Here is a 144,179-nt window from a genome sequence, read left to right on the forward strand (position 1 = left end):
GCATAATTTAGGACCAATGTGAACCCAGCTCAGAGTGACCGCTGTCCTTGCACGGCACATGTTGGTGTGGTCTGGTGATACTGGGCTGGGAGGTGGGTAGGGGAGTGATTCTATAAAAAATATGCATATGTATATACAGATATGGGATCTGTTATCCAGAATGCTCGGGACCTGGGGTCTTCTGGATAAGGGATCTTTCCGTAGTTTAGATCTCCATGCTTTAAGTTTACTTAAACATTAATGTTTAATTTAAACATTAAATAAACCCAATAGGATTGTTTTGCCTCCAATAAATATTAATTATATCTTAGTTGGGATCAAGTACAAGGTACTTTTTGAGTATTACAGAGAAAAAGGAAATAATTTCTAAAAATTATAATCATTTGTTAAATATGGAGTCAATGGGAGATGGCCTTTCCGTAATTCAGAACTTTCTGGATAACAGGTTTCCCGATAACGGATCCCACACCTGTGTATATATATATATATGTATAAATATTCTCTTTTTCACTAGGTTAGGACTGACGTAAGGACACTGCCTTGACGGGTGCATCAGCTTATGCATACTTTGAACAAACTTTGTAACTAAATGTGTCTCTTTTTATTAAATGCAGATATTTTTCCTTCAGTATGTGCAAGATTAGGTTTTAATTCTCTCTTGAAGCTATATAACGAAGTGCTGGGGTAATGTGTATAGTATATGTATATATATATATATATCATCTCTTCTTGGCTAAAGATACAGCAGCATATGTTAGTGACCTTGTCCCTGGAGCACCCCTGCTTGCTTGCCCTTAGCGCTTTAGGAACCTGGAACCTGGCACTGAGCAGGGAAAAATATTAGCAACAGGAACCCCAGGGGACTTTCATGCTATTGACATATATCTATAAATCAATGTAACTTTAGCTATGAATAATCATGAATACAAAGCTAATCTATAATACAAAATTACACAGAATATCTACTTTTACTTTCTTTATTACACATTGTCACTATCATTTTCATTCTTACTCAGCTCCTTCCATGACATACACGGTAAAGTCAGCTGACCCTTAAGTGCTAATAAGGATAAAATGCAAAGCTTTTGTGCTCTGCACCCTACAGCCAGAGTACAATGGTAACGTGAAAGAAGCTTCTGAGTTTTTCTAGGATATAAATACTGTAGGTGCACTGAAAGATAAAAGCATTTTTACATTAAAGGCAACAAATTGCCACACTTGCTGCTAAATAAACTGTGAAAGGTGGCTTTTTATCCATATTTTCCATATACTACTCACCCAGCACACAGACACCACACTCTCTAATATAATACATTACTCTAACCACAAACAAACCCTAACACAGTCAAAAATAGTTTTACATTGTGAAGAAGGAACATTTTTAATTGTATTAGCTAGCTGCTAGTACAATCCTGAAATCGGAAAATAAGGGGTCATTTACTTACCATCTTGAAGCTGCGGGCCTACCAATTTCCCCACACTCAGCTGTGCAAAAACCCTATTTTTTAAAGGTACTTGTGTTAACCTGTGCTTTTTGCATTTCTGTATAATTTTGCCTGTGCCCATGCCTCATGCTGTGTCGAGACAATCCTGAGGAAACCCTTACTGCCTAAGGTAGCCATGAAGGACAGAGCACTTTGCTGCACCTCCAAGCTCTGGAGTTTTGATCCAGAGCTTGGTGCAGAGAGCAGTATTCATGGAGAATGATATATGACCCCTAATTTGCAAATCTGTACAATCAGGCACCCCGAAGTTACCAGGGGCGGCAAAAATCTGCTCCTGGTAACTTCAAGGTCCAACATTTCGATTTTTAAATAGGAATTTCAGCTCTTCTTAGTGCAGAGGGCGCTATTGCACTTTCTGCATTAATGATGCAGCTCCTCCTCAGTCCTCTCTGACACAAAAACCTAAGCATGGAGGACCAAAGGGGGATGGCATCCCGTAGGCTGCCTCAGGGCAGCGCTAGGGTCTGAAACAACCCTGTCAGGCCTGAACTGGCAATCTGTGAGTTCCGCAGAGCTGCCAACCCAGACACTTTGGTTCCAGATCTGCGGTGTGAGCCAGTGCACCGGCAAAAATTTTTCATGCTAGCTGGAAGTGATGTCAATACATGTGTACGTGCTTCCATAATTAATGTCACATGCATGCGCAATTGACCACTGAAGCAATTAATAGAATGTTAAAGAATTAATGCTCACGCATATGCAAATGCACAAAATTTCGTCAGCGAATGCAGAGTGTGCATGCGAATTTAAAGTGAACTTCAAGAGATGGAGGAAAAATTGGAAGAATTATATCAACGGATAGGAGACTGGGGAAGTGAAGGTCAAATCGGGTAACTTTTGGAAAAATAGGGAGAATAGCTCTGGTTCTGGCAAATACCAGAGGGGCTGCTGTCCGATGCCATAGACAGTCCCTACTTATTGGGTTGTGGGGGGCTGTTTGGGCCTCCATATACAGTGGCTTGCAAAAGTATTCGGCCCCCTTGAACTTTTCCACATTTTGTCACATTACAGCCACAAACATGAATCAATTTTATTGGAATTCCACGTGAAAGACCAATACAAAGTGGTGTACACATGAGAAGTGGAATATCATACATGATTCCAAACATTTTTTACAAATAAATAACTGCAAAGTGGGGTGTGCATAATTATTCAGCCCCCTGAGTCAATACTTTGTAGAACCACCTTTTGCTGCAATTACGGCTGCCAGTCTTTTAGGGTATGTCTCTACCAGCTTTGCACATCTACAGACTGAAATCCTTGCCCATTCTTCTTTGCCATTCTAACACATGGATATGTTTTGTTTTAAACCATTCCATTGTTGCCCTGGCTTTATGTTTAGGGTCGTTGTCCTGCTGGAAGGTGAACCTCCGCCCCAGTCTCAAGTCTTTTGCAGACTCCAAGAGGTTTTCTTCCAAGATTGCCCTGTATTTGGCTCCATCCATCTTCCCATCAACTCTGACCAGCTTCCCTGTCCCTGCTGAAGAGAAGCACCCCCAGAGCATGATGCTGCCACCACCATATGTGACAGTGGGGATGGTGTGTTCAGAGTGATGTGCAGTGTTAGTTTTCCACCACACATAGCGTTTTGCATTTTGGCCAAAAAGTTCCATTTTGGTCTCATATGACCAGAGCACCTTCTTCCACATGTTTGCTGTCCCCCCCACATGGCTTGTGGCAAACTGCAAACGGGACTTCTTATGGTTTTCTGTTAACAATGGCTTTCTTCTTGCCACTCTTCCATAAAGGCCAACTTTGTGCAGTGCACGACTAATAGTTGTCCTATGGACAGATTCCCCCACCTGAGCTGTAGATCTCTGCAGCTCCCCCAGAGTCACCATGGGCCTCTTGGCTGCATTTCTGATCAGCGCTCTCCTTGTTCGGCCTGTGAGTTTAGGGGGACGGCCTTGTCTTGGTAGGTTTACAGTTGTGCCATACTCCTTCCATTTCTGAATGATCGCTTGAACAGTGCTCCGTGGGATGTTCAAGGCTTTGGAAATCTTTTTGTAGCCTAAGCCTGCTTTAAATTACTCAATAACTTTATCCCTGACCTGTCTGGTGTGTTCTTTGGACTTCATGGTGTTGTTGCTCCCAATATTCTCTTAGACAACCTCTGAGGCCGTCACAGAGCAGCTGTATTTGTACTGACATTACACACAGGTGTACTCTATTTAGTCATTAGCACTCATCAGGCAATGTCTATGGGCAACTGACTGCACTCAGACCAAAGGGGGCTGAATAATTACGCACACCCCACTTTGCAGTTATTTATTTGTAAAAAATATTTGAAATCATGTATGATTTCCGTTCCACTTCTCACGTGTACACCACTTTGTATTGGTCTTTCATGTGGAATTCCAATAAAATTGATTCATGTTTGTGGCTGTAATGTGACAAAATGTGGAAAAGTTCAAGGGGGCCGAATACTTTTGAAAGCCACTGTACTTGAATCCCAGTCCAGGCTTGGACGCAATGACACTTGAGCCTATGAGTAAGTGCCCCATAAGGCACGAAATGCGATAGGTTGTTCCTTTTGTCCAAATAAATGACTTTGAATTTTATTTTTATCACTACTAATTTCATTTTAAGGTCTTTGCAATGAAGTCATTTTGTTCATAATTAATTGTTACCATGAGACTGGGGGCATATTGCTAACCATCTGCTATATACTATTGTTGAGAGATTGTAATAACCCTTAACTACATTAATTCTGGAGCGGAGCCAACACACCGTCTATATAATTTTTGCAACGACACGACTCAAATGTGTAAAAGTCCGAGAAGGATGTTTGGATGCATGTACCTTTTATTTATAAGGTCAGTATAGGTGCAATAATTGTGTCCATTTTAGCATGACTGCACTTGCAGCTGTGAACATGATTAAGCCCCATAAAAGTCTGAGCCACACCCTATTCTTTCATTTTTGTGTTTATTTGTCCTTTAAGAGAAGTCTTGCAGTTGCAGATGCAGTCATAGGGAGAGTTAAGCTATATCTGAAGACAAGATGCAGATGCAGTCATAATAAGAGTGAAGCTTACCTGAAGATAAGAGCAAAGATGTACGTAAGAAAATGCAGAGGGCCACTGGGGAGCACGATTAATTAAAAATATTAGCAACAGGAACCCCAGGGGACTTAAATGCTATTGACATATATCTATAAATCAATGTAACTTTAGCTATGAATAATCATAAATACAAAGCTAATCTATAATACAAAATTACACAGAATATCTAGTTTTACTTTCTTTATTACACATTTTCACTATCATTTTCATTCTTACTCAGCTCCTTCCCCGACATACACAGTAAAGTCAGCAACTAATTGCAACACTTGCTGCTAAATAAACTGTGAAAGGTGGTTTTTTATCCATATTTTCCATATAATACTCACCCAGCACACAGACACCACACTCTCTAGTATAATATATTACTCTAACCACAAACAAACCATAACATCTGGTTTTAATGCACTGAAAACTTGCCCCAGGCCAGGAATTCAAAAATGAGCACCTGCTTTGAGGCCACTGGGAGCAACATCCAAGGGGTTAGTGAGCAACATGTTGCACCTGAGCCACTGGTTGGGGATCACTGGTCTATAGGTACAGTATATACAGAGTATATGCAATATTGCAGAGTAACTGCAATATACTGTAATCACCTTGTTATAGGTGCAGATTTAGCAAATTCATGTACGCACCCGCCCAAGGAGATAACTAATGAATCAGCTTTATTGGGACCATGTGTAATGTTCCTTGTGTGCTTGAAACCCTCTTTTTATTCTTTACATATCCTAAATACTGTTTAATGAAGGTGATATTAATGTTTCTGGGTTGCTGCTATTATAAGGACGAACACTAACATGTTCTGTGCACTTGCATGGAACTATAAGAACAATAACAGGAGGGTAAGCCCAGGAGAGAAAGCTTCAAAAACAAGACCTGCTCTGTCTTGGTTTCCAATGTAAAACATGCCATCACGTCAACCAAATTCCTCAACAGCTCAGGAGCTTTATAGAAAAAGACAAGAGGATTTTTGTATTTACTGTTAAATCCTTTTTAATTCAGTCTCCTGGGGGAACCAGGGAAACCTAGGCATCTGCTTGCGGAAGATCTGTAAAAAATTGTTTATCACTCGTTTCCTATCAATGCTGCAAATTGTTTTAGCACCAATATTTAATCCTTAATGGAGGCTAAACAATCCTATTGAGGTTAATTAAAGCTTCCATTATTTTTTTACCAGACTTAAGCTATAGAGATCCAAATTATGAAAACACATCTTTTATCCAGAAAACTCCAGGATCTGAGCATTCTGGATAACAGGTCCCATGCCTTTACTTTCAAACTGTATCAGTTAAGTAATGTTTTAAAACATTATCACATTAATTATCATTATGTAATTATGTCCAGTAAATTATTTATTATTCATGATTCTCTAAAAATCAATTTATATCATTATTTCCTAATCAGACTCAAAAGTTTGTGTGAGTGGTAATAGAAACTGGTGTAAATGTTGGCATGGTGCGGTGATAATTTCGACACTAGACAAGCAAAACTTGCGAAACAGCTGACGTAGTATGAATATGATAATATTTGAAAATGTATGTGTGCCAAAAAATACCCAGTTAGAGAAAGTATGGAAGTCTAGCAAACTTGCTCTAGTGAATTTCTGGCATTATTGAGTTTTTAATGAGTTTACTTTCTGCCTGTACCCCACACATACGTTGCATTTAAAAGCGTTACAACAATTAAAGGAGCAGTATACCTCCTTGTTTACCATGAGCGTAATAAATAGAGTTTGTGCTGAATCACAAAAATGCTATGTGTTTTTGGTGTTTCTTGAGCTAAAAAGGGAACTGAAAAAAGGAATAAAAGGTTTATTGATATCATTTAAAAAGGTATCATAAACAAGCTCATTGCACCTCCATGTACTTGTGCTTAGAGCCAATGTGCCTGCCCAGCCTGCACCTTACCTTAACCAGGCCTCTTGCTACACAACCCCAACCTGGCCTGCCATGCACCATGAATTATGAACCCATACACCCTGGGAGTTAAACAGTCGGCAAAGGAGGGCTGGGAAGGATAAGCCTTGCTGTTGGGAGCTGAGCCAAAGGGAGAACCAGGCTTGCTACCTGCCATAGACCCGATGGGGGTGCAATTTATCAGCCAAAACCCACCCATTCTGGATATAATTGCAGGGTTTGCACAGTTGATCGCTGCTACACCATCCATTTCATCACTCAATCACAGTCATCCATGTGACTGTGATTGAGTGACTGGGTCAGGTGGGTCAGATGTGCATCACAATCCTGCACATCTGACTTCTGGAGAAGTACAACATAACTAGGGGTTGATTAATTTTGTTGTGTAGTCTATTTGCATGGCAATGCTGGGTATAGGCCTGCCTACCTATCTTATAAATAACAGTGCAGCATTCCAAAGCATTGGAGAGCAGTAGTGCATTTTGGGAAACACAAAACAAGTTCCACAGCTTTAGTTTGTAAATAATATTGAGTCCAGCTTTAGTACAAACAGAATATCATTTAATCATAAAACCTAATCTCATGTTATTGAAGCAACAATTTTAACAGGTTTTACTACAAGTATCGGGTTGCCAATTTTGTGCATAGTAAAGTCCAGACAGGTGGGCGGGGTGAGTGATGTTGGGATGATTAGAGCAGCAGGGCCTCAGGGGTCCTAGCCGCATGAGGTGGCCAAGTTGATGCCACGACCCTCGCTCCCCCCGCATTTAGCTTTTTTGTGTCAGAGGGGGGCAAGGGGGGGCAGCATCGCTAGTGCAAAGAGTGCAATAGTGCTCTCTGTACTAGAAAAGATGAAATTCCGATTTAAAAATTGAAATTTCAGCTCTTTCAGTTAACAGGAGTGGCTTTTTGCTGCTCCATGTAACTTGCCGGGTGCTGCCACCTGAGGCAAGTTTCTCAACTTGCCTCAAGGCAGCAGCTCCCCTGGATTAGGGGCAGGTTGGTGCTGTCAGGTGGCAGGTCTATGATGCAGCAGCTCATGATTGGCTGACTGCAGTGTCAAACAGTGCAGAGTCCAGAATTCTGAAATGCAAACTGTCAGTTTTGATCCAGACTACCCATGCAAAAACTAGATTGTCTGGTTCAAAACCGGACAGGTGGCTATCCTAAACAGAAACCCCTGTGTTTACATATTACTTTAATTGTCTTTGCAGTTGTCCACCTACAAAGCTTAAGGCTAAGGGCACAGGAGGTGCAACTTCAGCTTCTCTCATTTTTTCCGCAGGTGTTGAGAAGCCCAGGCCCAGATTTGTGGCAAGGCCACAAAGGCCCGGGCCTAGGATGGCACAAATGTAGGGGCAGTGTGCCACCCAAGCCACACTGGAACTTTGCTCACATACGGAGCAATGGGGACCGGACGTGCAAAAACTTCAGCAGCGTGGTCTTATCAAATCCAGCCCTGGAGAAGTCAATGCACTCCCATCTGCTCCATTGTATCTTTGTGCTGACAGGCGTGGAGTCAACCTGCATGCAGACACACTGAGTATATATTGGTGCGAAAATGCATCATTTCTTGTCTCCACACCGATATCCACTCTGTGTGCCTGGCCAACGCCATGCCTATTTAAAGACACAGTTGAGTAGATGCGAGCACCTGCGGAACAACCACCTATGAACCCTTAGCCTAAGAGATATATTCAACACAAATATTTCAGGAAAAAAAAAGTTTACTTTAAGCAACTTTACAAAATACATTATTTAAAACTATTTTATGGTTTAATAATTGCTATTAAAAGCAGTATTTGAAAATGCTGTATGGGTCTTCCTCAAAAAGCACTTCAGTGTTCTCAGTGAGCTTACACTGAGAGTCACTTGGTGACTCTGGGAAAGATGCAATTAAACCTACTGCCTTACATCCTATAAACCGGCTGCTGGTCTATTGAACAACCTGGAGATTCCACTGGGACTTGCACTTCCACTGGTGGAACGTACACAGTTCAACAATATACAGCCTTACTCTGAATAATGCCCTGGTATTACTAGATAAATTGAAAGATATGCATAAGCTGCCTTCCTAAGAACTATTCTGCTTTATGCAAACACTATATTACACCTCTTTTTTAGATTATTAGCATTAAATACCCTAATTCTAGGCAATTAATCTCAGCACTTAATTATAGGTTGACTACTATCTCTCCTCCTAAAGATCGTAATTATATTAAAGCACAGGAGAAGGACATAAAGATATCCATTGATGAAGATCAATGACATACTCAATACCGCCAAGTGCTCAGTTAGCAATCCAAGTTACAACCCAAATACTAGGCACTCAAAAGTAATTGAATAAGGTCTGGTGCCCCTGGCAAATATACAGTCAATATGGGGAATACGAAAACCGACTATGAAAAAATGACCTTTTGCTGTTGATCCTTGTGCCACAAGAATTAATATGACTTTTAGGGCAGTGGCACATTGAACATTTTGTCCCCCTTGTGAGACTTCTGGTTCTGACTCTTATAGCAGAAGCTAGCTGATTAACATACCTTCCAAGGCATGGTTGGAACTAGTTTCTTGGCAATTATTTGTATCATATTGTCCTATATACAGTGCCCCAGTGGTATAATGGTGGGGTTAAAGAAATTAAATATCAAGTGCTGGGCTTACTGGCATGTATACCTCCAAGGTGCAACTCAAAAGGCTATTAATATAGTGGCCTACTGTACCTTATTATTACTGGCAATGAAAGGCTGCTCCCAAGCTCCATTTGCACTGGTTTCCAGAAATATATTTGATGATTTGCTGCTGGGCGATGATATTAACTATTTGGAATCTATATGACAGCTGCAAACAGAATTGGATTACCCATCTAGGCACCTGTCGGGTTCACCTGACCGCAAGTGGCCCAGCATTAGCATGCCATAAGAGTCCCTGGGATGGAGCCGGATTCTGGTTCTCCTCTCTATATACTCTGCAAAAATGTCTCTTTGTACAGGACTGTTTACCCACTGGACAGAAGGTCAGACTTAAAAGCTTCCATGTCCTGTCCAGTTGGAAAGCAGTTTATAAACATAGAGATCAAATAAGAAATCTACTATAACATATGTGTCTAGAGCCTGTGAAGTCTACTTCTAAAGCTGGCCATACACGCACCGATAATATCGTACGAAACCTCGTTTCGTACGATATTCGGTGCGTGTATGGCATGTCGACTCGCCAATCGGCCAGGTTAGAAAATTTTGATCGGGCGCCATAGAAGGCGCCTGACCAAAATCTGCCATCAGGGCTGAATCGGCAGAAGGAGGTAGAAATCCTATTGTTTCTACCTCCTTATCTGCTGTTTCAGCCCTGAACGGTGTGTGGCTGATCTGCCGATGTTTCGTGCGACAATGGTCGCACAAAACATCATCAGATCGCCACGTGTGTGGCCACCTTAAGTCTACTACTCATATAGAAAATGTAACACAAAAAATTATGCCCCTAAAATATCTAGCTGATGTGTGGTTGTTAATTAATTGGTGGTAATTTTTACTCCTTGTCACTCATTCCACAGTGCAAACCAGGGTAAACTATACCAAACAATACAGTCGGACAAAGAATCCAAAATACGTATCCGAATTGTAATAACCAGCTGGTCTCTAACCTTGCATTATTGGTGTTCAGCCTGCTACACCAAAGGACCACTGTATTAATACATTAAGGGGCACATTTACTAAGCAATTTTGAGAAAGATTTGTTTTTGCCAGTACTTGTTTTTTCCCCAAAATTTTTTCAAATATAACTCCCATAACTCCTGATTTATTAATGTTTAGTTAACTTTTTTTTTTTTTGGCAGGTTTGATCTGTCGAATACTGTTGAGTCCTATGGAGGCTTAGAATAGTTGAGGTCTTTGTGTCTTTGACACATTTTCAAGGGGAAGTTAATCCCATTGTTGGTTTCTATTTCATGCACTTTCAAGGGGAAGTTAATCTCATCATTTTTTTCTCTATTTCACCCAGTTTCAAGTGAAACTTAAACACATTATTGTTTCCCAAGAATGAGTGCCAATGCTCCTAAAATGACTGCTGGAGCAATTCCTGTTTGGGAAAAATAAAGAGGATTCATGGAAATGGTGGTCCTTTTAAACCCATATTTCAAGTTTTAATGATACGTTTGGTTTGAAAAATAGTGGATTTGGTGCATCCCTATTTTTTGCACTTAATAAATCTCAAAACTTTTAGTTTCAGAAACTCCAATATGCCTTTGCGATTTTTGGTCAAAAAAATCTTGAATTGCGGTAAAAACTCATACAGGCATACGGGCTCTTTCTTTGTCACCTACCTGAAATCGCCCCTGACATTGGCAATAAAACTTTCCAAAAAGCACTTTGTACTGAAACAAAGTGAAAAGGTTTTTATCCCAGCCAGTTGAATTGTCATGAATTTTTTCTCAAGTATACGTACCTGTTGCACTGCCCTAGGGTTTATTCTCATTTGCAGTTTTTTGTTGAACATTTTGCCACTGAGCAGGATCTTAGCAGGTACCACAGTCCCTAAAGCATGGGTGTAACTCCTAACTAGATGCTTTCATGTTATCCCCATTTTAAAGCATGTGCACATGAATTCCAACTTGTCTAGGGGCTATTTACCTAGTTTCTTCCATAAAAAGACACTCTCACCCACCCATTTTTACCTTTTTATTCATTTCAGGTCCAGATAACGTACAATATGCAAGACACCAGGAAATGACCCATATAATTTTATTAGATTGATACTCTCTGAATATGTGACTGGGTAATCTATTTATTAATATGTCTGGGGTCATTATACTGTGTGCTCGGCTGAGGTGAAATAAAATATCCTCCATGTTTAACCATGGAATAATACAATCCAGAGCTAAATTATAATAAAATTGGGTGGCACACATTTTGGGGAGTGTCCTTGTTTAGCTCATTATGAAAAAATAATAAAAAGTTGTTTTACAGTGCAGTAGGGCAAGTGTAATGACTTTGTAAGACTGAATACATGGAATATTTTCATAAAAAATGTATATATGAATAAGCACTTCCTGTTGTATATAATAATCTCCCCATTTTATGATAAATTATATAGTAGTCATGCAGGAGGCATTTAGCATGAAACTTCTGGAATTTGTGTCACAGTTAGGTGTTCTTCATTTACTACAATTATATACAATATAAGCATCGTTAAAGGAGAAGGAAAGACTAAATCACTAGGAGGTGCCAAATATTAGGCACCCCCAGTGATTGTAATCACTTACCTGAAACCCCCGGTTTGTGCTCCTGTTAGGAGAGAACTGCCCCGACCCGAGGTAACTGCAGATAAGCGATCCTCTTCCTTCTCCTTTCGCAGTGCTCCTGGGGCCCGTGCATGCACAGTTGAGTGAATAAGCCAACACTGGACTGCGCATGTGCAAAGACCAAAAGAGGAAAAAGATCGCTGACTCGTGTGTACCCAGGTTGGTGCAGTTTCCTCCTAACAGGAGCACTGAGCAGGGGTTTCAGGTAAGCAATTATAATCACTGGGGGTGCATAACATTTTGGAACGCCCCAGTGATTGTAATTTGATCTCCTTTAATTTAAGAAATAAAAAAACAAAATAAAAAAATATATAAATATATATGTGCATGCAGCTGATCCCTGTTTAAAGTACCACTTTTATAGTTTACATAGCAAATAATTAATTCTACCATTTAAAATTGTATTCTTAATCCAACAAATGTATTTTTTTAGTTGTATTATTGGTGTGTAGGCGCCATCTCAATACATTGTGCTTGAGTCTGAGCTTTCAGAAGGAGCCAGCGCTACACATTAGAACTGCTTTCAGCTAACCTATTGTTTCTCCTACTCCCATGTAACTGGAGGAGTCCCAAGCCAGACTTGGATTTCTTACTATTGAGTGCTATTCTGATATCTACCAGGAGCTGCTATCTTGCTACCTTCCCATGGTTCTGCTGATCAGCTGCTGGGGGGAAAAGGAGGGGCTTGATATCACACCAACTTGCAGCGCAGCAGCAAAGTGTGACTGAAGTTTATCAGAGCACAGATGACATGGTTGTTGCAACCTGGAAAATGAAGAATATGCATTTTCTCATTGAGGTACTGGCACAACAGTATAGCACCCAATGTTTAGGCACTGCACATGCTCTGGCTTCTATCTCTGAGCTAAGCTTAGAGCACAAGACAGCATTCCAGGCACATATAAGTAGCAAGCACCTGTAGTATAATAATCCATGCAGCAAGAAATGTAAAGAGGCGGTTCACCTTTTCGTAAGTTATATACTAAATTCTTAGCAACCTTTCAATTAGCCTTCATTTTTTCTAGTTTTTGAATTATTTGCCTTCTTCTTCAGAATATTTCCAGCTTTCAAATGGGGGTCTCTGGGCCCCATCTAAAAATCAAATAGTCTGTAAGGCTACAAATTTATTTACTGAATTTGCTACTTTTTATTACAAATCTTTCTATTCAGGCCCTCACCTATTTGCATTCCAGTATTTTATTCAAATCAATGCACTTATATTTGCCTATTTGTGTCTGTTAGCTACCCCTCCCATATAGATCGTAAGCTCTACGAGGCAGGGACCTCCTTCCTCTTGTGTCCTCGACTCTTAACTTATTGCTGCTGTATTTATCTGTATTTATTGTTATACTTTGTATTTATCTATTATCTTATTAACACCCTGTTTGTATTAATGTATTCTACTGTACAGCGCTGCGTACATAAGTAGCGCTTTATAAATAAAGATATACATACATATACATGGTTACTAAGGTAGTTTGGGCCATGGCAACAAAGTGGAAAGCTGCTAAATAAGAAACTAAATAACTCAAAAACCACAAATAATAAAAAAAACTAAGACCAATTGCAATTGTCTCAGAATATCACTCTCTACATCATACTAAGAGGTAATTTAAAGGTGAACAACTGAGGGTTTGTCAGTGTTCCGTTAGTCAGTGCTCCTTTTAGGAAAAAATGCATTGGCCAAGGGAAAAATCATGCAGTTCCAAACTGCCATCTTACTTACCTTTCACAGGCATCCATCTTCAGATTTTAACTTATACATGTGAAACAGAGTAATATTTTTGGATTTTATTATGTGCAAATGTGAGTCTGAGAAGCAGAAATATCAATTTTTGAATTCAAGGAAAAAAAAAACATGAAACATGAGCATTTTTTCTGTGACTACATTTTGTTATTTTTGAGCACTGGCACATTTATGAAAATGAAGCGTATGGGTATAAACGCCATATTTTATATACTCTTTGGGCACCAACCCAACGTTTTAGCATCTCCATAGTGAGACAATATAAACAGTAATGATTCAGGCTCTCATAGTTGTGCACAGCGATCTACCATCTTGCATTTTGTTAGGTATGTCATTGGCACTCTGACATGGTCTGAGCAGCTATTGCAAAACTAAGCAAATGAGGTTGGCCTGTCATTGAAGCCAAAACTACTGGGGTTCTAATTAAATTCTGATGCTAATTGCACTGGTTTTAGAGCTGCCATGTAATGAGAATCTGAATTATTAATCAGCCTTGTATTGTGACATTTATATTGTACATATTCAATATATTGTGAGTCAGCCACTAAGCTCAGTAACTGCCAGCAGCACGGAGCATGTGCAGTGAATCAGCAGAAAAGAAGATGGGGATCTAATGGGGGGCACAGATCTTGCCTGCTAAAGGGCCAGGGTTGCCATGGTTTGGAGAGAATCTCAAAACATAATGTGTAGGATTTTTACCCTACTTCTTTGTTAAGCTTTACTTCTCCTTTAATGGCATTTGTAAATGGAATGTCTGTTGAAAGGAAAATCTGTTGAAGCACTGTAGCGGAACCCAGCTAACTAACAGAACGAAGAAACACTATACAAGACTTTGTGAGAATTAAAGCTTTGGCTGGATGAGATCTGACTTGCAACATTGTTTAGTTATAACAAGGAGAGCAGAAAAAAAAATACTGCTTTTACTTTCAAATATATTTTCATGAAACAATAAACCAATAACTGTTTGTAACGACTGCATATTGGGAAGTTGCTTAGAATGACATTTCCTTGGCCAAAGTTTTTTTTCCTTGGGTTTTACATCCTTAATATTCTTTAATGATCCCACTGGCACGTTATCAATCATAGGGCATACAGACTGAGGAGATCCGTTTTTTTATTGGACAAATCATCCCTCAAACCTTGTGCCCTCCAAGGCCTGTATTGTCCCCCCTAATTTCTTCTAGGCCATATGCATGAATTGGGTCAGTTGCTATGTATGACTGCAACAATACTCCATGTATAGGACACTAGATGGCTAAGGACAAGTGTAGGGCTGTCAGCCAGACCGGACTGAGAATCAAAATAGGCCCTGGCATTTCAGATTCAGAGAGGCCCAAACATTCCTGCACAGGCCCACTATATAGTGACTGTCTATGGCATCTTACAGCAGCCTCTCTGGCATTTGCCAGAATCTACAGATTGCCAGTCCGGGCTTGGTGTCAGCCAGCAAGACTGTTGTTAATCCCTTCATACTTAGTAAACTTTTTGCTCTACACAAAGGCTGCAGACTAGTGAGGGCCAAGAGGTATAGGACTCTCAGACTGATTTAAAATGATGATAAATTGTTATGAAAAATATCTTATTTCTAAATTGAATGGGCTTCCCTAAAAGGGCTCCACCATGGAGCCAGAACCTTCTACTTCCTCCATTGATACCATACTGTCAGTTTATATTGGTAACACCTCTAGAAGCAGATTATAGCTGCACAAACAGAAAAACAGAGAATACCCCCCTGTAGATTTATTTTTCCCAGAGGTGTTCCCACCCTCCCCTCCTGCACCATAACCAGCATCTCACACCTGCTTCAGTCATTAACTCACAAATGAACTCAGGGTTAATATTGGGGACATTCTCTTCGCTCTCTCCGTTGTGTAAGTCACTGACACCAGCGCCACTACTTTCCCCCCGGCGTCTCCTCCCCTTTCCCCGTGACTGGCCCGGCTCATCCCGGGACCAGCCCGGCAGCTGCCACGTTTCAGTGGTGACGTCAACGCAACCTCCCAGATCCGCTAGAGGGAGCCGGACTACCCCCAGGAACAGGACAAGAGCTGGGAGAGGCGGGGCGGTGTCCTGTGGCAAAGGCGAGGGGCTGGCCTACGGAAATGCGCAAGCGCCGATCTAAATGGGAACCTGGGAGTTGTAGTTTATATCACGCTTACCAGTACTATTAGCCATCGGTTGTCGCGGGCGCCGGCGGACTTCATTTCCCAGAAGGCAACTGGCGGCCGGCCTCCTGTCGGCAGTACGAAGCCTTCCTGAGTTGGAGGATTCACTATTTCCTGGTTTCGGCCGGCAGCCATTTTGGGGGTTACAGAGAGCTGGGCTTGTGTTGGCTCTGCTGGATTTAGGGGGTTAATCCCGGGATTTCTGGGGGGAATTAGTACTTATTAATATTTTTTTACTTTATTTGTAGATATATTTTGTTTATTTTTTTTTAAGTTGTTTCCCCGGCTCTTTCTCCGGCCCGCTCTTGCTTGTGAAGAGGTCGGGTCTTGCTGTGTTATTTTTCCTTGTGTGAGTGTGTGTTTTCTGCAGAAGCGGCGGGGAGCTCAGTGACATGTCCAGCATGAATCCCGAGTAGTAAGTATCAAGCACATTGTATGGCTCTAGACCGGGGGCCGGGAGGGACTGTCAGATCGTGGGCAGGGAAGGTGACATATTGGGCTGAAAGGTGACATATTGGCCATTAATACACCCAGGGAAAGAATTATAGAAAATAGGGCCCATGGCAGTGTAGCAAGAACCCATTTGTGTGGTGCCCAACAGCTGTAGTTAAACTACACATTACAATGGTGGGAGTTTCAGTGTAACAACAGCTGGAGGAATACAATGTGAAAACCCCTGATATACCTACTAATTGATACAATATGTTGTTTCCCTCCCCCCCCCCCCATGCCCCTGTGATGCTGGGGCCCAGGGCAAGTGACCTGCCACTTTACTCTCCTTTCCTTCCTTAATAGAACTCTTATTGGAGCATAAGTATTATAGTAATATAACCTTACAGCTATGGTGACTGGCACAGCCATCTACATTTTTAAAACTAAGATATAGGCATGGCCAGTCTTCAGTTACCGCTCTGATGTTGAACCACATCATTCTACGTTCCTCAGCTCTGAGTGCTAGCTTTCTGCTGGAGAGTTGGAGGTTGGTTGTGCTTAACCCCAGGAGAATACCAGGTATAAGAGCATGGCACTGCTACAGTTTTATACACAGATTTAATTTGCTGTTTACATTGTCCAAAACTGACACCCATTAATTATGACTTAATGTCTAAAAATGTATGAAATATTTGTGAACTGGGTGAGAAGCTCCATTGCCAGGGCAGCAATCACTTTGATACAGGATGGAACACAAAGAAATTATTGTCAGTCCTTGAAAAACAATATTTTGTATAAAACACTATGTCTTGGGCACCTCCAAATCATTTTGCAAGAGTAAAAATGGATTCATGGTGGTGGTTCTGTCCACTGCCCATATAAAGTTTAACAAAGGGTCCTTTTACTCTGTAGGGACAAGTAGGAATGGTAGAGGCCTCTTGCTAATCATTTACGCTCACTATAACAAAATATTCTCATTTCACACATTTAGGGTGATGTGATCACCCTACCCCTTATTTTAAGGGATGTGTGAAATGTTTGGTCCTTCCCCTGTTGGCGAACTGCTATTGGGTATTGTATTTTAGCAATAGTTGGAGGGCCCCAGCTGACTTGTGTCATGTGACAGAAAAATGGGTGTAACATTTCCTTTATCCCACATTATTCCACTTAATTGGTATAGGGGTCTGCTGCTGTCAGTAGCCCTAAAGCGGACAGTATTGTGTATTGTGTAATGATGTCCTGGGTCTCGGTTAGGATGACACAGCTGTTAATATGCAACGTGGTGGAAGTTGCTAATAGCACTGTGGGTAAACCTGTTCCTTGCTAGAGTTGCATGTGGCACATATCTGTAACCCATTGGTTGCTGGCAACATTTAGCTGCAATAACAGACCTGAGGTTTGTTGATATGTGGGTTGGAAAAAGAGGTACAGCTCTAAAAACTGACCGGTGGCAGCTCAGGTGTTGAACTAGGACTGTTGAGAGATACAGGGAATTGACGTTTTAGTGACGGCTGCTGTTACAGTGGTTACTTGTCACTGTTATAGAAACGTAAGAGGTTCCTTGAGTGACAGGATTACCAAGTTCATATTACGTGTGGTTTGAAGGCAGTCAAATAAACATACTAGATCTTGGCAGTCAGTCTCTTTGTTGTATTTGCTTAATTAACTAGTTTGGATTAACTGGCAAGCTCATTTTATTCCAGCGACCCACTTTTTCTCCCCTCTGTATTTTTGCAGTGCAGCTCCCGATCTAACCCAAGGTGTGTTAGACTTGCGATTATCGTGGTATCAGGGGGTATAGTCACCTAGAGATAATTACTAATGAGCTGTCACAGTGGACTCTGCCCCATCCAACAGGAACATTTCTGCCGAAAGGAAGTGACAAATGAAGCTAGCTGGCTAGGAACCCAACCGGTATAGAAATGCAGGGCAGATAGAAAAGAAGCCCTAATGGTTGGTATCAGGCGTCGGCTAGTTATTGTTCTGCTGAAAATATTTTCTTTATTTCATCTTTATGTGAATACCCCAGGTCCTCACTGGTCTTTACTTATTAACTATAGAGCCACAGCTGTGACATGGAAAGCCGGTCTTTCATGAATAGTATAGTGGAATAACCTGTGTACTAGCTTGAGTTTCCGGATAAATCCTTAGCTAGCCTTCATTTTAGCAGCCAGTCATGTGCGAGTCACATGGTTCTTGCAAAACTGATATTACCGCAGATTTTGCAATCATCTGGCTGGCTTTGTTGTTAACTCTTTAACTGCTTGTCACGAGTGTCTGGTTCAGCCAAAACAGAGGGGCATTATTTCAATATCGGTGTATTTGTTACGTGAAAATCCTCCAGTTTAGGGTTATAACTTTAATTTCATTAGCCTTTGTAATGCAGCTTAAAGATATTTCCTTTAGTTTCTGCTTGAGTTTGTCTCCATTTTTTCAGTACACGTGGTTATAAGGCCTTCTGTTTGTTCATAATCTAAAAGTCACAGTAGGTAGGATTGTGCACACTACAGGCATTCATGAAACCTGCTGAAATTGTTCTGTTGTCCCTGCTTGTCACATGATAAAAAGTCCCCTTCGCAGTTTTTTTTTTTTTTTTTTTTAACATATTGAACCAGAGTCAAAAAATGTTATATTATTCCATTATAATATTCCACCTGCAGCACAGTTTATTTTAAATGTTGGGGCTTCCCATTTTATTTAAGTAACTAACTGTTGGTCTTCATTTTTATGTAATATTTTTCTCATGTTTCCTCTCCAGAGTAACAATTTAAAATGCTGTCTGGTTGCTATGATTAGTGATTCTAGAATTTGAAATGAATAGGAAGCAAGAATTGTATAACTTTTATTGGCCCCTTTACTCATCCTTCATTTTAGAATTCAAAGAAGTTTATTTACTAACTTTTTTTTATTTACAAAATTGTATTTTTCGTTCAAGCACTCAAGCATCCATTTTAGGTCTGGGCATTGCTTTTCTCATAGCAAGGTTACAGGTACATAGAAATATTGTATGTAAATATCGTATTGGTCATGTATGTGGCCCTCTAATGGCCTGCCTGATATCTGGCCAAAGATTTGCCAGATATCAGTTAGGTGTGAAAAATTCTATTGGACACAGCAAATTAGCACATTGATTTGGCCTTCATCCAGTGCCTCTTTGTAGGCCCCCCTAGGGCCAACAATCCAATCAGCAAACAAGTGGCAGACTCTGTTAATGCCTTTAAGAGGGGCCTGGATGAGTTTTTGAACAAGCAGAATATCCAAAGCTATTGTGATACTAATATCTACAGTTAGTATTACTGGTTGTATATATAGTTTATGTATGTGAGTGTATAGGTTGTATGCTGGGTTTACTCGGATGGGTTGAACTTGATGGACAATGGTCTTTTTTTCAACCCTATGTAACTATGTAAGTGGTTTTGGCTGTATATGGCCACCTTTAGTCCCACAGATATTTTGGGTAGCAAATAAATGCTCACTCTAAATATTATCATAGCATTCTAGCTTGGTTTTCAAAGGTATCTGTGAAAGCAAATACCCATTATCCTCAAATCAAATCCTAACTGATCTTCTGCACAGGCTGCGGTTGTTTAAAAAAGGGGAAAAAAGTGCCAGTTCCAGTATACAGGTATGGAACCCGTTATCCACAATGCTTAGGACCTAGGGTTTTCTGGATAAGGTGTCTTATCTTCGGATCTCTTACCTAAAGTCTGCTAATAAAATTATTTAAACTGTAATTAAACCAAATAGTATTGTTTTGCCTCCAATAAGGATTAATTATATCTTAGCTGGGATCAGGTACAAGGTACTGTTTTATTATTACAGAGAAAAAGGAAATAATTTTTAAAAATGTGAATTGATTAAAATGGAGTCTATGTGAGATGGCCTTTCTGGATAATGGATTTCCGGATAAGGGGTCCAATATCTGTACTAGGTTTTGGAATTGGCACTGCATAGATTTGTGTCAGTATCCCTTTAAATGTAATGTACTGTTAAGCTAGCCATTCACTGAACAATATTGCATGCTGACTTGGTAGCTCTTGACATTGCCAATATGATGGCCTCACTGAACAATACTGTATCTGAGTTTGGTGAGATACCTATGGAGCTGGTCAGCTTTGTCTGTCCCAAATAAGTAAATCTGCCAATACATTGCTTGCTTTAGAAGCTCTAATATAATTTATATATAATGTAAGTTCCTTTTGTGACAGTGACAAAAAAGGTCAAGTAGGGCTTTAGGGACCACTTAGCAAATAAAAAGCATAGAATGGTTTTAGCACTTAGGTTGTGGTCTCTGCACACCTAGGTTAAAAAGCATTAACAATAATGTTTTATTTACTCTTGCTAACACAACAAGAAGTCTTCCAGGTTTGGAGTAATTTCAGTGAGTGTTTCGAGTGGGGTATGTAACATGATGATTTTTAGCACCATTAAATGTATCATATGTGTCCTATGTGAGTGCCTTTTTTTGTTTGTCTTTTTTGGTATTTAAAAATTGTGTATGATTAGCTCTTTAAAGGGAACTCCTCCACCCCCGTTAATGTCTGTAGTATTCCTTGTACCTGCTATAATGGGTAGTGTCAGACTGGCCCACCAGGATACCAGGAAAACTCCCGGTGGGCCCAGGTGTCAGTGGGCCCTCCTGCTCCTGACCATTTGGCCTACTTCATGGTCATTCCCTTTTTCATTTCTGAATGGGAAGAAAGAGGAGAAATAGATGGAAGAATAGATGCTAGCATGTAAATAAAAGTCTAGGAGAATAAAGAGGTTGGATGAGGAAAGGAGGAAAAATAGTTTGGAGAGTGGGCCCCATATTTAAGGTTTTCTGGTGGGTCCCAGTCCGACACTGATAAGGGGTATGATCAGATTTGTGCCCGAAAGTATTTCTTTGGGGGGCAGGTTACAGTGATCCCTATGTGAGGGATTTGACCAATACATAATTTGAAGATGCTGCATTACTTATCACCAAACAGGCTATGGAAAATTGCTCTTTCTAAAACTTGTTTGAGCAGAGGGCTTGCTGATAATGTTCCTGCTAAGCTGTACGTGCACACAAATTTTGAGACCAGTGCACAAGGTATTTTACATTGTACAGGTATGGGATCCCTTATCCGGAAACCCGATATCCAGAAAGTTCCGAATTACGGAAAGCCTTTCTTCCATAGACCCCATTTTAATCAAATAATTCAGAGTTTTAAAATTGATTTCCTTTTTCTCTGTAATAATAAAACAGTGCTTTGTACTTGATCCCAACTAAGATATAATTAATCCTTATTGGATGTAAAATAATCCTGTTGGGTTTAATTAATGTTTTATTGATTTCTTAGTAGACTTAAGGTATGGAGATCCAAATTACAGAAAGACCCCTTATCTGGAATACCCTTGGTCCCGAGCATTCTGGATAACAGGTCCTATACCTGTATACATAATTGTGTACTCTGCACACCAGTTTTTCAAACGTGCATACAAGGTTTGAAAAAGTGTGCACAAAATAAATTTTTGGTGAACACAGCTAAAAAGAAACTTGAGGCAACATTGCTTGCCGGATAATTGCACTGAGTGTTTGACTTTCTCAAGAGCCCTTGCCTTCCTGTAGGATACGCTTGGCCTGTGAGTTCATGGCACAATGGTTGCTTTTCCTGAGTGATTTTTGTCAGTTAGTGGTTCACTTTTCTCTGGAAACTGTGAAATTGTAAAGTTGTGTAATGGAGTATAGCTTCATCTGTGCTCGCATATACTCTTTCTTGGCCTAACCAAACTGGCAAATAAGATTGACCTGTGAATGTTAGCAAAGCTTTGCCATTGAATTAAATAAGGCACAATTTTGGGTAGTGCTGGGCAATATACCGTTTAATACCGAATACCGGTGTTTTTTTTTTTTTTTTTTTAAACTATATTAATTTTTCAGATACCGCAATACCGGGGTGTCAGGGTACTCACCCATGCGGCCTGGTCTCGCGCGCCTCCTTGCGTGCGTGCGCGTCCCGTTGTCCGCGGGACGTTGCGCGCGTGCGTCCAGGTGTGCGTGCGTCAAAGCGCACATACATGTCAAAGCGTGCACGTCCGCGACGCGCTGACGGCGCCGGTTCTGCGCATGCGTGGGGGGTATTTAAAGCTATCAAACGCCTCCTCCTGTGCTATGTTGTCTGCGGCCTTGCCTGGGAAACTAAGCCTGCCTGATTTACCTTACGACTTTCTGTTGCCGATCCTTCGCTTGCCTGACAGATTTTCAATACTGCAGTAATTATTCTCTAATTTATTAGGAAATGGGGTTAACACCTAATCATGCATGGAAAAAAAAATACCGTCAAATACCGTGATACCGATATAATTTTGAAAAATACCGTGATATAAATTTTTGGTCATACCGCCCAGCTCTAATTTTGGGTGTTTTGTGACTCAACACATCTTTCAAGTGTGCCTACTTACATAGGAACCTCCAGATGTTCTTCAGGTAGTAAAGATACTGGCCGTAAGCCAAGTTTTAGCAGGTATTTTCTAATAAAGCATTCAAAATAATAAATGGTGTGCAGGATAGGGCAATTATTGGGGCAGGGTAGAATAGAGTTTTTACTTAAAATTTTTTCGTGTTAGTTTTCCTTTAAGCATCCTGCAGGGTTTTATAAACACATGTTTCGCATGCATTTAGGCAACAAATGTTTTTGTGTGTTCTGTAAGAATGGTGTCCATGCTCATCGGTCCGGTTTACAAAAAAGGAATTGATCCCTGTGTTTAGCTCACTTTTGGTACAGGTATGGGACCTCTTATCCAGAATGCTCAGGACTTGGGGTATTCTGGATAAGGGAATCTTCTTCTTACCTTAAGTCTACTAAAATATTTAAACATTGATTAAACCCAATAGGATTGTTTGGACTTCAGTAAGGATTAATTATATCTTTGTTGGGATCAAGTACAGTTTTTTTTTTTATAAATGCAGAGAAAAAGGGAATTATTTTTAAAAGAAGAGAATTATTTACTTAAAATGGAGTCTACGGGAGAGGGCCTTTCTGTAATTTGAAAATGTCTTGATAATGGTTATGTGGGTTATGGATCCAATAACTGTATTATTGTTAAAATCCATAACAGTAGAAAGACATGTTTGAAACCATAGTTTTGGTGTTGATGAATAATTAGGTTTGGGTAAAAATATTACACATTGTTGCCTTTTAATGTCCCTTCTGCTAATCAGTTCTATTCCAAGAGCAGATCCTGCAGCATGCTGGGAAATAGAGGGCAGGCGTTACTGGCGTTTTTAATTCATTAGAGAAAATACTGTGTGTGACATTACCCTGAAATAGAAGCAAAGCATACAATAGCGTGGGTCAGCTCTAGACTTTCCCATAGCAGCCATAACCCCTGTGGTTGCATATCAGCACAGATACACCAACAGTGTATAGTGCTGTCAAAAAACACGTTCTTTTAAAGGAGACATATCATATAAAAATGTACCAAGAGAAAAGAATGTACCAGTGATTTATACCCTAAATATAAAAGGATTGTGCTTAAAAAAGTTGTGTTTGGACTGATTTATTGAGAAATTTTTCCAAACCCCACTAGTCCTGCCCATCTGTTACATTTCCTGCTGGCTGAATTCTCTGAATGTGCAGAGGAACCGGCGGCTGTCAGTACTGGGCACTGTAGGGTAGGAACCAATCAGCAGCTAGGCTGACCTGATAGGGAACTGAAGCCTGTATTTGCTTGTGTGAGTGCAAGGCTGTGATTGGCTATCCCCCTCCTGCTGTGCTTCTGGCAGGGACTGTTAGGACACGTCTGCCCTTCATTTGAAACACAGATATGGACCTGAGTGGATCTATAGGGAGCTCCAATAAAGGGGCCATTTTTACAGATAGGATTAATTTTTAGCCCAAAGTGAAACCAGCACCATATATTATTCATAATTGCCTACAAAAAGTTTTTTTTTCCTTATCCAATATGTCTTCTTTAAGGGTGAAGACACACTGAGCTACTAGTAGCAGCTACTTTTTCATGGCTATTAAACTCCAAAAAAAAAATCTTGCCAAAGACAAAACTGAGAATTGCCCCTGCGAAAACACACTTAAAGACATGGTCAGCATTGTCTATTTTAGTAGCTGTGACAAGTAGCTGCTGCTAGTAGCTCTGTGTGTCTTTACCCTTCAACTGTTTGTTTGTTTCTACTTTATTTAAAGGAGAAGGAAAGTGGCCAACCATTTGGGGGTGCCAAACATTAGACACCCAGTGATTGTATTTACTTACCTGATATGTCCCGGCCTGGAGTTCCTCCAGCAAGCACCGCAGAGCGATCATTTTCCTCTCCTGCCTTCACACAGAGGTGCAAGCAAAGTAGCGTGAAAAGCTGAACTTTACCAGAAAACTCTGCTTTTTCACTCTACTGCGCATGCGTTGGCCCCGGGGCGTGGAAGAAAGAAGAGGAACAGGGTCAATCCGTGGTGCTCGCTATGAGGAGCCCTGGGCCGGAGTCATTTTCTGATAACAGGAGCTTGGGGAATCAGATAAGAAGTGATTACAATCACTTGGGTTACCCATCCTCTGGCACCTTCAAGTGATTGTGACTCTATAATATAAACATTTATACTTCAATTAATCTGAACAGATTAACCCTAATCCCAGAGTTTCACTAAGAGTTGGTATAACTGATACACTTGTTGCACACATTCCAAAGATGCGCCAGGGAAATGTATCAGCTAGTGTAGAAAATTTTAACAGTCCAAAGGTTGGAAAACCGAGAGATTCATATTTATGTTTAAACATCAATTATAGAAAAATAGTCAACAAATTTTTTTAAATAGTTGAACTGTAAAAAACTGTGGACAACCCTTAATGAACCCCTCCTCTCTTAGTTTCCGATTAGACTAATTCTGGTTAAAAAGTTGTATTTCTCTTGTTTTAATTGGGATGGTCTTGTATAGGGAGTAGCCTAGCAGTTTGTAAATACAACAGCTTGGTCTCTTACTGGCTTTCTCCTGCCATAGAAACCCTCAGGTCATGGTGTGACCTTACCTATAATTTATGAGATATATTCTATAATGTAGCCTTTGAAGAGGGGCAAGATAGGAATGCTTTCAGTGGCAAAATGATTCTGATTGCAGTTAGTGGTTGCTAGGTGTAGCACCTTTAGAGATCAGTGTCCCCACTCTTAAGGTGGCCATACACATTAAGATCCACTCACTTGGCGAGGTCGCCTAAGCAAGCTGATCTTCTCCTGATATCCCCACCTACGGGTGGGCGATATCGGGCAAATGTAGGCTAAGTCGAACGTTTGGCCGTCGGGCCAAACGATCGAATTATAACGGCGTCAATGGGCGCAGCCGGTTCAGGGACTGTGTCAATGAGCCATTGGGGTTCCCCGATCCGACTAAATCTTTTAACCATGCCCCTCGTTGCTGCCCCTACATGGGCCGATAAGCTGCCGAATTGGTCTAAGGGACCGATATCAGCAGCTACAATCGGCACCTGTATAGCCACCATTAATCATCCTTTATTAGATCTCAACCACCAATCCCTGTAAGGGCTCTGGCACACGGGGAGATTAGTCGCCCGCGACAAATCTCCCTTGTCACGGGAAATCGCGCCGCCGCGTGTGCCATCCCGCCGGCGACTTACATGTTCGCCGGTGGGATGGCGGGTCATGGCAACTCGGGGAGATTAGTCGCCCGCGAACATGGAGTTTCGTCGCGGGCGACTAATTTCCCCGTGTGCCAGAGCCCTAAAGTGAAATCTGTAAATTGGGTGATGGTATCAAATATAATCTATTACAAATAAAAGATAACATTATATTCAAAACTTACCATGCTAGACTTCCTGGCCTGAAAAGCATTATCTACATTTCTTGGACTTCTCATTAAAGAGTAGGTGAACAATGAAGCGTTAAAAAATGCCAATTTTGTTTAATCTTTCTTGTGCAATTAGGTTAATTTCCCAAGATCTGTTTAATAATAGGCAAGTACTAATTAACAGTTGAATGACTCCCTTTGTTTCCCTGTGTAATGGTGCCTGTGTGCTGCTACAGGGGCCTGTCTGTGACATGTCCCTGTGTATATGTGAGCCTGCAGTGGGCTCTCTCGTAGTCATTTTAGAATGTTCTGATATTTAAACTCTTAAACGCTAGTTCTTTATTCATTTTTTATTCACATTTACATGCTGTGAGCAGCAGAAGTTCTGATTGCTGCTGTGAGTACCATGATGTGTGCCATGGACTTTATTGTAAAAGATTATGTTCTACACCTTTAGTCACTTATACTGGGAAAACAGGTTGTATTCTTTAATAAAAATCAGTTTGATTGACAAGCTTTTCGAGTTATGCTTGTTTTTCAACAGCCTTTATCTCCAACACATAACAACGCCTCAAACATGATGCACTGAGAAAAGTGCTTGTGGCATCAAACTGTAGTAAGGAAGCAATGAGTTTGTCCAGAAATAACAGGCCTTTCAAGGTGGCCATACACAATAAGATCCGCTCATTTGGTTAAGTTGTCAAACGAGTGTAACTTTTCTTTGATATGCCCACCTAAGGTTTTTTTTTAAGGTATTATCGTTTGGCCCTAGGGCAAAACAATCACATTACAATGAAGTGCATATGAGCCATTGGAGAGTGGACCGCATCAACGAGCCGATGTGGTCCCTAATCCTATGGGAAAACCAAGCCTGCCTTATTGTCTGTCCAATTTTTATCCATATATTGGTCAGGTAGGCCCATTGGTGGCCCCCATACATGGGCAGATAAGCTGCTGAATCGGTCTGAAGGACTCAAATTAGCAGCCTAAATTTGACCATGTATAACCCACCTTTACTTTAAACGGCCGGTAAATCCACTTAGAGGATGCAGATTTCGGTTATTTTGATGTTATTTGTAAATGTAATTTCTTTTGAAAGCGCTATAGCAATGAGCAGATGCTACTTTCAGTTGTAATTATATTTAGAAATAATTTTATGGCCATTGGTAATGTGGAATTAGTGTATACTGGAGAGCTTTAGGCAAGAAGTTCATTTGGGTTTGCATCCCCTTTAATCCTTTGCTCTATATAACATCACTTATAATAACATTCTAAAAAGCAATATGCCAGCCTCTAAATGCTTTAGAAACTCAATATGATGATTTAGGAATGACCTGAGGGCCAGTTGCTAGTGTTATTGGCTACTACATAAGAGGGTGGCAAATTGTTCTGTCTTCTGGAAGTCTTGGAATTTTTGATGTCTCACTACAGTCTCTAAACCCTTACCAGTAGTAAGAAGCCTGGGAAGTGTTTCAAGTGGTGCCAGCTAAATTATTAATTGGCAAAAAGGCAGAGCAGGTAGAAAGAGAAGCCAGATGCTTATCACCTGGTGATGTAGGCTGCCCTTGTCCCTGCTATCTTGTCATCTTACATAGTTTGGCTGCTTTCCATCTGTTGTAACTTATCCACCCTCCTCATCATCATCATAGAAAAGTCTATTGTTTAGCAGACTCTTCTAGCATCTTGCTTATAAAGGCAGAGTCCTATGCTACCCTATATACACATACTCATAGAGCACAATATAAGCATTCTCATATATGCCTTTTGGGGTTTTTGAGAATTGCATAATGCACACCTGTCTACATATTGTCATTATCTTTTGTTCCACTTTCAGCTGCTAATTGCCATGTGTCTGTGTGGGGATAGTATCATTAGCCTTTGGAGTTAGAAACTGCTTTCAGTAGGTTATACAGAGCCACTGCATGCTCCATCTTTTGGCAGAAGTAAAATCTGTTATTAAATATGAACACTTATAAGCTATATACAGTAAATAAAATTAGACATATAAAAAAATCAGTGGGAAAGAAACAGTGCCAATATCCCTCTAAGAGGACTGTAATGCTAAAATAAACTACTTTTATATATAAAAGCATCTCTGTTGGCTTCCTTCATTATCCTTCTCTCCAGTACAGCCAGGTAAATCCTCTTAACAAACCTGCATTGATTGATAGCAATTCACTGTCTTTGGAATGCTGCATGCTTAGGATTCCAGCTGCAGCTTACACAAACAGATAGTAGAAAGAGCTAGTGCTATGTGTAAAATAATTCCCAGGATGCTCGGCCAGCTAGTGACTTGAATTACTGTTCATTTACTTTGCCATCTGTGCCCTAGTAACATTTGCTGAGCAGGAATCATTCATGCCCTGTTATAGAGATGAAACATTCCAAAAACCTCCCATTTAGTTCAGTGGAGCAGTAGTATAATGTTTAGATATGAATTATACAAATGCATATAGTATGGCCTTTTATATAGGGGTTATTTTGAGAAGCAACAGAGAATAGAAATCTGTGCCTGCGGTCAAAAATAGGAAGCGGTAATTTGTAGCTGGTTTAGGCAAAAGTATGCAAAATAAGCAGAGAATGCTGGTATGTATAAAATGTCAGCACCTCATACACTTGGCAAACTCTTGTGTGTTGGGGACTAAATTGCAACAAAATACAAATGTAAAATAATAGTTTTGCTTTTTGTTTTTTAACAGAAAATTTAATTTGTACGTATTTGTGTGAGCTGCCATAGTACAGAAGGATGTTATGGGCACTTTACAAGGGGAACGTAAGCAGCTACTTGAATGTAATATAATATGCACCATTTAGTGTCCAGGGAAATATTGTTGTATAAGCCGTACACTTTTACCCTATTAATGTGGTTCACCAGGGTGTGCTGCGCTCAGTGCTGACATAGGTGGCAATTAAAGGGGCAAAATGCACTTATGATAAACATGAACTAAATTACAACTGTACTGAAAATCTGTTGTAATTTCTTAAATTAAAAGAAAATGTTTTCCTTCATTTGCCCATTTGAAATAATAATCCTAGTAACCTCCCTGGTGAATGTAGACTCCCCCCTCATAATTTACTTAGCTGCAGGACTTTAAGTTCCTTGTAGTTCTTGCTGTTGAATTTCAGGTGAGGGGTACGGCTGGGACTAAAACAAGGGAGCAGATGGAATTTCCCCCCCTTTTTAAAACTTTTTTTGTGGCATTGCAAAAACACATTTGATATAAGAGGTCCCCCTAGTGGCCAAAGCTCCTTTACCCACTTTACAAGCCCCACCCCTTGCCTGGTGAGTCCCAGGGGCTGGAAGTACAGACAGTCAAAGATTGGTACCAGGTTATGTACTGCGCTCAGATCCACTTAACCAGCTAGAGGTTACTTACTGGCCTATGGTTTTTCCACACTTACCTCGCCTTTAGTTTTTTTTCTGTAAGGGTCTTAAAAATGCTAGCTATGATTAATGAAATACAAAGTGTATGGACTGATCTGTGATTGGGAGTCTACAGCCCTCTGTTTTTTTTTTTTTGTTTTTTTTTTTATACACCCTAGGCCTGTTTAGTCGTTTCAGTTATTCCATTTCTTTTTAATCATTTTCACCACAGTTGTGGAGTTGCTTCGGCCATTATCAGATCAGGCCATTATCAGATCATTCTGCATGTATATTGGAGATAATGGTGCAGTGTGCTTGTTTGCCTATATTTCTTTTTTGTTGTCCCTTATTGGACTGCTGGTTCTGACTGTTGAAACAATGTAACAGAAGCCAGCCTGTGAGCTTTTTTTTTTTACATTTTTTAATTAGGTGGCTTTTGCCACATTGTTTCAAAAGTCAGAATTGCCAAGGCAGAGAATATATAGGTGCAGACAGATACTGCTTTCAACAGCTGTTAAAAATGTAAAGTTGCTTATCAAAGCAACTTTCCAATATACATTTAGGTTAATTTACAAGCTAAAATTGTGCATTGTGCGTAAGGGTCCTAAGGCAGTGCAATGTGTGCAGCATTCTTTCTTCCATTAGGCGCTCTCTGGGGCACGTGCATTGGCTGTGTAGCTAGCTGCTCTTCCTTGTGTGCATTTGCTTATCATGATGTGCCAGGTTCAGCATTATACAGGTCAACTTTTCAAGAGCATTCCTGAATCCCATTAACTTTCCATTCCTTCCTGACTGGTGCCTGTATTGCTCTCATGCTTCTCAGTACAAATGGTATGATTTGCTTGTGCTGTGGGGCCTGGCATTTACTATGGGGACTATGGCAGGTGAGAGGTTTTCTATACCTTGGGGGAGGAAACGCAGATCTGCTTCCTTTTTGAGCCTGCAGTCAGTGTACATTGACAAGCTTGGCATCTGCCTGTACAGAGGGTGCAGATATTGGCAAGAAAATGCATGGTTTTGTGCATGAACAAGCAGATGCCATGTCTGTCAGTGCATATTAGCTGCAGGGCAGAAGGAAGCACCTCATCTGGCATAGCCCTAAAAGTCATGTCCAGCTCATCCCATTCTTATGATTAATTAAATAGGATTGTAGAATAAACACTAACAACGCTGCCTTGTACTTATATATCTAATAAGGCAGTGTAAATGTTCCTATAGTTTAATTACCACTCTCACAGCATGGCTGGAATGCTCTGTTTTGTAGTATCTCCTCAGTAATCTCACTAAAACAACACTTTAAATAGGCAGTCAGTGGTGCTAATATGTTAACCTCTTCAATGCCAACCAAGCTGGTGTTTATGTTGTAAAAGTAGCCCTAACCTGCAGCTGGCTGACATCATCTATAATTTAGCTCATCCACGGGCTCCTATTGGTCCTGGCACTAACGCCAGCCCAGGTGATGGCAGAGATGAGGATGCTAGGTGAAATTAAGGGAGTATTTACTTTTCCAGCAGCACATGCTCTAGACTGTTCTTTAGATACTGGTTGTGGGTGAGACTTGGGTGTGACAGGTAACTGTACTTCCTGTCTGTCATAGGGGCAAATTTATTATAGTGTGTAAGCCAACTTCACCTTTAATGTTGGTTTACACACAATAATAAATATGCTTCCTATTCTGCAAAAGATCATACATGACCTACTTAACATGGTTACTGGGCCAAACTGTTTGGCCAACGGGCCAATGACTGACCTATCTAGTTGGGGGCAGGACCCTGATTTGATATTTGCCTCCTGTGTGATTTTAAGGCCTGCCAGATGTTAGTCAAGTAGCCTGGTATTTTGGCCCTATACAAGGATCAGTAATCTGCCAGCCTTGTCTGGAGTGGCTGAGTGAGCAGCGAGCGGCAGCCCATGCATGGCCACTTCTTTTATATGAGGGAATTTTCATCCCATAGATGCACAGAGAGCCTTTTTGCAGTTAACAGAGTTGGACAGATTGATTTCATATACTGAAATGTTACCATGTGGGGAACCATATTACCATATTATGAAATAAATGTTATACCTAATATTTTATATATATAAGTAATTTAGGGGAAAATATCAATAGCTGTTTGACGTTTGGCTTGTACTTGCCAGTGTCTAGGGACTGAGGGGGCTATGACTGAAGAAGTGTTTGGCCATGCTATAGAGCCACGTTGTATTTCTAACTCCTGCTTCTTTATTAATGTCATTCTTTCTCTTACAGTGACTATTTATTCAAATTGCTCTTGATTGGAGACTCCGGTGTGGGAAAGTCTTGTCTTCTGCTTAGGTTTGCAGTAAGTACTTTTTCTGAATCTTTAACATTTTTAAAATGTTCCTTACCACAACATGCCATAATGATTGTAATTTTTCATTAATTCTCATTACTGATCCTAGCAGAATTTCCATAGATGCTACAACTTTTATGTTCTAAGGGGAACAACTGAGAAAGGGTTTAGTGTGCCCTTAGCAACTACTGTTCTGCCCCAGTGTAGCTCTTTATAAGGCTACTGCCATGCCAGGCTGATTCTCCCCCTGCAGATAAAGGCAGCTACCGTTGTGGCTTCACGCAGAGTTGATGCATTAGCCTGTGTCCAGGCACATGGAGCTGGTTTGGGTGGCAAAATATATGCATAAGCATGAATTAGCTGCTTCCACGCCAGATGCTTCTTTGCAGCATTCTTTGTATTAATATGTACACTGCAAACTACTGTAGTCAGGGTTCCAAAGAACCCCAATGAAAGCTGTACATGCTGAAAGAGTAACCCTTTCTCTGTAATACGCAGAGTACGAAACAAACCATTGCTTCAGACGTGGACTGTGTTTATCTGGGGAGAACCAAATCTTAATTTGCATATGCAAATAAGGCTTCAGAAGAGTCAGAGAGTAAAAATTTTCAACCGCCATGTTAGTGACAAAAAGTCAAGTGATTTTAAGGTTTCAGATTTAGTTGGGCTAGGCATGTGGATTCAGCTGAATCCTGCTGAAAAACCTGAATCTCGAATGAAATCCTGGATTCAGTGTATTCCTAGTATTCATAGTAAAGGTTAGATAGAGTAAAGATAAGGTTGCAAAAAGGCACGTCCCAGGAAGATCAAGCTTTTGGCAAAGAGAATCCTGCAAAATAAGTTGTTCCAGTGGAAGCAAAAATACTTCATCTGAAGCCGTTTGTAATTTGCCTTAAAGGAAGGGGTGACATAAAAAAAAAATAATAATAAAAATAACCCGATCAGATCAGGACATACTGTAGAACTGCATTACTGCATAGGATTACCAGTATGTAGTGTCATTCTGGTTAAGCCTCTTAGGAAACTCTGCAGGTAAACTGAGCCCGATCATGATGTGGCTTTACTGTGAGAAAAAAAGATTAGTCCGGTTAATCAGTAAACTGGTGCTGGTTATGGTGTAGAACTAAACATGACAAACTGCTGACTGGAAAATAGCTGGTTAAAGAAAAACTGCTTTCTCAGCCTGTTTAATTGACATATACCTTTAAAATGGGAGTTGTGTGTGTATATAAACTAAAGGTGGCCATACACGGGCAGATTTCAGCTGCTGATTCTGGTCCTTCAGACTGATTCGGCAACTCTGCCTGTGAATGGGCACCACTGACAGGCCAACCCAACCGATATCTGGCCTAAAATTGGCACTGTGTATGCCCTTTTTAACATTAGTAAACAGACATTGAAGCTCTGCCTACATTATTTGGTACTTAGTATAGCCTGTTTGTGCCATGATATTGCTCTTGCAGCAAAACTCTGCCAAAAATGACAAAGGAAAAATTCTGTGATAGATTGAGTTATAGCCAATTTTTAAGGCTAATGCCACATGAAGTGTAGGGCGGATATTTTCGGCAAGCGTAAAATCGCTTGCTGAAAATTCTGCCCTACACCTCCTACATGTGCCTGCACCCGAATGAATGAGATACGCTCGGGTGCAGGCACATTTAGCCAATATACGCATAAAAACGGGAGACTTTGCATTATCTCGTGTTTTCATGCGTAAATCGGCTACATGTGCCTGCACCCGAGCGTATCTCATTTATTCGGGTGCAGGCACATGTAGGAGGCTTTTGCGCTTGCCTGAAAATATCCGCCCTACACCTCATGTGGCATTAGCCTAAAGGCATTATTAGAATCTGCCAACACAATAGTAATTATAACCTTAAAGGTGATCTTAAAGATTCCTTTAAGGTGACATACAAATAAATTTAACTTTGGGAAACTGATTTCTTAAACATCTAAGTGCGTTTTTTAATAATATCAACGAACACCTGTAGCTTGAACATGAAACCGTAAAACTTTATTTCACTATGTTGAATCAAATGTGTGGAATGTTATTCACATATATTTGTGTTTTCTTTTTCTGCAGGATGACACATACACAGAAAGTTACATCAGTACAATTGGTGTTGATTTTAAAATCAGGACTATAGAGTTAGATGGGAAAACAATCAAACTTCAAATTGTAAGTAGCTGGCATCCTACGAACGATACAAGACAGCGAGTGTGCGAGGCTCGGGCTTTTGTATTCACAAATGACCCTTCATATTGTCCAAATAGTTGTCTGTCCAAGAAAATCAATTAACTGTTACCGGCTGGCTTGTGTTATTATGGCCACATAAATACGTAACTGCCATGAGTAGATTTATAACTGGAACTGAATGCTGTCATGTGGCACATGGGACCCATTGAAACTTGTGCAGTATCAAAAATATTGTACATCTTGATTTATAATTGTGGTTTTAAATGTGATCTTGGTGTTCCATTACCTGTATAAAAGTCTAGTGCCTTTATATGGCGTATATAATTCTTGGGCATATCTTTACATTATACAGTAGAGGATATGTAGTTATACCCCACGTGTCCTATTTGGATGATGTATGTAAGATTTTCGATACAGTAGAAGTAGGAAATGCTTTAAGTAGAGACATAAAGCAAAGTGGGTGTAAATGTCTTTACAAATTTAAAATGGCCGTACAGCAATCCACTCTGGTTAACTTGCATCTCTCCTCCCTCTCAGTGGGATACTGCCGGCCAGGAAAGATTTCGAACTATTACATCAAGTTACTACAGGGGAGCCCATGGCATCATTGTTGTGTATGACGTAACAGACCAGGTAATATTTTTTTCTGCTTTTTGAGTTTTATGTGCAAGGTCATGTCATGGTGAGTATATCATTTTCTCCCTCTGCTGGATCATAGCATTAAATATAATCAGGTTTCAGAAGACATAAACAACTTTCTACTAAACACATATTGTGCCTTTTTCAGAGGTCAGATGCCCACAAATCATGAACCAAGCCATTTCCATTAACCAAAAAATGCCCTTGTCACTGTGAGAGCATAGGTCAATGTGTTTACCTTTACTCTGACATCTGTACTACAAATAGAGCTCTTTTTTTCTTAAGACACGTTTTTGCTTTGGAACTGCACATCTCAGTCAATAATACTATGATTAGTGAGCGTTTTCCTCACTGTGGTATTATGCTACATAGGGCTTCTTGACCATTAGGAATTCCATGGGCCACTTTTAACAGAACAAAGCTCAGCAAGTGGTTATTCCCAAAAAAAAAAACAACTTATATGTGTTGTGGTAAGTGAGTCCAGGCATTTTGATTGCTTCATGCACTACAGCTCTAAGTTCTGCATGTCTAGATTGAGATAGTGTTCCTGCCAAGCTGTGTATGTGTAAGTTATGACAGCAGCACGCAGGTCAAATTGTGGACTTCACACAATTTAGAAGTGACTTGATGCCGTCCCACTACTGCGTGCACAATGTGTTGATAAAGAATCCAAGAAAGTCAAAGCTTTGGTTTGGGGAGTGATAGAGTGCTAGCCCCGGATACAGCTCACTGCAGCTCAAGATAATGTCACATGCTAGTCCCCTGCCCTTCTCTGTCTATATTTGTGCAAGATACAAAATAGGACACTTAGGGCAGTTGCACATGGGGAGATTTGTCACCTGCAGGAAATATGCCCCACCCACGGGTGACATATCTCCTATAAATGCCTTTCCTATTACATGCAATGATCCAGCTTTACTGCTACAAAATGCAGGAGGTGGCTGGATTGCTGGATGTAAACTGTTGTATGTGCAGCGGTTCAAATGCAAGTAAAGTTAAAGGAATTTTTTGTGTGATTTCTGTCCATGGTAGTTCAGATTTTACATATCAAATCTCCTCGTGTGCCATCACCCCTGGAGAAAAAAAAGCTAATATAGCCTGCCATTGTGCTTATTTTGTGCCATTAGCCTTACTATAACAAAAACAAACCGAACACTAAAAACTATTTTTGAGCATGGTCACAATGGAGTAATTTTGGACTAGTACATAGGTTACTAGCTGAAGGATAATGGGCAACTGGAATAGAGAGCTGCTCCAATATCTGCTCCCCAGTTAACAGTTGGAAATGATGGAAACACAATAACAAATATTGTTTTTAATTTGGAATATTTGTTTTTTTCCCCCTCAGGAATCCTTTAACAATGTAAAGCAGTGGCTTCAGGAAATAGATCGCTATGCCAGTGAAAATGTTAACAAGTTATTGGTAGGCAACAAATGTGATCTAACAACAAAGAAAGTCGTGGACTACACAACAGCAAAGGTAATGTGATTTCAGCACTTTTTTTCCTGGTTATAAAGTCTAAAGGTCTAGTGCAAGTGGGGGGAATTGAGAAGTGGTTAATTATCCACAAATGTCATTGATGAGTTGAGATTCTCTGACAAAAATTATTGTGGCTGGTATCAATTAATATACTCCTTTAAACATTCTGTGCATTTTCTGAAATCCTTACTTTACTTTTCAGTATTTCTCTCTCAGCATTGGCACATACCCTACCGACTGGTGTATGCACTGGCCTGGGCTCCCTTTATTTAGTCAGTGTATTAGACAAACTGTTTCAAAGTAAACTACATTGACACAAAGCTGCATAATTTAGTCAGTGTATTAGACAAACTGTTTCAAAGTAAACTACATTGACACAAAGCTGCAATAAAATTTTGTATTGATTTTATATAGAAAGTTGATTTTCAAGAGGTAAAACTTGTGTTAAGACTTTGTGTAGTAGTTCCCCTTTAAATTTTCAGCTGTAATATTAAATGCAGCAACATTGATGCTTTCATTGTGAAGCAAAAAAAAGTGGTTAGAGCATTCTGGGAATTGTTTTTGAACACATAGTTAAGTGTTAAGTAAAGTAAAGTTACGTTGCTTCCCCACCGAAGGTGCAGTCTAATAGAGCCTGCACTGCAGTGGGGGTACACAATACTTGTAAGGTGCAAAAATAGTATTGTAACAGACTTAACCAAAGAAAACTAGGTAGCTACATTTTAAAGAAAAATAAAGTCCTCTCAAAGTCTGTAACAAATTCCTTGTGGTGAAGTTGAAACAATAGGGAGTACAGGTATAGGATCTGTTGTCCAAAATGCTTAGGGGGTTTTTCAGATAAGGGATTTTTCAGTTCAGTTTATTTAAATATTAAACCCTATTGTTTTGCCACCAGTATGGATTCATGCATATGGTTACTGTCAAATACAAACTACTGTAATTATTGCAGAGAAAGTGTGGGGGGAGAGCACAATGTATGTTCATAACCTTGCCTGCCCATTATAGAATGCTTCTGATTTTTATTTGTCTTTCATATCCATAGGAGTTTGCAGACTCTCTGGGAATTCCATTTTTGGAAACAAGTGCAAAGAACGCGACAAATGTAGAGCAGGCCTTTATGACAATGGCAGCGGAGATCAAAAAGCGAATGGGTCCTGGCGCCACAGCAGGCGGTCAAGAGAAGAATGTCAAAATCCAGAGCACTCCAGTCAAGCAGTCTAGTGGAGGATGCTGCTAAAATGGCCTGCCCCCCAAGAGCCCCTTTTCCCTCCTCAGCAGTGAAATCTCAATCTGAACCTAAGTGACAAACGAAAATTGCCTGAATTGTACTGTATGTAGCCGCACTACAACAGAATCTTACCGTCTCCCCAAAGTCAGCAAACCTCAATACTGACTTTTTTGTTTTTCTTTTTTTTTTTTTTTTAATTTTATTTTATTTTATGCCCTTGACTCAAGACAGCTCAACTTCATTTTCAGAACTGTTTTAAACCTTCTCCCCCCCCCCCCCCCCCACTTGCCCCTCTACTACGTGTGCTGGTTTATCAATAATGTGTGTAACCCTTGCTTTACTAATACCATATTGTATCCCTGTGGTTTGTAGAACACCCCAACCTGCCCGCCCCTACACACCCACCCGTGTCCCAGTTTGATGTTGGCATGTTTAGGTGTCAGGTTTAGTCTTCTGAAGATGAAGTTTAGCCATTTTGTATCAAACAGCACAGCAAACGGTGTCTGTAAGTTTCCATTCATGAATAAAGTTAAGTGATATGTTATATGTAAGATCTGATTTTGCTAGTTCTTTCTCTGTCAATAGGAGGATGACATTGACTGGCTAATTTGCTGTCAGAGGCCACTTGCCTGCATTCTGTTGTACTGTGGGGGGCTGGCGTCTCTGGCACCAGAGGGGGCGAATAGTTTATTCATACTCTGCATATAATTTTTGGGCGCAGGACGTAGTTATTTGTTGCATAATGTAAAAAAAAAAAAACAATTGAAGAAATCATTTAATAAATATTGTACTTATTGGAACGTAATATCAAACTGTATGGTGGTAAGTATTGTCTTAATTTTGTCTAGTAATGGGTTAATGAAGTTCTATTCCGGCTGAGGCCATGCCCTGCATGTAACTGGAAGTTTACAACTGGTTTTCTTATGTACAAAACTAACAAGTGCTTAACTAACAAATGCAACCACTATAGTGCATCAGGTCTCCCATTGGTTAAAGAACCCAGTAGGGTAGGTCATTGTAAGGATCAATATATTACTTTGAATGTACAGTGTTTTCCTATTTTAATCACTAAAATGTCCCATTTCTGTAGTTCTTAGTTCTATTGAAAGACAATTTTGCAGAGTTCTGAGACAGTGGAAGTGCCGACGGTGATGTAGCTATTATGTTTCTATATATGCTGTTCCATTCCTTTCACAAATCACTTTAAGGCGTCTTTCACTAGACTGGGGGCGCCTTTTGTAATTTTTTTTTTTTTTGCTGTGTGTTTGTATGTAACAAACTTTGGGGTGGGTGGGGCTAGTACCAAGCTGTAGTCAGCCACGGCTGTTTTGTAGGGCTAGGCCAACCTGTAGCTAGTCAGGACATTTAAGTTAACTGCAATATGAACAGTGAGAAAACCCTCTAAATGCAACCATGCAATACTGCTGTATGACCAGCGCCCTACTGAACACACAGGGGTGTCACCGAACCTTGCCACCAAAAGTGCCCGGGTCCGTCTGTTGCCACTTTGTGTTTCAGCTAGGGCACATTCTTTTCTGCAGTATTAAGATGGAGAGGGGCATTTTGTATGCTGCTGTCTTCAGTAGTGGACGAAATGCCCCAAAATGAAATCTGATAGATTAAGCATAATACAAAGGTTCCAAATTTGGGGCTTGTGGCTAGATAAAGTACTGTACAAAGCTGAAAAAATAATGAACCCTGTACATGGAAGTTGCCAGACTGGTTATAAACATTGTGTCTAATGTATATATTCACTGCACCTTGTGTTAATGGCATCTGATTCTGCTAACTTATGCTACCTGTCCATGCTGAACATTGGAAATCCATGTGCATTCATCTGAAAGCAAATAAAACTTGTTAACACTGAGTATGATGTCCGAGCTGACGCTGGATAACTGATGGTCTCCATTGTGTCTCTAATGCAAGCTGCTGTACAGCCTCAGAGAACAGGGCCTTATAAATGCAGGTAAACTGTAGAGCACTGATTGTGTATACACATACGTGTGCACTAGGGATCTGTGAACCTGTGTTTGAACTGTAACATTGTGTACAACTGTAGTAGAGCAACACATGTTGGGACTTCCCTGCTACTGCTAATATATTTTTTAGATTCACTCTGTTCTGTGGGACACCAAGTGATGGCCTGAAATAAAAAAAAAAAAAAAAAAAAAATTATATATATATATATATATATATATATATATATATATATATTATAGTCAATTTATTCTCAATACAATGTCATTCCCACATCAGTGTTAAAAATATCTATATCAAGATGGGATATTGTGAATAGGCCTGCTCCTATTGAAATCTGAGCTTGTATGATGTTTTACTTTAAATGTGACATGGTCAGAATTCATGTAACAGAGGAAAGCTTGGAGCTGAGCTCTGCAATGTGTAGGGATATGGATATACTGAGCTTTGTAAGCCCACTTGAGTGGCCATGTGTTTTTGCCCAATTGAGCCCAATTCATGAAAGATGCAGGTATAGTTATAGTTAAAGCCAAAAAGGTTGATAATATTCAGCACAGTTCCAGTACCTGCATCCAACTAAACAGATAGGCCCTGTCTATAAAGGAGTGTAACATAAATGTGGGATATATAACCTGTGTTGTTCTCCAGCAGGCAGAATCCATTACACATGACACCACCAATGGGACAAGTTCAGGAAGTGATTTAAATAAAATCACTTTTAAATGGAATTAAACTAGTTTGTATAGCTTTATAAACAAGTGTGTGTATGGTGTAGCATGCAGTTAAAGTGGTGATGCGTATTCTATCATCACATCTGAATGAATAAGCCCCTTTGTGGCCTCAGACACAGCATGCAATGGCACTGGAGGTATCACCGAAACCCCTGCATATGTTGATTTGTAAAACACACGGCAACTTGGCCGGCTTGGCTACAGGCTTTTCTTTGCAGTCAAAGATAATGTGACATCCAGCATGAGCTCTTGGGGTCCACATAAAGGGGCTGTTTATATACACAGAACTGTAACTAAGTTACCTGAATAAACCTGCCACTAACTTCCCACTAACCAGCTTCAATGTGTTGTTACAAATAAAAACTCAAATGAAAAAAACGAAGCTTGGAAATCTAAGTTTTTAGATGATTTGATTGGTAGCCCATAGCAGCTAATCTTCCAACTGCCTAAGCCACATGTCCCGTGGCAATGCGTTTATGGACAGGCCGTTTCTGTTTCCATTTTTCCCCCCTGTCTGGCTCTGACACAGATAGATGAGGGTGTATGTAGTACATGCCATGACAAAGTTGTCTTGACCCTGGTCCCATACTGATACCATCTGAATGCCCATCGCATTAAAACTCTGTTCGTGTTTCAGAATAAGCCCCCTTTTTGAAGAGGGAGTGATCAACCTGCTCTTACAATAGAATGTTATAAACATTTAATAAATAATGAAACATTGCTGTATTCTCCATTTCTTGTGTGACTCTCATAGTCAGATGGAGAAAAACAGTCTAAAAAATGTCTGGCTCATACAGAACATTAAAATGAGGGTGCGGTCTTGTCCATGGGCCCCCTCCATTACTTTGTGTATAAAATATACTATGCTCGTTTTACTAATATATAATGTATTTCATGAGGAAGAAGAGATTGCTAGATCCCTTACGTTAAAGCTCTACAAGCTTTGGTGTGCCAGGTCTTCATAGCATTCAACCAATGAGTTGTGGCCCCTTCTCTTTAAAAAAAAAAAAAAAAAAAAAAAAAATGTACAGATGTCCATTCAGTATTTAATATTCTCAATCTTAGCCTTATGGTCAGTGAAAGGACCTCATTTAGGCCTAATTATGTCTGTAATTTACCTCATACTTTCTTTAATCTGCCCAAAAATTTTTACTCAAAAGCACCCACCCCCCAATCATATACACAGGCTTAGTCCATCAGCTGATTAAACCTACCCATATGTTATGATTGAAACTGAATAGATATATGAGGTATATCGGTATGTGTGACCAGCTTTAGAAACCCAGGTTCCTTTGCAAATGCCCATAGCTGTTCTTTTGATAACCAAGGGTGTATATGAAACACAATAAACTAGTTTGGTATGAATTCCATTTAAAAATCCCATATACAATCCATACACAAATGTGAATACAAATAAACATAAAAAAACAACCCCTGAAAGTATCAAATTATACAGCAATAACACATATGATTGAATGAGTGCTAAAAACACTGGGCTTGACCTGTGTAACAGCCAGGAATCTGTATAATACAATACAATACAACATAGAGAGTAAAATAACACTTAAATTGCTTTTGTATTTTGAGGGAAATACTGCTTGTTTTTTTTGGGAAGTCAACAGCTTGTGTTTTGTGATCTGTACATGTCGATCTGGCATAAGGCAACTGCTGGAGTGATTCCTACAGGATAAATAAGGGAGCCGTGGTAGTGTCGGTGCAAGTACTCTCTCCAGGCTATCCTGCATATAAAGAAGAATAAACACATTCATGAAAAGATACAAAACTACTTGTATACACCAATTGGTTCTCTTGTTACTAAGGCTCATATCTACTGTATGCAGTAACGTATTCATAGCTGCTTATGCTCATCACTATCTGAGAAGGTGCAGCTGCCCCTGTGTTTGAATCGAACTGGATAACCATCTGGACAGCACTCCTATCATATTCATATAATTAAAAAACCTTTATTAATGACATACTGACGTAGAGTGCAATTAGATCATGCTCTGTTGCAGTATGCCTTAATAAAGGCTTTTTAATTAAATGAATTTGATGGAGTGCTATCCAAATGGCTATTGCTGTACTGGACCAGTGAGAGAGAACTGTTGCCAGTGGCACATTGATTACTAGGTACCTATTAATGATAAGAGACTACTATCTATATGATATATAGCCACATTCATTTGCCTGTCTCTTAATTCTGCTACAACATCCATTCCTCCAGAAAAGGAAAGGACCCCAGCTGAAATCCATAGCAACAGTCATATAATGGCAATTCTGAGAATTTGCCATCTGTTTGTCCTTCTTGCCATCCTGTTTGCTTAGACTGTGAATGTGTGGTAGGGGATTTCAGGCAACTGTACTTGTGTTTTACCTCTTTCCACTACTGTTCCACTGTAAATGCAAGGTGTCTTAAAGGGGAAGGAAAGGTGGAATCACTGGGGGTGTCTAACACTGGGCTGAGGAGCAGAAAACCACACTGGCCAGGAGTACAAGCAGGCAAGTGGCTAACATTTGGCACCCCCAGTGATTTTTAACTTTCCTTCTCATTTTATAATAAACATACTTAGATGACAAACTATACATTCAGATGCCATTTTCGCACCCAATTCTGCTAAGTTTTTAAAATATACATATACCAAGCTCAAAGCTCTTGCTTGTTTTTTGGTCTGCATTCCTGCCAAGTAGTGTTCAGCATTTGCAGTCAGATTGCGCTGCGGGTGTATGGGTTGGCCCATGGCCATAATATTTATAGAAATGCAAAAGAAGGAAAATACTCCCAATTGTATCTTTAATGCTCTCTATATCAGTATGCCTCTAAGCTGCAGGCTTATGCACACGTAACAGTAGGTAGTGCACACAGAAAACCTGCTACTGACACGCAATTCAAACACTTGCTTAGCATTCTGTGTACATAATGTTCTGTTGCTTATCCACTGTGTTTGCTTAACTGCTGCAACGTCTTGAGATGTTTCATATAAACCTTCACCCATTTAGTTTCAGGCACCTGTCAGTGGAGCTTTGGAGAATATATTATTGTGTACAAATTAAGAGTGAGTGTAGTTTTACATTAAACAAGGCTTTCTAGAGTCTGAATAAGTGCAACTGGGCCAGCTGCCTGCATGCACACTGTACAAGTATTAATGCCAACATCCATGGATCTTCTCACTTGCTAAAACACAAGCCGACTCTTTCTTTAAAGGGGTAGTTTACATTAACTTTTAATATGTTATATTCATTGATATTCTTTGACAATTAGAAATTGATCTTCAATTTTTATGGTTGTTTAGTTATTTAGCTTTTTGTTCAGCAGATCTCAATTTGGTATTTTAGCAGCTATCTGGTTGCTAGGGTCTTGTTTACCCTAGTAACCAGGCAGTGGTTTAAACAAGAGATTGAACCAAGAATAGTAGAGGGCCTGCACAGAAAGATTAGTGATAAAAACAATAATAATAAAACTGTAGCCTCACAGAGCAATTGTTTTTGGCTGTGACCCCATTTGAAAGCTGGAAAGAGGCAGAAGAATAGGGCATTCTATAACATACTAAAAGCTAATGTAAAGGTGAACAACCCCTTTAATATTTTTTATGTATCTACCAGTACAAATGCTTCTCAAAGAGAATTCCACAAGCTTTATTCTTACCTTCCACAGATCCTCTAATAATGCACTAAGGCTAGTGCCACATGGGGATGCACTGGGATGCCGTTACTTGAGCTTATGGATGGACTCAATATAATATCCAGTTAAAATCCAATAGGATTTTCAGTAGTAATGTTCTTAGAATTACATTAAATAGCAGATAGAAGCCAATGCATTGGATTACACTGATAATCACTTTCAGATACAAGTCACTTTGCATGTCAAAGCCTTTTTTTTTTTTTTTTTTAGAAAAAAAGGACCTGAATCCTGACATACTGGTCTGTATTTATATTTTGGCTTTAGCATTTTTGACTTGAGAGAAGCTGAGAATTTGATAGGATTTGTTAGGGTACATTCGGTGTTGCACACATCTCTTATTTTGGGGAAATATGCGAATGTACAGTTGGATAGTCACCCCCTGCAGTTCCATGCTTATGTGCAACTCCACTGAAATGGGGGATTAGCAATATTGGATTAATCCTGCTGTGGCATTTTATTCCTTGTTTCACTAGTCCTGCCCCCTTCCCACACTGACACACGCATAAAGAGAAGTGATGTTGTTTCAGGTTACGTTCCTTTTCTGTTCTTACCTAATTTGATTCCATCTCCAAGGAAACGCACTGTTTTAGGTTACTAGTCCTCCCCAGGCTGTCATCAGAGATGGTCTCCATAGCTTCCAGCACCGAGGCATACAGGCGTTCCACTTGTCTATCCAGCTCTCCCCGTTGTTTAGAAATTAACGCCAGGGTGTCCTTCAGCACTAACGAGGAATTACAAAAATGTTTATGTAATAAGAAGACTATGCCTGGCCAGCCCTCCGCTCCACCTCGGAAGGTTTTAGGACAAAAAGAAATGAGCAGTACAGGCAAAGGTCAGGCTGCTGAGATTTAAATAATTCATAGGCCATGATGGAAAGAAGATTTCTATCGCAGTCCCATAGCCTATGGCATTGGCAGAATATTCTGTTTTGGCAGTCTGGTAATCCAATCCTCATTGCTCTTTATTTTAATATAAAGGGAAACCTAGGGCTCTTGAGGAGAGTGAGTGTACCAAGTGCAGAGCTGCCATATGCTTCTGAATGCACAGCAACTCTTGACAAAGAAATAGTCCAAAAGTGAATTCTAACCACCATTTTATTTTCCCTTTAATTATCATCTTTAAAATAAAGATTCAGGGGACTTTTATTACCTGTAGAGCAGAGTTCAAAGGGCAAAAAAGACCACTATGGTGTGTGTCAGTAATGAGCCCTAATGTGTTTCAGTTCACCTGCATGCACTATAACTGTAAAACGGTTTGCCTATAGTGGGAATAATGCCATGCAATTACCCCATGAGATGCGCTTACCGGAGGAATTAAGAGACAGGTGTTTAAGCAGGAGTTCTCCATCCTTCATGACTGTGTCTGCCAGCAACTGGTGCTCTGATATGGTCTTCTTCAGTTTCTAAATCAAAACCATTCCAAACAACAGTGAAAATAAGACTGATGTAACTGTAATTATATTCTGGTCAAGGCTAGAGCAGACAAAATCTTCAAAATAATATATATTTATCTTAAACCCCAGACAGGGCAAGACCCTGGGACACTTACCTATCACACCAAGGCTTTATGGACATCAGCTGGAATGTCATGGCACTTCTTACTTACACACCTCTTGCTCAGCCCCAGCTTATCAGATACTCACATCACTTGCTATTTACCACAAGCTGTATCAGATAAGTCACCTGAATCCCCTGCATCTTACCCTTGGGACCCCAGATGATGCTGAACTAAAGCTTCCAAAATACCGTTTATGAAATGTTGAAAAAGGCTGGAAATTGTAGTCAGGCAACATTGAGGGACCCAAGGTTGAGAAACAGGGCCTTGAAGTGTTCCTCTGGCCTTACACCTTACACTAGGATTCACCAGGATACAATCCTATTCATCAGTTCTAGCCAGTGCTTGAGGCTGGGAGAGTGCATTCTGTGGCTATATGATTGCAAGTATGTACAGAAGGTTTATCTATCTTGAGCTTTTATGTATGCAAGAGAAGTTCCATCCTACTGGCCTTGCTTGGTGGCAAGTTTTCCTGTAAGCTGTGTGTATGGAACTTTGCCACCAAGCAAAGACTTTTGTACTCGAGTTGTAGCGTGCCACTTTTTCTAAATGTAAGAGAAAAGGACGATATGAGAGACAGACTGTAAATATGAAGCTTGGTTCTTACCAGGTAAAGGCTCAGAGACAGCTGGATGCTTTCCACGTTAGGCTTAGGCTCGACCCAGTTGTCTGATAGTTCTGCAAAGCTGTACAGCCACTGAATGAGTTGGTCAAGGTGTTGGCAAAATCCCTATATGAAAGCAAAAGGCATTATTCCTCTTCAAGGGCACTAGCCTAAGTATTACTGCATAAAATGTACAAACACTCTGTTATTGTCTTTTTTAAATAGTCTCTTTATGAACCTTATATCTTCTTAAAAAGACAGACTGGCACAAACCGGACACACGTAGAATTATGTGGCTTAAAATTTGCTATTTATTAAGAACTATTTATTTAACACATCCTATTCAAAGTACAGTCTTAATTTAAACATGGGCTTAAATGTACTTTGAATGGGATGTATTAAGTTCTTATAAGAGGATATACATGGTTACTCCCCTTAGCTGAAGGTCTGGAGCTTGTGGATCTAGGCCCACTGTTACAAGTGGTGAGTTTTACTGTGTATGGGATATTAATTGTTTTCTTATGTGTACATCTTTATGAACCTCTGCCATATAGAAATGTGTAGGGGCCTTAATTGTCTGACTACAGGCTTTGCCACCATATCTGGGCACCAATGATTTGGCCTTCTTCACCAGTGAAAAGAGTCATTTGAAGAGGCTAGTACCCACCCCACAGGCAGAATATGAAGCATATAAGTGGATAGATGGGGCAGGACACAAAAATGGGAGGTGTCTCAGAGAGAAATGTTTTACTGCAGGAAAATTGGGAGCTGGGCCCCCTACAGACAATGGTTACCTTATTGTAATCTGCCATGGAAGCTGGAGGAGTCTATCCTAAGCTGATAGGAGTCTAATTAAATTATGATTTGGTGTGAACCCTGTATGTTGTCACTTACACTTCAAGAGCTACAGCTACCATATATATGTTTACATGCCTGTGTCACATGTGAAACCAAAGTATATGTCAATCCCTGTACCAACAGTAAGTCATATAATACTATTTGGTAGCCGTGCCATTTGTGGTCCCAAAGGTTTCAGAGTAAAAACCAAAAAACTGTTTGTTCTGAATATTATGACTAAAGTAGCAGTGCTAATTTTACCTCAGTAATTTACCTGAATAATATGAACTAGTGATCGGGTTCCATGGACTTTTGGCACAAATGAAGATCCACCGAATTCCAAGGAAGATGAAGACTCGCCCCCATCTAGCATATCTCTCAGTGAGAAGAACTTATTGAACGATGTCCCTGAGTCGCCATGTTTAAGGTTATTTAATTTACTACCTTCCAGGTCTGACTGTAAGTATGATGGCTGGCTGAGTGTTACATCTTCACTTCCTATTCTTTCCTTGATTCCCTTTACTTCTACCTCTGGTCCATATGAAAACCACGGTTGCCTTTCAGCTTTTCCTTGTGCACCTGTCTGTTTTATATTTAAAGACAAGTCTTTCAAATGAGTGGCAAGATTTTCTATTTCTTTGAGGTGTGGGGGTAAGGAAAGAAATTCCTCGTCACTTTCCAATTCCGGGTTAAGCTGAAGGATTTGCGTTGTCGGTATAAACTGGCTCGAACTGCGTCGTTTCTCTTTTAAAATATCTTCAGCATCTGATGGTTCCTTGTGAAGGTCCCCTTTGCTAGTACAGGGAGACAGCTCTTCAAAAGATGCTTCGTTGGAGGATTCAGAGTCCTTCCGCAAATTTCGGTACCTGGCTTTCTTAAACAAAGGGGTGGAGTAAGCACAGGGTGAACTCAAGTGATTGAACCTTGAGTATGTGTTACTTTTTACTTCAGGTTGCTTTTGATACTGTGAGCGGGGAGAATGCACCTTAGTGTAATAGGAAATGTTGTAACTATCCAGATCTATTCCAGAATCATGGAAAAATGGATCTGTGTCACTCTCCTCGCTATCTTTATAAATAAAGTACTTTGGGTTTAATGGGTATGTATAGTCCAGAAGGTCCTGATACTCTTTATTTGGGTCCCATTGAGGAGAAGTACGATCCGGGCATGGAGGAGGGGAGTCCGGAATTGCACATGTCCAGTACTGCTCCTGAAAGCTTTGCTTCTTCAAAGCCAGTTCCGTTGCTTGGCTTGTGCAAAATCTGGGATGCAAAGACCTTTGTGTAGCTCTGTACTCACGGCGAGGTGCTAAATCACCATACAGAGATGATGAATTGCCTGAAAAAGTCTTTAGTACTGTCCTGTCTTGCTCAAGGTCATCATGACTCGCGCTTGTCTGCGAGAGGCTTCTAGGTAGCGCCTCCGAGCTGTGGCCTGTGCCAAATAAAGATTGATTGCTGGAGGTATTCAGTGGAAATGCAGCTTCCTCTACAGTGAACTCCATCTTACTTGCTCAAAAACCTGTAGTACATCTTATGGGTGCCCTCCTAAAAAAGAGAAAGGAAATTATCTATGCATATCCACCTATTTATTATTTCCTGTTATTTATAGAAACATTCAGTTAACTGCTAAATAACATCAAAGGGGTGGTTCCATTTAAATGTTATACTTTAATACTTTTAATATGACATAGAGAGTGCTATTCTAAAACAATTTTGCCGTTGGTTTTCATTTTTTATTATTTGTAGTTTTTTAATTATTTAGCGTTTTGTTGAGCAGCTCTCCAGTTTGAAACTTCAGCAGCTATCTGGTTGCTAGGGTCCAAACCTGGCAGTGGGTTTAAAGAGACAGGAATATGAATAGAAAAGGGCCTAAATAGAAAGATAATTAATAAAAAGTACTAATATCAATAAAATTGTTATTTTGAATTTTGACTCTTGAAAAAGCCATGCTATAACATACTAAAAGTTAACCTGTAGACAAACCACTCCTTTAGTGCCACCCCACTGCCACTAAATGTTATATTTAAACATTCTACAGAGTGAATTAAACCAATAGTAAACCTACAGCCCCCAGAGAAACACACATTTCCCACTGCATGCAGATTTACTTTGTTTCTCTATTACAAGCAGCTGAACTACAGTTTATTTAGTTACTTCCTTGTCTAGCATTAGCTCCACCCCCTTTTGCTTTCTAAACACTCCTTCTCTCTCTGACTATGATGACCTCAAGAGGTGCCTACTGGGCATGCCTGATTTTAATTGGTGCAGAGGCAGTGAGCATGCCCAGCAGTGTCGGACTGGCCCACCAGGATACCAGGGAAACTCCCGGTGGGCCCAGGTGTCAGTGGGCCCTCTTGCTTCTAACCATTTAGCCTATTTCATGGTCATTCCCTATTTCTGCATGGGAACAAGGAAGCTTGATATATGGAAGAATAGAGTATAGTATGTAGAGAAAAGAGACTAGGATAATAAAGTGTTTTAGGGAGCAGAGGAGGAATTAAAGTTTTTAGAGTGGGCCAATGGTCCAGGGTTTTCTGGTGGGCCCCTGTCACCTCAGTCTGACACTGATGCCCAGTAGGCACCTCTTGAGGTCATCATCAGAGAGAGAAGAAGTGCCTAGACAAGGAAGTCAGCAAAAGAACTGCTGTTAAGTCCCTAGTAATAGAGAAACAAAATAAATCTGCATGCAGGAAGAAATGTATGTTATTCTGGGGGCTGTAAATAGTAATTTTAGGGGATTTTAAAATAAAAGGCTTACTAATCCTTTAAACATTTACACCCAACAGTGATATTTAAAACTATTCAAAAATAACTACCTGATATTAGATACTGCATTGCTGTGTATTTTCATACTTGCATTCAGTCCATTATTAAAACAATAAATTCAGCACTCAGTTTCCCTTTTTGTTGCTCTTTTAGCACTCCGTTTCCGTTTATGTTGCTCAAAAAGTGTAATCTTGGCAATTTGGTCACCCAGGTTCTTTCTAAACTCAGCTGGGACATTTAGGAAGTTACTTCCTACTTGCATGGGGAAATACGGGCATATAGCCCGACTTCCTGTGTGTCTAGTCAAGTTGGACAAGGAAAGTACTAGTAAAAATCCATTGTTCTATGAAAAAAAACTAATGTCACACCAGGAAATGATGGTCTAAGATGAAAAAGGCACGATTCTTAATACTGTATCAGTGTCCCCTTTTAAAGGGGAACTCCACACATTTGTGCATAATGAATATATAAAAAAAATATAATATAAAATATAAAAGAAAATATAATCAATTTAAATGCTTTTAAAGTTATTTGTAAATGTAATAGCTATGGAAAACAGTGTTTGTCTGTTCGTTGCTATTCTCTGCACTGTTGGTTCTAATATATCATAGGATAAGCCAGAGCTGGGACAATACAGTTCTTTTGCCTACCCCTAGGTACAGCCCTGGCAGAAGCTGAAAGATAGAATAGATCCAGGAGGAAGCATGTAAGTCATTGCGGCAACTGGAATCTTGACTGGAGGAGAGTTGGCTTCTGCTACATTGTTTAAAAGTTTAAGAGAAGCAGCAGTGCAGAAAGGGATGCAGTTAACAACAGCAATTACATTTAAACTAACTTTTAAGCCATTTGTAATGAATGTGTATTGGAAAGATCCTGGGAATAACATTTTCTTTCCCTTTTAAAAAAGACTGCAGTTACCCTTTAAAAATGCTTCCAGTTTGTCATGAAAGGCTAACATGTTTCCAAGTAGGGTTTATATGCACATTCATTGTTTCCTCTCCAAGTTCAGGAAAACAGTTTGGCGTATGTTATTACACATGTTGTTTCTGTGTGTTATTCTCTGAATCCCTGTGTTTATACATATCAATAGGAGAAGCCACGGTTGCTCTGTTACAGTAACCCTCCCAGCCATTGATGCTACATATCCTCCAGCAACCAATTTATGGTGAAACCAGTGGAATGCTTGGTCAGCTGTCCCAAACAATAAACTGGGGAGTGCCTCTGTATTACTCAGGAAAAATTCCATACAAACTATGTTTGCCTTTCTAACGTCATCATTGGTCAGCACAAGGTTCCTTTTATATGGTATCATGGAGGCAGGAACTTTGCACTGTCCCATGCAGCATAATCTGTAGGTGGCCCGTGGGATGGAAAACAGTGACCGTCAGTGGTGGTCAAATGCCCATCTGAGAGCATCATGGCTCGTAGTCATATTATCATACATGTTATCACAAAATTTACAATATTTAAAAGTTTGTGATAACGTGTATGATAATATGCCGATGACTACGTCGAACTGAATCGTGTCAGGATTAATGTGAAATGACGCTTTGTTTCTTAACCACTTCCATTGGTGTTCGGAGTGTGCACTCAACTGAGATATTGTGCTTGTGAGTGCTGGGTCTCCCCTTGCTAGGGGTTTGGGGCGCTGCGCCCGGACCATTGGATCAGTGTAGTGAGTGGCCATGGAAAAACTTTGAATCATGTGATTTTTTTAACAGCTAGTTGAGAGGGCAATGCTCCCCTGAGTGAAGGGTCCGGGGCAAGGTACCTGGACCAATTTTATGAAAGACTTGCTGCTGAATGTGGTTTAGTTGACTGAGCAGCTTAGAGTAGACTTTAAGTATATACAGTTGGTTAGACAAAAAGTAACAATAAAATGGTAGCCCCACAGAGCAATAGTTTTTTGGCTGCTGGGGGTCAGTGACCCCCATTTAAAAACTGCAAAGAGTTGCAAGAATAATTAAAAAACTATAATAAATAATTGAGGTTCTTCTTATACCTATTCTATGTATAAAAGTAAGAGGGAGACAGAGTAGGAAACATAGTTGTGTATGATTATTAGATCAGTATGTGAGGACGCTTGGTGCGCTCGGAGGGGCTGCCTGCTTCATCCTGCCTGGGCAAGCTGTGACATGTCAAGGCACGGGGTGGGGCATAGGTTAATGGTTGCCACAGACTCTCTCAGGCTAATGCTCTTATATACACTGCTGCACAAATTGCCAACTGTCTATTAAACACACAAGCCATACCTCTTTGAAGCCAGAGGGGTCCCCCACCATTCTATGCTACTGAACAATGCTTTGCTACTGGCAAATGACAATACAGTTAAACCACTATGCCAAGTTGATATTAAGTTTGGTAATTACTAAAGGCTACTGACATATGGAAACATAGTGCTGGGCGGTATACCGCCATATACCGAATACCGTTTTTTTTTTTTTTAAAAAACTGATATTAATTTTTTAAATACCCCCATACCTGTGTAGATCTGGGTTGCGCAGGGGGGGACAATCGTACCGGGCTCGCTGAGTTTTGGCTCTTAAGGGGGGCCCGGCTGTGCTGCACTTACTTTTATTAGCTGGGCCCCTTGCTGTCAGCACCTAAAGCTCGGATATTTTCCTTTACCAAGCTCGCTGCACTGCCTGGCCCAGCCCACCCACAACCCGATTGGTTTAGCCCACCCACAACCCGATTGGTTTAGCTCACCCACAACCCGATTGGTTTAGCCCACCCACAACCCGATTGGTTTAGCCCACCCAAAACCCGATTGGTTTAGCCCACCCACAACCCGATTGGTTTAGCCCACCCACAACCTGTGATTTCTGATGGCAGCCCTGCGCACGGGTGACATGAGGTCAGCAGTGAGGGGGAGAGAGCGGCTGCGACTGGCGGCAAAAATATTAGGGAGAGTGACTATATCGGGGGACTGGGGAGCCTCATTGTGGGAACTGAGCAGGTGCGCACGTAGCTCTTTGTGTTAATGGCAGTGTGTGGCACGGCTAATGGCCTGGCACCAGGCATGATATGACTGCATTGGGCTCTTCTACCTGCGCTTCTGCATCTCTCTGCTTCCGCCAGCAGCCAAAGGCTGAGGCACCATCGCTAGAGATGGATGTGTCTGTTCCTACACCATCCCCCTGGCTGCAGCATTGTAGGAGGGAAATCGCAGTTCTAGCTTTCTGAACAGCTGCATACCTAAAAAAAAATACAGTCAAATACCGTGACACCGACATAATTTTGAAAAATACCGTGATATAAATTTTTGGTCATACCGCCCAGCTCTATGGAAACATAGCATAAATGTCTTCAATTAGACAAAAGTAAGAGTCCAGCATGGGGCACATAAGTTAAACAAAGCGAGTTCCCCTCTGTAAGCAGGAAGCCTCATACACAATGCAATGCCTGCTACCAGTCTGACAGGTACCTCCAAAAGGTAGGGTGCAGATGGGGTACACACCCCTCACTGCTATACTCACTGTGCCACAGGTGGGCCAGAGTATTTACAATATAAACATCTATGAGGTTATTTGGACATGAGTAATTCAAAACTATTCGAAGTGTCACTTTATTATACGTCACAAATGAGGAACACACAATTGCCTATGCCTGCTAGAAATCTACAAATCCAAAAGAAGTGCATATTCCTGAGAATACAAAAACATAGATATACTGATGGTTACAATGAACTGCTGTTTTTGTTCTCTGAGTCAGTCCCAGTGTGGGCAGTTAGTGTGTAAGGTCCCACAGAGTGTGCCAATAACTCAGTGGTGCAGGCCTGCTGGTTATTCATGTCTCTCCCTAACTATACAAATCTGGAAAAGGAGCAGCTCAGTTTAATAGCTCTATCTTTACACTTGGCATTTATAGTCATATTTAAGTGCTGAAACAGAAACCCTTTGTCTATGAATGAACAGTTAATAACACTGCAGAGCTCAACCTTAACTCCTCCCAACCAAATACTCAAATTAGGGTCCCTTCATCTGGGTTCTGATCAGGGCAGAAGAGCAGAATTAGTAACAACAATACTAACAAGTTAGTATTGTTGTTAGCCTGCAATTGGCCATAAGCCTTGCGCTCAGCATCAGTGACTCTGCCTGGAGTTACAGAGACAATGAGGCACTCGCACACCATCCCTCCTTTCTACAGTATCAATAGAAAGAGAAGAGCAAAACAGTAAAAGTTGTATTTCAGTTTTTTACAGGCATGTCCATAGTGTGACCCTACAGATGTTGTCTAATGTCAATTCCAGGCTTCATTCCAAAGTAGAAGAGCAGCGTGGAGGGGACATCAGGGAGCCCAGCAGTCCGATGTAGCCTATTTCTTACAGGTCCTAAGTGCATGGTGATGAATTATACCTAGGGGTTCATTCAATTCAGCTGACAGACCACACTTTCCTTCATTTGGCCATGGTTCTACATCGCAGTACATACATTTTAATTATTACATTATTGTATTCAATTCATTTTATTCTTAACTTTTTATATTCTATATTATTCTAATTTGAGGTCAATAGTAGTCGTCTAAGCATTTCACTGCATATCATAATGTGTATTTGACAAATAAAATTTGAATTTCATGAGAAATTCTTTTAAAAGAAACATGTAAAAATAAAATCAGGAATAAGCAACCTGTGGCTTATTGATATTGTTGGACTACAACTGCCTTCATCACCTTACGGCTGGGTCTCGGGTTGCCTGGCATTGATATAAGTACTCCAAATTAAAGGGAGATTATACACTCTTCAATTTGCATAGCTTAATATAATTGATATACAGGTATAGGACCCATTATCCAGAATGCTCGGGACCAAGGGTATTCTGGATAAGGGGTCTTTCCGTAATTTGGATCTCCATACCTTAAGCCTACTAAAAAAATCAATTAACCATTAATCAAACCCAATAGGACTGTTTTGCCTCTGATAAGGATAAATACTATCTAAGTTGGGATCAAGTACAAGGTACTGTTTTATTATTACAGGAAAAAAGGAAATCAATCTTAAAATTCTGAATTATTTGATTAAAATGGAGTCTATGGGAGACAGGCTTTTCGTAAGTCAGAGCTTTCTCGATAATGGGTTTCCAGATAAGGGATCCAATACCTGTACAGACATAAATAAGGCTTTGAGCAATTTAAACTTTCTACAACAGAATGTTATCTATGCACGGCAGATGAATAAGTGCTAGCAGTGCGTGCAGAAAGGGAAGTGGCCACAATAGTGGACACTCACTTCATATTGGCCATAAAAGGATTAACCTTAATCAATCTGACTGAAATACTGCATAAAATGAAAGGAACCCCAAGTTCACAACTGGAATGTATTTTTCTAAACAAGTTTTTATTGAAACTTCATCATAGACTTTTTTTTATCTGCTTGCTAATATTAGATTGGTACATTTTTAGCTCTCTTAGAGAGATGGTTTATTTTGTTTCTGACAAGTATCTACCCCACAATCTGTCAAAATACTGCCCCCATTCCTTTACACAAATAGTTGTGCAATTTGTAACTGCAGTGCCATAACTAGGCACCTATGTGCCCCTGTGCAAATTCTGCAGTTGTACGCCCAACCAGAACATCTTGTATCACCATCAGATTCCTTATACCAGACTCTCATCATATCACTCCTCTGTGTATAACTGTGTATTGGCACCTACAGTACTTATTACAGCGTTACGTTGGTATATTTGCCACCCTTACGAATGGGTCCACCCTTCTATGCAGGACAAAAAGAAAAAACTATTAATCTGTATATAAAGAGAATGCATTACCCTTATATCCAGTATAATAGTGCCAGGAACTGTGCCAGTATAATAGTGCCAGTATAATAGTGCCAGTATAATAGTGCCAGGAACTGTGCCAGTATAATAGTGCCAGGAACTGTGCCAGTATAATAGTGCCAGTATAATAGTGCCAGGAACTGTGCCAGTATAATAGTGCCAGTATAACGGTGCCAGGAGCAGTGCCAGTATAATAGTGCCAGTATAATAGTGCCAGTATAATAGTGCCAGTATAATAGTGCCAGGAACTGTGCCAGTATAACTGTGCCAGTATAATAGTGCCAGGAACTGTGCCAGTATAATAGTGCCAGTATAACTGTGCCAGTATAACGGTGCCAGGAGCAGTGCCAGTATAGTAGTTCCAAGAGTAATCAAAGTATAATGGTGCCAAGAGCAGTGCCAGTATAACAAAGCAATGAAACCATTTAAAAATAACATCAGCCAGAAAACAGAAAGGAAACACAAATCACTCCAATAGCCATAACAAAGCAGCGCTAACATCACACGGCTGTCAGACTAATACAGAGCCTATTGCTGTTTCTTATACGGCGCCAACCATTGGCCGTGAGAGAGAGAGATGCGCCCACTATATAAAGCACATAACAGATACGATACCTTGCCTTGCAGTGAGGGATATCTAAGAAGGAATAAACTACAAACCTCCCGTTCATCCACAGATGACAAGGCTGGGCTGCTGTAACCCGACACCATTTCCGGTACCATGTTACTGACGTTCTACTGGATCAGTGTTTGCTCTTACCAACCACAAGATGGCTTCCTTCTCTTGTTATAGCGGCAAGGCGTGTCCTTTGTGGAACGCCATGTGGTTGTTATCCGGCAGACTGTGAGTAGAAAGGAATAGTATTAATGGTCACTAAAGGAAAAAAATTGTTTAAAATTATTTTTTCCCTCTTCTAAAGTGCAAGTATCAGTATGGTAAAAGCATACCTCCCAACAATCTCGCTTTCAGCGGGACAGTCCATATTTATGGCACTTCCCGCTGTCCCGGATTCACTGTTAGATGTCCCGCTTTTCAGCTTTGCCATTTAATTGATTGCTGTGCCTGCTCTGCTCTGGGGAATAAAGCCCCGCCCCCTTAACTCTTCAATCTCCCCTGCTACACTCAAGCTCACAGCCTTACCTTGATGTTTAATTGTCCTGAGAGGAGCATTTGTGACAGGCAAGGGTTAACTATTGGCATTGGCTGCATCCCTCTCCTGCTCAGTGGGTCAGGGGCTGAGGGGGCTCTGTCTTTTATCAGGCAGAAGAGGCTGCTGCTTTTATTTGTGTGCTGGGCAGTTTCAGCTTCCCACCCCTAACATATATCTCTCACTCCTGGGAATCTCTGGCAGAGCACAGCATGAAGGGGAAGAGGTATCACTCATTCATAAAATATAGCAGACACATACACCGCTTTTCGCGGGACAGTCCCACTTTTCATGGCGCATCCCGCTGTCCCGGATAGTTCCATGAATGTCCCGCATTATGGGACATTCATTGAACTATCCAGCACAGCGGGATGCGCTGGCTGGAGCCAGACGTTCAGACTTCCCCGGCGGCTTTACTTGTTATGCGGCTCCTTATATAGCATGACAGGCCCTTTTATAAGGTTGCGCCTGTGGGTACGTGGGACATCATTACGCATGGGCGCAACCATATAAAGGGCCTGTCGCCGCCGCATAAGGAGAGGAGCCGCAGACGAAGGAGGAGCTACTGTGGGGGGTAATGTGAATGGGGGGCTACTGTGTATAGGGGGCACTGTGTATGGGGGCTACTTTGTATAGGGGGGCTACTGTGTATAGGGGGCACTGTGTATGGGGGGGGCTACTGTGTATAGGGGCACTGTATGGGAGGGCTACTGTGTATGGGGGGCACTGTGTATAGGGGGGCTACTGTATGGGGGGCTACTGTGTATGGGGGGCACCTGTGTATGGGGGGCAAAACTGGTACATAGTTATAACTCACTTATAACTGACTGCCTTCTCTCTATATTTGTATTTTAATGTAAGAGTTGCTATATTGTTTTCCTTGGGTAGTACAGTATGAGGGTATAGCACATTTGCGTCTGATCCCGCCATTTCATCTATATAAAAGGAGTATTTTTACAAAAAATGGGGTGTGGTAATTGGGGCGTGGTAAAAAAAATTTGCCGCGCTACGCGCACCAAAACTTTTTGTCCCTCTTTTCATTTTGCAAATGTTGGGAGGTATGGTAAAAGTGGCACCGCCATGCCGGGATTACGGAGATAGCAATTCTTTTACACAAACCTGCAACAGCATCTTCCAATGTCATAAAGTTGGGGCACAAATTAGTCATTGTAACTCAGTCCTTACAAATAGGCAGCAGCGAAAATACCCAAATTGATTTCAAATTGTTGTAAAATGTGGCTGACAGATAAGTCTCCTGAATGCCAAGTGATCCCCCAAAGAGTAGATAACTGCCATCATCACTACATGAATTAAGGTTTTTTTTTAATCTGGTCTTTAATGGCCATTTAACATCAAATATAAGCTTACTCCTTTTTTTCTTTATCCCATTTGTAAATTCCTCTGTTTCTTGCACCTAATTCATTATAGCAGCTACAAAACAGATTTCATCGTTTTCTCTGGGGCATGCCACACAGGTTGCCACCTGGCCAATAATAATTATGCTTAATTCCAGTGTTAATAAGGAATTAAGGGAAAATATAAAAAGGCTAGGATTTTTTTTTTTTTTAAAGTGTGGCAGTCCCAGTTTTTCTCACTGTCCCCAAAGGAAATAATGGAATCTGTTTTAGCGTACAAAAAGTCCAGAATTCTCTTATTCTCCTTAGCATTGCTTTGGAAAGCAGCATCCCTTAACATAAATACATCCATATGCTACATGACTCAAAAGTAATTTGCATAGCTTAGACATATGGCAAGCAGTGTTTACTGCTCCATAGAGTACTTCTGAGGGAACACAGTAAAACCAAAATCTCTTAGTGCTATTAGGGATCGCATCAAATGGACCTTTGTAAAGTCTGCTTTGTGTAGTGTTCTTAATAAACAGGTCCAACGCATCCTCTGCATCTCATATCTTTAGGGCGGCTAATGCCACACAGATTAGTTACTGCTACTTGTCACTGTAATTGTTTTCTACAGGAGAAAAGAATATTAACAAATGAGTCGTGCTTCATCAGAAACTGTAAAATATGTTTTGCATTCAAAAATGTGTCCTTGTGTTATTTCAGCAATAGCCAGAAAAAAGTGATACCTTTTATTGGCTAATTTAGTAGAATGAGTAAATGTGAGCTTTTGGGTAACTTAGGCCCCAGATTATACCATGCCCAAATAAGGGACCTAAGTTACATATAAGTAGCCAATAAAAGTTATCACTTATAGTTTACAGTTTTGATCAGGGGTATATTTATATATAGACACCCGAGGGCCTGTGCCCAGGGCGGCAGCTTTAGGTGGGTGGCCCTCAGGTGCCTATATAATTGAAAAAAAAACAAACCTCCCTAGCCACCAGATAAAACCTATGGAAATAGGAAGTGACTTCATACATAGAAGAAATGACATGCGCGTGAGGTCAGTTCTGCAACCTAAGGGGCGCACTGGACCCAAATACAGAACTGGTTTTGATCGATGGCTAACACTGTATAATACTCTGCTGCTTCAGTCATTGCAACTAGAAAATACATTAGTGTTTTGGTAAATAAAAAAAGCTAGAGAAGGACAGAATTTGTAATTTCATAAATACTTATCCTGAAAAATGCACTGGGATTTGGCCAAATCCAAAATCCTGGATTTGATGCATCCTTAAAATTTAGCAGATACGTTAGCTACATAAAACCCAGTACAGTGTTGGGAATTCAAGCCCCACATGCATAGCAAGCTTGAGGCCTCCCTTAATGTACCATTAATTGTACCTGAAGTTGTATCTTTCACTGTTTGGCTTTTACTCTGTAACAGTAGACAGTGTTTCAATTCTGAAGCATTTAAATAACTTGAAATCTATAAATAAATATTGAAAACTTCCCTAGAGCTGCACCCCTTCTCTGGAATTCCCTCCCACATTCCATCCAAAATTCTCTAATCTGTCTGCCTTTAAACAAACTCTTATAGCACTTCTTTAGCATTTCTTTAGGGCAGCTTATTTTTAGCTCGCATGCCCTTCCTTCAGTATACACAATATGCCACTGCCACCTTCTATGTGCAATGCCACATCTTTCAAACTTACCCATCCATACACATTATTTCACATACAACCTTTTCATTTTAGATTTCTTTTGTATCAGTCAATATTTGTATTTAATCTGTATGTTCAATGTATATGCTCATCTATCTGCGGAATATGTTGGCATTTTATAAATATACGGTATTTGTAATATAATAATAATATGAAAAGCATACCATTCTGAACTCACATTGGACAACATATCAAAAGAAAAAAACAGTTTTTAACCATCCATAGTGGCCAGATATTTTTAAGTTAGTTTTTTTTTTAAGATATTTTTAATTAGTTTTTTTAGTTTTTAGTTTCTTTGCAAAGTTGGTGCTCTAGCCCTGCATGCCTACCATCACTGCTACAAAGGAGCTAAGGCTAACACTTTTATCAAACATGGGTATTGACTCTTGTATGGTGATAGATGCATGGCTCACAAGTGCACTGTGAAGCTGAAAACATGTGCAGCTTCTTCATTCCATAAAACAAATGGCCCATGGGCCTAACTAGCAGATACACAATGCATTGAATTGCTAAATGACTGGAGGACTCCTGACTCTAGTGACGTCCTATGTACTCCAATGGGAAGCATTGTAGTCTGGCTAGAACAGCTGCATTCAATGTCATTAAATATTGTCAGAAATATGGCTGTCATGTATAGGCCCTCAGGCACTGATATTTTGATTCAGCCAAATGCTGTTGCCTTGGTATTGCAAACACTGCACATCTGTACAGATGGTTGGGTAGAACAGCCAAAGATCGGTATTCTGTACTCCAGCCTTACTTATTTCAATATTTTTTTTTACCATTTACTAGCTGGGGGAAAGGGCAAAAAATGCCACAATTCCAGATAGTCGCCTTATTTGCATATGCTGAAAAATTTTGCTCTGGACAATCTGCCAGTACGTAGAATGTATATTTGTATATACATGCCTGCATGAAATCTTTGAAGTCCAGAAACTAAATGCACAACGGTGTAAAGCAGGGGTGCCCAAGAGGTAGATCGCGGTCTACCAGTAGATCACTTTAAAGTTTTTGGTAGACCACAAGGTGTGATGCCATCTTACCACTTCTTTTGTGCCCCAACATAACAAAGCTGCTGTGTTGACACTTGTATAATGTTATGTGAGCATTAAATATGAATTTGACACTACATTTATATATATTGCTATGTGTATTTATATATTAAACATCAACTATTTTTGTTTAAGTAGATCTCATGATGGAGGCCAGGTGGGAAGAGTAGATCACAGGGTGACAAACTCTGGGTACCCCTGGTATAAAGGAAGCCCTGAAAAGCCACTTCACACTCCTACTGGTACTTTAAATTAGGGATTTACTAAATCTATAAATCATATATAGTTACATAGTTACTTAGTACAAGTGCTAGGATTAGGTTGAATCCCTAAGAAGATGTTGGATTTACTGCATTAACACTGTGAGCATTAGATAGGCTTTATACAGAAGAAGCATCAGCTATTGGTATTTTAAGGAACAAAAAGTCCCTTTGGGCCATACACCACTTTTGCTTACTAGCCTTATATGTTAAGGTGGCCATACACGGGCCGACTATAGCTGCCGATATCGGTCCCTTGGACCGATTCGGCAGCTAATCGGCCCGTGTATGGGGAGAGCAGATCGGCCTGGCCGACCGATATCTGGCCTGAAATTGGCCAGATCTCGATCGGCCAGGTTAGAAAATCTGGTCGGATGCGGTCCCCGATCCGACTGCCCCATTGCCGCCCACATAATCCGATCGTCTGGCCCCAGGGCCAAACGATCGGATTATTATTTTTTTTACCTAAATGGTCCCCGATATCGCCCACCCGTAGGTGGGGATATCGGGGGAAGATCCGCTCGCTTGGCGACATCGCCAAGCGAGCGGATCTGCTGGTGTATGGCCACCTTTAGAGAGACCCAAGGACAAACAAAGATAAGGGTGTTATTAACAATAGGTACATTAATGGTGGCTGCTTCAGTGCAGCTGACACCAGGGAACTATTGCTTCACAGCAGGCTACATCAACTTATCTCCCATATCCCTCCATAAAAAAACTACTGTTACTACACTGAGAAAACACATGGCACAATAAGCAGCAGTTGACCATCTGCTATGTTTTGAATATATATTGAATTATGCAGCTGTTATTTGCTCGTTGACTAGGTACAAGATATGGGAGACAGAAATTGAGAAGCCCAAGCATTGCAGGGTAATTGCGGATGTCCAGCTTGCTACTCTTCTGATAAACGAATACCTAAAAATTCTCAAGTAACCTTTGTGGTAGAAATAATGGTATGTCTCCTGTATGTCTCATTAGTGGGACTTGCGAAGCAAAGCATCACTACTGTTATCTCACAGGCTTATTATTATTATTCTTCCGTACAAAAGTTCAGCGCGTAACTAGTCCCGCATAGTTTGTCGTAGACCCATGAATGAGGTGTCAAACCGTGCAGCTTATTCGGGAATGGGGTGCTATGACTTTTCTGAGGGGTGGGCGGTTAATTGCCCCAGCAGGGGCAATTGTCACAGAGAACTGAAGAAAACATTGTAATATTGGGGCACGAGTTTTGCCACGGCAAGCACCACTCACATTTTCTTCAGGAAATGTACCTCTCTAGTTATTATTATTCTTCCATACAAAAGTTCGGTACGTAACTAGTCCCGCACTGTTTGTTGTAGACCCATGAGTGAGGTGTCAAATCGTGCGGCCTATTTGGGAATGGGGTGCTATCATTTTTATAAGGGGTGGGATGTTAATTGCCCCCGCAGGGGACCGAAACATAACGTTGGCTGTTCATGCGTTTTTAATACACAATTGATTGTTTTTGGAATATAACTCGGTGTTGCTGGTCTTTTTTGGATATATATATATATATATATATATATATATATATATATATATAGCAAGAAAATGAGCTGCACTCACCAGGACTTGGCAAAAATATAATAAGTTTATTTAAGAAAAGAGATCTCTCTCTGGATCTCTTTTCTTAAATAAACTTATTATATTTTTGCCAAGTCCTGGTGAGTGCAGCTCATTTTCTTGCTTTATATTTTTTAGCTAGCACCCTGGGCATTTGAATTTCAATAGGGTGTGCTCCGTTTGTTCTTGTTATATATATATATATATATATATATATATATCACTAGGTCCGCACTCCCATTACTCACTTTACTCCATATCCAGTTCAAGGGTGCTGCACATGGTTGTAGCTCATATTCATTCCAATTGACAATGCGCACTCCTCATCCTTTATAATTCATTTATTGTTGCATTAAAAACATCAACGTTTCGGTCCAGGTCTAGGACCTTTATCAAGATGTTAAACCATGAAAAAACAAACACATAATGAAGCTTTATACAATACCAAAGTAACCCCTCCCCCCACAGCATAGCCACAACCCTACTCATTAACCCCTACCCTGCATGATCCATACAGAGATTCAGGGTTAAAGGGAAAACTATCAATGCACATAATAAACACCATTACTGACATATAATATCATTTTACCTCGTTGGTAAGAAACAATTGAAGGAACAATATTCATTTAGACCTCTTGGTGCCAAAGTATCCAATTTTTTAATCCAAAAGGTTTCCCGTTGGAGGAGCAGTCTAGACCTGTCGCCCCCTCGCTTTGGCATCGGAACATGGTCAATTGCAATATATCTAAATGTAGGTAATCTATGTCCAAACTCCAGGAAATGTTTAGCCACCGGTTTGATCGACCATGTTCCAATGCCAAAGCGAGGGGGCGACAGGTCTAGACTGCTCTATTGCAATTGATTTTTTTGAATAATTTGCCTTTCTCTTCTGCCTCTATACAGAGTTCAAATGGGGGCCAAAAAATATTGCTCTGTGAGGCTACAATTTTATTATTATTATAATTTTGTATTACTTATTTTTCCAAGTAGGCCCCTTAACTATTCATATTCCCATCTCTTGTTTAAACCACTACCTGGTTGCTAGGGTAAATAAGACCCTAGCAACCAGATAGCTGCTGAAATACCAAATGGAGAGCTGCTGAACAAAAAGCTAAATAACTGAAAAACCATTAAAAATAAAAGTGAATTTGAATGCGAACTACCCCTTTAAGCTAACTGATCACAAACACAAATGTTTGCAGATCCCCTAACAGAAGTGCGCGTATGAATACTTTTACATACTAAACATTTTAGGGTAAAAAAAAAAAGCAACAAACACTTGGAGCAGCACCTTCCCTGCTACAAACATTTACACACAACACGTTCAAGGATGAGAAAGGTCCTAATAAGGACCGAAACGTTGGTTTTAACAATATATCTAGGATATAGTATAGTACCTGTGGGAGTGGGAGCATATAGTATAGTACCTGTGGGAAGATACAGTATAGTACCTGTGGGAGTGGGAGGATACAGTATAGTACCTGTAGGAGTGGGAGGAAACAGTATAGTACCTGTGGGAGTGGGAGGATACAGTATAGTACCTGTGGGAGTGGGATAAAAAGTTCACAGTTGGTTCTTAGGTAAAGTTACAGCCTGCAGATCCTTCATATCTGCCTTCATTTCTGCACTGCCTTCAGTTTGTAATATCTCCCCAGCCCTGCCCACACCTGATCCTTGATTGGTTAGTTTTACTGTCTGTCAAGAGATCTGTGTTCTGACTGGAGAAGCAGCAAAAAAATGACCCAATCAGGGGGCGCGTCTGCATGGCGCGGGAGTGGGACGTACTTGTACTGAGCTCTGTGTTACAGATAAAAAGCAGATTGTGGCGATTCCTGGCAAGATGGGGAAGCACAACAAGCACATTTCATCTGCCAACTACTCCGGGCATAAGGACTTACCTCTTTTGGGCGGCATGAAACAGTTCTTTCCCCGCTCACAAGAGACACCCGAACCACCGGACGGAGACAACATGGCGGAGGCGCCTCGTGGTCCGTCGGGCCTTGCATTAGCCCAGAGCCACAAGCGGTCTTAGGCACAGCCTCGGGGGGAAGCGCAAACTTGGAAGACATGTTTAATATACTGTCACTAATGCCGCGCAAATCCCATTTGACTTTGGGCACTGACCTTAAACATACAATATACACAGAGACTGCAGCACTAAAACAAGAATTAGTGAGTGTGAGAGACACGTTAGTAGAACTAGGGGAGCGCAGCATATCATATAAACGGGGTGTTCCTTTTGCACTACTAGCACATAAAGGCGGTAAGGCTTTTGCCCCACGGTATCCCATGGCAACAGCACAATTCTGCCAACAACTGGACATACCTGTTCCAGGCATCACAGAATGGTGCAACTATATTCTAGGGGCACCGGAGGAAGGTCTCCCGACCCAACCGCCCGAGGTACCCCCCCCCGCGCGCGCTTCCCAGGAGAGATGCGACCCCATCCAGACAGTGGGGGAAGCCACACCCAATCCCCAGCTCTCTCGCCCAGTGTCCCCCGAGACAAGCGACACTCGGGAAATCTTTAATAACCCATACAACTTGTTTGCTTCCTACCTAAATATAGCTAAGTCTCATAACTGAATGGGACATTTCCCATCGCTCATGATAATAATCTGGAAATCCCAGGGTGTGTATCTGCCCCCTATATGGAAATGTTTATAGTTATCCTATTCCTCCTTATACTGAAGGTTCCCAAACCTTATAGGAAGCTCAGTCCTAACTTTCTCCCCCCTTCCTTCCCTCCCCCCTCTATATACCTTCTTAAACTGCCCCCCAACCTACTTTGCTTCCTGCGCTGAACCATAAACACAGGATACAGTATAATATGTGTATTTTTAACTGAATACACCTATTTTGAAAATGTTGTTTAATATAATGTTAATCATTTTTGGAATTTGATGTTCTGACTCTCTCTCTGATTGAGCTTTTCAGGCAGTGGACAAATAGACATGGTTTCCCCCTGCAGATGTTCCCCAACGGACAAACCCCAGATAACCTGACAGGACTGGTCCAAATCTAAACTCCATATACCACCATTAGGTCAGTAACACAGAGACAAGAAAAATATCAGATATCCCCAACCTTCCTCAACCCCCGCAAAAGGTGTTCCCCCCCTATACCACAAGTGTAGATTAAACTGCTCATACCAGTTTCTCTAGTGGTTTTTGTTTCCCCCCAGTTATTATCTTTCTTACTCCCTCTCCACCCAAAGTCCATATCCCATTTTTCTTCTCCCCCTTCTCTCCTGGCTTTCTTAAATCTCCCCCCAGGCGGAAGGAACAATCTATAATGCCTTATCCCAAACCCAAACTCTCACCCACATCTACACGATCAATGCAAACGGATGAAACTCACCTTGGGAAAGGAGAGCCTTGTTGCAAGAATTCAAAGCTAAAAAGATACAGGTTGCACTGATCCAGGAGACACATTACAAGACCAATCAGATACTGAAATGTTATGACAAATATGATTCCACAATCATACACAACCCCCCCACAATCTACAAAAGTCAGAGGCACAGCCATTGTCCTGGCTAATAACCTACAATTAGACATTAGAGCCGCCAAAACGGACCCTCAGGGAAACAACACATTTCTCAAAGGGAAACTGAACTCCCTTACGTACACATTTGCCTCAATCTACCTACCTGGCAAAGAACAGACTGATATCATGAACAAGATCCATGATTTGCTGCTTCTGTTTGCGGAAGGGATTTTAATAGTAGGGGGGGATATCCACACCCCACTAGAACCCAAACTAGACTGCTCCTCTGGAACATCATCCCTCCCATTTAAACAAATTAAAAGGCTTAAACAACAACTACATTCGCTTCAACTACTAGATAGCCGGAGAACTCTCCATCCCCAGGATAAAAATGACTCCTTCTATTCACATAGCCATGACACATATAACAGAATCGACTATATATATTTATCTCACAAAGCACTAGATCATATGTGTCAAACTGGCGGCCCGCGGGTCACATTCGGCCCGGCATGTAATTATATCCGGCCCGCTGTGACACATGCGCAGTAGGGGTTGGTGCTTGCATTCACCGTCATTCAAACGGACAGAGAGAGAGACAGAGAGCTGGCGGAAGAAACCAGGAGTTTTGGCGCTTGCTTGATTTTTTGGCTGCTGCTGCCTGCTGGCATAGGTACAAACTGGGGCCAAATTGGGTAATATATAGTGTTGGCTGCTGCTGCCACAGGAACAGATGGGGGGCAATAAGATGGCCGCTTGCACAGGTACATGGGGCAATAATATGGCTGCTGGCACAGGTACATGGGACAATAATATAGCTGCTGGCTCAGGTACATGGGGCAATATGATGGCTGCTGGCACAGGTACATGGGGGCAATATGATGGCTGCTGGCACAGGTACATGGGGCAATATGATGGCTGCTGGCACAGGTACATGGGGCAATATGATGGCTGCTGGCACAGGTACATGGGGCAAAATGATGGCTGCTGGCACAGGTACATGGGGCAATATGATGGCTGCTGGCACAGGTACATGGGGGCAATATGATGGCTGCTGGCACAGGTACATGGGGTCAATATGATGGCTGCTGCTGGCTCAGGTACATGGGGGCAATATGATGGCTGCTAGCACAGGTACATGGGGTCAATATGATGGCTGCTGCTGGCACAGGTACATGGGGGCAATATAATGGCTGCTGGCACAGGTACATGGGGCAATATGATGGCTGCTGCTGGCACAGGTACATGGGACAATATGATGGCTGCTGCTGGCACAGGTACATGGGGGTAATATGATGGCTGCTGGCACAGGTACATGGGGCAATAGGATGGCTGCCGGCACAGGTACATGGGGCAATAGGATGGCTGCCGGCACAGGTACATGGGGCAATAGGATGGCTGCTGGCACAGGTACATGGGGGCAATAGGATGGCTGCTGGCACAGGTACATGGGACAATAGGATGGCTGCTGGCACAGGTACATGGGGCAATAGGATGGCTGCTGGCACAGGTACATGGGGCAATATGATGGCTGCTGGCACAGGTACATGGGGCAATATGATGGCTGCTGGCACAGGTACATGGGGCAATATGATGGCTGCTGCAGTATTGACAGTATTTAGCTAGTATGGTGTGCGCAATACGAATACATAATTGATGTCAATGCAATATATTCCTCTGGAGTACTACATAGGCTAAAGTAGAATGAACAACCCTGAAAACCAAATGTTAAAGCACATTCCCATTTATTGTGTGTCTACTCTCTGCAAACACTGCATCCTAAATGTTTATCCTGTTCGGCCCGCGACCTAAAGTGTGTTTTGAATTTTGGCCCCCTGTGCAATTGAGTTTGACACCCCTGCACTAGATAGTACCCAAAAGGCAGCAATAGGCTCCATTACATGGCCAGATCATGCCCCAGTAGGCTAACATTAGAACCCCTTCTCTCAACTATCCGAAACAATCCAAACATTCAGGGCAGGAACTTGCCACTGCAAAATTTGTGCCTATGCTGACGATCCGCTCTTTACTCTTAATCAACCTACCAGCATTACCCAGCCATACCAGAAATAGACGGCTATAGCCTACTAAGCGATTTTAAAATAAATTACAACAAATGAAGTGCACCCAACATTAGCCTCCCTCACCCTACTGTGCTAGCCTTAAAAGACAAATTTCTTTCCCCCTGGACTGTAAATAAACTGACTTACCTAGGTATTCTACTGATGGGCAGTTATAAGGACTGGGCTTCTATCCATTACCATGCTATCATTCAGGAAATTAGAACCAATATTAATGTTTGGACTAAAATGCCCTTATCATGGTTTAGAGAGTCAATACTCTCAAAATGAATATTTTGCCAAGGCTCCTATACATCTTTCAAACTACCCCACTAAAACCACCGCCAGACTCCTTCCCCATGCTGAACAACTGGCAAGTTTGTATGGAACAATAAACAGTCACGCATCAAACCATTCTCCGCCGCTTCAAAACAGAAGGTGGTCTGGGGTTACCAACACACGGGACTCACTACAGTATAAATCCAAGCTAATGGCAGAACCCTCACTACTGACTCCCTTAACTAACAATCTTGCTTTCCTGCCTGGACTACAAAAAGGCTATTTTACTAACTAGCAACAGGGCACAATACTAAACGGTTTTCATATCACAAGCAACCTCCTCCTCTCCAAGTCTACCACATTTTATAAAGTGGGAAAAAGCTCTAAACGAGCACTTCACAGAACAAGAACAAGAAGGAATAACAGTCAAATCATTTACTGGGCAAAGGAGCTCCAGAATAGTGGAAACCAATTATAAAATCATTACAGGATGGTATAACACATCAGCTAAATGAAGTAAAATTTTCCCAGGAACATCGGCCAGTTGCTGGCGGTGCGGGCTGTAACCAGGCACCCTAATACATACACCATAGCTCCCAACATTTGAAAAATAAAAAGAGGGACAAAAAGATTTGGCGCGTGCAGCGCAGCAAAATTTTTGACCACGCCAACTTTTGTGGCCACGCCCCAATTACCACACCCCATTTGTTTTTCAAAAAATACTTCTTTAATATAGTTGAATTGGTGGGATCAGATGCAAAATGTGCTATACCCTCATACTGTACTACCTAAGGAAAACATTATAGCAACTCCTACATATAAAATACAAATATAGAGGGAAGGCAGTCGGTTATAACTATGTACCAGTTTGACCCCCCATACACAGTGCCCCCAATGGCCCAATAGACAGTACCCCCCATTCACAGTGCCCCCATAGACAGTATCCCCCATACACACTGCCCCCCATAGAAAGTGCCCCCAATTTCCTCCATAGACAGTACCCCCCATAGAAAGCACCCCCAATTGACCCCATAGACAGTGCCCCCATATACAGTATCCCCCCATAGAAAGCACCCCCAACTGACCCCATAGACAGTACCCCCCATATACCGTGCCCCCATAGACAGTACCTCCCATACACAGTGCCCCCATAGACGCTCCTTCTTCTTCTGCGGCTCCTGCTGCGGTGGCGACAGGCCCTTTTATAAGGTTGCGCCCCGTGGGTACGTGTGATGTCAATTCGCAAGCGAGCTGATCTTAATGTGTATGGCCACCTTTAGAGTGGGGAGTTATTAAGTGGACCTGTAGCTTTAGGATGTATAGAAGCTGATGATACTCAGGGTGGGGAAATAATAAGAGCTGACATGTACACTACACTTGGTAGGGTTCTTTATGCTTTTGACTAGTGATGAGCGAATCTGTCCCGCTTCGCTTCATCAGAAAATTTGCAAATCTTTCAAAAAATTCGCAAAACGTCAAAAATGTCACACATGTGACAGGGGGCAATTAACCGGCCCAAAAATCATATTGAGTTAACATTGAGGCCAACTTTGATGGATTGTAGCGCAGAGAGGGAATTTTTTAGAAACGTGAAATTGACCACATTTGAAGAGGTTTAAAACCTGTCAGAAGATACCCCGCAAAAGGGTATAAGTTTTACCCCCGGGGTAAGAGAGGTCCCCAAATTTGCCCCATTGACTTATAATGGGGATTTTGGCAAATAACTAGTTTGCCGTTGACCCACGAATGAGGTGTCAAACTGTGCAGCTTATTCGGGAATGGGGTGCTATGACTTTCTCCAAAAGTGCAGATGCCCTCTTTCTTCTGCCCTCAAACCAGTACAGACCAGCAGGGGTAGGCCAAGCCGACCGGGTGCCCTAGGCAACCTGGTCGGTCACCTCGCCCCTTAACCTTCCCCCCCTCACGTGTGCTTTTGCCCCCACCGCGTAATGACAAGCAGTGGGGGCAATGACAAAGGAGCATGGAAAAGGGGTAGGCAGGAGAGGCTCCTGCCTGGTGCCCCCCAATCGTTGCGCCCTAGACAGTTGCCTCTCTGCCTACCACTAGTTCCGGCTCTGCAGACCAGGCCTCACAGATTAAGTTACAATGGTCTAGTAGAATCTACAAGAGGTACTAACACCAGAAACATAACATTGTCTGCACGTGCTATTTATAATTTTACCTTTAAATTATTTGCACAATACTTTTATATTACCTGATCTGATTCCCCTGATCCTCTATGAGGAGGCAGCCATATTTGTGCAGCAGCAGTCTGTTAGCATTAGAAGCTATAACTGACAGGTTGAGAAGGTTGCAAAACAGTCAGGTTATGAAACTTCAAGTAACAATTACTTACAAAAGCAAAGCTATTGGTAAAAAACAATCAACATGACCTATAGTAATTATTGATATATCCTACAATATTTTCCAAACAGAATTTAATAGTGCCAATAAAAAAACAATCCAAAACAGGAAGGAGCCACAGAAAATTGGAAAGGCTAAGAAAATATCACTCAGCAGCTAAACCACGATGATGCAGGTGAAACCCACGTTGCTTGCAGGCTGGAAAAGTGCCCAAAGTTACAAGACCAGTTTCTTGTTTGATCTGCACAAGTCAAGGACATTGTAACCTTTAAGTACACATATCTTGAAAACAAACACACATTACATTACAAAAATGAAGAATAATGACAATAGCTGGAACACTTTCAGAAATGCACAGTTTAGATGAACTGAAATATGGTGAAATAAGCAATGGATAAATGTTATAAACCAGTCACTGGTTGCTGAACAAGAAATTATGGGGCCAAAGGAAAGGCCATTACAGACCGACTGCAGTTTAAAGTAGTTGTATGAAGAGCTGTTGCACACATCCACTTCCGCACCATCTCAGTGCAGTGAAAATACAGCCTATGTAAGGTTCCACTTACTTCGTAATTGCAGCTCTGCAGTGAATTGTCAGGTTAACTACCCTTTTGATCTTGTAAATATGCCCAAAAGATTCAATTTTCCTTTCTAGATGAGATAACATCATTTAACTCTAAAGCCCTGTTTATTAACTGTAGCTCCCCCATTGTCACTGGTCTACAACTCCTAGTACACTTTAAACCCCTGATTGTATGTTCAAGAATGCTGAGAATTGTAGTCCAGCAACTTCTAACCCAAAATTAGGAAAATAGGGCTTCAGAGATTAAAAGAGTTATTATGCTCGGAGCAAACAAACACCTCTTTGAGGTTTGCTCATCACTTGTGTGCACCTTTGGGTGTCATTTCCTCAGATGTTTATATGACAATTTGGCAAATCATTTACAGCAATAATCAAACTTGCCCTTACAGATTAGCATTTCCCTTACATTTTAATGATTGGCTATTGTAATGTAACAGTGTGATACAGTATGATGAGCCACCTTCCCCCCCCCCCCCCCATGCAGATAGAAGGGGGCCCTGTAAAAGCCAGTATGGCTAATGAATGTAATTCCTTTTAGATAAGATGAGTTCTATGTGTGGCGTTTAAGTGTATGTGTTAGAGACTTGATTATGGTCTGGGGGTGTTAGAGACATGATCATGGTCTGGAAGAGGTTGTGGCATTTTAAACATGCACCAAACATTGGGGGTGGGCTAATAGATGGTAGCCACATCCTATATCCTATTTTGCATTTTTATCACATAACCTCCATAGAGTGCAGACTAAGGAGCAAAAGGAATATAAAGGATATAATAATCCCATAAAACAATATAATAATCCCCAAATATATCTATGTCACTGTTCTGTGGCTATTTTTGCACTTAGTGCTTTACCTGCTTTCAGAAAATTATCCTTGGGTGTCATAATATACCAATTTTGTTATAACCCTCCTGCCACCTAGTGGTTTGTTATCCTATGGCACATGAAAGGAACTAAACCAAATTTCATTCATTTTTAAGATATTGATTTTGTAATTTGTTGAATTTGTAATTGTTCTTTATTTTTATTATGTGTGGTTTTTGAATTATTAATCTTTGTTCAGCAGCTCTCATTTTAGAAGCTAACTGGTTGTTAGGGTCCAAACAAACAGTTCGCTGTTCGCTGGCTCCTTCTGAAATGCTCATAATCAGGCACAATGCACTGAGATGGTGCCTATGCACCAATATTGCAGCTAAAAAAATTTGATCAAATTAGCAGCACTCCAAATAAATATGAAATTATATTCCTATGCAAGTTGTTTTGAAAGTTAACCAATCCATATTGTGGCTTCTAGCACCTCACCTATTGTTGGTTAATTAATTACCGTATTTAGGCTGCTTCTATGTCTCACACAAAGATAAGCATGTAGACAGACCCAGAGAGCTGTGTAACTCCATGTGACTTGTAGCAAGTGGTTAGGAATTTACCAAAGAGTTTTGCCTTGCTGGGGCTTAAATACGCTAAACTTGCAGTGCAGCAGTAAAGAGACGTCACATTTCAAAATTAAATATAATTAAATATGTTTGCTCTTTCGAAAAACGGATTTTAATGATTCTGCTGGAGGAGTGCTATTAACTAATGTGTTTTGTTTAAAATTATAACTTAATAAGAATATTTTATATGAATTGTTATTGCTATTAGGTATGGATTCCCCTTAAGGAGGTTCTAGGCGTCACTGGACAGACTGCCTCGGTACCCCAGTCCCCTTTCCCCTACGGGAACCTCCATAGATAACAATCCTCCCCCCCAAACCCTCCATAGCCCATACTTTTTGTAGGACTCCTAGGTCCTGGACTTCTCTTGGATCTTTTTCACTGTTACCAATGCACAACCTATGCCAATGTTGTACTTGATTATCTTGTTGTTCAATAAAGATATTTGTTGTTAAAAAAAAAAAAAAATAACAAAGGCAGCTCTCTTAGGGCTTTGCACCTTGTGCCCCTAATATGCCAGTCCCTATATATTTTATGAGTGAATCTCTGCTTCTGTTTGCCTATTGCATTGTCATTTTTAAGCCCATTCAAGTTCTAAAATGTTTTAACAATGATCAGTTTTTGGAACTGACTAATATAATGCGGCGTCATTATAGTGACTGGACTCTGTGCTAAACCCAGAAATAATGTGGATAGTTTAAATTTACTATATAGTTACCTACAAGTTATTCATCTACCAGGCACAGTACATTTCAGGCCCACACAATTGCTCCCTGGGCTCTCCTGGGCTTTTTTTCTTTCCCATTTCTGTAAGGCTTCTGCTGGTTGGTTGGAGTATATTTTAGTGATTGTCTCCCTTGTTGTTTCAGGCACAGTGGTGGGGTGAATGTAAACAGTAAAAAAAGTTTTTGCCATTAAACAATTCATTTGCTTCCTTGTGTCGCGCTAACAACATGGAGCTAACCTGAACACTACTGCTGTGTGTGTGTGTGTGTGTGTCTATGTTTACACCTGTACATTGTGTTTATGCTCTTTTTATTTGTGTTTATATATAATGTCATTGTGTTATATCAGTTTTTTTGTCTATGCTTGAGACTGTGTTTATTTCTGTGGCAGCAGTTATCTTGGTAGACCAGCACAGACCTGCAGCACTACACCGCTCTTTGCCTAATGCCCCATACCTCAAAATGGACCTGGGTGTAACACTGTTTATATCACTTATGTTTGCTGCAGTACAGCAGGTATCAAGGTGCTACCTATTGCCCATTCCATCATATTAGTAGTAACAGTCTGTGGCAAGCTGGTATTACTAGAGCAAACAGTGCCTGTTTGATTTTTTTTTTGTGAATAGGCTGCAAATCTCTAGTCTCCACTGAGGCTGAAAACTTTGTAATAAAAAAAAAAAAAGGAGGTTCTAGAGCATGTTCTCCTTGCTAGGGATTTCCCTGGGAAATCTATACAAGGGAGAGAGCATTGAGCCACTTTTTCTTTGGCTGATGTAAAAAAGATAAAATTGTATGACACCAGGGAGCCTGAGGTCTGGTACCTCATATAAGTACCAAGGTGAGTCAAGTAGTTAGATAAGCTAGTGGTAGGTCAGATTTGGGGTTCTCACTAGATGAGCGGCTAAGGCTTGAGTAAGGAGTAAGGAAGGGGTCAGCACCAGGGCTGTGGAGTTGTCGAGGAGTCGGAGGCAATTTTGGGTACCTGGAGTCGGAGTCGGCAAAAAATGAACAAGTATAAAACAAAATAAAGCAAGTTTAAATGTCCCAATTCACAAACAGTCATAATTAATTACTTCTCTGCTATCAGAATAAAGCCCAATGCATGCAGTGCATAAACAAACACGTTGAGCGACCATGAAGCATGCTTTTCATTGACTGTATGCTTCACTAAATGTGACGTAACCCACAGTTACGGTGCGGCAGCTCCACTGCGTCATGTTCCTCTGTTACAGGGAACCCAATGCCCACTGGAAACCTAGCCTAACTCTCACTGATAACCAATTAAGTAAAAAAAATTTGCAGGACTAGAAATACTTGTATACATGAAGGGAATGGATAGTCAATAGTTTAAAGGAACAGTAACACCAAAAAATGAAAGTGTATAAAAGTAACTAAAATATAATGTGTTGCTGCCCTGCACTGTGTGTTTACTTCAGAAAATCTACTATAATTTATATAAATAAGCTGCTGTGTAGTATAGGGGCAGCCATTCCTGTACCGGTACAGCTGGGGTGTTTGCTACAGAAACCCTACTATAGTTTATATAAATACCCCGCTGTGTAGCCCCGGGGGCAGCCATTCCTGCACTGGTACAGCTGGGGTGTTTGCTACAGAAACCCTACTATAGTTTATATAAATACCCTGCTGTGTAGCCCCGGGGGCAGCCATTCCTACACTGGTACAGCTGGGGTGTTTGCTACAGAAACCCTACTATAGTTTATATCAGTGTTCCCCAACCAGTGGCTCGTGAGCAACATGTTGCTCACCAACCCCTTGGATGTTGCTCCCCGTGGCCTCAAAGCAGGGGCTCATTTTTGAATTTCTGGTAAGGAGACAAGCTTGGGTTGCATAAAAACCAAGTATAATGCCAAAACGAACCTTCTGTATGCTGCCAGTCCACATACCAAAAAGCCAATTATAGCTCTTATTTGCACCCCCAGGAGCATTTGTCATGCTTGTGTTGCTCCCCAACACTTTTTCCATTTAAATGTGGCTCACTGATATAAAGGGTTGGGGATCCCTGGTTTATATAAATACCCCGCTGTGTAGCCCCGGGGGCAGCCATTCCTGCACTGGTACAGCTGGGGTGTTTACTACAGAAACCCTACTATAGTTTATATAAATACCCCGCTGTGTAGCCCCGGGGGCAGCACTGGTACAGCTGGGGTGTTTGCTACAGAAACCCTACTATAGTTTATATAAATACCCCGCTGTGTAGCCCCGGGGGCAGCCATTCCTGCACTGGTACAGCTGGGGTGTTTGCTACAGAAACCCTACTATAGTTTATATAAATACCCCGCTGTGTAGCCCCGGGGGCAGCACTGGTACAGCTGGGGTGTTTGCTACAGAAACCCTACTATAGTTTATATAAATAAGATGCTGTGTAGCCATGGGGAGAAAAGGCACAGGCACATAGCAGATAAACTCTGTAGAATACAATAGTGTTTTATCTGTTATCAGTTATCTGCTATGTAACCTGTGCCTTTTCTGCTTTTTTCCAGCCTGAATGGCTGCCCCCGTGGCTACACAGCAGCTTATTATATAAATTATAGTAGTTTACCTGTAGCAAACACACCAGTTTTACCTGTGCAGGGCAACAGTGCATTATATTTTTATTACTGTAAAGCTCTTTTATTTTTTTGGTGTTACTGTTCCTTTAAGACTGAAGCTTTAAAACATTTGAAAAACTGCTGTAATTCAGCTGTAATGTTAGCTTAAACTTTAAACATGACTATGGGATTCTAGGGAAATCATTAGGAGTAGGAGTATAGATAAAATTGTCTATCAGTTTATTATCAGTTCAGTTGTGTTTTAAGTGCCCCTTCCCCTTCCTGGATGTATAAAATACATTAGCATATTAAAAACAGAGGAGTCGGAGTCGAGGAGTCGGAAGTATTAGAAACTGAGGAGTCGGAGTCGGAGAATTTATCTACCGACTCCACAGCCCTGGTTAGCACTCCAGCACTCCTGCTAGTCAGGGACCCAGTTAATAGGGATCTAGGTATAGGTAGGTCCTGTTGTCGCATAGAGGGTACCCCTAATGCAAGCTATAGAGCTATATGATCTGAAGAAAGAGAAGAAGCAATGTAGGCAGCATGAGAGGGACAAAAAGCCTGTGGATCCTTGTATTGTATTTGATGATGTATTATTGAGAATTGTGTAAACAATGGAGACTGGAGAAGCTGTGCTAGTGACTATGATAAAGTTGTTACTGTGATCTTCTGCAAGATCTGTAGTCTGTTCCCTAAAGGGTTAATTTGGTCATTTACTACTAAAGTTATTATGACACCACATTACATCCTTAGCTCATAAAAGGTTAAAATATAGGAAAACAGCATATCAGCCAATGTTATAGTTCCAAAAATATGTAGAACAAGAAATCAGTATTTTCCCCAAACCTCACTCTAATTGACCTTCAAGCTGGGATTCCAGAATTATCTAGCAGAACAAATAAGCATTGCTATTGAAAGCAGTATCTCTGTCCTTTGCTTTGCTGGTTCTGTGCACAGAAAGAATGTTGCAGTAGTCCGTTTCCCTCCAGCAAAACTACAATTTCCATGATGCCTTGTATGTTCCATGTTGTTCTTACCACAGAAAATCAATAGACATGTAATGGGGTTGCAGAGTCGTTAGACTGTCTCTTATTGCTACCCATGCACATTTGTGATGGTGAAATGGTAACTGTGGGGGTGACTTATTTTTCTGGAAAAAAAAACATCCTTCCAATATGTTTTCTCTTTCATTTAAATTAGCATTAAAGATGTTTTTTACTGGGCATGTGAAAACCACACTGGCATGCAATGCATTGGCAAGATAGTGTCATGGGAAGGTTTTGCAACTGTTACTCTATATGGGAATGCTAGGGGATCTCATGCTGTACATGTGAAGCAAGGTGTATGAGTAGAATTGGGTTTGCTGACCTTAGTTTTAATGGAGAAGGAAAGTGACATTTACACTGTGCCTGTGGATAGCCTTAGAGAAAAAGTACTCTGAGCTGGTAAATTTTTTTATGGAAGATGAGCTCCTGCCCACAGTAAAACTGAAGCGATTGTATTTAGTTGGGGTGCCCAAAAAATTGTCACTGACTTGTGATTTCTGCTTTTCTTTAGCTTGCCTTTGACCCCCACATTTACCCGAAAGATAGGGGTCCCATGCCTTACTCACAAACATTTTTTGGTCTTCCATTGTAAATAACACAGTTTTAGATATACAGTATAAAAACCATTGCTGTATCAGCAGTAAGTCTGAGAATGATAGAACAACAAACAAAAGTTGCCCCAAAATGTCATGCTATGACCTAAGGTCTGGGTTTTAGTAATGTGTGGGTCAGAAAAAACTCAACCCGCACCTGACCCTAACCTTTTTCCATTGTCGGACCCACAGCCAAGTGGCTGTGCTACTCCTGCATGTACCTTAGGTTCCACGACAGGGTGCAGCCTGCACATCACGGCTGGGTTTGCAGGAGTATCTAGGAGTCCAAAGAAGCTTCTGTCAAACTTACTTACACAGTTTAGGAACCACTAGTGTATTATTGTGCATGTATTGTAAGGATTTGAAAAGCAGTACATAACAAGCAAGAAGTATACTTGTTAGGACCTTTACACACACAGGCCCCTCAAATTGCCATTCTACTCCATAAAGGTTAGTGTTATAGCCTGCTCTATGGGATAGCTATGTTGCTTAAAAATGTAGAATCATTTGTAACCTCTATTTCAGCTCAATAGCTGCCTTCCCGGACTAGTACCAGTAGAACATGGGTTACACTGTACTCTTTTACCCAGAATGGGCCTTCGCTAAGTGGAAGAGGAAGGTGAGGGTGTTGTGCAACTACACCTCTCTTGCTGCTATGCAGAAAAATGAAAACAGAGGGTGCCAGAGGTTCTTGCAAATAAAAGAATAAGTGTTTACTGAACATCCACAGGGTTTACTCACAATACAGCTTCAGAGGCCAGTGGTACAGGCAACACATACCGAGTGTATATTCAGACTAACACTCTCCTGCGGGCAGACTGGCAGGAACCTCCCTTCACCTCTGCGACACACCCTGTAGTGGATCCCTCAGGGAATTCTCTATCCTGATTCCCTATTCACTTGGATCCCTACACTACAGGCAATATGGCCTGGGAGAGATATCTCCAGAAAAACTGCAAATCCTGTGCAGGAGCTCAATGCTGCTCATTCTAGCTCAACCCTAACTGCCTTACACCCCTAGAGTGTACTATACAGGGAGCTACACCTGCCACTATCTAATGCCTCATTCACGGGGCCCTGTTCCCTGACTTCACTGGGCCTGGGGCCCATGCCCTGGGCTCTCAGCACACATCCACCTTGTCCCTAAGGTGGAAGCAAACAGGAAGGTGCCACTCCTCTCCCCACACTATACCAAAGTGAGGCAGGATGTGGTCACCATACCTGCGAACCAATAGCACACATGTTAATGAACTCACTTAGATACATTCCCTTCTGCCAAGCAACTAAGGGAACTGAACCTGTAGGGATTTAAAGCCATAGGGACCATTTAACCCTATGGGTCCCTACACATTCATTACACAGTTACTAGTTAGAGCATCCCTACAAAACTGCTGTTTTTAAAACAACTTGCAACCCGCGGTATCAGTGCAGTTGCCATCAGTAAGTGAGTTTTTGCTCTATCTTGGCATTCTGTGATTGGCTTAAAGCAGTGATCCCCAACCAGTGGCTCGTGAGCAACATGTTGCTCCCCAACCCCTTGGATGTTGCTCCCAGTGGCCTCAAAACAGGTGCTCATTTTTACATTTCTGGTAAGGGGGCAAGTTTTGGTTGCATAAAAACCAAGTATAATGCCATACAGAGCCTCCTGTAGGCTGCCAGTCCACATAGGGGCTATTAAGTAACCAATTATAGCTCTTATTTGCACCCCCAGGAACATTTTTCATGCTTGTGTTGCTCCCCAACACTTTTTCCATTTGAATGTGGCTCACGGGTATAAAAGGTTGGGGATCCCTGGCTTAAAGCATTACACTTAACAATGGTATAACAGTGACTAATCTCCCCAAAATGCCATCCCACCGGCTAGAATGTAAATTGCCAGTGGGATGGCACACGCGGTGCCCTCTCAAGGCAACTATGCAGACTTCGGCAAATCGCAGCGACGCATATGCCATCCCACCGACGATTTACATTCTACCCGGTGGGATGGCATTGCAGGTAGATTAGTCGCCCGCGACAAGGAAGATTTGTTGCGTTAACAGGAAGTAAGACTGTCAACTCTAGACTATGTGACAACCAATTAGTGGCCATAGTTCCATAGGTTAAGATCCTTTGTTCCAGATTGTAAGTTCTTAGGAGCAAGGACTTAGCTGTCCCCTTACTGTGGTGTATGGTGACACTTAAGGGCTAATTTATAAAGCAAATGCATAAGTACATAATTTGCATTCAGTGCACCATGTACTTTGCCCACAATGTAGTGTTTCTGTGTTTTTAAAATTGTCTGCAATTTGCATTTGTGTTTTGTTGGTGTCAATATGCATGCAAATTGTGTTATTTCAAACAAGGCAATAGTTGCAGGCAGAGTCAGACTGGCCCACCGGGACACTGGGATAAATAATGGGCCCCACCACTTCGGCTCTGTGCACAGAAGTTGACATGACAGAATTGCAGGAACGGCAGGGGGGGGGCAGGGGGGGTAAGCAATAGACAGCCAGTTGTTGGAGTGCCTTGAGGTCATGTCATCCAGTGCGCCCAAGGGTCCCCAGTCCTGTTGCGTGTACATTCTTGGGGAGCTTTGGAAGTAACATCTACTCCTGGCAGGTATTCCCTTTCATCCATGCACCCTGTGTTTTCACCTAATGCAATGGAGAAGCAACTGGTGTTCTAGTGCAAATAAAGAGGAACATGTATTGATAGAAAGAGCTTTATAAACAGTGTTTTAATGGGTGCAGTTTTATATTTTGGACTTGCGCAAGGAAATGTCCATAAAGGCTATATAATTTGTGAACAACACTCCCCATATATAAATCTTAGGCTTAATTGTTAAAGAAAAGTTTAATTTTGTCTTTCACAGCGTGACAACAAAAGGAACAGCTCTTCCGACAATGAACAATCAGACACATTGTACATGCAATCACATTTCCTCAGATAGGTGCATATCTTTGGGTGAAATGAGCAGAGTAAGCTCTCACCTGCAGACTGTCGTACACATCTACGTCTCTTTTTTGCTCACTTGTACCAGGACACTGAAAAGGCACGTAGCAGTAGTGCACATGTTGTCACAAAGAGAATTTAACATCACATTAGGCTACAGACACAATATACAAACTGGTACATGTTGTTTCTCAACAGTGCAACTTCATGACAAGTGCACTTTATGGCAGAGTTATACAAGTTGCAGTTTTAGATCAAAACCATACACACCCCTTTAGAAAACCTCTTTAACCTTGGTTTTAAAATCTGTGTTAACTTCTAAAAATCTAGTGCTAGTCAGGCTCTTTTTTTTAGTATTTTTTGGCATGATTTAATGTGCTGAGAAAATAAAAAAGAATCCAGTTTATGATGAAGGTTATTTAGAAGTCTTGTGCATCTTGATCTGTAATGCCACATGACTAATTCTCCTGTGCAGAGATACAGTACTAGTCCCCAACCAACCACTTCATATGCCACCTTAATATTGAATTCAACAATATAACAACATTACAAAGCCACTAAAGATTGGCATGCAGTCTAAAAGGCATCTAAACCCACTGAACCAACATAGGACCCCTGTCCAGGACCCACTCCCAAACAGCAACTTGGCTCCTTCCACCATTCTTCTGGGGCAAAGCTGCACAATTTGGTTATCAACACCATGTTTGCCCACTGCACTTCTTTTCTCTTCATTTCTGTTGCCAGTCACCATCTAGAAGCACTAGAAGCTAGGACCACACCAACTTGTATTGCGCATGCTCCTTTTCAGCAATCAGTAACAAGCAGCAGGGAAGTGGAAGTAAAGCAGCCCTAATATGGTGGCTGCTAACCCTGAGGTGTAAGTCTGCTTTACAAAGGCTGGCACAGGGAACAGGGCCATTTCTCAGAGCAAGGTTGCACTGGTTGGGAAGGTGGTCTGTGCAGCAGCCCTATGTTGGCTAAGTGGGTTTAGTTTACCTTTAAGTGTAGCTTATTGCATGGGACATGCATTGAGGTGTCTTAGGTTCATACCCACTGACACTTCACTTGCCACACAAAGAATCACTCTAGTGAAACAAAACCCAACCTTTACCTGCCTTTCACTGCCAGTGTTTTCTATATATTTTATCCATGCTTCAGTGGGAACCAGAAACTGGCAGTTAAGGCATTGTAATATCTATCCTCCCCAGGCCCTCAACAAGTCGCACCACAGTTGCCAGCAGCTTGCCAGCGGGTAGATACCAGATAGTAAACCCTAAAAACAAATGTGGGTAGAAATGCCATAGTTTATATGCTGAACTTACTACACCAGCCCAAAGTTTTAGAATCAATATAACAGTTATAGTTTGGAACTTCTAAGTTGTCCACAGTGGTTACCATTTTGGATTATTTATGAATGTCAGTGACACACACATGCTCAGTGTGGCCTGGGCCACTGTTGAGAAGCTAAGCCTAGGGGCCATCCCTTATCATCAAGCAGAAAATGAAGTTTGTCTGTCATGGAATTTGGTGCTACAGGGCTGATTATTGATCTTCCCTGCTAAAGGGCTTTTGTTGCTTTGGACTGGTACAGAAACCCAAAACATAACATACAGCTTTTCTACCCAACTTCTTTGTTAAGTTCTCCTTTAGTTTATTTCTCTCTCATTAATGACTCAGCAATGATATTGGTCCAATAACATGTAATGTTAAAAGTTGCTTTAGAAAGACTATTCCTATTTTAGGGACTATCATGGGTGCACTATAAGTAACATCTGGGATCTGTAACTTGTTTTCTACCAAGGACAGCTCTCTGAGCAATTACTGAATTTTATCTAGTGGCAATTTGCTGTAGAGTAAAAAAAAAGATTAAATTAAAACTGTCTGTTAGGACTGCTGAATAGTTCTGAAACTGATCAGAAATGTATTTAAATATATACACAGTTCATTCATTTTGGGATGTTGAATGGGAATAACAGTATTGGAAATATATGTCTTCTCAGATATTAATCTTCTATACAGAGAAAGAGAATATGTAACACATCACTGAAATGTAGTAATCTTATCCTAGGAATGAACTGCCATTGGTGCAAGGGTGCCCCATGAGCTTTAGAAATAGCAAGCTAAATGGGGATCTTCACCCCATAATTGAGAAGTGCCAGCAGATACCAATCTGATCAGAAATGTCATTTTCTGATATTTGGCTGGCAGCTTAACAGGAGAAAACTGCTGTTTCACATGTATTGTGTTAACAGTGAACAATTTATATAATATCTTGATAACTAGGGGAAAAATATTTAATGTAATTTGCAAAAAGAAGAGTGCAAAAAAATGAGTGTTGCATAGAATTACATTTTCCTTCATTAAAGTTTTTAGGTATTCATCCCTTTTAATATATTAACCTTAACAGTTGGTCAAACAATATCTGGCACGGAACCCTCCACCTCATTGTTTATGACACACAACTTTGTATATATTTCACAGTGGAATATGCTCACTACTTAATATACAGCACAAATATGCTGGGTCCTTCGAGTTTTGAGCATTTGTAAATGCAAAAAAACAAAATATTGGTGTTAACATGCTAATGAATCTAGGAGCAGGACACCGCCACAAACAGAAAAAAGGATGAGGAGACAGGACATCTGCTCTTACAAATGGAAAGTTCAACTCCCTTCCCAACAAATGGCTACTAATTATTTTCACATTAAGACAAAACTGTGCTTAACTTACACCTATGAAGGAGGATTTTTTGGCACATGTGGCAGTTATATCACTGAAAGTCTGGCACACTTGCAACAACTGCCTCAATTAAGGTGGGATAATACGCTCTCTGAAAATGTCATCTGCCCTGGTAACTGCTGATTGGATGCTATGGGTTACTCAACCTGGACAAATCTTTTTGCCTTACTACATTGAACCTTCTGAAGAGGACTTAATGCTTTGTCCCCTGAATTTATTATATTGATTTAGTACCGTACAAGCAATTGCACTAAAATTATTTTAACTATTTCAGTATTTACATCAATGTCAGCAGAGCATTCAGACAACTTGCAAGGTAAAAGGCTTATTAGTGGTATTTTGTAGAAAAGAGGCCAAACTTGTATTTAAAGGGCAACCTAAAGGTATGTTTTTCTTCCCAACATCATTCAATTACTCACATATCTATAAGTGGAGAAAAGCATAAGCACTATTATCTAAGTATACTGGCAATAAGTGCTGGAATATAAATCAGCCCACACAATTTAGTGTGCAGGCCCATGCTCAAGCTTTGGGCCCTGTAATAGATCAAAAGGAAGAAAAGGCCAAGAGCCTCTGAAGCAGCAGCCCCTCTGACATTTACCAGAATGCCCTGATTGACAGTGTGGATGTGGAGTTCAGTGATATCTTCCCTTTAACCTTGGTTCTTACTATATAAATTTATGATCAGTTGTCCAATATAGGTTTCCCTACATTTGCTCAGTGGTTTGTTACCCACTCTGAGCGCCCTTAGAAGAGAAGGGCTGGAGTCGCTATTCTAACCATTATAAAGGACACATTATGGCAGTGAGCAACATTTGGTCTTAAGATAATCAGTCTAACTTTAAAGGTAAAAACCCTGCATCCCATAGCACTTTTACAGAACAGATTCCTTTGATTCTGGTACAAGGGTGCCGGGCGGGTCGGAAGGGTTTTCCCTGTGCATAACAAGCGGAGATGTTTCTTCTTCTGATTTCAAGTTTGGCACGGCCTCTACATACACATCAGTGAGCTCGTACTGCTTTTTAGCAGATTCCTTTTGGTTGAGATGATGGAGAATCCCGGCCCCAAGAGCATCGCCTTCGACATTTACAACTGTGGTGGTTCGGTCACTAAAAGAGTTCAAAATAAAGATCATGGGAAACTTGTTGATCAAATTCCAATATCCGTGTGTTAGTATATCTATTCATAAGTAAATTTTAATAATAATAGCGTGTCAGGGAGGCTGCCATTAAAAATATTTCTATGGTAGAGCTTTTGGGGCTTTTTTGGAGCTTTATTCTCTACCTATGATAGCAAGAAGGAAAAATGGCAAAGAATTGTGTAGGGAAAGATTCTGTCAATGGTATATTCTCTAACTTGACAAGTGGTGTGTCACAGGTTCAGTATTGGGTCCACTTATATATTTAAAGGAGAACTATACCCCCAGGCTATAAAAACCCCCTTGACTATCACTGCCTTGACCCCCCTCACCTCTCCCTTATCACATAGTTTCTAAGTTTAACAACTGTCCCTATTGCTAACCCCAAGCTAAAACAGCAGCACAGCTACAACAAGCTGATTTGGTCCCCAATCTGACAGAACAATCAAACCTGTCTGATCGAGATCTGCCCAATTTCAGGCCAGCTGTCCGTCAGGCAGATAAGCTGCAGAATCGGTCTAAAGGACCGATATCGGCAGCTAGAATCAGCACGTGTATGGCCACCTTAAGATTAGGAGATATTTTATATATTGAGCTTAATTCACCAGCCTAATGGTTTGGCATCTTTATAACAGTAATGATCTAGACCATTATAATGGTCACAGGAGCTCCCCATCTTGGTTTTGTTAGTTAGTGAGGGCTGGTACTCCGCTAGTACTAATGAGCAATACAATGATATATAGATAATATATATGTGCTGCCCTGGTTTCTTTGCACTCTCTCCTCAAGTCTTTTTTTTTTACAGAAAAATGTAACATGCGTCCAAAACACATAGGTGAGTTTTATGCCATTTACTATTCTGTACTAGAAAGGACTAGTAGCCTTTTTAAAAAAATCGTCAAAATCCCATGGAAATAAATAAACAATGGTGAGGTCTAGATACATTTTAATAAATATGCCCCAATTAGTAAGATCTTTGTAGACTAAAGGTGGCCATACACGCACCGATATTATCGTACGAAACCTCGTTTCGTACGATAATCGGTGCGTGTATGGTATGTCAGCGAGCCGACCGATGTCGCAGGAAGCTGCTGAAATCGGTCGGCTCGTCGATCGGCCAGGTTAGAAAATTTTGATCGGGCGCCATAGAAGGCGCCTGACCAAAATTCTCCCTTCAGAGCTGAATCGGCAGAAGGAGGTAGAAATCCTATTGTTTCTACCTCCTTACCTGCCGATTCAGCCCTGAATGGTGTGTGGCGGATCTGACGATGTTTCGTGCGACCGATGGTCGTACGAAACATCGTCGGATTGCCACGTGTATGGCCAGCTTTAGCCGGAGAGGATAAAAATCACAACCAGATGCAGTTCTTGTCGGCAGGATTTTCCAAACAATGGGCCAATTGTCTATTCAGTGAAAAAAAAGTTTGTCATGTGAAAACATATGGAAAAAAGATTCAATTTTAGATGCAGTTAAATTCAGAAAAACGTACAGTTTATCACAGGAAAAATGGAAATCAGAGGAAAAGTTTTTTCTCATCTATAAGTTTTCACATGATAAACCATGAGATGAGTTTTTATGATCAAACTGAATCTGGCCCATTGTTGGATGGAGCGCCACTCAAATATCAGTGGGACAGGCCTTGTTTTGGCTTTATACATGGATCAATAAGCTGACGACTCCGTCATGAGGTGTTACTAAGTGCATAAGTATAACAAGCAAAGCAGATCATCATATACTTACACAATCCAGTCTACAGCAAGTATGAGTGACAGGTCATTTGTAGGGAGTCCAATGGCCTCTAAGATAATAGCAATGGTGAGCACTCCTCCTGCAGGGATCCCAGCGGCTCCAACACTTGACGCAGTAGCAGTGACACTGGCAAATAATCACAAATAAATATTGATCACTAATAAGGCTTTACATAATGTTGTTTAGAAGACATTTTAACCATCATCATAAAGGGCTGGTTCACCTCTAATTATCTTTTAGCTTGTTATAGAATGGCCAATTCAAATCAACTTTACAATTGGTATTCGTTATTTATTTGTTGTAGTTTTTAAATTATTTGCCTTCTTTCTAACTTATTTCAAATAGGGGTCACTGACCACAGCAGCCAAAATGTGCTGCTCTGTGAGGCTACAGCCCATATGGTAAACTGAGAATATTGGTCTGTTAATATAAACTGACAAATGACTAGATAGTGTTTAAAATATTTATGGTATTTACAATGGTTACTTTCATGTCTTACAGAATAGTGAAGATCTGGCCAGCATTTAGTTCAGCACTGTTCATCTGCGCAATAAATACAGCAGCCATACACTGGAAAATAGCAGCGCCGTCCATATTCACTGTGGCACCAATAGGCAGAATGAATCTGCTAATCCTCTTATCAACGCCGTTGTTTTCTTCAATGCACTTGATCATTGTGGGAAGAGTTGCAGAGCTGGAGACAAAACAGAGATAAACCTAAATCAGGCACCTCCCACAGATTCAATGCCCACCCACTGGGTGGAACTCTGAAATTAAATCAAAAACTTGGTTTATGCAAAGTGTTAGTTGATCAGTATCAGTGTATGTTGCTGTTTTATCAAGGAAAGGTAGAGTCACTGGGCTCTAATAGTTTTAACCCAGGCTGGTGCTGCTCTTCTGTCAAAAAATACACTAATGCACTGCGCTGGGGTAGTTTTCAGTAGGGTAGGCCACCACCATGTTTCCTATGCACCCCTGCACCATATGAATTTTCGCCCTATCTGGTATTTGGTCAGAGCTAGTACACATATACACTGGTCTAGCTAAAAAAATCCAGTGGATCTGGGATTCAGATTAGGCCCTGGCATTTCAAGTACACAGAGGCCCAAACAGCCCCTCACCAGCAAAATAAAAAGTGACTGTCTATGGCATCTTACAGCAGCCCCTCTGGCATTTGCCAGAATCCACAGATCCAGATCGGAAGACAAAAGTCCAGAAATAGTAGCATAACAATCTTTTTACTCAAATATCAGCCATTATATACATTTTATCACCAACGGCCACACCTTGACAGCCTACCCATATAATGTATTTATAACAAATAGAAGAGCAATAAAGTAATAAATGAAAGTATAACTGACCTTGAAGATGTTGCAAATGCTGTAGCAAAAGGGGTGATTAGCCCCAGCAGGAATGTATATGGGTTTTTGCGAGTAAAAGCAAAATAAATGAGTGGCAGGACTATTCCTCCATGAATAACGTGACCCAGAATGGATGCCATTATATACTTCCCAAGGCTGGTCACCAAAAGGACTATGTTTCCCATTTCAACAATTTTGCTTCCGACAAGAAACATGATTCCAATAGGGACGTACCTGTGGGGCAGACAGACAGGTGATGCAACAAGTTGATCTGTTTTACCAACAATTCACAATACAGTCCTACAATGGATATTTCTTGGACAGGTGTGCTGCACCTTTTTCAAATTTGGGACCATTGCATGTAACTTTATCAACTCATTGTACAGCTATTTATTATTTCCAGACACACTCAAGATGACAATATACACAGCAATATGTCATCCCTACATCCAAAGAATGCCTGACAAATGTGTGCAGTAAATTTCTTCCTTGGGGAAGGATTGGTGGAATTGTCTCTGGCAGTCCCAGTGTCTAGTGTAAGAGCTCATGGTAGTTCCATGTGGTACAGAAAAAAACACTTCTTTAAATTGGTACACAAATATAAATGTAAAAGTCAGAGTACTAAGCAATCATCTTAAGCTTCACCAAGAGCACTAGGGAGGTCAGAGACCTTGGATGGCCATTCTGTGGTACAGGGATCATTAAAAATATTGATACATTTTAGTCTTTATAATACACAAGAGCCATGACTATCCTGTACATTTTATCCTTATAATGGTGCTTAGTCATGTCATCAGTTATGATCAGTGATTAGTGATGTAACTTCTGTCACATGACTTGCTGAAACATGTGTATTAAAATAAATAGTGGAAGCTCATTGTAAAATATAAGGCTATATTGGACACGTTGGAGTTCCATGACCTGTATAAGAGTATTTGCCCTTCGGCCTTGTGCTTTTATAAGGTAAAAAAAAGCCTTGGTTATATATTTTATTCTATTTATCCTTTTTTTTACAACATAATTCACTATTTTTCTCTACTTGCACAGTGCATTAAATGCAAAATACAAAGTGTATGCAATAACATCAAAGTTGAAGTGTTTTGGATTGGAAAACAGGAGTGAGGAGGTCCCTGCCTTTACAGTTTACAATCTAATTGTGTGTTGGGATAAATCAGAGACACAAATAAGATAGTAAGTAGACAAATTCAAAGTAGTTGGGGAACTGACCCATAATGCTGAGTTAGACTGAGTTAGATACTGGACTAGTGCTTGCTTATAAGACTCACCACATAATCCAGGACACAAGCACCATGGTGGCCTCATTGAAAGCATTAAAAAAACGGATAAGCTCTTCTCCTTCGGGTCCAAGCTTTTTTAAAGCAACTCCCAGTACCAGTGCAAAAAGCACCAATCCCAGAATGTTCATTCCTTCAACCTCTGTGCCAATAGGGACCTGCAAGGGGAGAAATACATTATATGCAGTATGCCTGTATGATGGATACATTGGCGCAGGGACAGGCAAGCAACATCAAATCTCTACCACAAATACAAAGGAACACCCATAGCTTTGAAATTTTTTTCATTAATTGGATATCAGATGGCTACATATACATAGCATCCAACTGTCCCGATTTTTACGGACAGTACCTCTTTTGACAGCTTAATCCGCAGTCCCGGATTCTTCCCTTTGATCTCCTGTACTGAAATCATAAAATAAGACCCCAAAACCCCTAGAAATGTGTTCAAACTTTAAATAACCTGCCAAATTTAGTCAAATGGGAGTGGTATTTAGAGGGTGTGGTAGTAAAAATGGGCTTGGTCAAAAAATGTTGGCATTGTGAGGTATGCATATAAAGTTACTGGGCCACTGCCTAATTATCCCTATATTTACTACTGCCCTAGCAAGCCTGGTTTCTGCCCCAAAGACTTTGGCTGAGGGAGGCTCTGTCTCTCTGTGGGATGCCAAAAACTGCCAATGGGCTGCATTTTATTTTTGTATTTCTCTAATCTACCAATAGGTGTCTCTGTTCACGCACACAATCTATATCAGCAGATATGCAATGTACATGCAGAACAGCATGTTTGATCAGGACAGGGATTGTGATCCTTTATTTATATATTTGAACAATGCTGTGCAGAGGGTTTTAATCATAAACATCTGTCTCTTCCCAAGTGGGGCCTACAGTCTGTTTTCACTATCACAAGAACACACACCCCATTTTCCATTCCAACGCATCTCTATCCTTCAAGTGCGCTGCATCAAGTATAAGCCACAAGAAGTAAGAAGGGCTACCATGGTTGTATTGTTGTCCCCCCCGGCCCCTCTACTATCTTTAAAATAGCGACATGGGGGGGCAGAAGACTTTTTTTTACAGGGAGCGTGAACAAGTTACGCCACTGAGTGCTTTTCCATTCACTGGGATAAGTGTAAAAAATAACTCTAGGGGCTAAATTACACAGAAGATTTTGATGAGATTTTAGACTTTATCTGACGCACAAAATCTTGCCACACAACAGCACATGGTTATGTGGAATCCCTACAAAATCTTACCCGCCCCCCCCCAGCTGTAATGCAAGGCAGATCAGATAAAGTTGGATAGTGGGTTTGTTTGTGCATCTACATCCAACAGTCAATGTATTTAAAATTTTGGTGAGAAGAAAAGTCTTTCAGATACCTTTGGATTTTATCTTGTCAAATGCAGATGAAGCAAGCAGCATTGCCTTCTAACAGCTGTGCCGTGCCGAATGGCAAAGCTTCCATGTAGTTTACACATCTCATATTAGTCCCATTATATTTTAATCCACACAACTACTGTACATCTGATTAGTAGGATGCGGTCTGCCACGCCGACACCGTTATACAAAATTACCCATGTAGTTAAGCTCAAAGTGGCCAGAACACTTGCCAGAGAAATCTATGTGGTTCCTTTGCAGAACATGTTAGGGTGAAGACATATCTACTAATCGGCACATGTGTCTTTGCCCTTAGGGGTCACTTACGCTGCAGAATGCAGTGTGCAAAAGGCTGCAATCTTCCATTTCTTTGCACACTTTGTTCTGCTGTTGCTAAATGACCAGAGACCTCTGCTATCTTTTTGAATACAATGCTGCCTGCATTAGGCAGTGTTCTATCCAAGAGGGTTGGTGGGATGTAGGCATCCCCCCTCCTGCCCCCTAAATTGTGCTTTATTTAGACACAACACAAGTTACGGAGTGGCAGGAGCAGGCAGAGGTTGCTACAAAGTCTTGTCCTTACCCTGTAGCAGCTGGACAGGGCTTGCCTACACCTACTGGCGCTGTACTCTCCTCCTCACGTTGGCTTTTCAATCCGGCACAAGTAGCAGAGTGCAGCTTTCCCTGGGCACAAGTGCTTGTTAGATGCACACTAATGCTCCATATTGCTCTAGCACTTGCACCCCAGGAACTGTAAATGTAAAATTTGCCCAGGTCTAGTAACTAATGGCAACCAATCAGATGTGTAAATGCTATCTGGTGATGGATGACTGGTATCTGTGGTTTACTAGACCAGTGGCAAACCTTGCACTTTTTATTACATTACCCCATTAGGTCTTTATAGTAACACATTTATCTCAGGATTATAAAGGGGCACAACCCTTTTTACATATGCTGTATCTGACCCAGGTAGGCATCAATGTCAGTAAGCCTATGAGTAACCTGATCTGGCTTTAAATGACTAATAAACTTCTAACCCACAGAACAAAAATATTGGCCACCTATAAACCAGGGGGGTCATCATGCAGTATGAGCCAAATGGTCTGTTCTCAAATGAGGTCTCAGACATCATAAAATAATAGTTTGCCCTTCAGACCACAGAGAAAGAAGACTGTCTCTAGTGTGTCTTTCAGACAGATAATAAGTACAGAACATCTGCAGATAATAATAAGAATATCATTAAATGGTATTAAACTCTTATTAAGCTCCAGTTTCCAGACCACCATTACAAACACCATTACTGGTTCCTCCACCTAACTGGAATTTCAATTGCACCCTAATATCTGTATTAATATGCAGATACAGGCATGCTGCTCTTACAGTAATTAGGGGGAACGACAAAGGAAACAGGATTTCTAATTAGTTGATAAGGGAAATGACCTCAAAGCATAATGAGTAATAATCATAAAAAATCATTTAATTGTCACTAATGAAAGGATTTCATGAATATCCACTTACAGCAAATCTTTTTTTAAAGATTCTCTTTTAAAGAGAATGTTTTGTTTTCCTAGTAATTTGGAAATATGGTGTAATGTCTGCATGTCCCCAGGAGCCTTAACAGTGTTGGACTACACTATAATCAGTGGTGAAACTAGTGGGGGACTGGGGGTGCGACTACACCAGATTTTGCACCAAAGCCCTCAAAATCCACCAATTACTTCTTGGGCAGTTGGCATTCCAAGGACCCTCCCCAAACCATTACAACAGCACCACCTGCTGGTCAGTCCTTCTGACTGTACAGTCAAGGAGAAAATGTTCAGAAGGAAAACAGAGAACTGTTCTGATAACTCAGATAACTTTTCTCATGCCTTTCCTGAGTAGAAAAAACGTCAGAGCAGCTCTTTTTTCCTTTTGAATTTATTCTTCTTGACTGTACAGTCAGAAGGACTGACCATCAGAGGGCGCTGTTGTTACAAAATGTATTACATTGGCATTTAGGGAACGGCTTAATAGCTTTGAAACTGAAAAATTAAACATATTCCAAAAGTGCTTGTAAAAGAATCCTGAGCAATTTTACAGTATTTTTTTTATGGTTTACACATCCAGGTAAATTTTTAAAAATAGATGCTTTTTTTAAAAAAAGTTTTAGTACAGGATTATTACTTATTCCATTGTAATCTGTTAAAACTTTCCCATGACACCCATCATACCCATTATGTTTCTGGCAGTCATGCAATTTGGTTAAAATTAGCATCCCACAAAATATAGATATGAATAGATGGGTATTGTAAACACAACTATGGGTTATTTGCACTGTTTAGGCTTTGATGGCTCAAGTGGTGATAATTCTGGACATACTGTTGCCTGAGGGATAAATAGCTCAACCGTGGGTGGCAAAAATCTCAGAATCATTCCCTAGTATTTTGTAACTCTAGTTGCCTGGTACAGCAGAGATTAAAACACCCTAATTGCTACATGCACCATTACCCTTTAGGCAAAACACTACTACTTTTATTTTTAGCTACCATGTATTGGGTGCCTAATGAAACTGTCTATATTACCCTTGCAAACATACAACAAGAACAACATTTTGTGCAGTGTGTTGTGTATCGTGTCACGATACACAACACAGTGTTAATAGTAGCTACTGCCAGAGCCAAATCACAGAAAATCATTACTACTTGTAGTTTACCTTCTCAGTGATCAGTCCATCAGTTGTGTTCTTTGTGAATGTTTTGTAGTCAGTTGCAAACTGTAAAGGAAGGGAACATTGTCAGTAGTACTGAACCACATGATGGTGGATCTGTATAGGTGCTAAAAACACATTTTCTATAGCTGCACATAAAGTTATGGAACATACTTTCATCTAAAAAAGTTCCCTTTCTTAATTTAGCCTAGGACACAATAATACATATAATACAGGACACAGTTCTTTTGTGTCTCAATATCCTATTCACAAACTCACACGGTATTCCTTTCTACCACTAGCATTCAAGGCCCCTTGTTTTCTATCCAAGAAACATGACTGATCATGAGGTCTGGGGGCCCAGAATATCAAGTTAATAGATAGTAAGCTCTTCTGCATATATACATAGATACAGCCCTTTCTATTCTGATTGTGGTGTAAAGGATGGATAATGTGTTCCCGCTTTCTTTTAGTGCAGTAAGCACAGCCAGCCCACTGTCATTCTATTTAAACCATCTGATATGGTACATTGGGTTGAACAAACTGTAACAAGGTACTATCCCAGGGATTCTGCAAAAGGTAAAAGAAAAATGACTACTTACAGATCGAAAGGCTGCGGCCACAAGATTAGAAGGCATCAGGTTTCTGTAAATAAAAAAATATTTTATTCATAAATCAGCTATGTAAAACATTAATTAACTATTAATTAGGACTGAACATGGTTTATATGTTTGTTGTTTGTATTAAGACATGTTTGTTTTAGACTTTCTTTAAATTTGTATTCCCAGAGTTAATGAAGACAAATACTTCTTGGCTAATATTGGTAAGGCTTGCACTAGCCTTGCACTAAAGGTAATACATGCTATAATTGATAAAATGGCAAATAACAATGGGTCTTATTTGGATTACAGGGAAAGCACAAATGGTGCTCAGTTAAAAGAGAAGCAAAACACTTTGCAAGTAAATGAATTTCACCTATACTTCTGCTCCTATTCTATGGCATAATGCTCATCTAGAATTATTGACATCACTTTGGGTGTTCCTACATTTTTCTTGGCCTACACACTTACATTAATCATTTCAAGTTGCTACTGGTGACTGGTAGCTCTCCATCCCAGGATAGTGGATGTGATAAACCAGACTATTATTCAGCAGCTCTGCCGCAGGGGTATGGCAGTACAGTATACTGAAACCACACAACTGATCCTACTTTAGTATATCTTCAGTTACACACAACACTACTCTATTTACTCTCACAGTGTTCTTGTCCCCCCCCCCCCTCTCTCTCTCTCCCAGAAGCCTCCAGTACCCCTGTTTTGCGAATTTACACAAGCAGAGTTCCATTAGCTGTTAAAGGGGCCTCTTACTACAGCCCGTAGCTTCTTTTTAACCAACCCCCTGAATGATGCAGTCCCAAAACTGGCCCACAATTGCTTGGGTAATGATCCCAATCTCTACCTCCTCATCGGGGTAATAGACTGCACTTGCTACCTAAACAGCTTCCTAATCACCCCATGGATGATTCTGGTACACTGAACTCCTACTTACCCCACAGTTATGAATCCATCCCAAGAATGGCTTTCCATGCACTTATATTTCTACCCCTGTATGGTACATCTGGAATATCTCATATGAAACGTTTGCACATAGAATTGGTTTGACCCTGCTCTCATTGCAATTGCTGCTAACATACATTAAACACTTTGCTCTAAGCATGTATCCAAAGTCTCTGGGCAAAGATTAATGCAAGTACTGTGCTCTATAAGGCAATTCTTAAAGAATTAAGGATCTATAAAATGTTGCAATGAGATTTACCAAAGAGTTAAGTATGTTGGTAGCTAACATCACTAATGCTGGGGGCACCAAGGGATCCTCACAGTATAGAGAATGTGACTATGTTCCCACATACTAACAGGGCTACATTATTTTGCCATCCTTTATAGCTCATGTCACACAATACCAAGTTTTCCCTACCTATTTCCATAATCCTTACTGTTTATACAGTGAGGTTTTGGTTTGTTACCACTTAATCTGTTTCCCACAGGAATATACTGAGATTTGTTTGCTTAACACATTCCAATTTTCCACGCTGATGAAACCTATGAATGGTCAGCACTGGGTCTACAAAAAGCAGACATGCCCTTTCCATACTAACATTTTCCTAAAATGAAGGATCTTCAATGACCCTTATGAATTTGTCTTTAAGGCATAAAATCCATGAACATAATGTCATAATCACAATCCCAAACAATACTCCCTTGCACATAAAGCCTACTTTTACACCCAACTTATACTAGGCCAGAAAAAAAGACCAATGGAACAAGGTAAAGGCATGAGAAAAGGAAGCTTGGGAACACGTTAGCTAAGATACAAGGTAAAGAAGGAGCAAACTTTCTTCTGACATCACATGGAATGCCATTTTGGAAAAGTTGAGGACATGGTGGGTCACTGAGCGCTCTGAACCAAATGTCTATAATCTACTGTAGATAATGCTTGGGGGTAGAGATAGCTGAGGAGAACATAGGTCTATCTGGGGAGCCTTCAGAGACTCTTCAGTGCATAAAATGGGAAATATCCCTTTGTTCTGCATTAGTTCAGTCTGTCATCTGTTGAAACGACATTCAGCCTATTATTTTCATTAAATTATATCTATGTAATAATATTATTGATCAGTGCAGAACAATGTAATGTAAAGTTCTTTAAAATTTCAACTTCATTGTTGCCTTAGAGCAGGGGTGTCAAACTCAATCACATATGGGGGCCGAAATCTAAAACACAGGCTAAGTCGCGGGCCAAATTTTTTATTAATGTAGTTAGTAAGATACTAAGAGGTATATTTATCACAATGTGTAAAAAGTGGAGTAAGACGTTACCGGTGATGTTGCTCATAGCAGCCAATAGATGCTTTGCTACTGTTGAAATCTGATTACTGATTGGATGCCTTGGGCAACATTACTGGTAATGCTTTACTCAACTTTTTACACAGCATGATAAATATACCCCTTAGTCTTAGTTACTATGTGAGGAAAATGGAAATTGATCAGGCTGGATAGTCAGACACACTCACCAAGGGCCACATAAAACAGCCAGGTGGGCCGGATTTGGCCCCCGGGCCTTGTGTTTGACATATATGCATTAGAGCAACTGCGGAATGCGTAGAAGGCAGATATCAAATAACAGTTAAGCTGGCCGTACACGCACCGATAATATTGTACGAAACCTCGTTTTGTACGATATTTGGTGCGTGTATGGCAACTCGGCAAGGCGCCTGAGCAAAATCTGCCTTCAGGGCTAAATTGACAGAAGGAGGTAGAAATCCTATTGTTTCTACCTCCATATCTAACAATTCAGCCCTGAATGTCAGCTTTACACTTAGACCCTTGTATAATAAACAATTCCTTGTCTGTAAGCCTGAGACTCAGTCAGGGAATAGGAGATGGGTGGGTCTCAAATATACAAAGCTGGTTATCTTCATTTTAACAAACTATTTTGATTACATAAAGAAGGAGGGGGGAAATAAAGAAAATATGGGGTGTTTTATTAAAAGAATAGGAACTGTACATTTATAACACAAGCCCTGTTTTATTTTGTTCATGATGAACATGGGTGTATTACGAAATCTTAGCAACGGCAGAAACAAAACGATTACTATCCAGGCAACACTACGCTTTCAGTGCATAGTACAGACATGTGCCAGCAACAACAAAAAAATATAGTGTTTGCCAAACAAGCAAGTTACATACCAAACATGAACATCATGTGCAGAATGGGAGTGTGATTGGCCAATTTAGCAAACATGAACATGAGCTGTCAGTCTAAAACGAGAGGTCACTTGGGGCCAGCAGGAAGAAAGAAATGGAAGCACCTGATAGATAAGGGTAATCCTGTTAAATAGAGTCTACTTAATAGTTTAAATACAGAGCTCATAGCAATATTTTGACTTTGTAATTCTGCTATCACAAAGATGTTTCCATTTTTAGTGGCCATTTTTCAATAATTGATATCTCTGTAACAGATATTATAAGCCAATCAGCCATAGATGCAAATACTGGTAGCCCCATGTAGCCTGTTTGGAGTAAAATTGTGTCTCTGTGCTTCTGAAACTTGCCTCTGAGCCAGAAATGTAAAAATGGCGCCTACTTTGAGGCCACTGGGAGCAACATCAATAGGGGTGGTGAGAAATATGTTGATTGGGGATCACTGCTCTAGGGGCCTATTTCTATTTGGAATTTTGGGGACCTCTCCTTACTGCTCCATATGGAAGTTTAAACGTTTGCGCATGCGCGCTCGTGGGGGGGGGGGGGGGGGCGCAGAATGGGGGCGGTCTCGGGGCTAAGTGGCAGGACTTCACCAAGTGCATTCTAATTGCATTTACATTAAATACAGTCAGTGCATCCCTGAAGATTTTAGAAGTGTCCCCAACCTTTCACTGTTTGGCATCTTTAACGGGTGTAAAATTGTCCTTCTGAGCACTTCTGAAATTTACATGAATTTTATTTTTTTCTTTTAGTTTTCATTATATTAGCAGTTTTACACAGAAATCTGCACCAGGAGCACCCCCTGCTGTTCTCTCCCTGTGCTCCTGTTGTGGATTCATGATATTCGCAGTGAAAAAAGGCATGAAAACTACATTTTGTATGTAAATAAAAAATGATTGGTGAACTTCGTATAAAATACTTGCGAAAAAAAGCTTTAGTTCCTAGTTGTTGCTCTGTGCTGTAACCAAATACAATTGTAGAAATCCAAAAAATAGGAAAAAAGCTTCAGCAGATTTACTGCAAAACATTTATTGTGGGTAGTGGATTTTGTATGTGTGTGTATATTTTTTTGCCACCCTTAATAACAGCACATACACCTACTGCTTGCAGTACAACTGTTGATGATTAGCAAGGGGTAAAATGTACTGTATGAAAATAATCTTATGGGAAAGGTAACAGGTGCAGTAACATATCAGGGCATATTGTGGGAATGAACACATGAATAGTGATTTTTGGTTTATCTATAACCTTCATTAAAAGAGAAATGCTTTCCACGCAAATGGATCATAAAGCAGACACAAAAAATAGCTTCCAGTAGACAGGCTGACAGGGGACCTGATTTGACCACTCTGGCCTGCTGTACTCCCACACGGTGCATCTCCCATCAGGAAAGGACTGTTATTTGTATTGGCTGGCTCTTACATGTTTCATTTAAACAACAGATGCCAGTGATAAAGTAAAAGCAAAGGCAATAAATAGAGTTGCTTAATAGGTCATGGGTTATCAGTCAGCCTGCTCAGCCCTGGGCTTTCCTTAAAGGGCAAGTAACTAAGGGCCCTATCGGTGTAGAGTCTCTATATCACACACCTCCCAACTGTCCTGATTTTCGTGGGACAACAACAATTTTAACAGCTCAGCCCGCAGTCCCAGATTCTTATTGAAAAGTCCCTCATTTCCTCTTTGATCTCCTGCATTGAATGCCAAAAAAGATACAAAGTTTCTCAAACTTAATTAGATAAGTAGGCTATTGGCAGAGAGCCCAGAATACTCAACCCCTGCACTAAGATACAATTGTAACTAATGAGATAAACAGGTCTCTTTGGGGGACTGGGACTTGCAAGGGCAATTTCACATTCATTAGCAAAACTGTAATACCACATAAAACAAAACCCCCAGAAATGTGTTCAAACTTTACATAACCTGCCAAATTTTGTAAAATGGGAGTGGTATTTAGGGGGGTGTGGTCACAAAAACTGGCAAGGATTTCTTATTGCCCCTCTTTACATTTTTCAAATGTTGGGGGGGGTATGATATCAGCACTCGGAACTTGGGTGATTCTCACCTTGCCTCAGGGTGCAAATGTTCTTGTTGCAAAGGCATCAAAGCTTTTTTTACCTTGAACACTCACATTTGATTTGAGCAACCACAAACTTTAGTTATATTTCTCCTTCAATATTTAAGATACACTGGGAAGTTTCAGAAAAATGTGAATCCATTGAGTGTATGCTTAGTAGATTTCAACTTTACTGCATAAAATGTGCCCAGGTCTAGTATTTCCATAGCAACCTGGCAGTATTCATCATTTATGTACATGTTGTGTGTCCCAGGGACATTTTTACTCACATAAAGAATAAGTAAACCTTTAAAATAAATTGATGTTAAATTGATTAAGTGCTATTCTAAGCACTTTTGCAATTTCATTCATTATTTATTTTTTTTAATTCCAATAAATTAAGGGCTAAAAATACTGTTAATAAGAATGCATTTTGTTACAACAGTGACACCTGCTGGTCACTTTCCAAACATGAATGTAGTCAAGGACATTGTTGAGGAAGTTGTCAGGAGAAAGGAAGGGAGCTGGTCAGAACTTCCGACAATGTAACAAAATGCATTCATATTAACAGTACTTTTATCCCTTAATATCTTGGAATTAAAAAATAAATAATGAATGTAAACCGCAAAAGGGCTTAGAATAGCACTCTCATCACTTTTACAATATTCGAAATGAGAAATAAGGTGCTTTGTAGGAGAACAAAAGTTATAATTACATGGGGGGTGCCAAAATGCAAAATGTTAAACACCCGCAGTAATTATAATCTCTTACCTGATACCCAGGGCAGTGCTTTTGTTTAATAAAATCCACACCAGCCCAGGGGATTTCTGTAGAATATCCTTGCCTTCATATTCTGTTTGGCACCCCCAATGATTTTAACCTTAGTTCTCCTTTAAGCTGCACCCAGTAACCACCCTGCCGGCAGTGTTGGACTGGCCCATAGGTATACCAGGAAAACTCCCGGTGGGCCCACGTGTCAGTGCCCCCTTCCGGCCAAAGAGGCAGGAACAAAGAGGCTAAATATAATGAAAAATAGATTATAGTAAATATAAAAGACCGGGAAAATATAGAGGTTGAGTGAGGAGTGGATGAAAAATAGTGTGGAGAGTGGGCCCCATGGTCTAGGATTTTCTGGTGGGTCCCTGCCATCCCAGTCACTGCCTGCCAGTGCCTAAAAAGCCATTTATTTTACAAATCCCCTCCCCTTTACGTATCTGCAATATCTTAGCCTCGTAAAGCAAAACAATAATACATTACAAAAAATATAATTTGAAGCAAACTGATCTGCATCACACTAAATGGAGTCCCTGCTATGCCCTCCAGGGATGCATTCCTGTAAGCCAATATAGTAAAATTATTCAGCTCCGGTGCCTGTGTCACAGCCCAGCAGTTATCCTTGTGCTAAGGCCTGTTTCACTCAGCAAATCAATTGCTTCAGCTGACACCATGAAAATGTTCCTTTGGTGGCCTAAGGGAAAAAGGGGTTCAGGAGGGCTGTTATACTGTAACAACCACTGGTATTTCCATAGAGAATATTTTTGGTGGACAAAGATGTGCCAGTGGGAATCAGGAACAGTCTGGGGGTACCCGTGGTATAAATGATACAGTTATTACATATTATCACATTGTGCAATTATTATTTTACATTTTATCTCTGGAGGACATTTTCTATAGTCTTCCTTCATATATAGGCATGTTGTACGTTAGTATGCTCAGGCACTGTGTACCGGGTGCTATAATATTTGTAGTGTTATAGGGAATATAAATTATAAACAAAAAAAAAACTTTTTACAAATGTTTGGGAACAGATGGCAGAGTTTGGAGGCTAGTTGGTTGGTATTGTGATAAGACAAAAAAAAAACACTGAACATTCAATTAGCCTTGCGTGTAAGTTAGCATCCATGTACCACACTGCCTTGTGATCAGCGGAGTAGGGATATATTTAATTCCTGTTTAAAAGGGATGACATTTCTTAGTAGCTCAATACACAGAATGTCTTAATGTCCTTATAATGGGTGAGTGCAGAGGATCTCTTGTCTATATGAATTTTGTGCCCACAGCCTCATTGTACCCCCAGCTAATGGTTTAAAATGTAGTGGTGAGCACAACTTTCCCTTTTTTGCCTTATTTGCTGAAGACTGAATGATACACAGGGTAGGACTGGGACAGTGAGACACCAAGAAAAAACCCAGTGGGCTCTGCCGACCCAGACCCGACCCCCACCTGCCGCTCCCCCACTGTCCTCCCCTGATCGCAGCAAAGTATAAGGTATGTATGTGCCCCCCCCTATATACATACCTTATACTTTCCCCAAGGAGTATGACCAGGTTGGTGGATAAGCAGGTGGTTGGGGGCCCCTGAGGGGGAGGGGAACCAAGTGGTGCCCACAACCTGTCTGCTCCTGTTGATAAGAATGCACTGCTCCTTGGACTTCATTTTAGAAACAACAAACTTGGTGCTTTAAGCCTATTTTTTGCACTTTGAAAATATTTTTTAAAATGAGGGTGTTTTATCTGACTCTCATTGGCCACCTATGAATAATACATTGCTGACTGGTATTTTGACCTGTAATGTGCTTGCCCATGGAGTAGGCTTGCCAGCTGTCTGGCCCAGCATTCTCTGTCTTGGTTTCAATGTCCTTGAAATGCCAACAAAAATCCATCCACAATGCCCACCCTTGATGTCACTGCCCCGCCCCCTAAATGGCATCCCTGCCACCTGACTTCACAGCCCCACTTCTATGTTCGCTTTCTGCCTCCAGTAAAGGTGGTAAAACTATCCGGGAATTAAAATGCAGGTAAAATAACATTGTTTCTTAAACTGGTATTACAGAGGGTGTGTGAATGTGGCCCACCAAGGGATTTCTATGGCCTCCCAGGCTCCCCAAGGTCTCCATGGTGTGAAATTTTACTAAAATCTGGTCCTTAAATATGCAGATAACGGACCCATTGCATGGAAAAAGATATACAGCTCTAGAGAATTCAGCAGTGCAACAATTTTCTCTGAGAATTGGTCAGCATTGGCTACCCCACAAGCTCGGAAGCAGCGTCGTACTCCTTTGTTTGTCTTCAGAAACAGAAATCCGGTTTCAATATGGGCTGCAGGCATTGTGCATGCTAATGAGGATATACCAGAAACAGTCAAGAGGCCCAATGTGGGGGGCTGTAGTAAGGGGTGCAACCAAGGATGCAGCTAATACATAGACCTGTGACAGGGTACAGCTACTGCCATGGTGTTGATTACTGCACGGAAGTGATACTTATACATTCTTAGAATGTTTTCTGCACATAAATCACCAATGTATTCTAGTGCTCTCCCATCAAACGGAGTCTAGTAAAGAACACGCTCCACAACAGCTAAATATGTTACCAAAAGCATTATGTGCGCTACAAAAGGTATTGCAATATTAGTAATTATTAGTCATTTAATATGCTATGTCATACAATTTAAACTGTGTCCCAGTGGATGGGACGAAAGACTGCGGTGGGACTATTCCAGTTCTCCCAGTCAGCATCCAGAGAATTTGCTTCCTAAGGCTCAGAGTAAAATCGTCATTCCTAAAACGGAAATTGATCATTCTATGAATAACTCCAAGCACATGAGATATTTTCAGCTCTACCCAGAGAGTTTGCCTCATAGCTGGTTTGCTAACAAGCAGATAGGTAAATTAGAAAAGACCCTTTTAGGCGTTATTTGATATCATTGCTCAAAGTACCTCTTTGTTTAAGAAATATTAATTCCCAATTAGAAATTCCCCCTAAGGAAAAAAAAATGAAAATGGCCACCACAGCAGTGAACCTATGTACAGAATATAAGGGACACAATTTACTTGTGTTTAAGTACCGCCAATAAAAAAAGCCTGGCAGGGCCATTTCTAGCATTAAGAGCTGCATCAGCCAAGGTAAACAGTGATGGTCGCTTGTCAATGGAGACTTGTAGAGTTATTTTGCAGTATTTTGGGCTCATACTCCCAAGTGTTCCACCTGCATTCAGCGCTTACATGCAGCTGTGTTAGTACAGCCCCATCAGGAGGAATGCGTTTCTTCCTGTGCTTCCCTTTGTGGAACGCAGAATGCCACCACAGGTGAACCCAAAGGCTTGGGCAGCTTGTTCCATTGCTACATGAGCATTTCAGTGGTATTTGACCACAACCCTGCGGAACGTTCTTGTTAAACTTACAACCTGCTAAATATGAGGTGTCATCTTTCAAACCATTATTACAGTGATATCCAAATCATTCTCATACAAGGATACTAGACCTCTATAATATTCCTTGGGTCACATATAGGGGCAAATTTATTAAGACACGAACGCTCTGAGTGTATTTTCGCCAAATTTTTCGTGTCTTGCACAACTTTTTCGAAGCCCGCGCGACTTTTTCGTACGCTTGCATGAAAAAATCGGAAACGTTTTTCCGCTGTTTACAATCGTTCAGTACGAAAATTTTGTGACTTTCGGATCGCCAATACAATATTATCGTGACTAATACGCTTTTTTCAGAAGCATTTTCGTGATATTTGCGATCCTCAGAAATTTTCGTATCCAATCTGAATTTGTCCCGTTCGGGATTCAAACTCAAGTTTTCATGAATGTGCGCCATAGACTGATTAGAGGGAACTGCTGCATTGACCTCATTATCAGCATGTTAGCACTCCTGTGAGCCATAGGCCAGTGTTTATTATTGCCCATTAGCAAGTAGCAGTAATTCAACAGTATGGTTAGTGCATTGGCCCATGTGCCAGTAGCTTAAAGTTTCTATGTTACAATTTGGGCTTCTGAGGAAGTGGTATAACCACGAAACGCGTTAAGCCAAGAGGTGAATATGCTCTGACTTGTTTTTAACTGATGAAATAAATACATGTTTTTATTTGTAAGTTTTCCTGTGCTCCGCTTCTCTATAAACTCTCAATAGCTTAAAGTGGCCTGAAATATTCCAATATGAAGGAAACTATGATATTCAATTTAAATATAGATGCATAATTTGGACCTATTTGTTCAGTGCTTAAAAAAGTTAGATATGGTCACTATAGTTGCCAAGAGTTCTCCAAGAGAATGCAGAACAGCGCATTAACATTCAACCCGAATCTTATTCCGATGCAATGCTATGTGCCCCCTACAGGGGCCAGCCCTTTGCTTTGGGAATCTCTCTTATAGATTTATCCCATTAACTGTTTTTTTTTTTACTTTTTTTGCGAGGGGGGCCAAGATAGGAAGATTTGGGAATCTGCTCTATGTCTCAAACATTGGTTTAGAAATCAGTTATGTACCTCATTTTAATAGCTATAATCTGTTGTAGAAAGTCATAGAGTTGCAATAAAGACTATCATCTCTAGGTAGCACGCAGATCCATGGAGTAAAGGAACATTCAATATACTGTACAGACAGGCATATTATTAATCAATTGTCTTATTGCTATAATTAGTTCATGTACGCATTATTATGTATCACGTGTATTATCAGTCTGGTGACCTGATCTTGGTTTCCGATGCTGGTAGACAGCACAGCACCCTTGAGAATGTGCAGCAGACATGCAAATTGCTGGTACTATTGCATCAGGCGGCACGTATCAGCACAATGTTACTGGTATTGCACTGGGATAATCAAAGGCAGAGTTAGAAGGTAGGGTAGGGGGATGCAAAGGGAGGCTCTGCCCCCACAGCCTGGCATTTGGCAGAACCCACAGATTGCCAGTCAGGGGCTGATAAATATTCTTTATTTAGAATGTGTTTTTGTTCCCTGACGGAAAAAAGGCAACTGGTGTTAATGGGCCAGTACCAAAAAGGAAGACAATGGGGGCGTTTTAATAGGTGTGTCAGGGTATGCAAAGGAAAGTTTTGTTTGCATTGGGCACTCTGGACCAAAATGATTTTGATTTCCTCCCTAGCTTTAAGCTGGTATAAAGAGCATACTGCCCATTACTGTCACATTGCACCCCAATGTACACAAAGGATTTGTACATAGCAGCACCAGCATTTATTCCTGATCCCACTAAACAGGAGCACTTTAGTACACAACACAAGGAATGTACTAAGTGGCCTCTTAGTGACTGAAGCAATACTTGGGTATAAAGTGCTTCTGTAACAGAGAGCTTGCAATTAAACTTATAAAATGATTTCAACCCCTGCATTCCATACATCCCCACTCAACAATCAAACTAGGCATCACTAATAAATGTAATTATTATGGTTATACTGTGCATGGGCTTCAGGGAAAGAGCCAGGAAGGTGGCACTGAATATATAAAAGCAGCCCATCAGTGTGTAGGAAATGTGTAGATGTCAGTAGAATTACCTGGCAAGGTCCAGGAATGAGTCCACTGTTTCTTTATTTGTACTTAAAGCTTCTTCTATCCCAAGTTCATTGGAGTTGAGGGCACCTGCCCCAGCACCAGGCTTGATGATGAAACCCAAGGCTATGGCTAAACCAGATGCCATAAGGGTGGTTACTAAGAAGTAGGCTACAGCGATGCCACCCAGCTTGCCCAGAGAGCGGGTGTCCAGACTGGCAGCCCCAGAGATAAGGCTGCACACCACCAGTGGGAGGATAATCATCTTCAGCATCCGCAGGAGCATCTCACCTGGGAAGGCAAAGTAGCTCATCTGTGCCTTGGTCAGGTTCATCTTCCTCACTGCAGTGCCCAGCCCAACGCCCACCAGTACCCCCGACACGGTGAGGATCACTATGGCATTTTTCTTGAGGAACTGGGCACACCTATGCCCTTCTGCTGCTTTCTTCTTTTTTGGGCTGCTAGTCTCTGGTTCTTTGTCAACCATCTCACACGCTGTGCCATCTGGGTACCTAGTAATGTGCCCATTGGTCTCGCTTTGCTTTTCCATCCTGACCTGGCTGCTTTGTGTGTGGCACGGTGGCTAACAGAAGGAATAATAAGGGCAGGGGAAGCTGCTGGCAGATGTTGGCAGTGAGTTGGTGGCAGACAAAGTACAAGCTGAACTCCTGGTTCAATCTGCTTCTAAATAAGCTGCAGCTGATGCAAGAAATCCCCTTTCATGCTCTCCCTCCCTCCTGAGCTGCCTCTTTGTATCAGTAGCAGCCCCGCCCCCTTCTCATCACTCTCCTCCCCCTTCCGACTGCTTGACTTGCAGCCCGTGCAGCTTGCTCTAAACGTTTGCAATAAGGCATTTTTCATAAACATATATTGCAATTGCTTATCAGTTTGTGCCCCACTGGGTCCCCTATAGCTATTGTCCCCAGCAGTCGCAGGCTCTGCTTTCTCTATTGTTACACCCATAGTTATTATGTAGCATTTACTGCAGTTTAGGATTCTACTCTGGTTGAATAGATAGCGGCAGAAGCCAGTTTGATTGTCATCTTGTCTGACAGCTCACACTTACTATGTTACTAGTAAATTAACCCTTGTACCTTGCGCCTACCAGATCAAACCTGCAGTGGTGCCAGTGTCCATTGCTCTGCTAATGAATATTGCTGGAAACATCTCCTACACAACACTGTACTGCATGATTACTATACCTCTTTATGTTTAGTAAGCCTATTTAGATAGTTAAGAACCTCTGGCATCCCAAAATCCTAATTGTGCATTGGGAAAGGTGTAGCGCAACTACACCACTCCATTCCTCCACACACAGCATTGAGAGGTGCTCTGCACCTGCTAGAAACCTAAGCTAATATATGGTAACAGGCTTTAAAGGGTGTTGTTTTTTGCATACTGAAAGAAAATATCATTCTAAGCAACTTTCCAGTATGCATTCATTACACATTTTCCAATGGTTTCAAAGTTATTTGTATATGTACATGCAAGTAAAGCAGTATTTGTTGGACTTGTTCTGTGGACTTCTGGTTCTAACTCCTGGAACAACGCAGAAGAAGCCACCTGTTAAACAAACACTGCTTTCAATAGCCATTACATTTACAGTTAGCTTTTAAACCACTGAAAATGTGTAATTAATGTATATTGGAACATTTCTTAAAAGTTCAGAGACGTCAACTTTTACAAACAAGTAAAATTTTCCGTATTCTAGTGCACACAAACGCAACTGAAACCGCTGAATGCTCACTGTGAACATTAAATTTGGCCGAAGAAACTGGAAAACCCCATTAGCTCATTGATTTGGTCTTTATCCTGGCAGCCTGCATTTACTGGCGTCCCTCCGGCCAAGTAACCGGGTCAGCCATTGGCTCAGCAGTTGCATGGGTTTCTGGGAGCTGTAGTTTGCAATCATTTTAATGATTTCAGGTTTCCCAAGACTGCAGCCTTAACCCTTTATTGCTGTTTGGGGACCCCAATCCAATATATCGTTCTCTCTTACCCTATCTGCATCATAGATTCTTTCATTAAATGCATTGGGGGGCCAGTTTCACTTTTGTCCATTAACTCTGTAATTAAAGTGTCAGGGGAGATTTACTGAGAAGGAATTGTTTGCTGTCAGACAAGAAGACAATCACACTGGGTTCTGCCAATCTTTACATCTATTCATCCTCTTCCTAGAAACTGCAAAATAGAACCCTGAACAGCAGTAAATTTTACACAGTAACCAGGGGTTTAACTATGGAGGAAGGAGAGCCTGGACCTGCTTGGGAGGAGGCCAGGAGCCATAGAGAGCTCAGTAAGGTACAATCTGATAAGCAACGGCAAAATATGTTTATGAAACATGCCTTATTTCAAACATTTAGAGGGGCCATAAAATAAATTTGCTTCAGGCCCAATAACTTCTAGTTACATGGTTTCAGAGGTTTCAGCCCCATAACAAGTTGGTGCCAGGAGACACCAACACAAGAAAAAAGGAGTTTTAAGGATTTTCAGTATTCAGTTTTTTTAGAGACATCATTGATTTGGTTGTTTCCATTATTTTGGGAAAGATTTGGTTATACACATAAATAATATCATCTACTGGTGCACCTACTTTGTGCAATTTGCCTTGAGCGAGTGGCAATTCCAGGGTTCCATTTGTATGTTGTTCTGACACTATACATGTGCAGCCATGTATGCAATATATGCTATAAAGTACCCTTGCAGCAATTCAGGCTATTGCCACACTGGGCTGTTGTTTGGAGTATAAGCACAGGCCAAAAAACAGCACCTCCACTTGCATCCACTCTTGTGTGTCGGCCTGGCCAGAGGCACACAGGCCAGATTTTAGTGTGAATGCATGTTGGCACTGAAATATTTTCCATGAGTCTGCACCGAGGGCAGCACAGTGCCTGCAAGTAAAGAGACGCACACAAGTAAATGTAACCTGTGGGGCCGTGACCTGCATATAATCCAGCCTAGGGTGGCTGGGTCAGACATATAGGAGTGTCCTTGAACATATTAGAAAGCATTAATCTCCACGCAAAAAAAGTGGAATTGGTCATTTCAGGTCACTTAATTCAGTTTAACCATGGGGTAAGCCAGCTCATATTCCAAATCATAGGCTCTGTGGAATACATGCACTTTGGTGGGGATAGGATTAAAAAAATCTGGTTTACAAGAAAGCAGGATGGATTTGGCAATTGGAAACATTATTACATCATGATTGGAATAAAGAATATGATGGGGTTTGGTCAGTGGACAGATGAGAGAACCCCAAGACAGAGAAAGGAAGAGAACTGGTATCACTTGAAGAGAAAAGGAAAGCAATTTATTGGGAATCAGACATGTGTAAATGGAAATTGAGGCCGTGGGGCTGAATGATTTATTGGGGATGAATTCAAGTAAACAAGGACTGACCCAAGGGGTGTAGACATAGAGCAGAAAGTGCACAAGTGGCGGCATTTGTTTTTAGTCAGACTGTCTCCCTAGCCTCCCATGTAGCACTAGTGAAAAAAAAATCATTTGGAATGTTTAAAATAAATGGTATTTGCTTAATCGTGCAGCATATTAGAACATTTAAACATAAATAAAACCCTTCCTAAGAGTACCTACTTCATAGGTTTTACTGCATACAGTAAAATAATCTTCCAGGTATTAAACAACATAATACCACAGAATATTTGCCTTTTACTGCTGTCAGTAGCCACAGCGTTAGTCTACAAATAAGGGAATATTTGTCTGTTGGCTTCTATTTCTCAGGCGATTATCAAGAAGTTGGCAGAGATAAGTTTTAGTTTACACCCTGCCTCAGAGTCACACACAGACAGCCTGGCCTTGGATAACAGTGAGTCCCAAATTGCTTTCATTTACTTATACACTGTTTGCAAACATATCTGACTTTTTTTAGGCCCAAGGCCACAGAGACCATACCTCCCAACATTTGAAAAATGAAAAGAGGGACAAAAAGATTTGGCGCACGTAGCGCAGCAAATTTTTTGACTACGCCCCAATTACCACTATGTAACTATGTACCAGTTTTGCCCCCCATACACAGTGCCCCCAATGGTTCAATAGATAGTACGACCCATACACAGTGCCCGCCTAGGCAGTACCCCTCATAGAAAGTGCCCCCAATTTCCCCCATAGACAGTACCCCTCATAGACAATTCCCCCCATAGAAAGTGCCCTCATAGACAGTACCCACCATAGAAAGTGCCCCCAATTGACCCCAGACAGTGCCCCCAATTGCCTCACAGACAGTAGCCCCCATATACAGTGCCCCCACAGAAAGTACCCCCCATACACAATGCCCCCATAGAAAGTGCCTCCAGTTGCCCCATAGACAGTCCCCCCCATAGACAGTACCCCCATACACAGTGCCCCCATACACGCTCCTCCTTCTTCTGCAGCTCTGCTTCTTATGCGGCTCCTTGTGCGGCAGCGACAGGCCCAAATAAATAAGTTTGCTCCCAATGAGTTCGCTTGACGTCACACGTACGCACAGGGTGCAACCTTATAAAAGGGCCTGTCGCCGCCGCACAAGGAGCCGCATAAGGAGCAGAGCCACACAGGGAGCAGAAGCACCCGGCTCCAGGCAGCGCATCCCGCTGTCCTGGATAGTTCAATGAATGTCCCTCATTTCCGTAATCTATTACAGAAATGCGGGACATTCATCAAACTATCTGGGACAGCGGGATGCGCTATAAAAACCGGGACAGTCCCGGTGAAAGTGGGACAGTTGTTGGGGGCTATGACAGAGACTGCCGCTAATGCTGGCTAATATCTGGCTAGAGCATCTCCAACTTGGACTCTGATTACGGTTGCTACCCAGCAGGTATTTGACCAGCCTAGCAAAAGTAAATATATATAAAATACAAAAAGTAAAATACAAATTAAATTTGTGAGGGTGGCAAGCCTACCTACAAGTCCCTCCCTTTCCAGACCCTCTCCATAGCTGATCCCCTGCTATTTAAGAGGAGATCCACTTCTACCCTGCCCCTTTCTCTGCCCAGCCTGCCCATTTCCCCACCCAGCCTACCCATTACCCCGCCCTGTTACATCATCAGTGTGGTAAGAGGGCGGGGTTAGCACCTACATATAGACTGTGTCCTATTTTATATGTGAAAGGTTTTCATCCTGTGATTCTGTGATTCTGTCCATTAAAGGCAATTGATACCTGTTATTTTTCTGCATAATAACTAAATTACACAAACTATCTGTTATCTGCTGTGTAAACAAATCTCTTTTTTACCCTGTTCAGCTGTAATGGCTGCCCCCCTTAATTATATAAACTATACTGAAGTATCTGATTCAAACACACAGTTTTTACCAGTGCAAGGCAAATGTACATGATATTTATAGGCATATAAAACACTTTTTTGGTTATTTTTTGGTGAGACTGATCCTTTAAGTCACCTGACACAGCCCTGATCTTATGTGGCTACCGACAGTGAGTTATTAGCTGCTGCCCAGTGTCACTACTGGTTGTGGGGGATGTTCTGATTGGGCTAAATTCAGCTACCTGCTATATACATATCTCGCTAGCTAGTCGTTACAGTGGTTATTCCTGGTAACCTGCTTCTGTAACATCCCCAAATTACCCAGACTCATGGAGCTGTAGCATAAGGGGCTTTCTCACTTAGTTTTAAAGATGTAAGAAAGTCACTTCCAGGCCCCGGCCCCAGCTGCAAACATCTTTATAGAGACTGGAGAAAGATCTACAGCTGGAATATCATTACACATGTATCTGTTAATAGGTAGTGATGTGCAGTCTCCAGGCTTTAGATAGGGATTTGTCTAAATCCCACAAATCTTTTCAGCATTTAGCTCAATCAGCTGTAAACACCTAATCATGTGATCAGTCATCTGACTTTAAAGCTCTTTGGTTCAGTATTCAACCAAATCTTTTGTTGAATATTTGATATTTGATCTTATCCAAAAGAGGTGGATCCGTTGCATCCTTATGTTTATATTAAACACATATAAATGTTAATTTAATATTAAGATATAGTTTATTCATTATTCAGTTAACTATCTGTTTTATTATTAAAGAGATTCTGGCATGATATTTATGGTGTAGCTTTTATTTCTAAATTGCACTGTTTACATAGCAAATAATTCCCTTTGCCATATAACATTTTATTCTTGAACCAACAAATGTGTTTTTTTTTAGCTGCAGTATTGGTGTTTAGGGCCGTGACAGATGGGGAGATTAGTCACTGCGCGACAAATCTCTCTTGTCGCGGGCAAATAATCTCCCAGAAATGCAATCCCACCAGCTTGAATGTAAATCGCCAGTGGGATGTCATACACAGCGCCGAAATCGCCAAATCACCACGCCGTGTATGCCATCCCACCGGCGATTTACATTCTTGCCGGTGGGATGGCATTTTGGGGAGATTAGTCGCCGACGACAAGGGAGATTTGTTGTGGCCGACTAATCTCCCCATCTGTCACGGCCCTTAGGCACCATCTCAGTGCATTGTGCCTGAGTCTGAGCTTTCAGCAGGAGCCAGAACTACACATTAGAACTGCTTTCAGCTATTGTTTCTCCTACTTAATATAACTGGAGGAGTCATGGTTGGACTTGGGTGTTTTACAAGTGCTATTCTTATATCTACCACTAGGTGGGGCATGGGAGCATTTTTAGCAATACAGATGTCATGGAGTGGCCATTCTTGCTACCTTCCCATTGTTCTGCTGATTGGTTGTTGGGGGGGGGGGGAGGAAAGGGAGGGTGGTGATATCTCTTCAATTTGCAGCCCAGCAGTAAAGAGTGACTGAAGTTCATCAAAGCTAATCTGTTTACACTTATGAAAAATGGATTTCAGTGCAAGATTCTGCTAGACAAGCACTGATGCATATTGTAAAAATCATGTTGTCCTGTGACAGAATCCCTTTAAGTTTAACCTTTAATTTTGGTGTTCTTCTTGTATTGTATGTTCTTGTGTGTAGCACTGTATGATAGCACTTTCACTTGCTAAATTCCTTGGCCCTCTGCCAAAGCGCTTCCCTCATTCAAGTGCTTTTATAGGTCAGAGAGCTCCCAATGATTATAGCCTTTACATTTTCTTAACAATATACTGTATTGTAATGTGCAACATGTATGAAATCACACCCTGACCCACATATGTCTCTTGGCCAGTCTGTAGCTCTCAGAACCCTATACGTGTGAGTGTGAGATGCTGTGTATTTATTCTGTATAATAATGTACAGTGTATTATTAGCGAAAGGCTGGCAATGCTGTATTCCAGCTGCTTCACTGCTCACTGAACTGGAACAATGTTTTCCTTCTAATATCTGACCCCTTTCTATGGAATTCTCCTACATCAGCAAATATCCTGTCTAACAGAAGGCTTGGGAAAATGTATTTGCTTTTCATTAGGATAAAACTAAAGTAACAAACAGTTCTGAGAGTAGGGTGGCAGAATATTCAGGCCGCACACATGCCACACTGTTACCCGTGCCAAGATACAGGCAGAGAAGGTACTTGCTGCACTTGCCTTGAGGATCAGTATTATCATAGGGCTACAGTTATTGCTCTTGCTGCTCACTATTTCCATGCCCAGACCCTCTACAGATTCATGCTTACAAGTGTGGGACTTATAGAAAGCTTATACTTTTTCTAGTTATTTATATACTTAGTAATTTATGTGTGAGATCCTCAAGCTAAACTTTCTTTGTGGCTACAAACACACTGATACTGTGAGTTACTGATGGATTTGACTGGCTGTGATACACTAATGGCACACATCATGCTTGTGCTGTTTGCAGTGAGAAAGCAGTTAGGTTGGGAAGCAAACTAATAAACCATTTATATCTCCATGATTTAAAGGCAAAAATAATAAAACCTGTTTGTGAAAAAGATTTATTTAAGGAGAAGGAAAGGTAAAAACTAAGTAAGCTTTATCAGAAAGGTCTATGTAAATACAGCCATAAGCACTCACAGAAACGCTGCACTGACTGCTCTGAAAAAATATTAGTTGTGTCTGTAATTCCTGTGCCAGAGACACGCAGCTTTCTGTTCTCTGCTCTTTCCTTCTCCCCCCTCACTCAAGAATGCTAAGAACTCACTCCCCCCCTTAGGAATGTGGATCTGAGCCAATCAGCAGGAAGCTGACATTTACTAATCCACGAACGCTCCGATCGTATTTTCGGCTATTTTTTCGTACCTTACGCAACTTTTTTGTACTTTTTGCGACTTTTTCGTACTTTGCAACAAAATTTGTGCAACAAAATCGTATTGTCTTGCCGCGTACGAAAGTTTCGGATTCATTCAAGCTTTGTTATTGTGACTTTCCTTGGGCCAGGTTGGAGCTGCAGAGTGCCATTGAGCCCTATGGGAGACTTTCCTTGGGCCGGGTTGGATCTGCAGAGTGCCATTGAGCCCTATGGGAGACTTTCCTTGGGCCGGGTTGGAGCTGCAGAGTGCCATTGAGCCCTATGGGAGACTTTCCTTGGGCCAGGTTGGAGCTGCAGAGTGCCATTGAGCCCTATGGGAGACTTTCCTTGGGCCAGGTTGGAGCTGCAGAGTGCCATTGATTCCTATGGGAGACTTTCCTTGGGCCGGGTTGGAGCTGCAGAGTGCCATTGATTCCTATGGGAGACTTTCCTTGGGCCGGGTTGGAGCTGCAGAGTGCCATTGAGCCCTATGGGAGACTTTCCTTGGGCCAGGTTGGAGCTGCAGAGTGCCATTGATTCCTATGGGAGACTTTCCTTGGGCCAGGTTGGAGCTGCAGAGTGCCATTGATTCCTATGGGAGACTTTCCTTGGGCCGGGTTGGAGCTGCAGAGTGCCATTGAGCCCTATAGGAGACTTTCCTTGGGCCAGGTTGGAGCTGCAGAGTGCCATTGATTCCTATGGGAGACTTTCCTTGGGCCGGGTTGGAGCTGCAGAGTGCCATTCAGCCCTATGGGAGACTTTCCTTGGGCCGGGTTGGAGCTGCAGAGTGCCATTCAGCCCTATGGGAGACTTTCATTGGGCCGGGTTGGAGCTGCAGAGTGCCATTCAGCCCTATGGGAGACTTTCCTTGGGCCGGGTTGGAGCTGCAGAGTGCCATTGAGCCCTATGGGAGACTTTCCTTGGGCCGGGTTGGAGCTGCAGAGTGCCATTGAGCCCTATGGGAGACTTTCCTTGGGCCGGGTTGGAGCTGCAGAGTGCCATTGAGCCCTATGGGAGACTTTCCTTGGGCCGGGTTGGAGCTGCAGAGTGCCATTGAGCCCTATGGGAGACTTTCCTTGGGCCGGGTTGGAGCTGCAGAGTGCCATTGAGCCCTATGGGAGACTTTCCTTGGGCCGGGTTGGAGCTGCAGAGTGCCATTGAGCCCTATGGGAGACTTTCCTTGGGCCGGGTTGGAGCTGCAGAGTGCCATTGAGCCCTATGGGAGACTTTCCTTGGGCCGGGTTGGAGCTGCAGAGTGCCATTGAGCCCTATGGGAGACTTTCCTTGGGCCGGGTTGGAGCTGCAGAGTGCCATTGAGTCCTCTGTGAGGCTTCCAAAATCATGCACAGAAGGATCAAAGTCGGAAAGGTTTTCCCGCTGTTTACAATCGTTCGGTATGAAAATTTTGGATCGCCAATACGATATTATCATGACTAATATGATTTTTTTGTAGGCATTTTCGTGATATTTGAGATCTTCAGAAATTATTGTATCCAATCCGAATTTGTCCCATTCAGAATTCGAACTCATGTTTTCATGAATGCGCCCCCTAGTCTTACTAACTTAGCATGTTCACTTGGTCTGGGTGTCTGTGCAGGAGTGAGGCATTATGGGAACTTTCTTGACGCAGCTCAGCGTTTTTTCTTCCTGTTTGGCTTCAGATCTTATGAACAGGTGAAATATGGGGAGACTTAAGGGCACTATTGAGACAACTGAAGGTATGCCTGCAGCTTGGGATTAACTCTTTATTAGCCTTTCCTTCTCCTTTAAGCATCCTCTGCAGTTCAGTGGATTTTCTATCATAGTAAAAGTTCCACTTCAATTGAGCCGATATACTATATGCATTATAATGTTTATAAGAGATGTAGATAAAGTATTTGCAGGACTGTATTTATAGTCAAAACAGTCCCCCCCCCCCTGGCCTATAAGCTCCACAGCCAGATTTAGCTGCAAGTGTCCGTTGTTGGGAAGGGTGGGGAAGTTTGTTTTTAAATTTTTTTTTTCCTATATCGGCACCTGAGGCCCAACCCTCTTTAAGCTGGAAGGAAAAGGCTGATATAAGATTAATGGGCTTATGCTCTAGAGTTCTTTAACCTTTTCCCCAGGCTTTACATTTCTTCTGCAGTTCTGCATTATTTGCCCTTCTTGGACAGCACTGCAAGAAGAGAACACTCCACTGTATAGTCAACCCCTTGATAAAGGAGCAAATTGCTAAATTGCTCTTGAAGTTTAGGATTATTTATCTGGGGTGGCCATACAAATAGATCTGCTTGTTTAATGAGTTCAGGGGCCATTAGATCCAAACATGGGCCTATGTAGACCCATCATCGGGAGAGGATCACATCAATGCAGGATGTCAGGATTATAGGTCTGCAAAGTAACATGGATGCGGCTCCTTGTGTAGGGATAGGCCCATGTAAGGCTACAGCAGCCTCTGAGCACAGGATTGGATAAGATACCCTGGATTTCTAAACCTAACACCTTTTCTTTACCTGTGAGAAAAAAGGGTTCCCATGATGTTTAGGGTCTCTTAATAATGTGAAATTTCTTCTATTTTCAGTAATAATAAAAATGTAATGTCTGGGTCACCAAGCTAATGGCCAGTCTTATTACAGTCTTTGCAATTGTTATATTTGTAAATGTGAGGATTTGTTTAACTTTTCCTTTTGGACTATGAACTGTTAAAAGTATAAACTTTGTATAAAATGTCTTTAAAAGCATATTTTCCTGAAAGTCCTTTGAGCCCCCCTTCTACTAGTCGCCTTATGTGTCTGTTTAACCTTGCATGATACATAAATACACAGATCCCTAGGAACCCTCTTAAACTATTCCCTAAAAACAATGCACATTCCTTGCTGATTGTGAGCCATCTGAAATAACAATCCTGATTCCCGTATGCTTTGCACATGGAGTGCAATACCCCAAAGGCATTATACTGCACTTTTAAGTGAGCTATCACATATACAGTACAGGGACATGTTTGCCTATTTTATTTTCTGCTCTTTTACAAAGCAAATCCCTCCCAATAGAAATGCCGAAGCCTAGTGCTTTTATAGGTCATGGTACTCCAAGGTGACTTCATAATATCCTCATATTATACAAAACATTATTTATTATAATACACAAGTTTCAGTGAGTCATGTGACAAAATTACATCACTAAGCACCAATTATATCTGATGACTTCACTAAGCACCGTTTATAAGGATATCATTTACAGGATATTCATGGCTCTTGTGTGTGTATATATATATATATTAATATACTGTATGTATTTTGTAACTTCAAACAAGAGCAACTGGAACTAGCTCCAATGAGAGGGGATACACTGAAAGGAATACAAAACAGGCTAATCAACAAGTCCATTATTTACATAGTCATGGTCTAAAAAAAGTCTTATTCAGCAAATGTTTCCATATAAAAACAGCCAGGATCCCTTTGAGCTGAAAGGCAATTCTTCTGCTGCTGCTAAGCAGGAACAAATGTGAATGAACAGGGGAGCAGAAAGGAGCAGGCTGTAACTTAGGAAGAAAAAACAGTCTTTGTTCAGCTGGGAGTTCTGGTTCAAGCAGCCGTCCTCATCCACAAGAAACCCGATGGCCCAGCGGCCCCTCATCATCACACTCCCCCTGGTTTGTTCTGAAGATAACATGTTGGTCTCCCCATAGTTACAAAATCAGTTCAGTTTCACAGAGCTTTGTCAGTCCCCTGCCGGAGTATACAAACGGTTCATGTACATCTATATTAAACCCCCAACTGGCATATTCTTTACCTGTTCAGGTTACAAACACATGTGCCTTATGCATGGGGCTGTTTTACCCAGAACGAGTTACAGCAGCCCCATGAAAGTGATAATCCATGCCAAAAAGGCACTAACGTTTTCTCTCCATCTCTCTACTTTACTAAGGGGCAGGTTTATCAACATTTGGATATTTGTAATTTTAGAGGTTTTTTTCTACCACGGCTAAACTCATAAATGTCTACTCACCAAATACAAAAAGCACAAACAAATAAAATGGAGAATGAATATAAATAAGAATAAAAAAAAATCCTTGTTTTTGTACAAATTTTCATTCCATTACAAACGAGAAAAATCCCAAAAACCTCAAATTAAAGAACGATTTTGCAATTGGATAAGGGCAACTCCCATTGACTTCTACATGAACTCAGCTTTTAGATGGTGAAGTTTTTGTATTTTTTTTACACTTAAACATCAAATTTTTCATGGTTTAGAGTAATTAGTAAAATACATGGGTTATAGTGCTAAAAAGTGTGATTTGTGCCAGGTGTCAGTGGGCCCTCTTGCTTCTAACTATTTAGCCTATTTCATGGTCATTCCATATTTCTGCATGGGACCATGGAAGCTTGATAGATGGAAGAATAGAGTATAGTATGTAGGGAAAACAGACTAGGATAATAAAGAGTTTTAGGGAGGAGAGGAAGAATTAAGTGTCAGAGTGGGCCCATGGTCCAGGGTTTTCTGGTGGGCCCCTGCCATCTCAGTCCGACACTGGTTTTCTCTGCTGATTTTGTAGAAAGTAGAATTTGAATTTGTAGAAAGTAGAAGTAACTGAGAATGAGCTGAGAATGAGCTGAGATTGAGCTGGGTACGAGCTGGGAATGTGCTGGGAATGTGCTGGGAATGAGCTGGGAATGAGCTGGGAATGAGCTGGGTATGAGCTGGGAATGAGCTGAGATTGAGCTGGGTATGAGCTGGGAATGTGCTGGGTATGAGCTGGGAATGTGCTGGGAATGAGCTGGGTATGAGCTGGGAATGAGCTGGGTATGAGCTGGGAATGAGCTGGGAATGAGCTGAGAATGAGCTGGGAATGAGCTGGGAATGAGCTGGGTATGAGCTGGGAATGAGCTGAGAATGAGCTGCCCTTGTCATATAACAAGTGGGAAAAACAGTTCAGTGTTGCATTTCTGGGCGGAGCTGGGAGACAGATGGTGGATAAATATAAAGCCAACAAGTGAAACACTTTCAAGTGGTTGCTATTAATTCCTGCAAATTGGGTGCCTGCCACCCTAACATTGTTTCCCCACCGGAGATATGGGCTAATAGAGCACTCTGGTTGGGGAAGCAATAGTTTGTTTCTTTTTTAAATGCCACCGGTGAACACTAGCCCGCCAACACATTGGTGGCCATGTTTAGTGACAGCGCCGTCATTATGCGTATTTTCTTGGAGGGGCCTGTGCCTAGGGGGCGTGACGTCACTTCCGCTGTCTGGGGGACGCCACCTGCACAACATGGGGCCAACACCAAAAGCTCCCTCCTGGTGTGGGTGGCCTACTGCTGGGGGGGATAGTTTCCCTAGGGCTGCCACCTGCCAGGTTTTGACCCTGAAAGTCCCTTGAAAAACACTTCCCTGAACATCAATATTCAATATTCCCTGAACATCAATAAACACAATGTTCACCATGCTTGAAGGGGTTGTTAATCTTTGCGTTAACTTTTAGTATACTTTTTTAATTTCACTTTTGACTTTTCACATTTGTCCAGCAGCTCTGCAGTTTGGAGTTTCAGCAGCTATCTGGTTGCTTTTAGTATACTTTTTTAATTTCACTTTTGACTTTTCACATTTGTCCAGCAGCTCTGCAGTTTGGAGTTTCAGCAGCTATCTGGTTGCTAGTGTCCAAATTACCTTAGCGACCAGGGAGCAGTTTGAATGAGAGAATGGTAAATGAATAGGAGAGGATCTGAATAGAAAAATAAGTTATAAAAAGTAACAATAACAATAATACTGTAGCCTCACAGAACAGTAGGTTTTTGGCTGCCAGGGTCAGTGACCCCTATTTGAAAGCTGCAAAGAGTTAAAAGAAAAAGGCAAATAGATCAAATCTATAAGAAAAAAATAATGAAGACCAATTGAAAAGTCATAAAACGATGCACATATTGTACAGCAATGATCACATGTGTTTTCATACATGTAAAAGAATGTTTACATTATAATTATACATTTATATACATTGTTAAAAGAGAATCTTCTGTACTCCAATGCTGGGCCACCAGAGGGCAGTAACTGCTTTAAAAATCCACTCACGATTACATTAACATTACATTAACATTTATTTATAAAGCGCCAACATATTCCGCAGCGCTGTACAATAAGTGGGTTACATACATTGGACATACAGAGCAACATATAAAGCAATCAATAACCGATACAAGAGGTGAAGAGAGCCCTGCCCAAAAGAGCTTACAATCTACACGATCAAATTTTATTGAACAAAACAGGAATTTAATTTGGAATTTGTATCATTTCAACAGTTTAAAAGAAAGGGAAGCATAGCTTTAGCAGTCACTGAGTGTTTTGAATTATTTTAACTCACCTATGTGTTACAATAAATGTTTACATTAATTGTGGACTATGACCGATAGCAGCTATTTGTCCTTAAAGAAGACTGTACAGCACCTTTCTGAATTAAAATGCCTTTATTCCAAACACATGGCACAGACTCTGAATCTCAGCAACGTTTTAGGCACCTTTTTTTTAGGCACCTGAATGATCACACCTTTTTATAGATAAGACACTTACGCCATCTAGTGGCACATTATGTTAAAACCAAACATGTTACCTCATTCATTAATTCCTGTAATGCTGAAACATTGGAGGGTGCGCAAAAGAGATTTGTTCTCTGGTGTTTGGAAATAGTGCAATTTAACAATTATTTTCTTTTCCAAGATCATTTTTTTTTTTTTTTGAAAATATGTGGGATGGCAATGGGATGCAATGTGGCCACGTCCTACAAACAAATCGTTGCTGAAGTCACAATTTAGCAGGCTAGATGAGGTACAGAGAAAAAGGAGAGGAGAGGGGTATCCTACCCCTTTGTTACAGCTACAAGGGGAGGAAATTGATAAATGCTAGTTTGGGGCAAGTGATAATAATGGGGGATTTTAATTACCCTGATATTGACTGGGGCAATAGTACTGCCAGGACAGTAACTGGGAACAAGTTTATAAACTTGCTGCATGACAACTTTATGTCACAGGTTGTTGAGGAGCCAACCAGGAACCATGCTATACTAGATCTAGTGATCTCTAATGACCCAGAACGTATAGCAAATGTGCAAGTGGTTGAACCCCTGGGTAATAGTGACCATAATGTTATTTCATTTAATGTTTGGTGCAGGAAACAAATTTACACGGGGGCAACAAAGACAATGAATTTTAGGAAGGCAAATTTTAGCTCCTTAAGGGCAGCGCTTCAGGGCATAGATTGGGGCATTATGTTTTCTGATAAAAACACAGAGCAGAAATGGTTGTCATTTAAAATGATATTAAATCATTACTGTTCTCAATTCATTCCATTAATAAGAAAAAGTAGAAGTGTTAAGAATCACCCTATGTGGCTTAACTCTGAGGTAAAGAAGTTAATAGGGAGAAAAAGGAAAGCTTTTAAGAAATATAAGTCAGAGGGGACAGTAGCTGCGTTTAATGATTATAAACACTATAACAAGTGTTGTAAAACAGCAATCCGGAAGGCAAAGATAGAAAATGAGGAGCGCATCGCGGCCGAGGCCAAGACTAACCCCAAAAAGTTTTTTAAGTATATTAATAGTAAAAAGATGCAGGTTGAGGGTGTGGCCCCATTGAGTTATAATAACAATATGGTTACAGCGGATACAGAAAAGGCAGATGTGCTTAACCAGTTCTTTTCTTCTGTGTATACAGTAGAGGAGCCAGTGGGCCAAGTCCCACCCAATAGCTTCACTGTTGCCTCAGCTCCAACTACACAGTGGTTGGCACAGGATATGGTGCTTAAAGGGTTACACACGATAAATGTAAACAAGGCACCTGGGCCAGATGGAATACACCCTCGGGTACTGAGAGAGCTAGGGGCAGAATTACAGTGGCCCTTGTTTCTGATATTCTCAGACTCTCTTTCATCAGGTATGGTACCTAGGGATTGGAAGAAGGCGAATGTCATTCCTATATTTAAAAAGGGAGTAAGATCTCAGCCTGGCAATTATAGGCCTGTAAGTTTGATATCCGTGGTGGGCAAGTTATTTGAAGGCTTGTTAAGGGATCACATTCAAAATTATGTAGTGGAGAATGCCATTATGAGCAGTAATCAGCATGGCTTTATGAAGGACAGGTCATGTCAGACCAATTTAATTGCTTTTTATGATGAGGTAAGTAAGAAGCTGGACAGTGGGGATGCAGTAGATATAATCTATTTGGATTTTGCCAAAGCATTTGATACCGTTCCCCACAAACGACTGCTTTCTAAGCTAAGGTCTATTGGTCTTAGTGAAGTCGTTTGCACATGGATAGAAAACTGGCTACAGGATCGGGTACAGAGGGTGGTTGTTAATGGCACATTCTCTACTTGGAGTAAGGTTCTCAGTGGGGTCCCTCAGGGTTCTGTACTGGGTCCACTTTTGTTTAATTTGTTCATAAATGACTTAGGGGAGGGTATTATGAGTAATGTATCAGTGTTTGCAGATGACACAAAACTCTGCAGACCAGTCAATTCTATCCAGGATGTGACATCCCTGCAGCAGGATCTTGACCAACTGGCAATCTGGGCAGCTAAGTGGCAGATGAGATTTAATGTGGATAAATGTAAGGTCATGCACCTGGGATGTAAAAATATGCAAGCCCCGTATACCCTTAATGGGACTGCACTAGGCAAATCCATAATGGAGAAGGACCTTGGAGTCCTTGTAGATAATAAACTTGGCTGTAGCAAGCAATGCCAGGCAGCAGCTGCAAGGGCAAACAAGGTTTTGAGCTGTATTAAAAGGGGTATAGATTCACGGGAGGAGGGGGTTATTCTTTCCCTTTACAGAGCGCTGGTAAGGCCCCATCTAGAATATGCTGTTCAGTTTTGGTCTCCAGTGCTCAAACGGGACATTATTGAGTTAGAGAGGGTCCAGAGAAGGGCAACTAAGCTGGTAAAGGGTATGGAAAGTCTCAGTTATGAAGAAAGACTGGCCAAGTTGGGTTTGTTTACACTGGAGAAGAGGCGCTTAAGAGGTGACATGATAACTATGTATAAATATATAAAGGGATCATATAATAACCTTTCTAATGTTTTATTTACCAGTAGGTCCTTCCAACGGACACGAGGGCACCCACTCCGTTTAGAAGAAGGGAGGTTCTGTTTAAATATTCGGAAAGGATTTTTTACAGTGAGAGCTGTGAAGTTCTGGAATTCCCTCCCCGAATCAGTCGTACTGGCTGATACATTATATAACTTTAAGAAGGGGCTGGATGGATTCTTAGCAAGTGAGGGAATACAGGGGTATGGGAGATAGCTCTCAGTACAAGTGAGGGAATACAGGGGTATGGGAGATAGCTCTCAGTACAAGTGAGGGAATACAGGGGTATGGGAGATAGCTCTCAGTACAAGTGAGGGAATACAGGGGTATGGGAGATAGCTCTCAGTACAAGTGAGGGAATACAGGGGTATGGGAGATAGCTCTCAGTACAAGTGAGGGAATACAGGGGTAGGGGAGATAGCTCTCAGTACAAGTGAGGGAATACAGGGTTATGGGAGATAGCTCTCAGTACAAGTGAGGGAATACAGGGGTAGGGGGGATAGCTCTCAGTACAAGTGAGGGAATACAGGGGTATGGGAGATAGCTCTCAGTACAAGTGAGGGAATACAGGGGTAGGGGGGATAGCTCTCAGTACAAGTGAGGGAATACAGGGGTATGGGAGATAGCTCTCAGTACAAGTGAGGGAATACAGGGGTAGGGGAGATAGCTCTCAGTACAAGTGAGGGAATACAGGGGTAGGGGAGATAGCTCTCAGTACAAGTGAGGGAATACAGGGGTAGGGGGGATAGCTCTCAGTACAAGTGAGGGAATACAGGGGTATGGGAGATAGCTCTCAGTACAAGTGAGGGAATACAGGGGTAGGGGGGATAGCTCTCAGTACAAGTGAGGGAATACAGGGGTATGGGAGATAGCTCTCAGTACAAGTGAGGGAATACAGGGGTAGGGGAGATAGCTCTCAGTACAAGTGAGGGAATACAGGGGTAGGGGAGATAGCTCTCAGTACAAGTGAGGGAATACAGGGGTATGGGAGATAGCTCTCAGTACAAGTGAGGGAATACAGGGGTAGGGGGGATAGCTCTCAGTACAAGTGAGGGAATACAGGGGTAGGGGAGATAGCTCTCAGTACAAGTGAGGGAATACAGGGGTAGGGGAGATAGCTCTCAGTACAAGTGAGGGAATACAGGGGTAGGGGAGATAGCTCTCAGTACAAGTGAGGGAATACAGGGGTATGGGAGATAGCTCTCAGTACAAGTGAGGGAATACAGGGGTATGGGAGATAGCTCTCAGTACAAGTGAGGGAATACAGGGTTATGGGAGATAGCTCTCAGTACAAGTGAGGGAATACAGGGTTATGGGAGATAGCTCTTAGTACTAGTTGATCCAGGGACTGGTCCGATTGCCATCTTGGAGTCAGGAAGGAATTTTTTCCCCTCTGCGGCAAATTAGAGAGGCTTCAGATGGTTTTTTTTGCCTTCCTCTGGATCAACTAGTAGTTAGGCAGGTTATATATAGGCATTATGGTTGAACTTGATGGACGTATGTCTTTTTTCAACCCAACTTACTATGTTACTATGTTACTATGTATGGGACAAGGGGAATGTGTTACAGGGCCGCAGGGCCAAACAATGCAAATTCATCCCCTTTGTCTCTAAATAAAATGTCTTGAGCCACCAGCTAGCTGACATTATCAGAAAACACTGGGGTTTACACAGAGATGTATGCCGGCTATAGCCATTAATGCCCAGCGGCCCTCCTGCAGAAAAATATTTTGAGAGGGCCGGGTGCAAGCAGTCCCTCCTCCCTCTGCGCCCCTCCCGGCCCCAACCACACCACTATATTTAAGGTAGGGGGACTAAGTTACAGCAGACCCCATGGTCCAGGCCCCCTGTTGCCAGGCCTCTCCATCTCTGCTGCATATATCGTTACGCCACTGCTATAAAAAGAAATCAAACAATAGAGTCCATGTTGACAAACTCAGACCTGAGTCTTAAAAGGTGACTTTTAAATAGGTGCTGTGTCTATTGATACAGGGCACATCTCCCTATTTGGGGTGCAGCTGCTGCTCAATCTGTCAGAAAAGGAAAGCGTTTTACCATCCCAGAAAAGGTATTCCTATTAAAGTCCAGGTTATTACACGTGCGCCTGCGAATCGCTCTGTGTAGGAAAACATTCCGCTATGTAAGGGACAGAGTTGCCACCTAGGCAGTATTAAACTGGCCTGCCTGGTAAATCACCAGCATATGAGGGAGCAGAAACCAGCAATAAAGACAAAATGGAGTGAGCAGTTGCATCCCATTTTGGGGAGATGTGCCATGGCGTGTAGCAACTTACATTTAAAATAACAGATGATGTTCCCAGGGCTCGATGTGGGGACAGAATGAAGCAGTTATTGAAAAAGGAGGATCTATATAGCAGGCGGTTAGAAACTAGGGATGTACCTAATCCAGGATTCGGTTCTTTAGCAGGATTCAGCCATATCCATGCCTCTGGCAGAATCAAATCCAAATCCTTAAAATCGTGCGACTTTTTGTCACATAAACACGAAAGTTGAAAATTTTTAGAGTGCGTGGTTCTCTTTAACCCTTCCTTAGCCTAATTCAGATTTGGTTTGGTATTTGGTAAAGGATTTGGGGTTCAGCCGGTAGCCCCAGAAGGACTAAATAGGGAGTATGATTTCAAGCATAAGTTTTAATGTTATTTTATGTTTATTAGAAACTTATAACTATGGACAATCCGAACTGTGTATACAGATAATTGCTGAATGGCTAAAATGTAGCATGTGTGGATTGTAACATAATGATCTTTGTATGTGTAAAAAGATTTCAATTGTTTTTGAGCCACTAGATGGTGCAAATGTTTTGTTTATAAAAAGGAATGTCGATTCAGGTGTCAGTAGGCTTGAACAAAGGCACCTGGAACGATGCTGAGATCCAGAGTCTGTGCTGTGTGTTTGGAATAAAGGCATTTTAATACAGAAAGGAGCATTATTTCTGTAGTGGAACATTATTATTATGTGCACCAAAGTAGACAAGGAGAGATTTTGGAGCTGACTCTGAAGTTTCTATTGTTTCTAACCTTGTCCATGGTTGCCTTTATGTTATCTTCTGCTCTCTGTGCCCATTGCTCTGTGGTGACTGGCAGACGGGTGACTATTTGGCCACAATTACATTTCACTCAGTAAAGCAGAGCTTTGTAGTAAGGTGCATCTTGCCACACAACACACATTCATAGTTAGGCTTGCTACTAGCTGCAATACAGGGATATAATCTGCCTAGGGCTCAACCCCAAAATTTAAGACTAATAGCATCTATGAAAGATCCAATCCATCATTCTTCCCAGAGGTCCCAGGTTAGGTGTGAGAGTCCCAATTCCCAGACCCAGAAAGGGAATGAGTAACAGAATATCACTGGGGTTTGGGAAGTAAGGACATATTTGAATAGAGGTACAGGGTCGGCCTGGGGTGGCAGGGCCCACTGGGACTGTGGGCCCCAAAACTAGTCGTGACCTCAGTCCCCTTCCCCCCCAATGTGTATCATGCTTCCTTGCGGCCGCAATACGTGGAGATACGCCAGTGCCCACAGTTGGTAAAGGGAGCAGACTGGGTTGGTGGGGCCCAAGGAAGTTTTTCCCATGTGCCCTGCCAGCCCAGTCTGACCCTGTACAGATATGGGGCCTGTTTCCCAGAATGCTCAGGACCTAGGATTTTCTAGATAGGTGTCTTTCCATAACTGAAGTAACCATATTTAAGTCAATGCTTAAACCATACTTAAAGTCTACTAAAAAATCATTGAAATATTAAATAAACCCAATAGGATTGTTTGGCCTTCAATAAGGATCAGTTATATCTTAAGATCAGGTAAAAGGTACTGTTTTAGTTTTCAGAGAAAAAGGAAATCATTTTTAAAAATTACAATTATTTGATTAAAATTGAGTCTATGGGAGATGACCTTCCCACAATTTGGAGCTTTCTGGTTAACAGGTTGCTGGGTAACAGATCCCATACCTAGGGCCCCTAGCCTGTCCAAATGCTGTGTGTGTCATAGTTACATATGTAGGGGTTTACCAAAAATGGGCCCTTAGGACAGGAACCCCTAGGACAGGCCACAGGGTGGTGCTGGGAAACAGGGACACTGGGATGACTGGGTTGTTAAACAGTTAACAGGGTGTATACCTGCAGTTCAGGTTATGGCCACAGGGTGGTGCATAGGCCCATATAAGGGGATGCAGCCATGTGCTGAGGTCAGACATTTTAGCCCAGGGGCTGCTCAGGTAGTGTGCTCCCCTGGCACAGTTTAGATAGTAGTTCTATAATAGGTCGCTCTAGGAGTGATATGTAGGACACCAGGAGTTTAGAATGGGCGGACATTGCCCCTCCAGGAGTGGAAGTGAGGTTAAGACCTCCCGGCATTACATCAGCCGGAGTGCAGGGCCATAAGTGGTTAGGTAGGTGGACAAGGTCACCGCTAGCCCAGGAGGCTGTATCTGAGGGGGCTTAGGCGTGAGTACCGGGGTGGGCTGCCTGTGGTGATGCTGCCTAGCGCGAGTACCGGGAAGGGCCCCAAGAGGGGGTGCCTTCTGGCGTGAGTACCGGGGAGATCACCTAGAAGGAGACACTTGGCGTGAGTACCGTGAGTTGCCCAACAGGAGAAAGCTCTCAATGAGTAGTGAGGAGGTAAAGCCCTGCATTACTGTATGAAATGATATGTGCCACTCCTGGAGAGGTCCTGCCCTAATAAACCAATTCAATCTTCTACATCATATCAATTGTGTATCTGACTGTTTCCTGCACAAGGATCACCTACCTGCCGGTAAGCTACTACCCCAGGGAGGGGCAAGGTACTGGGGGCTGTGTGTGGATCCAAGGCAGAGGTACTAGTGACTATTAAGTTCCCAGGGGGTGGATTATAGTTCCACAACACCATCCCTGGGTGGAGGCACGCCTTTAAAGGAGAAATCCTCATTAACCCCCATAGTAAGTGGGGGCTCAGGACTCCTGTAGCGCCAAAGAACAGTAATCAGCAGGTAGCAGCACAGAATAACCAAAAGTGGGCTACACATAGTTACATAGTAAAGTTGGGTTGAAAAAAGACCAGAGTCCATCAATTCAACCCATCCAAGTAAACCCAGCACACACAACCTATACTTACCAATCTATACACTCACATACATATATATATATAAACATTAATACTAACTGTAGATTTTAGTATCACAATAGCCTTGGATATTATGCTTGTTCAAGAACTCATCCAGGCCCCTCTTAAAGGCATTAACAGAATCTGCCATTACCACATCTCTAGGAAGGGCATTCCCCAACCTCACTGCCCTCACCGTGAAATAAACCCTTCAATGCTTCAAATGAAAGTTCAGTTTTTATGTGAAAAAGAGCACCCCCTATCTGCCTATAATCCCCTCTAATGTACTTGTACAGAGTAATCATGTCCCCTCGCAAGCGCCTTTTATCCAGAGAAAACAACCCCAACCCTGACAGTCTAACCTCATAGTTTAACCCTTCCATCCCTTTTACCAGTTTAGTTGCAGTCCCTGCACTCTCTCCAGCTCATTAATATCCTTCTTAAGGACTGGAGCCCAAAACTGCACTGCATACTCAAGGTGAGGCCTTACCAGGGACCTATAAAGGGGCAAAATTATGTTTTCATCCCTTGAGTCAATGCCCTTTTTTATACAAGACAGCACTTTATTTGCTTTAGTGTATAACTAGCAATTATATTATTTCTACCAAAGTGCATAACTTTTCAACATTGAACCTCATTTTCCAGTTTGCTGCCCAGTTTTCCAGTTTTGTCAAATCGCTCTGCAAAGCGGCAGCATCCTGCATGGAATTTATAGTTTTGCACAATTTTGTGTCATCAGCAAAAATAGAAACATTACTCTCTATGCCCACCTCCAGGTCATTAATAAACAAGTTAAAAAGTAAAGGACCAAGGACTGACCCCTGCGGTACTCCACTAACAACACTGGTTCATTTAGAAAATGTTCCATTTACCACCACTCTTTGTAATCTATCCTTCAGCCAGTTCTCTATCCAATTACAAATATTATGTTCTAGGTCAATATCCCTCAATTTTATTATTAACTTTCTGTGAGGTACTGTATCAAACGCTTTAGCAAAGTCCAAGTAGATGGCATCAACTGTCATCCCAGAGTTGAGATTCCTGCTCACCTCCTCATAAAAGGCAATTAATTTAGTCTGGCAAGATCTGTTACGCATAAAACCATGTGGCACAACCTTATAGTATTGTGATTTGCAATGTATTCAAGTACCCTATCACATATTACCCCTTCCAAAAGCTTTCCTACCACTGATGTCAGACTAACAGGCCTATAGTTTTCAGCCTTGTTTAATACCCTGGGATGAATACCATCTGGTCCTGGACCTTTATTTACCTTTACATGATCAAGTCTCTTTTGAATTTCCTCTGGAGTAACCCATGTGTCAGTAGTTATCACTAGAATTGGGTCTATTAAATGGGAAACCTTTGTTAGTTGGTTCCTCAGTTGTGTAGACAAATGAAAAATAGTTCAGAATTTCTGCCTTTTCGCTGTTCTCATCTACCAACTGTCCCAACCCTTCTTGCTTGATTTCTTTACTATTTACATATTTAAAAATAGTTTTGTGCCATGTGTGCCGATCTAATGGACACTCAAAGTTTATTTAGACAAATGGGATCCATGAATGTTACACTAAATGCAATCTGGGTTTTATTACAGAAAGGTGAAGGCGCTTCTTGGCACATTATTATCAATATGTATATATAGAGCGCCAGCAGATTCCATGTAAAGTATAAAATGCAGTGTCTGGCACACAATTAATTTGCCCAAAGCATCACCCTTCCATGCACAGATAGCATCCTTCTGTACACTGTTAAGGTTTTCTTATTAACACTTAACATTGCCAATGGGTCTAAAGGCCCTTTTGACTCTTTGCAACACCATGTATCAACAGGACTTCCCAGATAAATGTGAATATTGGTACATATTTAGCTTGCGTCGGGGAAGGCATCCATGAGCCCCATGGCCACCTCTTGTTAAAATAGCATATTATCAGGGGTTTTGTGAGTTCACAGAGCTGCTGTTTGGATAGAGGCTGACTCCCAGCAATTCAGGGTGCAGAGTGACACCCACTGAGTATTAGGCTCCTCCCCTTTCACTTACAAATAACTGAGAGCAAAAGGGTTGTATATAGACTATATGATTCATATCACATTTTTTTAAGAGGAAAGCATAGCTTCCTGAATTTCGGAAAGGGCTGTCCCAGTCAAATCTGCCTGCCTTGTATTCCAAATTAGGAAAACTGGACAGGGCTCTCCTAGACTGACAAAGTGAACGGGCAAACACCAGTTGCCCTGTCATAGCCCCTCCCCTGTGACATTACTGCTCTGGCCTGTGACATCACTTCCCCACCCTGTGATGTCACCACCCTTCCCCCTGTCTGGCTTTTGCAGTAGGGAATGTTGGCAACCCTGCCCCCAAAATCCATTTCATGTATAAGGTTAGAGGTAGGGGGCCTGCAGGTGTGTTCTGGGCCCCCTCATAAAGATTTGTTTTTGGGGGGGCAGCGCAGTGAGGGTAAGCTTCTGCCCAGGAATCAACATGATGCCCTAATCTTTTGTGGACTTTCCAGAAATTCAGGTCTGACTGGTGAAAGACAAAGAAGGTCCCACTGACCCTCCTCCAATTATTTTTGTCCCCACTGTCCAGTTCATTTTGGAAGAAAAGAAAACAATCAGTCTGTCCCACAGATGTCCAGTGACACTGCTTTTTTTGGGGAAGAGTTTATGACATTTAATTTTACTAAAAGAGTTTAGTTTGACAAGAACTATGCAAAATCTACTGCCATTTGTACGTGTTACTACTGTTATCGTAGCAAAGATCTGTGCAACCCTAGTCATGGGAATAAGAACTAGCAGTACCTGCCTCAACCAACAGGTGTCAGCATCGCCTAAAGCAAGAGGGGCATGTAGCGTAACTGGGATCCCTGTTGCAGGGCATTTGTTTTGTAACTTTGTTGTGTGGTATAAGTGCGTCTGACATGGCTAAAATATGATATTTAATGTAACTAATGGCTGACTGTACAAGGCAGACTAAATAGCACTTGTGACTGGATTTTTGTTGCATAGCAGAATGGGACACACCATTCCACCTACAGTAAACATTCAGGGAAAGTAGTGTGTGTGCGAGGAGTTACTAAAATGTCGGCTTTCTTTCAGTCAACAGCTTTCTTCTTTGCCACTGTGTTGCGCACAAGGAAAGCAAGCAAATCCCTAGGCAAGAATATGGCTTTTACTGAAGTCTAGCACTCGGCCAGCATGGAATGCTTAGCTTGGGTCACGGCCTAAAATCTTCCCATAAATTTCAGACTTTGGAGACGTTATGAAACAAACTGGTGAAACTCTGGACAAGCTGGTGGAACTCTGAACAAGCTGGTGAAACTCTGAACAAGCTGGTGGAACTCTGAACAAGCTGGTGGAACGCTGGACAAGCTGGTGGAACTCTGAACAAGCTGGTGGAGCGCTGGACAAACTGGTGGAACTCTGAACAAACTGGTGGAACTCTGAACAAGCTGGTGGAACTCTGAACAAACTGGTGGAACTCTGGACAAGCTGGTGGAACTCTGAACAAGCTGGTGGAACGCTGGACAAGCTGGTGGAACTCTGAACAAGCTGGTGGAACTCTGAACAAGCTGGTGGAGCGCTGGACAAGCTGGTGGAACTCTGAACAAGCTGGTGGAACTCTGAACAAACTGGTGGAACTCTGAACAAGCTGGTGGAACTCTGAACAAACTGGTGGAACTCTGAACAAGCTGGTGGAACTCTGAACAAGCTGGTGGAACTCTGAACAACTGGTGGAACTCTGAACAAGCTGGTGGAACGCTGGACAAGCTGGTGGAACTCTGAACAAGCTGGTGGAACTCTGAACAAGCTGGTGAAACTCTGAACAAGCTGGTGGAATTCTGAACAAACTGGTGAAACTCTGAACAAGCTGGTGGAACGCTGAACAAACTGGTGAAACTCTGGGCAAGCTGGTGGAACGCTGGACAAGCTGGTGGAACTCTGAACAAACTGGTGGAGCTCTGAACAAGCTGGTGGAACTCTGAACAAGCTGGTGGGCCTCTGAACAAAAACTGGATATGTGCAAAATGTTATTGATATTCTTAGGACCAATTCTGTTGTAGTGTATAAAATGGCATAAAGGGTATTCTGGGTGCCAGCACAACAGATAAAGGTATTTTGAAACATCTTCTTATAAGTACAAATTAGGATACTCAAATGTGTAATTGTCAAAGTCTCCAGAGTTCTGTCTGCTGTTTCTAAAGGAATTTTAACTGAAGTTCACTGAAATATTCAGCTCTGAATAATTCTTCTGCTCACACAGAGAAAGTTAGATTTTGTTGTCCAGTAGGAAGAAGTGGTGGAACTCGGGACAAGCTGGTGGAACTCTGAACAAGCTGGTGGAACTCTGAACAAGCTGGTGGAACTCTGAACAAGCTGGTGGAACTCTGGGCAACAAACCAACTTGCATAAAAAACTTTTTATTACGTATTAATTCTGTGCAAGCGCATTTTCAAAAACAGCATGTTTTAATGTCTTTATGACCATAAAATTGCTATCAACCATACCTTGCCAAGGTAAACCCCATATGCTGGTCCAGTTTACCTCTAATCCCTTATGCCACTGTCTTACTTGGATGCATTTTTTGGGGAAGGTGTCTCCTGACTTGGTCTCCCAGGCTGATCCTTTCCCCCTGTAGCTTTTTATAAGAAAGAGATCAGACCAGCACATATATTTTAACAGTATAATACCACCATTAAAGAGACAGGTCTGAGGTTGCTACAGGTTTTGCCTTCCTTCCTGCAGAATAAATCTGTGAAAATCTAAAAATACAAACAACCAGCCTTTTATGTATCTGAGCGGTCGCCTTGATGTGGGCATGGAGGCTTAGTAATTTTAAAAGCACACTCTTGCACAGAGTAAATTAATATTTTTTTAAATTTTTGTGGCCAGGGAATGAGCATTGATCAATCATATTTGTTTGTGCTAGAAGATGATATAGTACCAAGGACAGTCACAAATTCTCTTTGCCATATTTATCAGGATAATGGCAATGTCACTGGGAATGGGATTGGTTCGACTTGTGTCTCTGCCTTCAGTAACTCAATGAGCAGAAACTTGCAAATGTATTCCTTTGGCTTATGCCACACGTAGCGGATTCTTAGACTGTGGCTCTGGGTGCAAACACTGATTCAATTGTAGGGAGGGATTTTTGACCTGCGTTTTTCCACAGGCTGAGAATCTGCCATGTGTGACGTATGCCTTTGTCAGCCCAGTTGCTCCCCAACCTCTCTGCACTGTCCCAGCTCCAGTAGTGAAAGGGTGGTACCAGGGTTGGACTGGGCCGGCGGGACACTGGGAAAAAATCTAGTGGGCCCCGGCCCTAGTGGGACAGAGAACTGCATGCACCGGTGCTCCATGCAGTACACGGTTGTGAGGGGTAGCTGGAGATTGCGACTGGGGTGGAGGGGACCCCAGGTCTGACATTGGACGGCGTTGGTATATACTCATTCTCTCTCCGCCCTGTCCCAACATCAGGGAAAAGGTGGGGTTGGCGCTGTATATGAATCAGTGGAGCTCGTGGGTCGGGTGAGGTGAGTTTAGGCGCACGTCTAAAATATTTTCAATACGCAAATCACTACTGGAAACCCTAGAATTACCGCCACATCTTCAGGCTACAGTGTTGCCAGAAGGCAGGATAGATACAATGGTGTTCAGGATAACTATGCGGAAATGCAAGGAGCGAGTTCCGCCACAAGTGAATAGCCTCCATGTTAGCCTCCCTGCACTTCCAGACTTGGTTGTAAATGAGGCGTTAGAACTCTGTTGAGCGAAACAGCAACAAAACAGCAATATCAATCAGCAATGGCATTACTAAGAGGGCACAGGCTGCCCCGCAAAACGCAAACATTTTTTCACAGGTTCTTCCCCAATGGAAATTGTGGGTCACCCCAGGAAAAGATGGGTCACTTGCAGACACCTCTTCAGACATCACTGTAATCACCCTTACTATGAATGATCCTCTTCTCTCATTGTTTACCCCTCTGGGACAAAGATATGTTACTGTTCCATGAGGTCATACATGTACTGATACATATCCCACAGTCCTGTACAATAACACACATATACATACTGACCACTACAAGATGTTAAGGGCCCTGCTTGTTACATACAGTTCATACAATCTAAAAGGACAACAAAAAGTTATATACATTTATATACATTTATCCAGCATCTTCAAATAAAATTGACCTATTTAAGTTTTTTTATCATACAGATGTGTAGAGATTTCTAAATGATATTCGGCCAATATTGCCTCTAAGTTGCACTGCTGCGGATGCACACACACAAGAGGGGTCATTTAGTTACAGCACCACAGTGTGCAAAGTGCAATTTGGGACACAATCACAATGTTTTTACCCACAATGCAGCATTTTGCGCTATAATTACATTACAGCATCACTGTGGACACCAGAGGGATTTTTTTTCTTTCTCTCTTTGATTTAAAGGATGTTAGTAGTATATAATATTACATTACTAATTATAGTACCTCCCAAATGGACACAACTTACTGAGCAGTTCAGCTTTCAAAAGAACATAGATTAGTGCAGAATGGTACAAGACACAGGAATAATGCATAGCTTGTGCCAATAGAGAACACCCTTTGGTTTGTCTCTCTGCTGCTCTGCTTAGGGGTCATTAAACAATATCAGTTTTATCTCACACTGAACTGGGCTGCCAGGATGCCGGGGGCTCACCACAAAGCCTTAGATCCGGGGTCCCCAACCTCCCTTACCCGTGAGCCACATTCAAATGTAAAAAGAGTTAGAGAGCAACACAAGCATGAAAATGTACCTGGGGTACAAAATGAAGGCTCTGATTGGCTATTAGTTAGCCCCTATGTGGACAGAAGGCTCTGTTTGGCAGTACTCTGGGTATTTATGCAGCTCAAACTTGCCTCCAGGCCAGAAATACAAACTAATCACCTTCTTTGAGGCCAATGGGAGCAACATCCAAGGGGTTGGTGGGCAACATATTGCTCCCGTGCCACTGGTTGGGGATCACTGCCTTAGGCCCACTCTTTCCTCCTTCCCTCATTCAACCCTTTAGTCTCCTAGTCTGATTCTTAACATACTTTCATATATCTTTTCATAACCCTCTTATTTTTCTAACACAAATAGGTAATGGCCATGGAGAAGCAGGAGGGATTACAGACACTAGAGGGTTGATTCACTAAAGTGCGATAAGCGTTATTACATGTTTTTTTTGCGTTAAAATTGACGCCAAAAAAATGTGCGATTCACTAAAGTATTATCGCATGCGTTAAGTCGCATATCACGTGCGTTAAATAGCGCGGAACCAAATGCGTTAATCTTAGCGCAATGCGTTAATTCTCACGCAGAAATAATACTAACGCATGATGCACAAACACTTAGACGTGCTAAATATCGCATTAATCTGTGTGAAAATAAACACCTTCTTGGGGCAGGCGATAATTATAGAAAAGTACAGTTCGTGAGCTTTTGGCAACACAATATGGACTTTGCAGTGGGATTTATTCAAGTCTGTGTTGGCCCCAGAGTGATGCAGCCGCCAGTTTGCAGGGAAATGGGCATTTTCAGAAAGTAATGGCGTGTATGGCTAATATGGCGTGTGTTTTTTCGCACGCAGTGACAATTTGTGCGTGCTGCGTTAATTAGCACGTGTTGCGTCAAATACCGCACGAAAATAGTCTTTGCGACTTAAATAACACAAGCAGCTTCGCGTCTAAATTAACGCAAGTATCCTTTTAGTGAATCGTGCGTTAAGACGTGAAAAATTAGACGTGATGAACTTTTTAACGCATGCTATAAATAGCGCTCGTTTTAACGCACCTTAGTGAATCAAGCCTTAGGAGTTTTCCTGTTATCCTGGTCGCCCAGTCCAACACTCAATTCACGCAACATAGATAAAGGACCCTGTGCCTACCTTATGGATGGAATGTGGAATGGATAATCTGATTTTTTCAAGAGGTGAGGATTTACATCCAAATCAGATAACTTTGCAGTTTTGGCCTTTGGCAACATAACATCTGTAAATAGGTGACAGTTACATAAGTTCTACAAACCACCATTGTGGAACTTGTATTGGTGTATTGTGCCAGTTCAGCTAATACAACCTGTCTCTTCCGAATTAGGGACAACTAATCATTCAACAAGATGAACCAATATGGATAGTTAATCAAGTCAACTGGCATTTATATTTGGGTCAGGCATCTAGACAGTTTTTCTGGGCAGTTTCCTGCTAACAGGAGCACTGAGCCAGGGTATCAGGTAAGTGATTACAGTCACTGGGGGTGCATAACATGTGCACTGAAAACTGCACCGGCTGGGGTACTATTAAAGGAAAAATATCAAAACCAGCTAAGAGGGGGTTAAATAAGGGTGACTTGAAAAATGTGTTGTCATGCGCATCCTAAGGGCCACATTAGTGAATCTCTTTGTCTCTCTGCCTATGTGCCCAACTTACACAAGAACTTGACAATTTCAGTTGCTTATTGCTGAACCGGCAGTTTCTTAATGTAAAGTTCCATTAATCCCCCACTGAATGGAAAGTGATTTTCATATTACTGTGTATGCCAGTGAAGTCAAGCTGAACTACAATTCCCAGAATCCTGTGCTCTTTGAGAATTCCACTTCAATCCCTGCTGTCTCCTATTGAAAGTCGCTAGCTGTAATGTCTCAGCCTGCCACATGTTTTCTTTTATAGATACATACGGATGCATTTTATTCCCTGCATTGTCTACTACAGCGTTCTTTCATTTTTCCTTTTTCCAAGCTGCTCCTTGGATCGTGCCTGTTTTTCTCTTCCTTTCAATGACTCCCTTTGACTTTACAACCAGTATGTTCTTTGGTAACTTGGCAGCTGCAGCGGCTGCTTTCTCTCTCTCTGCTCCCAGCCTCTCCTTTATTGCTTGGCTGGGCTATTCCCCCCTCCTTCATATGGGTAATGTGAGGATAAAGTCTCCACTCCATCTCCAACTATTTATTGCGTATTGGTGAAAAGCAGGAATTAATATAAACAAGAAACTAGCGAGTGGGTGGAATCTTCTGCAGATAAAAAATAAAGAATGGGTAGCAATCATCTGAAGGGAGAAGGGTGCTAAGCCATCCGTATAATATTCTGACATGTTTACAAATCATTTGCTGATACATCAATATTGTGATGCTGTCTAAGCAGGTTTGTAAGCAGCCTGAATGGCTCCACAGCCCTCCTCAGGTTATAGGATATGTAGGGTCTGGGGCAGTCTGATTGCTAATGTAAGCAGATGGGTAACTTGGACGTATAGTGTTCACAGAAACTGTCAGTTAACAATGCAAATGAACCACACAACTCTATATTTCAGGAGTGAGCGTTGGAGGAAGGGTGTTGTGGAACTATACTTTTCGGGTGAAATAAAAAAATGGGCCCCAGTGGCTCTTAAAGTCAGCAATAACTTCTTAATTGGCAGGAATGTAACACTTGGGGAATAGGCACAAATGCTACTTGTTCAGGGGCCAGTGACCAGTCTGTGGATAGTCAACTTGAAAAGATTCTACCCGAAGCTTCAGGCCCTCCAAGTGGAACTTAGGTGGCAATATATCTACCCCTACCCCATCTGTACACTTGAGCCCTACCCTGAGGGTGGTACACCCAGAACTCTAATCCTTTCCTTGTAGAAGCATCAGGCTGCTTACTAAATACCCTGAAGGGCTCTGACTTCTGGAGCGAGCTATAATAGTGATCTCCTCACAACTAACTCCCCTTACTGGGCCTACCTCCGCCAAGTTTCTAACTTTCTTCCACCATCCTGCCCAGGCGGAATCCAAGTAGGGTTGCCACTTGACCGGTAAAAATGGTGCTTGATGCCAATGTTATTAATAGGAAAAAAAGTTAAGAATATACAAAGGCCTATTTAGTACAGAAAAGGCTGCAATTCTAAATCCAAAAAAAAAAACCGAGAGAAAGCTGCTCCCTTTTATACAATAGAACAATGACCCCTCCTGGTCTGTTATAGAACTGCCAGCACATACTTTTACACGGGATCTGGAAACAGTTTCCTTTCTTATTTGTGATTTAAGACCCAACTTAGCTGTCTATAACTTTTAGGGGATGTCTGCAAACATCAAGAGTAAATAAATTGTCAATCCCCTACACTTAGAAATATATATATTTATATTATGAATATAGTTGGTCAGTTGGACAAAGTTGGGAAGGAGTCGGTTTCTTTATCTGGATGTCAGCTCTGAAGGATTCCGCCAGTTTATATTAATATACATGCCAATGCTCAGCATGTTATTGCACAAATATGATTTCAGGGGATACAAGGAGGGGGTCACTTTCGTGCCCAACTTTGGCCCTAAAAACTACAGGTTTCAATTTTTTCTGGAAATAAGCTTCCATTGTAGGATAGTCTGTATCAAGAATTCAGAATACAAGAATACAGGTATGGGATCCATTATCTGGAAACCTGTTATCCAGAACGCTCTGAATTACAGGAATGCCATCTCCCATAGACTCACTTTTAATCAAATCCTGACCATTTTGGATAACAGGTCCCATACCTGTACAAGATTACTTGCAGTTACATGCTGCATAAGAGATGGCTGCACTGGGATCTTGCACATATTAGGGCAATCTAATAGAATCAGGAGGCCTATGGGTTAGAATCAGGATAGGGTGGTTCTTAGCAACTGCCTAAGATTTCTGTACAGACACATACCATGAAACTATCCTATCCTTGGTACTGCCCTCTGCAAAGCACATCTCTACTGTAACAATGTTAGCGTACTTTCACCCTTCAGCAGTTTTCCCTCATATATACAGGGTATTCCTTATAACTGAAAGTAATATGAGTTTTATAGGAAAAAACATGCACAATGAAATCATGTATACATAGCATGGGCACATACACACATTGTTTATATCCAAATATTCTAAACATGAATAGAAAAAAACAAATAATAATTGGCAAAGCAGAATGAAAAAATTCTACCTATAAAAGTGTATTTTTGTTCGTATATTTATTGTGGTCTAATGAATGAAAATATGGGCAGCATACGTCTAAGCAAAGACAATTGTCTGAGATTTTTTTGAAAATGAATCAAATGCCACCAAAGTCACTTGCATAATTGCATGAATAAAAAATATAAAAGAAAATATAATTTGTAATGATATTATTTGTAATAACGTGCCACAGCAATGCATGCATTTGAGAGTCAAAATCCTGTAAAGGAAATAGTTGCCAAGATATTATTATTTTTATTAATGTGGCTCAGTCATTCTTGTTCAGTAACCTTGGCAGAATCATTTTGCTTCTGCCAGTAATGTTTAACATTCAATCTAACGTCCCGTGGGACAAACAAAAAGGGGCCATAGATGATATGGCTATGTTTCTATTGTTTGCCTAGGCTACCATTCATTTAGGCTGACAGCCCGAAGAATGAGAACAGCAGGAACTGAAGAGGAGCCACACCTGGATTCACTGGCTGGAAATCCAATATCAATCGGCATTATCCTATCTATCTATCTATATATCATCTATATATCTATCTATCTATCTATCTATCTATCTATCTATCATCTATCTATCTATCTATCTATCTATCTATCTATCTATCTACTGTATCTATCTATCTATCTACCTATCATCTATCTATAATCTATCTATCTATTATCTATCTATCTATCTATCTATCTATCTATCATCTATCTATCTATCTATCTATCTATCTATCTATCTATCTATCTACTGTATCTATCTATCTATCTACCTATCATCTATCTATAATCTATCTATTAGCTATCTATCTATCTATCTATCTATCTATCTATCTATCTATCTATCTATCTATCATCTATCTATCATCTATCCATCATCTATCATCTATCTATCTATCTATCTATCTATCATCTATCCATCTATCTAATAAAAGAAAAGTCCATATTGAATGCCACCTGCCTCTACCGCTGTTTTCTGACTTTGTGTTTGTTTAACCCTCTGGATGTTATGGACTTTGGCCTGTTCTCCAGTGTCAAGTTTCCTAAAAAGTTCTTAAAGGAGAATGCAAGTCAAAATTTAAAAAGCATACTGCCCAATAGTCCTCCTATTGTTTAGGAAAAAACACCACACTTTTGGCTCACCTAATCAAATATTTACTCAGTCACACTTACTTCACATTTTCTAGAACAGGCAGCCATCTCTAAAAAGGTATTCTCCCTTCCTTTCCCTCCTTGCTTCATACTGCACGTGTGTTTCCCTCCCCCCCTCCCCTCTGCCTGATCCGCTACTGATTGGCTGGTGGGCATGTGTAGCTCAGAACAGGAGACAGGATCAAGTTACACACATGCTCAGAGAATAGGAAGGCTGCCGCTGGCACCTACAGGAAGGGGAGAGAGATTTCAGTGATGTCACTGTAGGCTTCACACTGCTGTAGGCTGCCAGCGCCATATCTCAGAGAAGCAAGCAGGGATCTGGGAATTTATATATGCAGTAAGTACTTAAAAAGAATGCCTTTAGACTTACTTTTAATTTATATGAACCTTTCCTTGTCCTTTAAACCTAGTTTTGTACAATATTCGGTGCGTGTATAGTGGATCGACGTGACAACCGTTTTTTGTAAAAGTTTCGGATATCGCCGCCTCATCGATCGGGTGGGACAAAAGATTTTGATTGAGTGCCATTAAAGGTGCCCAAGCAAAATCGCTGTTTAGGGCTGAATCATCAGGTGAAGTTAGAATACCTATTGATTCTACCTCCATATCTGACTATCCCTCAAAGGAGGGAACGAACAATCTTTCCTGCGACCAATGGTTGACGATCATTATTGGTACGTGTATGGCCACCTTTACTCCCGTACAGGCTGGTTGACACTGACACTATAGGGTGCAAGTGCAGTTGTTGCCCAGTTTGATGTTATATTTTAAAGGTAATTGCACCTAAAGCTGCTCCTTGAACTTCTACATTGTTGCGCTCAGTGCTGCTATTGGCACAGTAGCTACTGGCACCTTAAAGGAACAGTAACACCAAAAAATGAGAGTGTATAAAAGTAACTAAAATATAATGTGCTGCTGCCCTGCACTGGTAAAAGTTGTGTGTTTACTTCAGAAAGTCTACTATATATAAATAAGCTGTTTTTAATATAGTGTATCAAATGGCATAAAGGGTATTCTGGGTGCCAGCACAACAGATTGTACAAAATGTAAAGGTATTGTGAAACATCTTCTTATAAGTACAAATCAGGATACTCAAATGTGTAATTGCCAAAGTCTGCAAAGCTCTGTCTGCTGTTTTTAAAGGAATTTTAACTGAAGTTCACTGAAATATTCAGCTCTGAATAAGTTAGATTTTGTTTTCCAGTAGGAAGCGTTGGTGGAACTCTGGGCAAGATGGTGGAATTCTGAACAAACTGGTGGAACTCTGGGCAAGATGGTGGAATTCTGAACAAGCCGGTGGAACTCTGAACAAACTGGTGGAATTCTGAACAAACTGGTGGAACTCTGAACAAGCCGGTGGAACTCTGAACAAGCTGGTGGAATTCTGAACAAGCCGGTGGAACTCTGAACAAACTGGTGGAATTCTGAACAAACTGGTGGAACTCTGAACAAACTGGTGGAACTCTGAACAAGCCGGTGGAACTCTGAACAAGCTGGTGGAATTCTGAACAAACTGGTGGAACTCTGAACAAGCTGGTGGAACTCTGAACAAACTGGTGGAACTCTGAACAAACTGGTGGAATTCTGAACAAACTGGTGGAACTCTGAACAAACTGGTGGAACTCTGGGCAAGATGGTGGAATTCTGAACAAGCCGGTGGAACTCTGAACAAACTGGTGGAATTCTGAACAAACTGGTGGAACTCTGAACAAACTGGTGGAACTCTGAACAAGCCGGTGGAACTCTGAACAAGCTGGTGGAATTCTGAACAAACTGGTGGAACTCTGAACAAACTGGTGGAACTCTGAACAAACTGGTGGAACTCTGAACAAGCTGGTGGAACTCTGAACAAACTGGTGGAACTCTGAACAAACTGGTGGAACTCTGAACAAGCTGGTGGAACTCTGAACAAGCCGGTGGAACTCTGAACAAACTGGTGGAATTCTGAACAAACTGGTGGAACTCTGAACAAACTGGTGGAACTCTGAACAAGCCGGTGGAACTCTGAACAAGCTGGTGGAATTCTGAACAAACTGGTGGAACTCTGAACAAGCTGGGGGAACTCTGAACAAGCTGGTGGAATTCAGAACAAACTGGTGGAACTCTGAACAAACTGGTGGAACTCTGAACAAGCTGGTGGAACTCTGAACAAACTGGTGGAACTCTGAACAAGCTGGTGGAACTCTGAACAAGCTGGTGAAACTCTGAACAAGCTGGTGGAATTCTGAACAAACTGGTGGAACTCTGAATAAGCTGGTGGAACTCTGAACAAGCTGGTGGAACTCTGAACAAGCTGGTGGAACTCTGAACAAACTGGTGGAACTCTGAACAAGCTGGTGGAACTCTGAACAAACTGGTGGAACTCTGAACAAGCTGGTGGAACTCTGAACAAGCTGGTGAAACTCTGAACAAGCTGGTGGAATTCTGAACAAACTGGTGGAACTCTGAACAAGCTGGTGGAACTCTGAACAAGCTGGTGGAACTCTGAACAAGCTGGTGGAACTCTGAACAAACTGGTGGAACTCTGAATAAGCTGGTGGAACTCTGAACAAGCTGGTGGAACTCTGAACAAGCTGGTGGAACTCTGAACAAACTGGTGGAAATCTGAACAAGCCGGTGGAACTCTGAACAAGCCGGTGGAACTCTGAACAAGCTGGTGGAACTCTGAACAAGCCAGTGGAACTCTGAACAAGCTGATGGAACTCTGAACAAGCTGATGGAACTCTGAACAAGCTGGTGGAACTCTGAACAAGCTGGTGGAACTCTGAACAAGCTGATGGAACTCTGAACAAACTGGTGGAACTCTGAACAAGCCGGTGGAACTCTGAATAAGCTGGTGGAACTCTGAACAAACTGGTGGAAATCTGAACAAGCTGGTGGAACTCTGAACAAGCTGGTGGAATCTGAACAAACTGGTGGACCTCTGAACAAGCTGGTGGAACTCTGAATAAGCTGGTGGAACTCTGAACAAACTGGTGGAAATCTGAACAAGCTGGTGGAACTCTGAACAAACTGGTGGAATTCTGAATAAACTGGTGGAACTCTGAACAAGCTGGTGGACAAGCTAATAAAAGTCTGGACAGGTTGATTTGCTGCAGGCACAAAAACTGGATATGTGCAAAATGTTATTGATATTCTTAGGACCAATACTGTTATAGTTCAATAAATGTCATAAAGGGTATTCTTGGTGCCAGCACAACAGATTGTACAAAATGATGCCATAAGGTAAAGGTATTGTGAAACATCTTAGTACAAATCAGGATACTCAAATGTGTAATTGTCAAAGTCTCGAGAGCTCTGTCTGCTGTTTCTAAAGGAATTTTAACTGAACTTCTCCAGTAGGAAGCAGTGGTGGAACTCGGGACAAGCTGGTGGACCTCTGGACAAGCTGGTGGAACTCTGAAAAAGCTGATGGAACTCTGAACAAGCTGGTGGACAAGCTAATAGAACTCTGGACAGGTTTATTTGCTGCATTGGATATGTGCAAAATGTTATTGATATTCTTAGGACAAATACTTTCAGGTCTAGCAAGAAAACTGCCATAGAATCATCAAATAGAGTGCAAGACAGGTTGCAGAAATAAAAAGGCAAATGTGCTTATCTTAATAATATTTACTAGTCAGACTATACACTACAATCCCTAAAGTTCTAAAGTCAGTACTATATACGCTTCTACAGAAAACAACACTGTGATGAGCTTATAACAACTTTGTGCCATCCACAGAATACTCCTCACATCTTGTCTAAACCCATGCTAATCTGCGCTCAGCTTTTTGCCACTCAGCATCAGCACAAGGGTCTTGCTGAGATAATGTTCCATCCTTCCTTTATAATGAACATACAGGCATTTCCCAGCTGCTCTAGATACAGAGCCCTGTACAGTTTGTCCTTGAAGGGTTTTTTTCTTTATTGCCCTGCCTTTTTTCTAAGGATTTTATGCTTTTCGTTGTCTTTCCTTCCCACTGTACCTGACATGTCCCTGTTAACCTCAGAAAACTGTATTATTTATAGGAATCTAGTCAAACACAAATCATTGGTTTCTATGGCAAACCTGTTTGGTCTTGATTGTAGGCTAGATTTACTAAAGAATTAAAGCATCTCTTTAACCACTCCCATATCATGAACTTTTTTGGACTGATCCAGTTGTTTGGACCTCGGGCAAATATCAGATTATCTGTGGTACAGTAGTTACCCTCCAGCTGCAGGTCATACCCATAGTCTGATTTGGCACTGAATTTTTGGAATATTCTACCCAGTCTGTTTAGTTTATGACTGACCCCCAGCTAGATATCACTCAAGGAGGGCATAGTTTCTTTTAAAAAAAAAAAAAATACATGCACTTGCAAAGATGCTAAATTAATTATAAACCATGGGACCAGGGAATGTGCATTGTTCAATCCCTGGAGGAGAGTTACATTTATTTCAGAGAGAGAGTAAAACCTTAGGTAGAGCAAGTTTTCCTCTGGCAAGGGGGTTGGGACCCTAAGGAGTTCTACAAGGGTCCCAGGTAGATTGTTATGTCATTGTGCAGTCGTAATCAGTAATAACAATAATTTGTTTGTGGTTACAAATATACTGGAGCCCATTTTCCTCTTTCTCACTTTCCTGGTATTCACTCTTCTGGTCTTCTCGTCTACTCATTTTGCAGCGGTTCTCATTAAAGGTTGTTGTTGGCCACCATCTATCTTCTTGTATGCAAAAACTCAATTATCCTGGTTAATTATATGGGCACTCTTAACACAAACCCCTAAGAGGTGTTTTTCCCTTGCCAACAAGTCACCACTCCAATAGCAGCAGCAATGAGGTGATGTGATTAAAATTTCACTGACAAATGGTGTGGTAGTCCAGCCATTCTCTTATAAATGTGCTGGAGTCATTTTACCCCATGCAACCCTCATTGATATAACTGGTAGACAATCTTGGATGTATAAATAAATAAATATATATATATATATATATATATATATGTATACACAAGGACCATGAATATCATATAAATGATATAATTATAAACAGAGCATAGTGATGTCATCAGTGATAATCAGTGCTTAGTGATGTAATTTCTGTCACATGACTCACTGACACTTATTATAATAAATGAAGTACCACCATTGTAAAATATGAGGATAGAAG

At 41.3% G+C, this 144,179-nt stretch overlaps 3 protein-coding genes and 1 long non-coding RNA gene across 9 annotated transcripts; 2 read left to right on the forward strand and 2 right to left on the reverse strand.

Annotated features, from left to right (window-relative positions):
- Positions 1 to 15,966: 15,966 nt before the first annotated feature.
- Positions 15,967 to 38,977, forward strand: rab1a (RAB1A, member RAS oncogene family). The gene is given in 6 exon segments (NM_001004787.2): positions 15,967 to 16,105; positions 31,505 to 31,577; positions 33,652 to 33,747; positions 34,303 to 34,398; positions 35,753 to 35,884; positions 36,927 to 38,977. Coding segments are annotated over 6 exon segments (615 nt in total). The 5' UTR covers positions 15,967 to 16,082; the 3' UTR covers positions 37,122 to 38,977.
- Positions 38,978 to 40,846: 1,869 nt separating this feature from the next.
- Positions 40,847 to 55,882, reverse strand: cep68 (centrosomal protein 68kDa). 6 transcript variants are annotated; one of them, XM_012963141.2, is made up of 6 exons: positions 52,313 to 52,455; positions 46,769 to 48,041; positions 45,661 to 45,783; positions 44,805 to 44,901; positions 44,051 to 44,220; positions 40,847 to 41,559 (listed from the first exon to the last, which is right to left on the reverse strand). In XM_012963141.2, exons 2-5 carry the CDS (start codon positions 47,996 to 47,998, stop codon positions 44,051 to 44,053), a joined length of 1,620 nt encoding a protein of 539 aa, XP_012818595.1. In that variant the 5' UTR covers positions 47,999 to 48,041; positions 52,313 to 52,455; the 3' UTR covers positions 40,847 to 41,559.
- LOC116410856 lies at positions 55,803 to 87,191 on the forward strand. The gene is made up of 2 exons (XR_004222697.1): positions 55,803 to 55,884; positions 86,333 to 87,191. It is a non-coding gene; the product is annotated as an uncharacterized LOC116410856 (long non-coding RNA).
- On the reverse strand, positions 82,545 to 105,325 carry slc1a4 (solute carrier family 1 (glutamate/neutral amino acid transporter), member 4). The gene is given in 8 exon segments (NM_001102921.1): positions 82,545 to 84,052; positions 85,823 to 85,957; positions 86,331 to 86,525; positions 87,193 to 87,426; positions 88,479 to 88,645; positions 92,558 to 92,617; positions 93,154 to 93,196; positions 104,653 to 105,325. Coding segments are annotated over 8 exon segments (1,614 nt in total). The 5' UTR covers positions 105,198 to 105,325; the 3' UTR covers positions 82,545 to 83,817.
- Between the last annotated feature and the right edge of the window lie 38,854 nt (positions 105,326 to 144,179).

This window comes from Xenopus tropicalis, chromosome 5, assembly GCF_000004195.4.
Source record: "Xenopus tropicalis strain Nigerian chromosome 5, UCB_Xtro_10.0, whole genome shotgun sequence".
NCBI classification, from domain to species: Eukaryota; Metazoa; Chordata; class Amphibia; order Anura; family Pipidae; genus Xenopus; species Xenopus tropicalis.

Excerpts from the sequence above, each read along its gene's own strand:
- cep68 (XM_012963141.2), bottom strand. The coding sequence starts at position 47,998 with ATGGAGTTCACTGTAGAGGAAGCTGCATTTCCACTGAATACCTCCAGC. Across the intron at positions 45,784-46,768 it reads CACTAGTTCATATTATTCAG|GGATTTTGCCAACACCTTGA; the intron begins GTAAATTACTGA and ends GCTTTCATATAG. Across the intron at positions 44,902-45,660 it reads TGTCTCTGAGCCTTTACCTG|AAACTGAAGAAGACCATATC; the intron begins GTAAGAACCAAG and ends GTTTTGATTTAG.